The sequence below is a fragment of the Scyliorhinus canicula genome, chromosome 1 (genome assembly GCF_902713615.1).
Source record: "Scyliorhinus canicula chromosome 1, sScyCan1.1, whole genome shotgun sequence".
Lineage (NCBI taxonomy): Eukaryota > Metazoa > Chordata > Chondrichthyes > Carcharhiniformes > Scyliorhinidae > Scyliorhinus > Scyliorhinus canicula.
Window position 1 is genome coordinate 109,094,512 of NC_052146.1, and position 144,179 is coordinate 109,238,690.

The following is a 144,179-nucleotide window of genomic DNA, read 5'->3' on the forward strand; positions in this document are numbered from 1 at the left end:
AGATATGTTTACTGCATGGAGTTTGGTAGATTCAGCTACAACAAAGTTGAAGGAACAGACAAGAACATTTGATAACGTTCACAGCAAGGCTTTGGAATTTGTAAATAAATGTAATGACAGGATTTCACATGAATATGGATGAAAATCAAACATTGGAAATTGATGCATTGGAAACAGCATTGTCAGTTAAGAGGCAGAGGAAGAAGAAAAGAATGGCAAATGAGCTTATTGATGATGAAAGAAATTCCTCAGATTCGCTAGCTGATTTTCGAGTAAATGTGTTTAACCTAATAATGGATCGCATTGTCCAGTCACTAGAATCACGCTTTGTGCAACACAAACAGTTGTATAAAGATTTGTCCTGCTTGGACCCAGCAAAGTTTAAAACTATTGTAGAGAAGGGCCTTGAAGATGAAGCATTGGAAGGTATTATAAAGTTGTTTCCACAAATCAGCAAAGATCAAGTAATATTGGAATTGTTTTCTTTTGCTTCAAACTTTGATGTATTAAAGCTATTGCTTAATGATGGTGAGAATATGGATTCCAGTTGCAACAATTGTAAAATTTGCAGCACTTGCCCATCGTGTGTACTAAAAATTCTGGCATCCAACAGACTTCATGACAAGGCTTATGATAATCTTTATGAACTTTATAAAGTCATCTGCACACTATCAGTTATTCAAGTCCAATGTGAGAGGACATTTTCAAAGCTAAAGATCATAAAGACAAGGTTAAGAAATTCGCTGTCTGAGGAGAATTTGGAATCATACATGTTGCTATCCATTGAAAAGGAATTGTTAGATGAATTGGATGCAGAAGCAATTATTGGCAGATTCGCACAATCATCTAGCGAACACAAACGATTGCTCTTAATATAGTGGACTGCATGCAATGCTCTATTCTGCTTTTGAACTATCTGTTAATGTGTAAATTGTGCAGTAAACTATTTAAAAATATCAACCAATTACTTAAAATTAAAAATTAAAAATTAAAAATTAAATTATAACATTCTGTATTTACATTTGGTATCTACTGCCAGTAATATGTACAGTACATGTACACTGTAATTACTAAGAAATACACATTTTTTGCACAAAAATTTTAATTGTACCCTTTTTTCCATATGTATTTTTTGAAAATTTTATTTATTCGTTATGAAAATTAAATGATAGCATTGTAGTTGTGGGTGGGCCCCCTTTGTCTCCTGGCAACCAATATTTTTAGACCCAATCCGCCACTGTGTGCGTGGAAGGTTTTTTACGCAGAGGGTGGTGGGTGCCTGGAACGCTTTGCCAGCGGAGGTGGTAGAGGCGGGCACGATAGCATCGTTTAAGATGCATCTAGACAGATATATGAACGGGCGGGGAACAGAGGGAAGTAGATCCTTAGAAAATAGGTGACAGGTTTAGATAAAGGATCTGGATCGGCGCAGGCTGGGAGGGCCGAAGGGCCTGTTCCTGTGCTGTAATTTTCTTTGTTCTTTGTTCTTTGTTAATAATATCATATAAGGGCATTTCGCTCCTTTAAGTCTGGGTGCTTTGTTTTTATCAAAAGCTTTTAATCAAATATGGATTTCAATTAAGAGTAATAAGTTTGTAATTTTAAATACATTGTTTCATACTTGATATTAAGTCTGAATTTGTCAACAATTCCAACATATAACGTTAAATCTTTGCTAAATAGAATTGTTTTTATGTCAGAAAAGTAACATTATTTTTTCTGTCTTCATATATGTTATAAAAGTGTTTTTATGATGTGCAACCTCACCCACAATCATCTGTCCCTAATTTATCATTCTTACAATGGTTCGTGGCTTGCTTACTTTTTCCTTTCTTAATTCTTCTATTTTCCAAGAATACTACTATCCTGTATTGATCTACCCTTTGGGCAGCATTGAAATCATGATTCATCGCACCCCCAGTTCTTCCAACTCAATATTCAAAGAATTTTGTATTAATTTCCGGGATGTGGGTGTCACTGGTTAGGCCAGCATTTATTGCCCATCCCTCGTTACCCTTGAGAAGGTGATAGTGAACCTTCTTGAACCACTGCAGTCCCTGAGGTGTAGGTAGGCACACGGTGCTGTCAGGGAGGTAATTCCAGGTTTTTGACCAGTGACTGTGAAGGAACGGCAATATATTTCCAAGTTAGGATGGTGGGTGATTTTGAGGGGAACTTCAAGATGATGATGTTCCCAGGTATCTTCTTCCCCTGTCCTTCTGGATGGCAGTGGTCATGGATTTGGGAGTTGCTGCCTAAGGAACCTCGGTGAGTTATTGAAATGCTTCCTGTAGATAGAACACAAGGCTTCTACTGTGCGTCGGTGGAGGAGGGAATTAATGTTTAAGGATGGGGTACTGATCAAGCGGGCTGCTTTGTTCTGGATAGTGTCATGCTTGAGTGTTGTTGGAGTTGCACCCATCCAGGCAAGTGGAGACCATTCCATTACATTCCTGACTTGTGCCTTGAAGGTGCTGGATAGGCTTTGGGGGGTCAGGAGATGAGTTACTTGCCTCTGGATTCCTAGCCTTTGACCTGCCCTGGTAGCCACTGTATTAATGTGACCAGTCCAGTTCAGTTCAGTTTCTAGTCAATGGTATATTGACAGTGGGGGATTCAGCAATGGTAAACCTATTGAGTATCAAGAGGCGATGGTTAGATTCTCTCTTGTTGGAGGAGGCCATTGCCTGGCACTTGCCATTCCAATCCTGGATATTGCCTAGGTCTTGTTGACTTTGGGCATAGACTGCTTCAGTATCTGGGCAGTCGCACATGGTGCTGAACATTGTGCCGTCATCAGCGAACATCCCCACTTCTGATCTTATGATGGAAGGAAGTTAATTGATGAAGCAGCTGAAGATGGTTAGGCCTGGGACACGACACTGAGGAACTTAAGACTGTGGACCCCTTTTTTTTCCTTCTTTCTAATATGGCGCTTCAAGCATTTTATCGAAGCATCCTGTAAAACCCCGATACAAATTGAAAAGCTTCAGTCTCCATAATATCACACACTATAAACAGCAAATGATAATACACTAACCAAAACAACCCTGCAGTATTCACCTGTGATGACTCTCAGAAATATCACTTTTCATTCCTTTCACAACTAATGCACACTGATGATGTATATTGTTTGAACAGAAGAGGTTTTCATGCAAAGTGGACCCCACTGGATTAATATCTTTATCTTCAATAGTGAGGCTCTTTTACTTATCCGAACAGCTGCCAAATTACGATGGTTACTAGATGCCATTTAAGCTGTATGACAAATAGTTTACATTTTTTTACGCATAAATGTATTACACACACACAAAAAATGACCAGACGAAGCAGGAAGAAATAAGGCAAGCATGATTATCTTGTGATTCGTTGTAAAACCGCCAAGATTGAAAATCTGGCATTGAGCATTTGCTTTATTTTTAAGCAAAAGACTGTCTATGTTATTTTTAAAATGCTGAATATCATGGAGCCTTCAGTACAACAAAGGAAATGCAAATAATTAATTTACATATGTCTCGGGCAGCACGGTGGCACAATGGTTAGTACTGCAGCCGAGGTCCCAGGTTCGATCCCGGTTCTGGGTCACTGTCTGTGTGGAGTTTGCACATTCTCCCAGTTTTTGCGTGGGTTTCGCCCCCACAACCCAAAGATGTGCAAGGTAGGTGGATTGGCCACGCTAAATTGCCCCTTAATTGGAAAAAATGAATTGGGTACTCTAAATTTATTTTTAAAATTACATACGTCTCAAATTGCTTCTGCCAGTTTCTTTTAAATATTTTTTGGATGAAGGACCCTTTTTGAAATGGATTAGCAACCGCAGACCCCCAGCTAAATTCTATTGTAGAATACTCATAATATGAAACCGCTGCAGGTAAAGAATATTTTAATGCTGCTTTTAGGAAAACAGGGCATTTACTTAAAGCTGGCTGGGTATTAGGTTTACCTGCTCGTCTTGAATTAAGTTAAATGCACCTGGTGTCCACCACCAGCCTTTCTACCTGCAGGTCTTTTTAAAGTTCTTTCATGGGGATGTGGGCATCGTTGGCAAGGCCAGAACTTCTTGCGCATCCCTAGCTGAGTGGCTTGCTAGGCTATTTCAGAGGGCAGTTAGGAGTCAACCACAGTACTGTGTATCTGGAGTCACATGTAGGACAGACCCCATAAGGACAGCAGTGAACAAGATGTGTTTTTACAAGAATCCGTGATGGGTTTAGCTGTCACCAGTACTGAGTCCATTCCAGAATGTATTTTAACTTAATTGAATTTAAATTCCACCAGCTGTCATAAGGATTTGAACCTCTGCCCCCAGAGTATTAGCCTGGGCTTTTGGGTGACTAGTCCAGCAACATTGCCACTACACCACCATCTGCATGGCAGACGTTTGTGCTGCTCTCTGTACTCATCCGCTTGCACTTCTTACTGAGGTGAGAGAAGGGGCCGGATTCTCCATTCGGCAGAATAAGTGCTCCAGGTGGAGTAGAAACGCTCCTGGTTCCCACTAGTGCTTGGAGCAGTTCCCAAGGAATGATTCACTTCCCTTCTGCATGAAACTTTATGCATGGAGGGGAGCTCATGGGATTATTTTGGGCAGCGCAATACCGTGGTCCAGCGGCTGGCCTCCCCCGTCCACCCCACAATAAAATTTCTGCCACCCTCCCACTGACAAGCAGGGGGGTCCTTTCCCAACCACCACAGGAATTATGGGTCACCCCCCGCCCCCCCACAGTACGCACCTATAAGGGAGTGTTTCCTGCTGTGAAGTAGAGGACGTTAAAGCACTTAGCTGCCTTTGATCTGGTGAGAGAGTGTCGATCATAGCAAGAATGTTTATAAATATTGTGGTTAGCATCAAAGCAAGGTAACGCTCAAGTGTGAAGGGAAAGACCAATGAACAATCCGCCAGACAGCTGTCTCCGGAGTAATAAAACTGTCAATCACTGGCTAATGAAGTGTATTGCTGCGTGAAATTGAATGGAAGATTTGCATTTCAAAGGCTGTCAAGGGATTTCAAGCCCTTTGAAGTATACTGGGCTCTCCAGGAAGCTTCTGACACTTGGAACAGCTGTTGCTTTGAACACTTCTATCTGAGGCAGCAGATGTTAGGAAAGGGTAAGCGAAAATCAGTGATTTTTTTAACATACTGCCTGGGCTGCGAAGGCAGTCTCTGTTGGGGGTCTCTGTTGGAGTCTGATGTGGGGTCTCTTTTGGGGGTCTGATGGGGGATTTCTGTTGGGAGTCTTATGGGGGGCTAGGAGGGGCTGAATGTGTATTGTGGGGGGAGAGGCCCCTCCGATTTTCATTGGGGGGCACCTACGTTACACACTTACCCCCCTGACCCACTGCACGGATCGCCGCGCCAGGGCTATGCTTGGAAATACCTGCACCAATCCATGCCCACATGAATCCCAGCTGAGACGCCTGGAGGGCCAGGAGAATCGGGCTCCCAGCCCGTTATTTGGATGTAAATTGGTGCAAATTACCCATTTACGTCCTCCCACCGGCTCAGGGTGTGGAGCTCGCTGCTGCCACTGGCAGGGGACATCCAATGTAATTTTTAACCTGTGTTCATTTCTCCGCCGGATCAGGAACCCCGTCACTGGTAACGGCGAATCCAGCCCAAGTTATCTCACTCTGCCTCACACATTGCACCCAATTTTAACTCACTCAACTTCTGAATTATTTTGCAGATCTCTTGGATAGGGTTACCAATCCTCCAGGATTGGCCTAGAGGCTCCAGAAATTGAAGATCAATCTCTAAGACACTGCTGTGTACAACACTGGAGAAAAATCTTAGGGACATTAAAACAGATAATTTTAGTAACATTTCTCTTTACCAGATATAAAGATATTGAAAAAAAAAGACTGGCTGACGTCAAGCATCTTGGGTAATGCATTTTTTTGCTTTCCAATAGGTGCAGGAAGGCTGTGCGTCACAATGATGGATTGTTGGCCGACTAGTGGTTGGAGTGTGGGGGAAGGTCATGTGGTGAAATATCCAGGAATACATTTAATCACAGCTGGCAACCTTACCCTAGAAAAATTTGGGGATCCAGTTTGGAAATCACTGGGCAACACTTTACCAAACTTCCAAAATGCAAAACCAGGCAGATATAGGTCTGCAAATGTAAGGCAACATTGTTTTCCTTTATTCTTTCATGTGAGCGTTGCAGGTAATGCCTGCATTGCTCAGAGTCAACCAAATTGCTGAGGGTCTAGAGTCTCGTGGAGGACTGACTAAGGGGGGCAGGTTCCCTTCCCTAAAGGGCATTCGTCAACCAGGTGGGTTTTGAACAACAGAGTCACCATCATTGATCACAGTAAGAAGTCTTACAACACCAGGTTAAAGTCCAACATGTTTGTTTCAAACACCAGCTTTCGGAGCGCAGCTCCTTCCTCAGGTGCGGTGCTCCGAAAGCTGGTGTTTGAAACAAACATGTTGGACTTTAGCCTGGTGTTGTAAGACTTCTTACTGTGCTCACCCTAGTCCAACGCTGGCATCTCCACATCATGCCTACCATCATTGATGATTCGCTTCCAATTCCAGCTTGTCTTAAGAGAATTCAAATTCCACCGGTGGGATTTGAGGCAATGTGTCCAGGCAGCAGCCTGGGTTGCTAGATTACCAGCCCAGTGATAATACCAGTATGCCCCTGTCAGGGCGAGGGGGGAGAGGGCTAAATTATCTTTTGAGCTGTGGCCTGTAGGTGTCTCAGTGACCACAGCTTGGACAGCTAGGATGGGGAAAGTGCTAATTAAACGTTCTGGAGTCTGAGCCTGATGTGTTTCTGCCCGGGCCAAGAGACGGACAGAACAGATGAGCAATTTTCCAATGTTTTATTTAGTAATGGAAGGAAGTTTTGCGTGACCCTGTATCATGACTCAATACCCACGCCCCCCGGATTGAGGGAAAGGGTCACATCCTTTTGTTGCTTACGTGGTGGCAGAGCGATGGGCGGGAAATGAAAAAAAAAGACAGCTCGTCCATTCAGTAAGTGTACGATGACGAGTTGTAACTAAACACACTCGCATGGAGCATGGCTAAGGGAGAAGGCGGAGAGACCTACAACGCTGCGGCCAGTTTTCTACAACCCAAGGCAATAACGCCGGACGAGAAGAGACTGAAACAGGTAAAATCAAGGGGGGGGGGGGGGGGGGGGGGTTGTAAAACCAACTTAGTAAGATCACCCCCCGCTAAAAAAAAGAAAGTTAGAATAAGTGACAAGGTACTGTACTTTGGAGCGACATCCTCTCAATGAAAAGTACATTATTTTAGTGCGGGGATTTTGTTTTTTGTTGTTGGGTGTATTTTTGAAAGAGGCAGAATTGTCTCTGAATGTCGCTGGGTTCGGCCCCCACGCTGTCCAAATTGCTTTCTCTTTCTCCTTCAAAGCACCAGTCAGTCCTGCAGTGCAGAATACAAGCCAGACTGAAGTGTTTTAGCCGGCCAAGTCGGTTTGAGGAAACACAGAGATCGACTCCATTGCTTCATAGAGTGTAAATCACACCGTGAAGTAAACTCGCCGTTTGTTGAGCTAAATTATGTGTTAGATAGGAAGCAAATTCCAAGCCCTGAATGTCAATTGGAAAGGGTCTGGTGAGGAAGGGGTAAGATAAAGGTTACGCGAAAATGAAGGAGGAAAGTGTTCGAAAAACTCTGATTAAAAAGGGAATTTGGGAGGTGTGTGTGTGGGGTGTAGGGGGATGGGGGGGGGGGGGGTGTGGGGATGGGGGGGGGGGTAGGGGGAGTGTGTGGGGATGGGGGGGGGGGTAGGGGGAGTGTGTGGGGAGCAGGGGGTAGGGGGAGTGTGTGGGGAGCAGGGGGTGTGTGTGGGGTGTACGGGGGGTGGGGGTGTGTGCGGGGTGTAGGGGGGTGGGGGTGTGTGTGGGGTGTAGGGGGTGGGGGTGTGTGTGGGGTGTATGGGGGTGGGGGTGTGTGTGGGGGTGGGGGTGTGTGTAGGGGAGCAGGGGGGGTAGGGGGGGGTGTAGGGGGGATGGGGGTGTGTGTGGGGAGTACGAGGGGTGGGTGTGTGTGTGGGGAGTAGGGGGGGTGGGTGTGTGTGTGGGGTGTAGGGGGAATGGGGGTGTGTGTGGGAAGTACGGGGGGTGGGGGGGTGTGGGGAGTAGGGGGTTGTGTGTATGTGTGGGGGGGTGTGTGTGTGGTGGGAGGGCGGGTGTGTGAGGCGGGTAGGTGTGTGTGGGAGCTGGGTTGTTGTGTGTGGGGAGGGGGTTGTTGTGTGTGGGGAGGGGTTTGTTGTGTATGTGTGGGGGGAGGGGGTTGTGTGTGTGTGTGGGGAGGGGTGTGTGTGTGTGTGGGGAGGGGGTTGTGTGTGTGTGGGGAGGGGGTTGTATGTGTGGGGAGGGGTTTGTGTGTGTGTTTGTGGGGAGGGGTTGATTTTGGTTGAGGAGTCACTGGGGGTTAAACTAATGTTGTTCACATTCGGGAACGAGGACTAGTGACCCCCCTGGGTCCCTTTGTCGTGTGTTCATTGCGAAATCTCTTGAGTTTGGCTCTTTGAATAGCCTGTTATTTCGAGGTGTGTGTGTAGGGGTGTCTGGCCATTCGCTCCCCAACCGACTGGCCTCCACTCTCAAACTGTTCACACAGTGTCACCGCGATCATTGCAAACTGTTTTTTCATTCCCCGTGTCTTGCCAATTCACACTATGTCCCCTGTCGGTAGACCAATCCAGCCGATTAACCCCATGCGTGTGGCTGAGCTTCTCCTATATTTTAATTGTGTAACTATGTGTTCAAAGTTAGTCACGGGACCTGCCCCGCCTCGACATGTACATGAGTCTGATACTGGAGGCCATGTCACAGGGTGAGACATGTGGAGTTCCGGGGGACCCCAGAAGAGATCCTTTTGGCAGAGGTCCCCCAGCACCTCTGAGGGAAGTGCGAGCGGAACTAACCAACTGCCTCAGATAAAACTCCGGCAGATCTGAAATAACAGCAGAGGTGAAATGATTGACCTTTCTTCAAATTCCCTGTACCTGGGTACACCTAAAAATAATAAAATCCAATTCCTGAGGAGGGAACCTCCAGAGACAGCAATTTTGCTCAATTACCTTATCTCTGGTTATAAAACCAGATATCTCTGGTTATAAATCAGTCACTGATTTATTCCTGGATCTAAAATAAGATGTAAATTTTTCTACACACCTCGGGTCATTATGATGCTTTTCAAACCACCCACCTGCTCCTGTTAAATGCATATCGGAGATATTCGAGTCAATAATGTAGTTTTTTTAGTCCAGGTCGATTCCCCTGCCAATTTCTCCAATCCCTCTGTCATGTCACACTTTCAGACCCCACCCTCCTTTGGAGATTTCCTCCCAGAAAATCTGGTTAGATCCCAAAGCAAAGTACAAGGTTGTGTTTTTGAGCCTGGAGCAACTGAACTGGTGTCTGTGTTTTCTGAAATAAACTCTACTCATCTTTTTTTTTTAAATGTTGAATGCAACTGGCCCGAATTAAGAATGCTGCCACTTTGAGCAGCAGTGGGTTTGCTGCCACATTGAAAATGAAGCATTATAACAGGGGATTCTATTCTAACTGAGGTTCTTAGCAATTTTACCTTCGGCCCATTGAGTCTGACCCGACTCTTAGAACATAGAACATTACAGCGCAGTACAGGCCCTTCGGCCCTCGATGTTGCGCCGACCTGTGAAACCCCTCTTAAGCCCATCTACACTATTCCCTTATCGTCCATATGTCTATCCAATAACCATTTGAATGCGTTTAGTGTTGGCGAGTCCACTACTGTTGCAGGCAGGGCAGTCCACTTGGAAAGAGCACCCTGCTTAAGTCGACACCGCCACCCTACACCCATAACCAGCAACACTACCCAACCCCTTTGGACACTAAGGGCAATTTATCATGGCCAGTCCACCTAACCTGCACATCTTTGGACTGTGGGAGGAACCAGAGCTCCCGGAGGAAACCCACGCAGGCACAGGGAGAACTTGCAGGCTCCACACAGCCAGTAACCCCAAGCCGGGAATCGAACCGGGAACCCTGGAGCTGTGAAGCGACAGTGCTAACCATTGTGCTACCGTGCCGCACTTGCCAAGTTATTCTTCATCGGTGATTGTTGGCAGGGTATTTGACGAAGGAGGGCATCCCATTCTCACTTGGCATCTACATTTTACAGCACCTGTCACTAAATAGCAAGCAGGAGCAGAAATCCTTGCTACTTTCACCCCCTCTCTAATATCATTTGGACCTTGCCATCCACTTTCACAGATGAGCATTTGTCAATCTCCTACAAACAAGACAAACTAACAATTGAACCATCGGTTTTCAGGTCTGTGTAATTCAGTGTAAATACACTATGTGGTGCTGAAGATTCTGCTTTAGGAGAACGCAATGCTGTGGTGTAATCTCTTGATTCAGATCAGCGTAGAATTCAGTACATTGCTTACACCTTTATTTTGCACCTTGCCATATTAATGACAGGATGAGTTTATAATGTAGTGAATACATCACAGAATGATTTGTTAATTACTAGTTAGTATGTGGACAGAGCAAGTACAAATAGTCTACAGGACTGAATGTACTAGCTGAGACCAGGTAACATTGCGCACACTGGGTAACAAACCTGCACTTTTGTTTCTTGCAGTTAGACCAGGTGTTGGCAATTCCAGGTAGAGCTAATTTTATTTTTTTTTAACTTGTTAGAACCGTAGAATTCCTACAGTGAAGAAGGAGGCCATTCGAGTCTGCACCAATCCTCTGAAAGAGCAGCTTACCTCGGTTCTCTCCCCCGAGGGGAATTACCCAAGGCCTGAATTGAGCCCGGTCCCTGGCACAATGCGAACCATTGTGCCGCCCTTGTTCTTGAGCATTATTACATTGAGAATATCCTGTGTTCCTTAAAGTAGAACAGATATCATACACATTAATTATTTGGGGGAACATGGGCTGAAACCAGACATTTTATGTGTAATAGTTCTACTATCCATAGGATCCCTACAGTGTTGTCTGTGCTGATAGAACGTGGAGTTAATAGCTGCTAACAACACCTGAACTGGTATCAACCGTTCTGTATCTTGTCAGTAAATGGGATGAAAACTCAGCCCAAAAAGTGATGACTCGTGTTCTTTTTAAAACATATTTCACTCTTTTCTTTCAGAGGGCAGTGAGAAAGAATCTATCAGTCTGCAATAAGCTATGTTATGCTATTGGCGGAGCACCCTACCAGATAACCGGATGTGCCATTGGATTTTTCTTACAAATTTACCTCCTGGATGTAGCACAGGTAAACCCAGCTGATTCAGTAATATTGATATGCATTGTTTTCATCCAAAAATTAGTCCAGGTTAATGATTACTGACTGAAATGAGAAGTGTGATGTTAAATAGCCAGTGTTCACATTCCTAATATTGGTTATCACTGGGAAATAGTGCGAGACAGACCATAGGTGATTTTATCTCAAACACCTAATGAATTTTGTCGATTGTTAGGATTTTCAAATCTTGTGAATGGAATTGCCCACGAGTTTGGGCCAGTGCATTATTTATCACCAAAATTGCTGTTATTTCTGTGTGGCAAAATTGAAGTTTGTATGAGTTAAAAACTTACAGAATTAATAATTGCAATTCCATAATTTAGTTACTGTGGAAAATGTTTTTCGGAATTGATACATAACTCCATTCCGCTAGCATAGTTGAAAATATTTCTGCACGGGAATGCTAAAAATATTTCAATTAAATCAGCAATTGTCGAGCATCGTTAGCTCTTGTATGCATAATCTGTATTAAATGCTGCCTCTATTGTTCTCCCTCCACCCCCATCTGCAATACAAAGTGTAATTATGCAATTTGACAAAGCATGTATTGGATTTTACCCACAGTCTGTTTTTTTTATCTGGGGAATGGTAAGGGCATTACAGTTGGCCTCAGGACCTAGATTGGCAAGAGAGGAATTGAGGTTCCTATTCTTGATCGCTGTCCAAGAATCTTTCCTGAGAATGAATATGTGTGCAGCTCAACCAGAGGCAGAATCAGCTGGGCTGTGAGGCTTCTATTATTGGCAATACGCATTTTCAAGGCTCACACAAATAACGGCCATGTGATTGGGGTTCCAGAGTGCACTCGGTACTGAAAGACCAGTACCTCAGCATGGAGTTAATTCCACCAGGATATTGGTGAGGATGTGAAAAATAACAGAAGCAATCTTGTCAGTCAAGTTCACCTATTGTATCTCACTAAGATCCTAAGTTAACCCGTGCATTGAATGTCAGCGATAACGTTTAGGCTATTGTGAAATGTCTTCTACATACAAACATTTGTGTTGAAAGGTGCAGGACATTTATCTTCTACCGTATGCCAATTTACCTTTGCACTGCACAAATGAGTAATTTTATTGGCTCAGCTGTGTGTCTACATTTTCTTGTAACTACAGCTTCATCCATCATCTGCATCCTTGATCCTCTTCATTGGCCGAGCCTGGGATGCCGTCACTGATCCATCTATCGGTTTTCTCATAAGCAGAAGTAAATGGACAAGATTCGGGAGACTGTTGCCATGGTAAGGTTTTTGTGATTGAGAGTTTCACATTGTATCTTACTGTTGAGAATCAGCAGGGTGTGGAAGAACCTTTATCTGTGCAAAGTTATTCACTAAATGCAAAACAAGGGACCATACAAGCTTGCGTCTGCATTATTTCTTATTTAATGTTGTCTCGCTCTTCACATTTCAATGCAGATTGTAATGTTATGCCATAAATGTGGCAATGCAGAGTCAAACCTCATTCTCACAATGCCTGGGAACTGACAAAAGCATTGATTATTGGGGGGGTTTACATTCAGAGTTTCAGCTCTGTAGTTCACTACAATAGAGCTACTGTTGCAATCAATGAATGTGAGAAGTTTGCGATAAGAATCTGTGTAAATATAACTGATTTAAAATGTCTTTGCACATGTGTGACTAATGTCATAGACCGCATAACTAAATTCATAGACCACTACCTTTGTATTGCTCCCCGTATTGGAATCACGCTTACAACATTCCTGAACTCCCAATGGAATTGGTACAATTTGAATTTTATGTTTAGAATTAGAAAGTTCTGTTTTTGCAAACACACGGAATTTGTTACTCACCAGGCAATTTAGATAACAGCTTAAAATCCACACTCAGACTACAGTGGAATGGAACTTCTACCAGACAAAGTTTGACCTCTTTGTGACCCTGCCACAGAGCACAGTGAAGGATATTTCAGATATTTGGAGCAGGTATTCCGCGCCAATGGAACACAACAGAGGCAGACTGCAGCGTTGCCTTTGGAGAATTACAGTGGCGCACTCCAAATAGGGCAGGGGGAGGGGGGGCAGGGAGGAGGAGGATGTCCATGGGCCATTTAAGGCCCAAAAGTAAAATATTTAAGGAATTATGACTCACTACAGGGAATGGAGGGGCTGCCTGCTAAAGATAATTGACCACCCCACCCCGCAACCCCAGAATTAACACACTGGATCAATCAGATAGATGAGGATGGGCTGGCTGAAGAAGGGAAAGTTTAGTGAAATTCTTATTGGATCAGAAACACTCCAAACTGTTGCTCTGGCATGGGTGGGTCTGCCCCAGGCCAGAATTACAACTTGATTAAAATGCTTTAGAAACATGACTGTTCTGGGTTCCTTATGTATGTTACAACAATGCTGATATTCCGCTTTCCCTGTCTCTTACCCACCATCCCAGTGGAAGAGGTACAATGAGTCATTTTTTTCAAAAGCCAAGTTTTCTCCTGCTTCTGAAGCTCTCTTCTGAGGAGTCAATGGTAGCCATGATGTGGAGATGCCGGCGTTGGACTGGGGTGAGCACAGTAAGAAGTCTTACAACACCAGGTTAAAGTCCAACAGGTTTGTTTCAAACACGAGCTTTCGGAGCACGGCTCATTCACCTGAAGAAGGAGCCGTGCTCCGAAAGCTCGTGTTTGAAACAAACCTGTTGGACTTTAACCTGGTGTTGTAAGACTTCTTACTGTGCTCTTCTGAGGAGATTGCATGATTCCTAATCAGTGTGTGGGTGTTGCGAATCTTACGACACCACGACCATTTGGGCCAAAACCAATGAATCAGAAGATATTTCCCTGCCCCTCCCTATTCTATCTTTGTCACTGTAATAACATCAATTTTCCCCACTTTGTCTTGGGGTCACTCCATTAAAGTGCAGTTAAATTCTGAGCAAATGCATTCAGTTGTAGTTAATCTTAATGGAAGCCATGATGTGGAGATGCCGGCGTTGGACTGGGGTGAGCACAGTAAGAAGTCTTACAACACCAGGTTAAAGTCCAACAGGTTTGATTCAAACATGAGCTTTCGGAGCACGGCTCCTTCCTCAGGTGATTCCTCAGGTCATTCACCTGAGGAAGGAGCTGCGCTCCGAAAGCTCGTGTTTGAATCAAACCTGTTGGACTTTAACCTGGTGTTGTAAGACTTCTTACAATCTTAATGGAGTGCTAGTCTCTGGGTGGCATCCACAGTTTGGTCTTGAAGCCAGTAATATCATTATCCTATTATCCTGTTGATTTGAAACACCAAATCAGTAACCTGGCAATATTAAGTAGTCCCATGTGCCTAATGCAACAGGTTGACCATCATATCTCACTACTAATCTGGTGATTTTGGGGTGTGGGTCGGAGGTTGTGTATATAAGTCCCATTGCCCCTGTACCCACTGACTTACATTGGCTGTCAGTCCAACAACACCTCAAATTTAAAATTCTCCCATCTACGTTAAAAACCCTCCCTGGCCTGGCTCCTGTTGATCTGTATGTTGAAGGCACTATATAAATGTGAGTTGTTGTTGAGATGTGATTGAATAACATTATTATTGAGGGAGCAAAGTGTTTTCTTGAAGCTTGAAGTACAACATATACATCAAAAACTAGAATGAAAGATTAATAAATGAAAGCGTGCTGCAACATCATGGTCTTCGGAACCCAGAAACAGTCCTGAGCTCTGTTTCTCAGCCCTGGAGGGAAAACCCAGTCCAATATGTATGACAGCAGTAAAAACAGTTTACAGTACCTTTTTTTTTTAGTAATGTTGGCATGTGCACAGGCTGAGAAATAGGTAAGCACTGCTTTACAAATTCTTCCTGCAAACTAATGGCTTCAAGGAGTTAAATGATGGATCCTGTCAGAATATTAATGTGGTTATTTCCTCTGCCTAACGCCTGCTCAATTAGGATTGCTGTTGAAAAGCTTCATCCACAAAACTGCACAACTGCCAATGGAACATTGGCACATTTGGCAATAGGATCTAATTCCTGGCACATGTTCATTGTGCAAACATGAAATACCAGTCACATGGTACAGTTATGTTGCCTCTAATGTGGCCTCTTCCCTGGAGTCGCACTAGAGCTGGACTCCTGTTGAAATAAATTGGCAACTGAAGCTTTTGGTTGACGTGTCTGTGCCTCTCCCCTAGTACCTCAATGTGAACCTTAGTCAATGGTTCCCTTTTTTTGGCCAGGTAAAACAGTGGCAGTTTTGCAGCAGTAAATACACTCTGCTAATTCCCACCAAACTATTAAAACTTTGCTCAGATCCACATAAGCTTTGCGGAACTGTGAATGTTTTAGTCACTTGTATACAGTCAGCACATTTGTTGCATTTGTTATTAATATAAATGCATCATATTAGAGTCTCCGGTTACCCATTCCAGAATTATATTTGGCAACATATCATTAGGAACAGCAATTATAAAATGTCTAGGAGAGATTTGCCCTTTAACAGTGACTGGAGAGGTGTTGATCATTTCTTTGACATAAGGCACCATTGTTAAGCTTTCCAAAGTCAGATTGCAACCGAAGAGTCGTACGACAGCCTGATACGCAGATTAACCAAGTCGCTGCCTCCAGCACCTTCCCAACCGCCCCGGAACACCGCTATATCCCCCCGCAACCCAGAGCTTCTGTTGGACATTGTCAAGATGAGCATTCATGTATCCGTAACAAGCTGAGCCCAGTGGTCCACAATTTTGGCATTCTGGTTCAACCGCCCATCAAACGCTTCGCTATCATCATCTTCTTCAGCCACTAGAACGTTGCTCAATTTTATTCATACCTAGGGCAGCACGGTGGCACAGTGGTTAACACTGCTGCCTCACGGTACCGAGGTCTCAGGTTTGATCCCGGCTCTGGGTCACTGGTTGTGTAGAGTTTGCACATTGTCCCCGTGTTTGTGTGGGTTTCGCTCCCACAACCCAAAGAAGTTCAGGGTAGGTGAATTGGCCTTGCTAAAATTGCTCCTTATTTGGAAAAAAAGAATTGGGTACTCTAAATCCTTACCTCAGTCACCTCACAGCTGAGATCTTCACTCGCCTGGTGTTTACTTTATTGTAATGTTCTCCAAGCTGCCTTCTCTGTTTGCCCCACCTCCACCCTTCACCTAATCCAGAACAATGGGATGACTTTTAAGATCAACATCTATAGGCGCCTTCTGAGCAATTTGTCTGAGAACTTCCAGACGTTAATCCAACTGCCCACACCGTCTGTTCCTCTGACTCCAGAGTTCATCACCCAGACTTGTGCACTCCCCTGTTGGAGATCATTTGAATTATTGCAAACCTCCTCCTCTCAGCAACTCTTGCTTTGAAACCATTCTACCTTGCTATCTCCTGCTCTGCTTTCCAAAACTTGGTAAACCACTGACCATCTGAATATGCCTCTGGCTTTCCACAGAAATCCCTCCATTTTCCTGCTTTAAGTTCATTCTTTTGCCAAAGCATTTGAAGAATTATGTTATGTGAGGAGCATCTCCGAAAGGTGACTTGCAACACAATTGCACGGACGTTTGTAGTAGAGAAGTTATCTTAGTTGGGATCGACTCATCTTGGAAAAGTTTGCCGTTTTCTTTCTTTGGGGCGTGAACCTCGAAGGGAACAATACCTCGCTGCAAACCCCACAAATTCAAGCAACTTCACCCACAAGGACAACATTCTGCATGTGCTTCAATCTCCAATTTGACTATGATAGTTTAAAGCAAACTGTTATTGAATTTTAAGTGATCCCATCACAGCTTGAAAGATTTATGTCTGGAAGGGAAGGAAATACCATGGTTTATCTGAAATTGCAGACGACCGTTTGATGTATTAAGCGTAACAACCCTTGCCAGAAGTTCTAAACAGGCTCTTCATACGTCAGCCCTGCTTTTCAAAGTGTAAAAAGGTCCAGTGTAGTTTACTTACACTAGAATCAATTGAGTTTACTTATGCTAGAACCAATCGAGTTTACTTTGATTTCATTTTTATTGCATTTTGGCTTTTGTATCAAAATTCTGTAATGGAAACATTGAAATATGACACTAGTTTGCTGTTGGATGCATGGTACGACAGGACCGGTAGCTGCCTGCATCTAAATGTTGGAATATTTATTTCAGGTAGCAACTTTCCATGTCTCTCTCAAAGCCAGTTTTTAATATTTCTATGCACAGCCCTTGAAGAGGGCCACTTTGGCAAAGTCCTGCAAATTCTGTTTGTGGCGCTCTAGTATTAATAAAGGTTGGCACCATCTTCCTCAAAAACAAAAAAAAAAGTCGACAAAAGGTAAATCGACCGCTAGATCCTTGAATTTGCATATAACGTAAGCCTCCAATATTATCACATCTCTGGTATTCCCCCACTTTATATTCACAAGTGCAATTGACTGCACTCAGACCAGGTAAGAATAGTGTTAAGTCAGCTTTCAGAGCAGTGTAGGATATATAAATCTCCCCTTTTGTTCTTTCCCTTCTTAGACTTGGAAGTGTTCTGCGTCCAGAGACATGTGAGGCAGATAAAACAAGTGCTTCCGTCTGTTTCTCCAGCTTGTTTCTGCTGGAACAGGAGCCTGTCCCCCAGAGCCTTTAGCTGGAGAGAATCACTCTGCATAAAGCATGGCTGACCAGGAATCTCTCCGGCTTTTATTGCCTGCCATTGGCTTGTTGGAAAGATCCGCAAATTGATAATCACCCAGTTTGACCACGTTAACTGCATTTTCCATGATCATCAAGTCCCAGAATAGGACTTGAACCCAAGGTTTCTGGCTCAGAGGTTGGGATGTGCAACAAGACCTCCCATTGTTTCCCTTATTCCAAATTAAATTTTATTTAACTCCAGAGATCTGCTTAGGTAAAACATATAATTGAGGCTCTTTTGTTTTAGCACTCTTCTGTTGTTTTACAGTCATGTCAAAGGCAATTTCTTTTGATTGCCAGTGAAGATGTGAAATGTCTTAACCTTGTATGTGACGTTAGTGTGCTGAAGGATTACCAAGCACTCTTGCTCTGGACATACACATACGAATTAGAAGAAGGCCATATGGCCCCTCGAGCCTGCTCCACCATTCAATAAGACCATGGCTGACCTGACTGTGGCCTCATCCACATTTACCTCTTCTGTTAGTCAAGAATCTATCCACATCAGCCTTAAAAATATTCAATGACCCTACCTCGACCACTCTCTGAGGAAGAGTTCTACTGGCTCGCAACCCTGTGAGAGAAAAAAATTATCCTCCTATTAAATGGGAGATCCCTTAGTTTTAAACTGTATTCTTTAGTTCTCCTCTGTCCCCCAGGATAAACATCCTTTCAGCAGCCACCTTGTCAAGCCCCCACCTTGTCAAGCCCCCTCAGGATTTTATATGTTTCAATAGGTTCCACTTCTCAAACATCTAAATTCCACTAGATACAGGCTCAGCCTTTCCTCCTAAGATAACTCCTCCCCACCGCAGTTCCCCCACCCCACCGCCAACTTTGTCCCAGATATCTATTGAGTGAACTTATTTGAACTGCTTCTCATGCATTTATATCCTTCCTTAAATAACGAGGTCAAAGCTGTAACACAGTACACCAGATGAGATCTTGCCTTCATCCTGTACACCTGTGGCAAAACATCTCCTACTTTTATATGTGCTTCCATGTGGGTTGCCCATCATGCATTTCCATTCTCTTCGATAGGCAGGAAAGCACCTGCCTGACAGATCATGTAGTTCAGGCTAAGACTGCGATCTAACCAAATTGGAACAGAGTCCCGTGACAAGCACCTTTAGCCAGGTGTTTCCTGGCAGCCCCCAAATTGCCTATAAGGGAGTCCTCGCGTGCCCAGGTTAAGCACCAGCCACCCTGCCCAGAGGGCAAGCACCTTGGGACCTCCGATCGCCTAGGAGACCCCCACAAATGCCATTCATTCTGGTCCCTGTTTGTGGGGCACAGAACAGCATTCGCCTGAGTCTCCGAGGCGAAGGGGTTAGACCCCAATGCCTTTGGTAGATCAGGGGAGTGCACATTAGAGTGAGACTAGTTACTCACTCTAATATGCAGATTTGCAAAATAGTGATCCCACAATGGGTGGGATTCGGATCGCAACGTCTCATGTGATCTCGGGAGGCATAGCAAGCCAGGTAGATCTTCGAAGAGGGATCTGCTGGCATCTATCGGCCATGTTCTGCCACCTTTCAGGTGCAACGCTGCCAGTAGATTACGCTCTGAGGTTCATTTATTACAATACAGTTCATACTGACACAATAAGAAATCAAACACTGCCAATACTGACATGCACTTGTCTGCACGTGAGCAGAAAACCAATGATCTCATTTGCAGGAGAGGCATGAAGTGCCGGTTGGCTCTTATTCGGATACTGAAGTTATTCACCCAGTTCTGAGCCTCACAGAGGGTGGGCAGTTGGGGCACAGCCTCCCCACAGTTTCCAGGACTAGAGAGGGAGGGGAGGCTTCTGATCCACCCATATGAGCTGCAATTCCGGATTGTAACCTCCATATCCCACAATTGCAGCTCTGAGCTTCTTCCTGGGTTAAGAGGAGGAGGCGACAGAGCAGGAAATTCAGAAACTGCAGGGAGGCTGCGCCCTGAACCCTGGCCTGCCACACGCTCACAAACTGGGTGAACAGCTTTAGGATCCAAATGAGATCCAACCACAAGCCCTGGAGCTGCAAATGCAGGATATTGAAAATATATCCTTGTAAATTAGAAAGTTAGTAATGAATAATTCTTAATGATTCATTCTCCTGCAGATCTCTGACAACTTAGTTAAACAGCCCTTTAACTTTGTTTACACGTTTCACTTTTTGACTATGACTATTTTGGTGCTGTTTAATGCTCTCTTCCAGACCTGGAAAAATTCATCAACTTTGCTTCCAGTTTCCACCCCTCCATTGCTTTCACCTGGTCCATCGCAGACACTACCCTTCCCTTCCTTGATGTTTCTGTCTCCATTTCCGGCAATAGACTATCCACTAATATCCATTACAAGCCCACTGACTCCCACAGCTAACCGGACTGCAGCTCTTCGCACCCTACACCCTGTAAGGACTCCATCCCTTTCTCTCAACTCCCTCGCCTCCGACGCATTTGTTCTGATGATGCCACTTTCCAAACTGGTGCTCCGAAAAAGTGTCCTTTCTTCCTCAAACGTGATTTCCCACCTACAGTTGTTCACCGGGCCCTCAACCGTGTGCGGTCCACCTCCCGCGCCACTACCCTCACCCCCTCCCCTCCCTCCCAGAACAAGGATAGAGTCGCCCGCGTTCTCACATTTCACCCCACCAGCCTCCGTATACTCCTCCGCCATTTTCGCCAACTCCAGCGCGATGCCACCACCAAACACCTCTTCCCTTCACTCCCTCTGTCAGCATGTTGCAGAGACCGTTCCCTCCGAGATAATCTAGTCCACTCCTCTACCATACTCAACACCTCTCCCATCACCCATGACATAATCACAGAAGGTGTAGCACCTGCCCCTTTGCCTCTTCCATGCTTAACATCCCAGGCCCAAAACACCCATTCCAGGTTAAGCAGTATTTCACTTGCACCTCTGTCAATTTGGTCTGTTGTATTTACTGCTCCCAATATGGTCTCTCCTCTATACCAGAGAGACCAAACACAGACTGGGTGATCGCTTTGCTGAGCACCTTTGGTCTGTACGTGTTCAGGACCCTGACCTTCCTGTTGCTTGCCATTTTAACACAAGATCCAGCTCCCATGCCGAAATGTCTGTTCTTGGCCTGCTGCAATGTTCCAGTGAAGCTCAACGCAAACTGGAGGAACAACATCTCATCTTCCGGTTAGGCATGCTACAGCCTTCTGGTCTCAACATCGAATTCAACAACTTCAGATGATTAGCCCTACCTCACCTTGACCCCTTTGTTGTCATCCCATAACTGTCTTTTACCATTTATTTATTTCTTATCTTATTTTATATATTCCCTCCCCGCATCTTAGTCCCCTTTCCTTACTTTTTCTCCCCTTTCCTCCCCCTCCCCCCACATCTACAAATGGCACTCTTTACCCTCTGATGTTAGTTTCTCTGCTGTTTGGCCTTTCACACCTTTTGTTCTCTCTGGGGACTGCCATTAGTACTCTTTCCCCCTTGGTTTCTGTGGCTGTTGGCACTCTGTTCCCTTGGTTTCTGTGGTTATGACTCATCTTTCATTCTCTCACATCCCAGTTTAAATATTTCCCACTTTCTAAGTCTTTTAGCTTTGACAAAGGGTCATCTGGACTTGAAACGCTAGCTCTTTTCTTTCCCTACAGATGCTGCCAAACCTGCTGAGATTTTCCAGCATTTTCTCTTTGGCCACCTCTATTAAGCTGAGGAAGGAGCAGTGCTCCGAAAGCTAGTGTTTGAAACAAACATGTTGGACTTTAACGTGGTGTTGTAAGACTTCTTACTGTATTAAGCTGGGGAAGGTGAAACTGGTCCAACCGTAAAATACCAGCACTGACACAAACAGGATTTTAGGTAGGACCTTAATGGGCTAATCACTGCCTGTAGAGTGAGCGGCCAACCCAGTTCCCCGCCAGGAAAGACCCCCAGCAGCTGGCATACATCATGGAACCATCCTGACTGATACGGCTGCCCCATATTTTCCCTGCCCAGTCCCTCCCTCTGCCCCAGCTCTAATCTCTTATTTAAGTCAATTTTCGAAATCCTTGAGCTGAACTTCGGATTAATATAATTACGGGTTTTCTCGTCCACTCGTTTCCATCTGACATTTGTTCTGACATGCTCTTCAATAGCTGCGAGCAGAGGAAATTACCTCTCATCTGCCCCTTTCCAGTATTTGCAAATTCCCTCTATCCACAGACATCAAGCAAAGGAAGTCCTCACTGCCATTGTTCCATTTAAAATTTCCAGAGCATTGGATCAGCAATGACTTCACCGGGACGAAATGTAGAAATATTTTTAGAGATGCAACATGATGCTCGACCTAGATTTGATCTGGGTTTAAGACTCACATGGAAGACTCCATTTACAATAATCAGCAGCTCCTTAAATATGTGGTTTGAGGGTCTGGTTGCAGTTCAGAGTGTTACTTTTTTGTCTTCAGCTTCTTGATTGGATGTGTGAGGTGTGCTTGGTGTTTCCAGTGTGGCTGCTTTCACAGCTCTCGATAAAGTACCACTGCTGAACTCTGTTTCTGAGAAGCAATTGAAGGAATGTTACTGGCAACTAAATTTTGGAATGACAGTAGGACATGAACGAGATTTTTTTTTTAAAATCCATTTATACTCCCCTACTGGCACACGAATAACTAAAACCAGATTTTGGATTAATTTCAAATCCATCAATTGTTTTTCCCAGTTTTGACTTCAGTGATCAAGGGGGGGATTCTCTTAGTCCGGGGCCGGCGCGAATTGTGCCTTGCCGCCCCGACACTGGCACTCGATTCTCCGCAAAGCCATTGGCGCTGGCGTGTTTGGCACAGTCGGGGGGCGCTCTTCGCGGCCGGCCTGCCGATTCTTGGCCCGGGACGTGCCACACCTGCTCACAGCCGGTGGGAACCCGGCGTGGAAGGGTCACGGGGGCAGTCTGTGTGGGGGGGGGGGGGGGGGGGGGGGTGTCCGACCCCAGGGGCGGCCTCCGAAGTGGCCTGGCCCTCGATCGGGGCCCACCAATTGGCGGGCCGTCCTCTCTGGCCAGCGGCCTCCTTTCTTCCGCGCCGGCCCCTGTAGTCCTGCGCATGTTGCGTCGGGGCCAGCGTGTTGAAGCGTCAACACTTAGTCTCAGGATCACAGAATCCCACCCCACATGCATGGGAAAATAAATTTTTCTGGAAATGACGTGGGATATTTGTGACATCTGATTTAGCGAACACTAATTCATTTGAAACAAAACTTTGCTGTGCTACTTAATTTTTAAAAACTGCAGACCAGTATTCCTTAATGAATTCCAAACTGATATGCTGCTCTCCAATTTGAAACTACAACAGAGCAAACTTCATGAGAATGAAGCACAGTAGATAAGGCTACGCACTGATACCGCAGTTACATTTATATTTGTCACTAAACCTCCAGCTTTCCATGGAAATTGCTATCACCACCAAACTGCAGATATGAGTGCAGTCAAATCATGACTTTCAGCAGAAGGCCCAAGTGCTAACTAAGTCGGTGCAGCTAATTTTATCCTGTGCCAGCAAACCAAATGAGATTACTGCGTCAATGGGTAAAGAGAAGGGGTGGCTGGAGTCCGATTTGTGTGAATAATTGTGCCAAATTTCTCCGATGAGTTGAATCCAACTCTACCAGGGTTGACGCATGAATCCTCGGTAGTCCTTCCAGTTTCTCAGGGTTTGACCACAGATGTCTGTTTCAAAATAGTTTTGAATTTATGCAGACACCAGGCTAACCACAGCCTAAACAGTAACATGGTACAAATGCAGGATCCCATTCTTGTTTCTTGAGAGATTTGTTGTGTTTTAATTTCAAAATTTAAAAAAAAAATCTCATATAGTGTTAAGCAAGCCAATGTCACATTTCAGTTATACATTTCAGCTGATGTGGTACATGAGGATTGAATTACATTGGAATAAAGTGCTGGATCAGTTTCTAATTTAGTTTCTGCACATGTGAAGTTAGCTGCAGAGAGCTAACAGACTTGCAAATTTTTGGAAACCAATTCTACCCAAATAATACTTCTGCAAGCATATCCGGCATTAAAATTAAGAAGCAAGAGGCTTTGTATGCTGCTAGTGTCAAGAATTAATCAAGGAAGCAAAGTTTCATTTAATCTTTAACGTTTGTCTTAAACACTCTCAAAGCAGAACTTTCATGTTGTGTTGTTAGATTTTGTAAAAACATATTTAAAGTCAATTTCAATTGTTTGTTTTCAAAACACGGGTCTCTTTCCCCCCCCAACCCCCCCATCCCAAATTCTAGCATCAATAGCCAAGAGAGTGTTAGGGGAGAATATGGCCCCCAAAATATCTAGGGAATGGTGGAACATATGGGTTTAAATTATCAGTTTGGATTTGATCTTTGTTAAAACTCTTGATGCAGTAATAGACTCGAGAAGGTGCAGTTAGGCAAAATGGTGAGTTACAATCCACAGGCCCGTGGCGATCTTGAGAGAGCATCTAGTGACAGATACTGCAGTGTGGCAGAGTGAGAGTTTGAAACCATTAATTGATCTTTAACTTGCTAAGCATTAACTGTATGCTTACCAGTGCACCTAACTAACCACAGTGAGGTTAAAATAATGGAATTTTAAGTGCACACGCAAAGCTTGACTCTCAAGGGGACAGTAATTTCTGGAATTCTGAACTCTCCTTCCGTCAGTTGAATATGATGCTAGAAATTGGGATCCAACATGCAGTCACAGCATGCAGTGTGTGTGTGAGTGTGCAGTGTCATGTCAGAGTACCTTTATGAAATGGGTGTTTAATCAATGTACCTTAAGAAATAAGGGGCAGCACGGTAGCATTGTGAATAGCACAATCGCTTCACAGCTCCAGGGTCCTAGGTTCCATTCCGGCTTGGGTCACTGTCTGTGTGGAGTCTGCACATCCTCCCCGTGTGTGCGTGGGTTTCCTCCGGGTGCTCCTGTTTCCTCCCACAATCCAAAGATGTGCAGGTTGGGTGGATTGGCCATGATAAATTGCCCTTAGTGTTGGGTGGGGTTACTGTGTTATGGGGATAGGGTGGAGGTGTTAACCTTGGGTAGGGTGCTCTTTCCAGGAGCCAGTGCAGACTCGATGGGCCGAATGGCCTCCTTCTGCACTGTAAATTCTATGTTAAAAAAAATGGGTGTTTATCAGTGATGTCAGAGTGTGGGCGGAACTGGACTGTCTGTCATTTTTTTACTTTAGTTTTCGGCTGTTTGCTTCAGGGTGTGTTTTAGTTTCGTTATCGGTGTTGGAGCTGAAGCCAGACAAAGCAGGTGTACTGCTGTTTTCTCTGCCATGGAAATGCTATCTCTTGATTATTTGGTGAATTCAGAATTATAAATGTTCTCAGTAGTGAATGTAAACCTGATGTGCTTCTGTTGAAAGGTGTTTCTTTTGTCTTCTAGATGTTGTTTGGGAAGTTATTAGGGATTACTTAGTGTTGTATTCTTTGGGGATTGTGTTTGAATTAATGGTTGCTAAGATGTTCACTATGTTTTAAAAAGGTTAACTTGAGTTCATAGAATAAACATTTAAAAAATGCTTTTCCATTTCTGCTGTACCATACCTGTATAGTGGGCCGTGTGCTTCCCATACCACAATCTAATAAAAGTTGTGGGTCAGGTGAACTCCATGATATACTTTGGGGTTCTCTAAACCCTGGCCCATAACAGCAGACATCAGTAATGCAATACGGTGTGCCAGGGACCTGACGTTTGTTATTGCAAATGAGGAGAAATTGGAATATTACAAAAATAACTCTTGGAGTGTGCGTTTCACTCGCAAGACCAGCATTTATTACCCATCTCTAATTGCCCTTGAGAAGGTGGCGGTAAGTTGCCTTTTTGAATGGCTGCAGTCCATTACAAATAGGTGCACCCACAATGCTGTTAAGTGGGGCTTCCAGGAGTTTGATGCTGTAACAGTGAAGGAATGGCTTGCCAATGCCAGTACAGTAGCCTGGATTCTCCAGTATCCCGGCTGCTTGTTTCTCGGCAGCACACCTGTCGCTGGTGGCAGGATTCTCTACTAATGCCGCTTGTCAATGGGATTGCACATTGAAGCCAGCCCACACCGGGAAACTGGCAGGCGAGGGTGCATTGCAGGTGGGAATTGCGAATCTCAGTGACCGGTGACTTAGAATTGAACCTGCAGGTGGTGGTGTTACAATGTCTCTGCTCCCTCTGTCTTTATTAGGTGGAAGGTACTGAAAAAGAAAGCTACCTCCTTTCTAATTTATCAACTAACTGGAATAGAACAAAATATATAGGGCGCAATTCTCCGCACTTACGACGGTGCGGAGAATAGCGGGGGTCGTAAATTTTTACGGCCACGCTAGTCCGACACCCTCCCGCTATTCTCCACACGCCCGACTCCTGACACGAATCGCTGCCGCCGTTTTTTTACTGCGAGCAGCGATTCACAGCTGGCCGATGGGCCGAATTCCAAGCCCTTTACGGCCGTTTTTGCGAACGGCAAACACACCTGGTCTGGCCGTTCGTAAAAACGGCCGTAAAGTCCCGATCTTGGCAACCATGGCACCGATTGGCACGGCAGTACCACGGCCGTGCCAAGGGTGCCATGGGCCCGCGATCGGTGGGCACCGATCGCGGGCAGCGGGTCCGATTCCCGCGCACTCTTTGTCCTTCCGCCGCCCCGCTGTATCAATGCGCGGGTTTCGCGCAAATGCGCGATGACGTCATCCGCGCATGCGCGGGTTGGAGTCTTCCAATCCGCGCATGCGCGGCTGACGTCATGCGACGCGTCAGCCGTCGCAAACTCTGGCAAGCGGGCTTAACGAAATTCGTTAAGCCCGCGATGCCGGAGTTCACGGCCGCGGCATACTAGCCCCGACCGGGGACCAGAATCGGTTCCCGGTCGGGGAGGGGGAGGCTGGCGTCAAACCCGCCCGGCTTTGACGCCAGCCTTACGATTTCTCCCTGTCTGGGAGAATCGCGCCCATATATTTCAATAGTGCTTGTGTTTGAAGAAAACCTGCATGTTTTTGCCAGCTATTTGACTTCACCCAAAACCTGCCACTGATTCAAGCCTTGCAGGTTTTCATGAGTGCCCACTGATGCAGGTTAAATATCAGTTATTCAGTTTAACGACATTGGTAGATCTGTTACAATACTCCTGCATTCATAGTGTGGCCTGGTATTAAGATCAAGAAAGCCGAGTGTTAAAGTGAAAGCTTATTTATTTACGGTCACTCAATGTCTGCCTATGGCAGAGAATATATTTACCGAGTACAGTCCCATTGGGACAAGCAACATGCTGGTCCCTGCCTCGGCCGGCCTTTATAGTATGCTTTTATGAGCCCCGGCTTGGAGAGCCTCCGCCCATAAGTGGGAAGCACATATCCTACAAGTCCCACAGGGAGATCAATCAGAGTATCCTCATGGGCTTCGTGAAGGTTATTACACCTGGGAATGTTTAATATGTGCACGTTGCTACCTACTTTGATATTCTTCTATTCCAACATAAACCCTTTCCTTAATTTTTTTACGAAGTAGCTTAATAGCTACTTAATACCCATATGATATGAGGTAATAATGATGCACCTCTCTCTGCCTGAAGTTGTTGTAGTGTGCAACAGATAGCCTGTTACTGCAGCAGTTCATAGTGACACTTGACTTGTTAGTCTTCAATTAGCAATGCCTAACACTTATTAAACTATTCCGACCAGCTTGATGTACTAAATGTGTTACTTCAGCATGATTTGCAGAGGGTGGGCAATTTTTCATGGACCCTGACTCTGTATATAATTTGTTCTTGAGTTTGACCTCCAAATACAGAAGTGGAGACAGTAATGCTGAGAAGGGGGGGAGAGAGAGAGAGAAAAGGGGTGTGTCTTAAGTGGAGAAACACACTGTCAGCCAATGAGGAGGGGTTTCAGCTGTGGTGTGTTCATGTAATGTATGGCAGCAGCTAAAGGTTACATTCGGTCAACAATTACACGCCTGCATAAGTTGAATTTTGAAGTGTATTCTCCCTAGGTAGGCTACCATAATCATACCCTGATGGTCTCTTAAAGATTTAACCTTATTTAGTAATGTGATTTTTTTTTTAAACAGCATTTCTCCATCAGCTGGAGACAGTTTACTTTTAAGGCATTAGAGTTTTTAATGCCTGATATCTGAGAAGGTGTTTAGTAAGTGCGACTTTGAAGAGTTTTAAATAACTTTGAAAACTGCCCCCCACCCCCGACACACACACACACACACACACACATAAAAAAAGTGGGGAAAAGGGGAAAATTAGGAAAGGACTAACAGAAATATGCACCAATATTATAACTACTTTAGTGACCCCCATGGGCTTCAGTTTAATAAATGACTTATTTAAAAACTGATGGTGTGAGATTGCAAATAGATGGCAGAAACTTTACTGCAGGGCAGCCTGAGAGAGCAGAGCGCAGTGCAGCATGGAAAAGCAGGAATGTCATTGATGCAGGGAATGATTTTTGCAGAGTGACCTTTTGGCCATTTTACTACAGTTCAAATAAAAACTGAAGATATTTTGGGCATCGGTCCTTCATCAGAAAGTGAGCCCTTAAGGCCTCACGGTAGCATGGTGGTTAGCATCAATGCTTCACAGCTCCAGGGTCCCAGGTTCGATTCCCGGCTGGGTCACTGTCTGTGTGGAGTCTGCACGTCCTCCCCGTGTGCGCGTGGGTTTCCTCCGGGTGCTCCGGTTTCCTCCCACAGTCCAAAGATGTGCGGGTTAGGTGGATTGGCCATGCTAAATTGCCCGTAGTGTAAGGTTAATGGGGGGATTGTTGGGTTACGGGTATACGGGTTACGTGGGTTTAAGTGGGGTGATCATTGTTCGGCACAACATCGAGGGCCGAAGGGCCTGTTCTGTGCTGTACTGTTCTATGTTCTATGTTAATCGAACCCAGCTAATCCAGATCTGGGGGCAGGGGAAGATTGGGGAACGTTTTAAAAATTGATGGACCTCGGTGACTGAAACAATTGAAAGATATTAAAAAGGCAAAATGCAGCAATGAAGGGCAAACAGCGAACCCACCATACAGGCATCCATCATAACCGATTACCTCCAGCGTTCTCGGCCGCAATGCCAACCCATATCAAATCATCTTCCCTCTCCCTCACTCGGCCAATATGTTCCCTGCTCCACAACGCCAGCAATATTAAGCAGACCCCTTCAGTGAAGTGGTCACCCATCTGCTTTTGGTTTCCCTCATTCAGAGGCGGCAGCAAGTATATCCCTCAAGAATCATCAAATGCTGCATAACGTGTTAACATTGAAGAAATTGGGCCTGAATCTGGGGAAAAGAAAGCTGAAGAGCCACGTTTTGTTCTTGATGTTATAGAGCTCTGAGACATGGACAATAAAGAGACTATTAAGAAGCTGAATGCATTTGAAATGTGGACATAACAGGAGTATGATCCTCTGTGTAGCCTACACAGACAGACCGACTAATGAGGAAGTGCTAAAAGTGCCTGGGGAAAAGAGGAAATTAACAATTACTTTGGTTGCATCATTAGAGCAGACAGTTAGTGGAAGGAAAGGGTGACAGTAAACGTAGGAAAGGGAAGCAGAGGAGAAAATGGATGGCGGATATAGTGGGCGGGATGGATTTGCAATGTACAAGGGGACAGGCAGAGGTGGAGCTCCGCGGCAGTGGAACACTCGCTGAAAGTTCTAATGAATGAACGAAGATGCCGTTGCCAGATCTTTGGAAGAGCTATCCAAATAGCCCCTTACTTCCCCATAATCCAATATTATTTTTCATTTCATCTGTTTTCCAGTTCCCATTGAATTTGCGTCCACCAGCCTTTCAGACAGTTTTAATTTTTTATCATGCTGCCTCAGTTGTCTTTTTGGACAACCTATTCCCTTTTTATGTGTCGTAATCACCTCGATAAGGTATCATTAAAAGTCTTCACCTATACTTTTGAAAGAAATTCTGTTGGAATCCTTCCTAATTTTGCTTTCTCCCCATCCCTCGCATTGTTCATTCCCATCAAAGAGCTCCCTTCCGGGCTCAAAGGTGATGATGAGTCTACGCTTGTTCAATGCTAGTGCATCTTTCATGTAGACTTTTCATATTTTCTGCTTTTATATCAGATTCCCACCCATTTGTGGTTGCTTATTTTTACAACTTGAATTGGATTAAAAGTCTTTCTTTCAAAAGAAAAAGAACCTGTGGATTTAATTGAATTTGAAAATTATTATTTTGTAAGAATGATGCAATTTATTACAAGATAAGAATCATAACATGCTGAACCTATTTTGGGGCTGCTTTCTGCATGTAGGGCTGACACTAGACATTTTAGCCTGGGACCCGAGAAAAAAATAGGCGCCTGGCAATGATTGTTCTATTTAAAGGTGTAGTCGGTTTGTTTCCTTTTACTGCACGTTGCACACTGGTGCTGTCGTTTGAAGTGGTACTTCATTCAGATCAGCACACTAGCTTCATAGAATCATAGAATAGCTGCAGTGCAAAAGGAGGCCATTTGGCCCATCGAACCTGCACTACCCTCTGAAAGAGCACCCTTGCCCTAGTCCCATTCTCCTGTAACCCCACCAAACATTTGAACACTACGGGACAATTTAACATGGCCAATCCACCTATCCTGCATATCTTGGAGGAAACCCAGGGAGAACATGCTAACTCCACACAGACAGTCACCCGAGGCCGGAATTGAACCCGGGTTCCTGGCACTGTGAGGCAGCAGCGCTAACCACTGACACCATGCCGCTTCAGTCTCACTTCAGTTTAATGCCTTTGAATAAAATTTGAAGCCTTTTTGCAGCTAACCTGTAGATGCTGAAGGTAACTTTAAACAAGATGGCTGGGTAAGAAACAAGCAGGATCAGAATGAACATGATTTTACACCCTGCCTGATATTTATTTATTGACTCGCGTTGCACCCGATCCTGTCGGTTTCTCAATGAATGGGTGGGACTAAGATTTGCCTTGTTTTTATACAAATTCCACATTCTTCCGGAATGGAATGTGAATTTGACTGTTTTACTATGCCTTGTTTGTTAACTATCTGTGACCTTGGAATTATTAGTGTGCTGGATATGGACCTGATTTCACAGACTTTGTGAAGGGGCAGCATTACCTTCCAAAGGTGATCCTTTGCTTTCTGTTGCTGGTAACAAAGGTGTGTTGTGTGTATATGGTTTTTTTTATGCTTATTATTTGTATAAAGATTTATTTTCATTCTCCCCTACCATCACACAAAAAGGCAATCTTCCTTTGTAATTTTGCCCCTCTGTTTGAGCTCAATCGTGACTAGAAAGGAATGGGCTTCCACAGCTGATGGTGTGAAGGATGCTCTGTCTTATTGTTTACAGCAACTCCGTTCGCTTTCCAGACCTCATTTGGTGAGGGAGCAGCTCAGTGGATTTATGAACTTGTTCATGGCCTCTGATCAGCACTGGTTGCAGGCAAAGATTTGGGCCTGCAGTTTGCACTTTGCTCCACCAACTGCTTGTGGTACCAGCATAAACCAGAGCAGTGCAAAATGAGTACGGGTATATTTCCTCTGCAGCCCCATACACTTTGAATTCTCCTGTTATTTTTCATTTCCAAAAAAGTATCAGGTCGCAAGAGCCACGCATGGGAGGTTTCTGTACAGAAGGCAAAAGAGGGAACACCCACCATATTGTGTGTGTGTGACTGTGGTCACTTGGAGGCCGGTCAAAAAGTTTTTACTACAACCCAGCAGCTTTCATGATTACTTTCTGGTGACAGTCCACAAATTGCCAGATTTTTATCACTTAATTTCACTTTGATTCTCTAAGGGGGTTTTTAAAAATAAATTTGGAGTACCCAATTCATTTTTTCCATTAAGGGGCAATTTAGCATGGCCAATCCACCTAGCTTGCACATCTTTGGGTTGTGGGGACGAAACCCACGCAAACACGCGGAGAATGTGCAAACTCCACATGGGCAGTGACCCAGGGCTGGGATTCAAACCTGGGATCTCAGTGCTGTGAGGCAGCAGGGCTAACCCACTGCACCACCGTGCTGCCCTCTCTAAGGGAGGTTTTAACCTAAATTCCCTTGAGCTACCTTAGGCCCGATTCTCCGCTTGGTAGAGAAACTGTGTTCTCCTGCAGAGCTGAATCACTTCTGGTTTGCACTAGCGTTAGGAGTGGCACCCAGAACCAATCCCCTCTCTCCAACCATGCATGGTGGGGAGTGCAAGGGATTCTATTCCAAACCCCACTATCTGGCCACCATTTTGAGTAGGCAGCCCAATTAGTGAGATCCGGTGTTTACGCCCCCCCCCCCTCCCATGTTGGTATCAAAGCCCCCTTCCTCCCCCATTAGTCACCCTACTTGGAAGCTAGAGACACAGTGAAACATTACTGCATTTTCACCTGTCCCTTAAAACTGCTGTGTCAGAGAGAGGTGCAGAAGGCAGCAGTTCTTACTTCACAGAAAGTCAAAACCACATCGCAAGGCTTTAAACCCCCTCAGATCTTTTGATCGGAAAGGCTCCAATTCACTTTTAAAGAGAAAGTGCTTTCAGTAGGCTGTAATTGACATGGTGATAGCTTCCAGCCAGCTGAATTGTTTATTTTCATTTCCCTTCACGCTTGAATGCATCCCAAATACCCTGATTTGAACTAACCTCAATGTTTATAAACCGAGCACTAACACTAGATTCTCCCATGCAGTGTAAACCCCGTTACAGGGAGCGGGTGGCAGAGGACTCTCCCACCCATCGTCTTCCGTCAAGACAAATGACTCGTACGCAAAGTCCCAGGCCATGAGTTGAGCATCAGTATAGAAAATGTCCTTACTAGTTGAGGCATAGCTGAGCAAATGACTGGCACAGTGTGTGTTTAGGTATCTGGATTAATCTGTGGGTATTCCCCAATCCTTTAGTTGGCATACTGCATTAGCTTCACTTCTGGCTCTTATATTCTGTTCCGGCTCGCTGCTCCTTAAGGACATTGATGGCTTTTGCACTCTGTTACACCCCTTGATATCATGAGAGTTCTTGCCTATAGTACGTGGCTTCACACAATCCTTTGAATCATAAACAAAAATTGCTGAGAATACTACTGAGCCGTTTCCCGCTGAGTGACAGGAGCCAAAACGAGTTTCAATTTTGTTTCCCACAAACACCATTAAGTGAACACTGTCTCAACGTTGCAGATGTTGATGTAAAACACAACAAGATGGTAGGCTTGAAATTCATTGCACCTGGATTGAACAACCAGCTTTGACAAAGGATCATCTGGACTTGAAACGTTAGTTCTTTTCTCTCCCTACAGATGCTGCCAGACCTACTGAGATTTTCCAGCATTTTCTCTTTTAAACCGCCACTTTGTGCAGAAAAAGGTACCATTAAATATTTGTATCCGTAAAGGTTTTCAGTTGGCATCTGGGGTTGCTACTCACTGACATCGCAGATGACCAGTGTAACTGGTTTGGGTGTGTTCAGTGAATAAATGTCAACTTGTGCATTGAAACATCAAGTAAATAACTACAGCTCATTAGTTTGGAGGATTGTTCTCCCACAACTAAATTTGTGTATAAGAATATATTCTACACTTTTTCTGTTGTTTTTATATTATGCTCCAGAAAAGGAGTTGGTGAAGGATAGAACTGGAACCACCCTTTTCACACTTTTGCAAGCATGTGTTTACAGTGTTGCACATTACATACATACACCTCCTGGCCTAACAATCACAGTTCCAGTATGTATCTACTTATAGGGGTACAAGTGAATCCTCAGTTAATGCCCACCACTTTCATACAATAAACACAATTGATCTACAATTAACAACATAGATTCAACAAAAATGTTATCAGGGGAAGGATTGCAATTAGGAAGTGGAGAAGTTAGGACAGGTTTTGCTGGAGTTGAGAATGTTCAGAAGTTGAAGATGGTGATAGATGTACTCAAAAGTTATGAAAGATTATGATGTGGTTATTTTCTGTCTAGTCAGTGTAAACAGTCAAATTATTTAATAAAACCACAAAAGAATTAAATGGGAGGCTAGAAAAGTTATTAGATGGGAGCTTAAAAACATATTTCTTCGCCTACTGGGTGTTTAGAATGTAATTCTCAATCCATTAATTGAAATGGAGTACGTACATTCTTTCAGAAGTGAATTCAATAGTAGGTGGCACAGTGGTTAACACTGTTGGTTCAACAGCTCCAGGAACCCGGGTTCAATTCCCAGCTTGGGTCACTGTCTGTGCAGTGCCTTGCACGTTCTCCCCGTGTCTGCGTGGATTTCTTCCGGGTGCTCCGGTTTCCTCCCACAAGTCCCGAAAGACGTGCTTGTTAGGTGAATTGGGCATTCTGAATTCTCCCTCTGTGTACCCGAACAGGCGCTGGAATGTGGCAACTCGGGGCTTTTCACAGTAACTTCATGGCAGTGTTAATGTAAGCCTACTTGTGACAATAATAAAGATTATTATTATTATTATTAAAAACAAGACTATTGAAGAGTATGGTGAACAAGCAGGAGAGAAGAATTAGACTAAGCGGCTGGAATAGTGAAACATATCACTGCAGTATTGATCCCATTATTTATTTTTTAATTCCTTCATGGGATGTGGGTGTCACTAGCAAGGCCAGCATTTGTTGCCAATCCTTAATTACCCTTGAATGAGTAACTTACTAGGTTATTTCAGAGAGCAGTTAACAATCAACCACATTATTGTAAATCTGGAGCCTCTTAATAGGCCAGACCAGGAAAGGATGACTGATTTCCTTTCTTAAAGGACATAGTGTACCAGATGGGTTTTAATGCCAATCAATAATGGTTTTATGATAGCCATTACAGAGACTAGTTTTCAAGTAACTGAATTTAAATTCCACCATAGTAGGATTTGAACCCATGGCCCCAGATCTTTCATTTAATCTCTACGTTGCAGAATGAGGCCAATCAACCCATCGAGTCTGCACCGACCCTCTGATAGAGCATCCTATCTCGGCCCACTCCCCTGACCTGACCCGTAACACCTAAACCCCACTTAACCTTCTTTGAACTATGGGAAGAAACCTGAGCACCCGGAGGAAACCCACGCAGACAAGGGGAGAACGTGCAGACTGCGCGCAGACAGTGACCCAAGCCAGGAATCGAACCTGGGACCCTGGTGGTGTGAAGTAACGTGCTAACCACTGTGCTATTGTGCTGCCCCAAGATATGGGAGATTTTGGATCCACAAGACATCCAGGACAGTCATATATGCAAGAAGTGCCAGAGGGTAGCTGGTCTTGAACAACATGTGGCTGATTTGGCTCAGTGATTCTCTTCACTGGGCACCAGAGAAGAAGGTGATAGGTTTCTGGAACAGTCATACCAGAGTGTGGTCACGCCACATCGTGATAGGCAGGCAAGAAGGACTGTAGGGATGGCAGGAGAGTGAGTTACCATTCATCGGAGGGAAAAGAGACAGCAGGTCCAGGAAACCCAGGACTCTGGAGCCATCTAGCAGGTGTGCGATTTTAGATGCCTATGAAGTGAGCAACACGACTGAATCAGGAGTAGATGACTCGAGGGAAAACCATAGTACCATGGTGCCTGAGGCTACGCTGGGAAAAGAGAGGGAGGCTGGTAGGCAGATTAGAAATGTGATAGTACTGGGTGACTCAATAGTTCGTCGGATAGACAGTCTAATTTGCAGCCGAGATCGTAAGTCCCATATGGTCTGTTGCCTCCAAGGTTCGGGACATAACAGATTTGCTGGACAAACTTATAGAAAAGGAGGGTGAGCAACCAGAGGTTGTGGTTCATGTGGGAACGAACAACAAAGGGAGGGACAGTTTCAAGGTCTTGCAGGACCAGTTTCAGGAGTTAGGGAGTAGGTTGAAACATACGACCTCCAGGTTAGTAATCTCAGCAATACTATCTGTGCCACAAGCTTCACCATTTAGGCAAAGGCAGTTCAGGGAGGTAAATGTGTGGCTTGAGGGATGGTGCAGAAGGGAGGTGTTTAGATTTTTGAGTCATTGGGATCAGTTTTGGGAAAGGAGACAGTTGCTTAGAAGAGATGGATTTCACCTGAGCCAAAATGAAACCAATCTCCTGGCTGAGGGGGGAAATAGTGTAGTGGGGTTGGGTTTAAACTTTTATGGCAGGGGGCTGCGTTTACTAATAGGCCGAGGTTGAGAAGTACCAGTGAGGGCAAAAGAGAGAAGATGGGAATAGTGAAAAGAAAGTGAGGAAAGGCTTGAATGTTGACAGTGAACAAAGAAATGGTCGTCTCCCAAAGGGCAAGAAAGAGGTAAGGGCAGGGTTAAATTGCATGTATGTAAATGCACGGTGAATAGTGAACAAAATTGGGGAACTGGGACCAGAAATTGCTCTAGGGGCAAATTACATAGTAGCATTGATAGAAATGTGGCTCAAGCCACAACAGGACTGGATACTTAACATCCTATGAGGTTTTTAGTAGAAACAGGGTGGGGACAAAGGGAGGAGGTCTTGGTCAGTGATAGAATCATAGCCCTTGAATAAAATGCAGTTCCTGAATTAGAATCTATTTGGTTGGAGGTGAGAAACAGATGAGCATTTCTCAGACTGAGACGAATTGAAAGTGGTGTTTCCCAGGGTTCAGTGTTGGGACTTTTGCTTTTTCTGATTTTATATAAATGATTTAGAGGTGGTTATTAATGGCAAAACCTCCTAAATTTGCAGTGATAATAAGCTAGGCCCAATAGCGAATTGTCAGGATGATGCTGAGCGAGGGTCATTGACAAGTTGGCCAAATGGGCAGACACGTGGCAGATGAATTTTAATGCAGTAAAACATGAGATAATGCATTTTGGTAAAAGAAAACATGGGGAGACAATACAGACTCAATAGTACAATTTTGAGGGGAGTACAGGAGCAGAGGGACCTCTGGGTTCAAGTCTATAATTCTCTGAAGGTGGCTGGGCAAGTTGAAACAGTTGTTAAAAAGACTTACTAATAGCATCCTTGGGTTTATAAATGGAGGCATAGAGTAGAAAGCAAGGAAGTGATGCTACACCTTTACAAATGTGGTCAGACCACATTTGGAGTATTGTGTTCAGTTCTGAGCTGGATTCTCCGTTCTTGCGCTGGATTCTCCGTTTTGGAGAAAAAAGTCTCCATGCCGGAGTGAAAACGGTGGTCTTTTGCATCAGGAAAACTGGCGTAATCAGCCACCGATTCCCTGTTTTTGCTGGGGGCTAGCAGGGATGCAGCGTAGCTACCAATACGGCCCTGAGCACTTCAGGTTCCGAGGCTGCGCATGCGCATGGCAGCAGCTGCACCATGCTCCATAGCGGGCTCAGCCCGCAGACCCGGACTGCAAAAGTAGTGCCCCCTTCGGCCACTCGCGCGGCCCGGACTGCTGGCCACAATGCCCCCAGCCCCGAATGAAGTGCCCCCGCCTGCGGATCGGCCCTCCCTCGTATGTGGCGGCCCTGGACTGAGTCTGCAGCTGTCACACAAGGTTCTCGAATGGGTGAGACCATGAGAACCCTGCACCATCGGGGACTCAGCCGGCTTGGAACAGAGCATCGCGGGGCGGCCCTGAGGCAATAGCCTGAGGCCGTGGATGATTGACGTGGTGTACACCTGGAGTACGCCGCTTTTCTGGGGGTGAAGAATACAAAAACTGGCGCCGTTCCCGATGTTGCTGCCAAAACAAATTCTCTGCCCCGTCGCCGAACGCGATTTCGGCATCGGGGAGCAGAGAATCCAGCCCCTTATTTAAGGAAGGATGTTGAAGCCCTGGAGAGAGTGCAGGGGAGATTTACTAGAATGATGCCAGGAATAAGGAATTTTAGATACAAGGGAAGATTGGAAAAATTGAGCTTGTTCTCCTTGGAGCAGAGAAGATTCAGAGCTGACCTTATTGAGGTGTGCAAAATTATGACAGGGTAAAGAAGGATATTCTGTTTCAATTATTTGGGAAGTCAAAGACTAGGGGTCACAATTTCAAGCTGGTCAGCAAGCGAGCTAGGAGTGAGATGAGGAGTAACTTCTTTATTCAAGAGAGCTGGATATATATTTAAAATTTAGAGGGCTAAGGGGATAGGGCTGGAGAATGGGGCTGGCTGGGTAGCTCTATTGGGAGTCGGTCTGGACACGATGGGCTGAATGGCCTCCGTCTGTGCTGTAAAAATAACAAAACAATAACCACACCTGTGCTGCTATCACTTCAACTGGAATCATTGTGTTATCCAATCTTCCTTCTCTTGCACTAAACCCAATTGAGTTTTAAATAATGTTATGACCTCTAACTCGCTGGTGATAGCTAGTAAAGTGTTCCATCTCTTAATAATACTCCTGAGTAAAAACCAAAGTGATAGATTGACAGTCATCTCACTATAATGCCGGTCAAAAAACTGAGAATAATACAGCATTCTAAGTCACCCGTGCCTCAACAGTGAGAAACACAGTTCTTACAGAAGACCTCTATACCAAGAGAGTAGGCAGAATGTTCCCGCCCTTTCTGCCGCTGGAATCTTCTGGTCCCGGTGCCCCTCCCCACCCCCCCCCAAATGGCGGGTACCACACTGGCAGGACGGGGTAGATCACAGCCGGAGGCGACCACCTCTGCTGCTGGAAGGCACGGGAGTGGGGGGGGGGGGGCAGGGTGGAAAATCCCACGCATGCTGCGAATGGAAAAGTCTTGAGATAAATGAGTGTTTTCGTACTGATGCCATTAAAGGTAAGCAGCAGAAGCTTATCAGTCAGAAGGGAATAGCGGTCATGCTGGTAGTTTGAAGAAGAAGGATGTCTGAAGACTCCAGTGGAGCGTAAATGCCAGCATAGACTGATCACCTTTGTCTCTTTGCTGCATGCCCCATGTGATTACATTCCACTGAAATGCAGGCAGCTAGTGAGTTTCGGGAGGCGCACGTTTTTCAAATAAGTGCAGATAGTGACAAATCCCCAGGAAAATTTAAATTTGAATGCCTACAGAAAGAGCTGTTGTTACTTGTGCAAATTAAGCTGTCCTAAGGCAGCAAGTTGATTTAATGGTGTCTCAATAGGAAAGCAGCTTGGGCTTGTACAGTAATACTTCCAATACACAGCTTTCAACTTTCTTTTGACTTATGTTTTGATTTGACAACTGCTTTGACAATAGATTCAGTCTAATGGCCCCCAAATCTTTTTTTAATTAAAAGATGATGGCGAATATTTAAAACAAAGGCTCTTTGATAATGCAGTGCTCTTCATTCTTGGAATGCATTAGACAAAAAAGTAATATTTTTGATTCTGGAGTTATTCTGGTGAAATAAGATCTTTTATTTTGAGGACTGTGCATGCGGCATGAGCATAACAACAACAGTGCATTGGTTGCCACTCATGTCTGATTTAGTGAATATCTACCTACTCTACGACCAGGATCGCTTGTGTGTGCAGGTCTCCCAATTATGTTCTTCTGGGAGGGCCACTTGCAATCTACCTGAATAATGCCTTGGAGCATCGCAGAACTTTCTTTCAAAAGTCACTGGAATCAGGGAAAGTCCCAGAGGATTGGAAAATCGCTGTTGTAACCCCCCCTGTTCAAGAAGGGAACAAGAAAAAAGATGGAAAATTATAGGCCAATTAGCCTAACCTCGGTTATTGGCAAAATTCTAGAATCCATCGTTAAGGATGAGATTTCTAAATTCTTGGAAGTGCAGGGTCGGATTAGGACAAGTCAGCATGGATTTAGTAAGGGGAGGTCGTGCCTGACAAACCTGTTAGAGTTCTTTGAAGAGATAACAAATAAGTTAGACCAAGGAGAGCCAATGGATGTTATCTATCTTGACTTCCAAAAGGCCTTTGACAAGGTGCCTCACGGGAGACTGCTGAGTAAAATAAGGGCCCATGGTATTCGAGGCAAGGTACTAACATGGATTGACGATTGGCTGTCAGACAGAAGGCAGAGAGTTGGGATAAAAGGTTCTTTTTCGGAATGGCAACCGGTGACAAGTGGTGTCCCGCAGGGTTCAGTGTTGGGGCCACAGCTGTTCTCTTTATATATTAACGATCTAGATGACGGGACTGGGGGCATTCTGGCCAAGTTTGCCGATGATACAAAGATAGGTGATGGGGCAGGTAGTATTGAGGAGGTGGGGAGGCTGCAGAAAGATTTAGACAGTTTAGGAGAATGGTCCAAGAAGTGGCTGATGAAATTCAACGTGGGCAAGTGCGAGGTCTTGCACTTTGGAAAAAAGAATAGAGGCATGGACTATTTTCTAAACGGTGACAAAATTCATAATGCTAAAGTGCAAAGGGACTTGGGAGTCCTAGTCCAGGATTCTCTAAAGGTAAACTTGCAGGTTGAGTCCGTAATTAAGAAAGCAAATGTAATGTTGTCATTTATCTCAAGAGGCTTGGAATATAAAAGCAGGGATGTACTTCTGAGGCTTTATAAAGCACTAGTTAGGCCCCATTTAGAATACTGTGAGCAATTTTGGGCCCCATACCTCAGGAAGGACATACTGGCACTGGAGCGGGTCCAGCGGAGATTCACACGGATGATCCCAGGAATGGTAGGCCTAACATACGATGAACGTCTGAGGATCGTGGGATTATATTCATTGGAGTTTAGGAGGTTGAGGGGAGATCTAATAGAAACGTACAAGATAATGAATGGCTTGGATAGGATGGACGTAGGGAAGTTGTTTCCATTAGCAGGGGAGACTAGGACGCGGGGGCACAGCCTTAGAATAAAAGGGAGTCACTTTAGAACAGAGATGAGGAGAAATTTCTTCAGCCAGAGAGTGGTAGGTCTGTGGAATTCATTGCCACAGAGGGCGGTGGAGGCCGGGACATTGAGTGTCTTTAAGACAGAAATTGATAAATTCTTGATTTCTCAAGGAATTAAGGGCTATGGGGAGAGAGCGGGTAAATGGAGTTGAAATCAACCATGATTGAATGGTGGAGTGGACTCGATGGGCCGAATGGCCTTACTTCCACTCCTATGTCTTATGGTCTTATGGTCTAACTGTTACTGTTGATGGAGCTATTCATCTTCCTTTGACAGACATGTCATCTTGGAGCCAGCTAGATGTCAAAGATATCCTGCACCCAAGGAAGATAATATGTCATTCTTTGACCCTGAGAATTGGGATTTCTCTCATAGGATCCCTAGCCTTCAGGGGCCAAACAGCTAGGCTGGTCTTTGATGGTTAAATTCACTTCAGTCCCTTAACCTTGGCCTTTGAGTTTATTATAAACAGTGATATCAATGCACTTCCATGTTGGCTAATACCATTTCTGTTGTTAGCTTCCCTGTTGCCTCAAACTTTCCCATCCGGTTACCAATCTCTGGCTCAATAGTATGAAGTAGATTCCGAGCTTTCAATGCTACACATTCACCAACTAACATCACTCAATTGCGATGAATTGCAGAGAAAATTCTAAATGTAGAGCTTGAAATCCAAATTTCACCGTGGAGGAGGAATAAAGAAATGTCAAAACCCAGCCATTAGATTTCACGATAAATTGTAACGGCATCGTCTCAAAAATGTCAAGTCTTCTATTTTGATTCATAAATGCCTGTGTGAAGCAACTTTTCAATTTTTTATTAAACACATTGCCGAGGCGCTGGCTGACCTGAGCCAGGCACAGAGGGAGATGGCCTAGTCCCTGTGCTCCATGGCCATGAGCATTGAGACCCTGGTCGAGATGAGAACAGGCCTCCACGACTGGCAGCTCGGTCCAGCTGCACCCCCGCCCCAAGAATTAGCTGGGGGCCATCAGGCACCCCAAGGAAGGAGGTGGTTTTGGGGCCCATGCGGGCACTCCCCCCGGGCAGGTGTTGGAACACTGCAGCGCCTCAGATCCTCCCCCTCCCCACCCCAGTCCTCCTGTCCCTGGCGCATCGGATGGGCAGCAGGCAGGAAAGGGTGCCACCTGGGACACCTGAGAGACTGCTGGGCCCATTCAGGCACAGTCGCTCTAGAGAATGGCCGCCAAAGGGGGCCCAGATCATGAATTGGAAATTTCAGCACTGATATACCAGCTGGGGATCCACCTACACAGAGTTAGGGCCCAGAAGGCCAGAAAATTACACACCAGTTAAGTTGGAACGGGTGCAGTACACAGGATAGCGTTAGGAGCTAGGACACAAATCTATAGATACATGTTCACCTGTTCACAAACATTTCAACCTGCCTCAGTGCTCTGTCAGAAGGGTGAGGGATGGCTGGCTGCAGAGAGGACGCTGGTGGTGGAAGGGCGGTGGGGAGGGGCAGCCATTGAAGCCATGGACCAGGCCCCCAGGTCAGCCAGCGCTTACCAACCCATCCCCACCTCGGTGGGACCGTGTGATGGAATGGCCGGCTCACTTGCAGGGACACCCAAGTGGATGTTGGAAGGTGCTACACTGGGCAAGAGTCAGACTTTGTCACACAATGCGGAGCACCAGAGCGGGTCATCGCCATCTACCATCCTCCATCCCATGGACCAGGCCCACTGTTACTGCCAACCCAGGGTCCACACCGCATAGTGAGGCAGATAGGAATCACGGAAGGTGTAGTGGGTATGGGGAGGATGTTTGTGCCATCGACCAGGCAACCTAGTCAGCCACCCTTGACACCATTAGAGCGTCCCATGCCCGTCAGCCCTGGCCCACACGTTGTGCGGCTGTGCAGGCCCAGGCCCCATGCTCTGCACTTCCTGGCCCTCCACCGCATCCTCCTTGTTGGACGAGGCCTGGCGTTCATTCTGCTCCTCCATTATATCACCTGTCTGCTGCACAATGTTGTGGAGATTGCAGCAGGCCACCACAATGTAGGAGACTCTCCCAGCGCTATACTGAAGAGCCCCTCCATAGCGGCCCAGACACCTGAATCGCATCTTCAGGATGCCAAAGCACCACTCTATCACCGGCATGGGTGTCATTGTAGCAGGTCTCTGCGTCAATCAGTGGCTTCCGCATAGGCGCCATCAGCCATGACCGCAGCGGACCCCTGTTGCCCAGATGCCAATCCCTCACCAGGTGGGACGCTTCCAACGTGTTGGAACTGTCAAGTGCGCTAGGTTGAAGGGAACGTGCCCACTGCCCGGGTATGATGCGCATCCCTTGATCACACGCCAGTTGCACATTCATCGAGTGGAACCCCTTTCGGTTTGTGAAGACCAGCCAATCATGGGCTTGTGCTTCTAGGGGGATATGCATCCTGTTGATCACCCCTTGGACATGGGGCATCCTGCCAGTGGTGTGCATCATGGTTGGCTTGGTCCACATTAAAGCTGATGAATTGTGCTGACTGGGCATACAGGGCCTCTGTTAGGGCACCTTGTACCTGTGCATCAAAATCTGCAAGATCCCAGATAGATCCCCACTCAGGCTTGGAAAGACCCCGTGGCAAAGAAGTTCAGGGCACCCAGGAGCGGGTTTCCTCCCCCCATACCCCCACGGTTCTAGGTGGGGCATGATCCGGTACAGTCTCCTACTCAGCCAGAGTCTTCAGAATGTCCAGTCCAGCAGTTCCTCGAATGACTCGCGTGTGCAGGTACACATGAGGCCTAATGTAGCGCCACCTTCCCCCCACCTCTACCTTTTGGGTGGCCGGCTCTGCATCCTCACCGGCTGGCTCCTCTTCCTCTGAGCCAAGCTCTACTGCTGCAAAGCCCTACCCAAGCAGCTCCTGCTCGTGCAACCTCAATGCATCCCCTAGGGCTGCGGCGGCTAGGATGATGCAACCATTCCTGGTTGGATTCCGAAATCGGTTATCTGCAGAGAGTAAAATGCAGACATTTTCACAGGGTATGACCCCTGTGCCCAAATAAGCCCATTGGGCTACACGGTGGCCTACAATGCAGCCCTGCCCCCAGCTGTACCCCTGTGCACTTTGACCTTTGCACCGCACCCATAGCCCCATCGTTGGTCGGCACCGTGAGGGCCTCTGGTCCCTGTACACATCCTGCTGGCACCACCTACGCCCTCCTGTACGGGTTACCTTGGATGGGCCGCGTGATGCCCCTCCGACGGGTGGCACCGTGTTTTCGGTGGGTGGGGGTGTTTGGTGGAGTGAAGGGAGGGGTTGGTGGGGTGGAGCTTGGAGGTGGAGGGTTTGGGTCAGTGCACCCTATGGCCAGTGTCACTCAATGCAATCACAGGCCATGGTGGGTGATCAATGGGGTGCTCAGCTAGGTGGCTGCCTTGCCTGGGTTCCACGGTGACCGTAATGCCATCCCCCCCCCCCCCATGCCTTGGCAGCGGCAGTACTGGCAGCCCTCGGCCACGCCTCTGGGAACATGTCCTACATCCTCTCTCTCCCTCAGCATCCACTGCGCCTGTTTCCCGATTTTTAAAACTGTAAGTGAACCTTGCTGTCGGTAATTCCGGCTGTGCATCACGGGAGCCCCGGGGGAATACCAGGACGGGCCCCGTTAATGATGTGCCAATGCCGTTTGCTTCTACGTCGCACGTATAGTAATCGCGTTGCTGTCGAGGCACCGGGGCATGGCATTGCATTGGGCGCCCGGCACCTACTTCTGTTTTTGGCTGACGCCAAATTCTCTGCCCAATCGTGTTTCCCGATTCCAGCGTCAGCCGACTAAGAGTTCTGCCCAAATAGTTTGGATTGTTTGGCTACAAGTTGGGTGTCAACGCAGACCCGATATATGTAACATGAATGATTCTTAATGGCCAAGGTCGTGGGGGGGTGGGGGGGGGGGGGGGGGGGGGGGTGTCAACCTTTCTAAGCGATCAACAGTTACTCGAGTATGTGGGGTACAATCAGGGCTGTGACAGTTGAGAAATCCAAACTGGGGTTTTTTAAATGGGCTGTATGCAAATGAGAGCAAGGTTTGAAACATGCATGTGTTTAGAGACTTGACACAGCGTATCATTTATTTTCTAAATATAGAATAACTGTTGGATTGGTGCACACGTGCCAGGCACATATCAAAGAAGCTCGAGCTGTTGATGTGCATCGTCCAGGCCTCAGCATTTCTGTTACAGGCAGTATCTCCGCCTGCTACAGCTGTCAGTGTGACAGCTATTTTGGGGATTATCAGCTGTTCTTGCTGTGACTGCCTTTAAAAAGTAGAGCAACGGCTACATCATCTGATGGATATAATGGTGGCGAGATATGGGGCTATCGTCAGTCACCTGATGGATAGGGCCAATGGCAAAAGATATATTTAAATGTAATTACTGAACTCTGAAAATAACCGCCCTGTAAAGTTATGCATTACTTTTTATCAATTATTTCCCTATTTCTGACCAAGTGTAGTCATCCTTCAAGATATTTACAGTTTGTGTCATCTAACGAGTATGTTATTTTAAAAATACAGTCAGCCAGTCAATCATTCCGCTCTCAATTGCCTCCTTTAGTCACACCACTTCACTTCTGTCTCACGCTATTTTTTTGTCCCATCCTCCCCGCATCTTTGTTCATTTGTAACATCTCCCATCTCTCATTGACCTGATACACTGACCTGACCTCTTCCTCCTCTCCACAGATGTTGACTTGTCTCTGTTTTCCCTTTTAACAGAACATTGTACTGAAGTGAAATGCCTTGCTGGAACCCTAAGCCCACTAACTGGGCAGCACCTGACACTGTGGCAAAAATGAGCAGTTTGTTATTGTGTCTTCTGCCTGCTGTCACTCTTCAGTGATGACGTGGAGTGAAGTGAGGCTGACCGAGCTAGGGCACGTAATGGACCATCTGTCCAATACAGATTAGGGGCTGAGTCACAAAGGCTCCAGGTTCAAATCCCTCTCCAAGGCTGGCACTCCAGTGCTGCACTGGAGGACTGCTGCACTGCCAGAGATGTCATCTTGTGGATGAGAGGCACCATCTGCCTTCTCGGGTGAATGTCAGATATCCCGTGGCACTATTCCGAATAAGAACAGGGGGGTTGACCCTCGTCTCCTGGTTATCCCTCCATCAACAACACAATAAATAGATAACCTGGTCATTATCACGTTGCTACTTATGGGGATTTGTTGTGCTTGGCTGCTGTGTTTCCTACATTACAACAGTGACCACACTTAAGATGTCCTTCAGTGGCTGTAAAATTGCTTTGTGGTCGTGAAAAGTAGAAATGCAAGTCTTCCTGTTTTCTTTTAAAATGACACCACATTACATTGTAAGAACATTCTAGAACTATTAACTGAATGTCTAACCTTTGAGAAGTTATTATTGGTTTCTGCAGTCAAAAACATTTGATGTTGTTCGTGTATGATATTAGGTGATCATAGCCTAAGCCAAGATTGGACAATGCATTGTCTGTGCAGAAATGGGCCAGCAATAGGTGCAATGGAACATTTTTTAAAAAAATTTAACATTGTCGTGACTTGTTGATTTTTTTTTCCGCCCAGGATTGTTTGCTCTTCACCATTCGCAATAGTCTCTTACTTCCTCTTGTGGTATGTACCAGATGGAAATATGTCCGATATTGGGAAACTGCTTTGGTACTTGGTCTTCTACTGTTTGTTCCAAACCCTGCAAACTGTAAGTATTTATCAAGGGAGGTTGTCTTTGTTGCATTTGGTGATTCCATCGGTGGCACATAGAATTCCATTCTAACTCTCTTCCCGCACCCGAGGTGCACTACGCTAAGGCAGACTTTGATCCATTTCCATAGCTAGTTTGGAACAGGTCGCTAGTCTGTCACCAGAGGCTTATTCCTTGAGGGACGCCACGCCACATCAAGCGTGGCCGACCAAGAGTGTCTCCCGCTCTTACCATCAGCCACTGGCGTGTCTGGTAGGATTTGCAGGTTGACACTAAACCTGTTTGGCCGCATTATGAACGTATCGTCCTTGACCGTCAAGACCCCGAGATGGGACTCGAGACTGGAGTTTCTGGCCCAGAGGCAGGGACGCTACTGCACCACAAGTCCTCCAGGCACACAAGATAGAAAACACAATTTTGTTTTAATTATTTCCAGGGTTCTTCTGCTACCAGGGCTGGAAATGATTTATTTTTAATTTCATTTAATTTAATTTAAAAATACCCTGCTAAAAGTATCTCTACTTTCATCCAAAGCAGTAAAGGTTTTTCAGGACATTTTGGGGGCTATATTTACTTTGTAGGGTTTGGATTGGCTTCGATTTTTAGGCGTATAAAATTTGGCTTGTCAGAATGTAAAATTGTTCAGGTCCAATACAGCATTCAGCAGAGTTATTCCATAACCGATGCCAGAAGGACTAACCTGGTTTACAGAGTGGACTCACCGTGAAACCACTGTAACACAATTTATATCCATGTATATTTGCATGTTCCTTTTTACTCGCTTGCCTTGGCTGATTGGATGTTAACTTTGGATTGGCGCGTTGTGATTTTTGGGGAAATGACACTTCCCGGTGGAAATCCATAGAACTCAGTACTTCTCATATCTGAATAATGTTTCCAGTTATTCCGGTGTCCTTAAGTTGCAAAGTCCAAGGTACATTTTGGCAATGGTGGTGAGGCTTTGTTGGTCTGTTTTCCAACAATGAATCCATTTACACAGGCTGCCTGTGCAGCTTTGACTTGCGTAACGCCTGGCGGTGATGTAAGAATAATGGGAACATCTTTGCTAAACGCAAATTTTGTGCCTGTCTCGGTACTTGTTTTCCCATCTCTTCTTAAATGGAGAATAGATTCTCCATTCAGGATCTGACATTTAATGATAGCTGGGACTAGATGAGCTGCCTGCAATTTTCATCATACCAATCCCTCTATTCTATTCTGCTGAACCCAGTGTATAAATACACTTTGTGTTATTCATGTACATGGGCTGCCACCCCAATTAGAAAGGGCCATGGAGTGCAGTATCCGGCATGCAGAATTTCTTGGCACTTCGTTATGAGGGATGAAACAACAATGTAAAGTTACTGGACCAGTAAAACAGATGCACAGTCAGATGCATAGCCTGGAGCCACCAGTTCATAAATTCGAATCCCACTAACGCAGCTGAAGGAATTAAAATTCAGTTCATTAATAAATCTGGGATAAAATGCTCATCTCATTGATAATGATCATCAGTCATTGTTACCGCGGTTGTTTTGTTAATAGAGTTGAGATGTTTATATTTTGTAAAAATTTCAATAAAAATTATTTTTAAAAAAAAATAATGATCATCAGTCATAAAAATCCCTCAAGTTCACCAATGTCCTTCAGGAGTGGAAATCTGCCATCCTTACCTGGTTTGGCCTACATGTGACTCCAGGCCCACAGTAATGTGGCTGACCTCTTTCAGGATAGGAAATTTGCCATCCTTAAGGGTGGCACCGTAGCACAGTGGTTAGCACTGTTGCTTTGCAGCTCCACGGTCCCAGGTTCGATTTCCTGGCAGATGTGTCTCATGTAAAAGGGCTCCAGCGCGCCATATTTCCGTTCCGGGTATGCAGGGGCAGGATGGAGTGGAGCCTGCTACCTCCAGAGGAAGTTCATAGGCAGCCACATAGGAGGTGAGAGTGCTGAGGCAAGTTGTTTAGAAGGTCCTGCTCTATTCTGAGACCTCACCCCATCATGTAAAAGATCATTAGGACACCCAGCCCTCCCTCCCTCCCTCTCATTCCCCTGGCCAGTGACATATTCCCATCTCCAAAGCGACCAACATGCCCCTCCATATCCCTGTAGCACCAATAAGGGCATCACTTGCACATCCTGGGGTCCCAACCACCATTTTTAAAGGCCTTCAGAGCTGTGTCGACTCCGGCCCATAATATTTTGGCAATACGCTAGATTAATGTTACCTCGAGTGTTTTCACTTTAATAATCCTGTATTTGAATCTTTAATTGTTGTTGTATTCTTTGCTATGGTTCTTAAATTACTGAAGATAACCTTTTGTTCTCTCCCCCCCCCCCCCCCCCCCCCCCCCCTTGTGTTGTAGCTACGGTAGTGTGAATTCAAACCTAAATTTTTTTTTTTTAATGGCTCAAAAATAAAACTTTCCATTTTTTTTCTTAGTGCTTCCATGTACCTTACTCTGCACTTACAATGTTCATAAGTACAGACCAAAAGGAAAGAGATTCTGCAACAGCTTATCGTGAGTAAGCCTTTCCTTTTTAAATAGTTGTTTTTTAAACAATGAGTTTAGCTTTGTCAAACAGGAGGCTGATTAATTGTTTCAGTAAAACAGATGCTCCAATGTTCACTAACTAATTATTATTTTAAATAAAATTTGACTGGTTGCCAGGATTGTATTTTCTTTGATTGTTAATGAAGAGGATGGAACACTATAGTTAAAATAACCAAGTGCGCAGGCATTTTTCCAGGTGTGTTCTGGTTTTTATGAACGACCGTGTTTTAAATATCAAGATTGTTCCTTTAGTTCTCAGTTGGTTTGAATTCTGCCATTTCATCTGCGTAAATAGTATATGCTGAGCGTGGAGCTGATCTAACATTTACTCGGCTTGATATTTCCTGGAGTTTTTAATGCCTGACTTGATATTTTCTGAAGTTTTTAATGCCTTTTGTATTCCAAAGCTGAGTGTCCACTATGCTAAAACATAATTCTGGGTGAAAAAGAAAATTGGGAATATCTGCGATGCAAGCAGTAATTTCTGATGACTAATAGATTGGATTGGATTTTGTTTATTGTCACATGTACCGAAGTACAGTGAAAAGTATTTTTCTGCGAGCAGCTCAAAAAATCATTAAGTACATGAAAAGAAAAGAAAATTAATAAAAAGATGCACAACAAGATGTGCTTGTTAGGGGGATTGGCCATGATAAATTGCCCTTAGTGTCCAAAATTGCCCTTAGTGTTGGGTGGGGTTACTGGGTTATGGGGATAGGGTGGAGTTGTTGACCTTGGGTAGGGTGCTCTTTCCAAGAGCCGGTGCAGACTCGATGGGCTGAATGGCCTCCTTCTGCACTGTAAATTCTATGATCTATAATAGGGCAACACAAGGTACACAATTTAATTACATAAACACCGACATTGGGTGAAGCATTCAGGGGTGTAGTGTTAATCAGGTCAGTCCATAAGAGGGTCATTTAGGAGTCTGGTAACAGCGGGGAAGAAGCTGTTTTTGAGTCTATTCGTGCGTGTTCTCAGATTTTTGTATCTCCTGCCCGATGGAAGAAGTTGGAAGAGTGAGTAAGCCGGGTGGGAGAGGTCTTTGATTATGCTGCCCACTTTCCCCAGGCAGCGGGAAGTGTAGATGGAGTCAATGGATGGGACGCAGGTTTGTGTGATGGACTGGGCTGTGTTCACGACTCTGAGGTTTCTTGCGGTCTTGGGCCGAGCAGTTGCCATACCAGGCTGTGATGCAGCCCGATAGGATGCTTTCTATGGTGCATCTGTAAAAGTTGGTAAGAGTTGATGTGGATATGCCGAATTTCCTTAGTTTCCTGAGGAAGTATAGGCGCTGTTGTGCTTTCTTGGTGGTAGCGTTGACGTGGTGGAACAGGATTGATCTTTGCAGATGTTAACCCCTAGGAATTTGAAACTGCTCACCATCTCCACCTCGGCCCCGTTGATGCAGACAGGGTTGTGACAGTATTTTGCTTCCTGAAGTATTTGATTTGTTGTCAAGTGTAACGAGGTACAGTGAAAAGTATTGTTCTGCATACAGTCCAGACAGATCGTTCCATACGTGAAAAACATAGTATATACTTAAATGCACAATGAAAATACATAGACACGGCCGTCGGGTGCAGCATACGATGTGTGAAGAGATTAGTTCAGTCCATAAGAGGGTCATTTAGGAGTCTGGTAACAGTGGGGAAGAAGCTGTTTTTGAATCTGTTAGTGTATGTTCTCAGACTTTTTTAACTCCTGCCCAATGGAAGAGGGAATAACCTGGGTGGAAGGGGCCTTTGATTATGCTGCTTGCTTTTCCAAGGCAGTGGAAGGTGTAGACAGAGTCAAGGGATGGGAAGCGGGTTCGCGTGACAGACTGGGCTGTGTTCACGACTCTCTGAAGTTTCTTGCGGTCTTGGGCCGAGCAATTGCCATACCAGGCTGTGATGCAGCCAGATAGGATGCTTTCTGTAGTGCATCTGTAAAAATTGGTAAGTGTAAATCGGGACATGCCAAATTTCCTTAGTTTCCTGAGGACGTATAGGTGTTGATGTGCTTTCTTGGTCATAGTATCGATGTAAGTAGACCAGGACAGTTTACACCTAGGACTTTGAAGCTGTCAACCATCTCTACCTTGGCATCATTGATGCAGACAGGGATGTGTACTGTATTTTGCTTCCTGAAATCAATGACGAGCTCCTTAGTATTGCTGATGTTGAGGGAGAGATTGTTGTCATTACACCATGCCTCCAGGTTCTCTGTCTCCCTCCTGTACTCTGACTCTTCGTTATTCGAGATCCTTAGGGCAGCACGGCGGCACAGTAGGTTAGCCCTGATGCCTCACGGCACCCAAGTCCCAGGTTCGATCCCGGCTCTGGGTCACTTTCCATGTGAAGTTTGCACATTCTCCCCGTGTTTGCCTGGGTTTCGTCCCCACAACCCAAAGATGTGCAGAGTAGATGGAGTGGCCACGCTAAATTGCCCCTTAATTGGAAAAAGTTAATTGGGTACTCTAAATTTCTTTATTTTTTAAATCGTTGTTCGAGAACCGAACATGCGGTCATAGCATCAGCAAACTTGTACATGGAGTTGGAGCCACATTTTGCCACACCATCGTGTGTGTAAGGAAGTATAGTAGGGGCTAAGTACTTGGAATTCTCCAGACTGACATTAATCCCCAGGTACCTACAAGTAGCTCTTTAGCCACATGCTACATGATCTTGAGGGTACTGTGTTACGTTTCTCCGTGTTTCTCAAGTGTTATGTTTCTCCGTTTCTAGGTGTCTGAAGATGGGTTCCTGTAGAGTTTTTTATTTTATATATAAATTTAGAGTATCCAATTATTTGTTTTCTAATTAAGGGGCAATTTAGCATGGCCAAGCCATCTAACTTGTGGCCGGGATCAAACCTAGGTCCTCAACGCTATGAGACAACAGTGCTAACTACTACACCACCATGCCACCCTCAACTTCCTGTAGAATTGATGGCATTTCCATTTTCTTTTGCAGGTATGACTGTGGAGGTGCTGGGGACGGTATTGGGAACAGCAATACAAGGCCAGATCGTAGGTGGGGCTGATGCTCCATGCATTCATGACAGTGGCATTAATGCCTCAATATCCACAATTGATGTCAACACTACACAGTACAATCCCAACACATCAATCAGCCAGCTGGTACGTATTCATGTCTCCAGGTTTTAAAGGTAGAAATAGCAAGATCCAATTGCATGGCCGAAAGAATTAGTGAGAAGGTTTGGTAACAGTGTGCTATAGCACAGGCAGGGTAAATTAGCAATCTTATAGTTAAGATCCTGGGAAATAGTGGTCATAATACAGTTGAATTCCTTGTTAAGTTTGGAAACAAAGTACACCAATCACAAGCAAAAATCTTAAATTTAAGCAAACAAAACCTATCATGTACGCATGAGGGGAGAGCTGACCACGGTTGATTGGCTAAACAGACTAAAAGACAGGGTGGGAACTAAACAGTGGAAACAATTCAAAATGTTCAATAAAAATGTGAGAAAAATCCCTCCATGATTTACTTAAGGAGATTAAGGGTGGTATTAGATTTTGAAAAAAGAGACTTTGAATGCTTTGAAAAAACCAACCAAAGGTTGATAAAAATAGGAATGAAAAATAGAATTTGAGAGTTAACTAGCCAGGAATATAAAAACGGATTGCAAGAACTTTTATAGGTATATAAAAAGGAAAAGAGTAGCCAAAGTAAACATTAGTTCCTTAGAAACAGGGACAAGGGGGATTATCATGGGGAATGAAGAGATGGCAGAGACATTGAACAAATATTTTGTCTCTAATTTTGCAGTAAAAGTTACAAGTCGTATACCAGAAGGAAACCTATGGGCACATGAGAGTGAGGAAATTATGGTAATTAATAGCAGCAGACAAACAGTATTGGAGAAACTCGAAGGATTCAAATCCGACAAATCCCTCAGCACCCGATGGCCTACATCTTAGAGTTCCAAAAGAGGTAGCTGCAGAGAGAAATTAACAAAATTCCCTAGATTCTGAAACAGTCCCAACAGATTGGAAGTTAGCAAATGTAACACTGCTATTCCAGAAAGGAGGAAGAGAGAAAACCGGAACTACGGACCAGTTAGTCTGACATCAGTCACGAGAAAACGTGGGATCTATTACTAAGGAAGTCTTAACACTCCACCGAGAAATGCATAGCATGGTCAGAAGAAGTCAACAACATAGTTTTGTGAAAGGAAAAGGCATTCAATAAGGTGCCACACAAAATATTAATAAACTAGATAAGGGATAATGGAGTTGGGGTGATATATTAACTTGGACAGAGGATTGGTTTGCGGACAGAAGTTAGAGAGTAGAGATTAATGGAATATTTTCAAGTCTGCAGACTATGACTAATGGAGTGGCGCAAGAATCTGTGCTGCGGCCTCAGTTATTTACAATCCATATTGATGAACAAGATGAAGAAACAGTAACATCGGATATGCTGACAATACAAAAATAGGTGGGAATCTGAGCTGTGAGGAGTACAGACAAGAGGCTGCAAAGCGGTATAGATAAATGGGTAGGCAACGAGGTGGCAGATGGAGTAAAACGTGGGGAAATGTAATTTCATTCACTTTGAGCGTAAGAATAGAAAAGCAGAATATTTTTTAAAAGGTGTGAAACTTCTAAATGTTGACGTTCAGGGAGACTTGGGTGTACTTATACAAGGAACACAAAACGTGAGCATGCAAGTACAGCAAGAAATGAAGACAGCCAATGGCATTTGAGCCTGGATTACAACAGGATTTGGAGTACAAGAGTAATCAGTTCAAAGGGGTTTTGGTGAGACCACACCTAAAATACAGTGAACTCCATATTTAAGGAAGGATTTACTTGCAGAGGAGGTGTACAATGAAGGTTCACGAGATTGGTCTCTGAGTTGAAAGGGTTGGGCTGCGATAGGATATTGACTAAATCAGCAAAGGAAGGGGTCATTGACAGTGCTATCAAATGGCACTTCATCAGAAATAACCTGCTCAACGGCACTCCATTTGGGTTCTGCCAGAGCCTCTTAGCCCCTGACCTCATTACGGCCTTAATCCAAACATGGACAAAAGAGCTGAAGTCCAAATGTGAGGTGAAAGTGACCCTTAACATTAAGGCAGCATTTGACTGAGCATGGCAAAGAGCCCGAGCGAAATTGGAGCCAATGGGAATCGGGGGGGAACTCTCCATTGGTTGGAGTCATACCTGGCACAAAAGAAGATAGTTGTGATTATTGGAGGTCAATCCTCCCAGTCTCAGGGCATCTCTGCAGAAGTTCCCCAGGGTAGTGTCCTAGGCCCAAACATAATTATAATAATCGCTTATTGTCACAAGTAGGCGTCAATGAAGTTACTGTGAAAAGCCCCTAGTCGCCACATTCTGGTGCCTGTTCGAGGAGGCCGGGACGGGAATTGAACCCGCGCTGCGACATTGTTCTGCATTATAAGCCAGCTGTTTAGCCCACTGCTATACCAGCCCCTTCAGCATCTCAACTGCTTCATCACTGACCTTCCATCATGAGGTCAGGTGTGAGGATGTTTGCTGATATTGCACAATGTTCAGCACTATTTGCAACTCCTCAGATACTGAAACAGTCCATGTCCAAATGGACAACATTCAGACTTGGGCTGATGAGTGGCAAGTAACATTCATGCCACACGTGCCAGGCAATGACCATCTTCAACAAGAAAGAATCCAACCATCTTTCCCATGACATTCAAGTAATGGCATTACCATAGCTAAATGTTCCATTATCAACATCCTGTGGGTTACCATTGACCAGAAACTGAGTATGGTGCATGCAAGTCTTGGAATGGTTGAAGGCCAGTCACTGAATATTGGATTTACAAATGTATAAAATAGGAATTTATTATTTGTAAGTATTTATTACTTTTCTGGATAAACCACAGATGACCAGTGCTTTCTGTTTTCTTTGTACAGAAAGGTGCATACATGATGGCAGCTGGAGTTATTGGTGGAGTGTATATTTTGTGCACCATAATTTTGTTTGCTGGAGTCCAGGAAACACAGGGTAAATAATGTCCATTTTCAAATACATAAGCCAGTGAAGCTATATTCAAAAATATCCTCGTTTACGCATTTATGTTCCTCGCGGAAACTTTGCTGCTTTCAATAGCAGCGAGCACTTTATATTCCCAATTTATGAATAAAACTCACCTGTCACTGTGACTGTTTTAGAAATGGTTATTAGTGAATAGTTTGCAAGTTATCTGATGTTTCCTTGTTTAAACAAAGCTTCCAGGAATAGTTCAGTGAGACCGATATTGTATCATTTTCACAAAGGATGTGCTTCCACATTTTTTCTTCTGTCTTTCTTTCTTCTCCCTTTCTTACACCTTGTATTTTTTCTTCCTTTTGCTCCTCCCACCACCCCTCCAAATGTGACCAGCCTTCCTGAGACATTGAACATTGCACAGAAACGGTCCTGCAGCAATGTCAGCAAAACACATCAACACAAAATCCCTCGAGGTGCTTCACCAAACCACCCAGAAGTGCCAGGAGTTTTGATGATTTAGAGGAATTGACTGGTAGCGTCGCCACAGACACAGATTTTAAAAGAGGCTTTTTCAAAACGGGGTGCATGGCAGCTAATTGGAGGGCTTTAGGTTGCCAATTTGGGCAGAGTGCCGAAACAGGGGTGGAGCAGAAGGGGCAGAGGCAATGAAATAATGGCCAGAGTTGGAAAGCAGATGAACATAGGGATGGACGAGGACACAGTCGTGCTTCAGAAGGGTTTATAAATGAGGACAAGAATTTTGAATTCCTGCATTGTGGCCAGGAAACCATATCAGTCAGCTCTCCGTGACTGTCTCTTGTTCTGTACCGGGCGTCTCTTGTTAGTTTTGAACTATGTTTACTTTAAGAAGTAAAATGTTCTAATGATGTCCAGAGATGGTAATAAGTTAATAATAAGGCATAAATATATCTGGATGTAGATTATTTGAGTACAGACGGTTTCGTTTTTCGGCTTTACCTTGTGCTGAAATGATCCCCAAGTTCAACAATTTTAGACTGTGATCTTTTTTTATTAGACGGTGATCTTTCTTTTTTATAAGTCCCATATGTTTTTGTCTCGATGCAAAAAAAACTCCACACAGGCACACTCCCTGCAGATTCTGCCAGACCTGCTGAGTTTTTCCAGCATGAAAAATAGTGAGAAAAGACAAACAGGCTGAAGGTGTCTGGTGCAACCTTGTGTATCATCCACTCATCTTTAGCACAGTCACCTCCTGCGGTCAATTCACTTTGATTCCATCTTTGTGCCTAAGTCAGTATTAGAGTAGGTGGGCTTTCTTTGTGTGCGATCAGGTTTCCAAACCAGCAAGGAAACTATTACGGGCCCTGCCTGTCTGTCTTCTAATTTACTCTTACACAGCTGCTTTCCTCCTAATTCTAGGACAAGAGGTAATAGTTTTAGGATAAGGGGTAGCAGATTTAAAACAAGAGTCGACGAGAAATTACTTCTCTCAAAGGGTGGGGAATCTGTGGAATTCAATACCCCAGAGTGCGGTGGATTCCCTGACAGTAAATTTAAGGAGGAGAGAGACAGATTTTTAATTATTTATGGGTTGAAGGGTCAGAGAGAAAAGACCGGAAAGTGAGGCCGAGATGCGATTAGCCATGATCGTATTGAATGGTGGAGCAGGCTCGAGGGGCTGAATTGTTCACACCTCCTAGTTTTTATGTTCCTTAGGTGGCATAAATAGGATTAAAGAGAGTGTAAATAATATCCGAGGCATTGGGAACGAAAGGTTGCATGCTAGCACCCATATTGTGATGTAGGTTTGTCTCCGGCAACTTGAGCAATGAATGAATTTGTTTCCGTAATGCATTCAGTTCAAAAAGATAAATTATTATAATTGCCACCTCCAAAATTGTTCTGGTTTTATTCTGCTAACAAATCAAATGTGTATTTAATTGAGTATTTATTCAATCTAATGAATAAAGGTCCAGTCAAGTACTTGGTTAACCAACAGCCTGCTCTGCTGTGTACAAGATACTATTATTTTGGTCTAAAATATTAATGCGATTCATGGCTGATCTTGCCTGGGCTCCCAGGGCCACACTTAGCAGCTAGTGGAATACATCCACTTCCCTGACAGGTATGTGATTATAAAAATATGAGTACAAAATAGCACCGTTGTCATGAGAACGTGTTTGACTAACTTTGAGGAGGGTGGAAGGTGTGGCAGCCAGGACGAGAAACACAACCATGCAGTTAACTTAGCAACATGACACTGCTTGCAAGCGATTTGATGCATTTCCACATAATGTTCATTATTGCTTGGTGATTGATCAACTGATCTGAAATGGTTGCTGTTCCTGAAACACAATATCATACTTGGTCAATCTCACTATCATCCTAACAAGGGGCAGCTGAACTAAGGATTCTGCAAGGGATTGGGAACAATGCAAGAAGACTTAACAGCTTCCTGATACTAATAGCCATTTAATATTAAAGATTCCTGCGATAAAGATCAGTGCAGAACAACAGGACTTCATATTTTATCTTCAAAATGCCAGACCCCCTCTGCAGAGCTTTAATTCTCTTCTGTGCCTTCAATAGAATGCTATTAATATTGTCGAACTGGAGAAATGGATTTCCGGACCTAGTGCAGTAATTTCTAAGGAAGGGTAATATTAAATACAAGTCCAAGTGAGTTGTATTGGGATAGAAACTACAGTCCGAGCTGTTCATACGAATGTTTTGCACACCTGCTGACACGTTTTGTGAGTTTAACACCTGCTTTAAAATAGCACTGTATTATGTATCATCACCATAAGGATGTTACTGTACAACTGGTTTTATCTTCTTTTTGGTTATATGCTTTTACTCTTGTCCCCAGAACCAAGCAACAGAAAGGCACAGAAAGCATACTCCTTTTGGAAAGGATTGAAACTCGTAATGAGCCATGGGCCTTATGTAAAGTTGATCATTGGCTTCCTGTTTACATCATTGGCTTTTATGGTAAGACATAGGGGGCGGCATTCTCTCAGCCCACGCCCGTTCGGAGAATCGCTGGGCCGGGCGCGATTTGCGCAACACCGCGCCGGTCTGGTGATTCTCTGGTGACCAGAGAATCAGCGCCATGGGCGCCACACGGCCCCCCGGTGATTCTCCACCCAGGATGAGCCGAGTGGCCGCCAAAAAAGCCCGAGTCCCGCCGGCGCCGTTCACATCTGGGGATTACCCAGCGGGACCTCGGCGTCCATCCTGCAGGGGCAGCCTGGTGGGGACGGGAGTCCAAGCTGGGGGGGGGGGGCCTCCACCGTGGCCTGGCCCACGATCGGGGCCTGCCGATCAGTGGGCCGGCCTCTCCTGGTGGGGGCTTCTTTTACTCCGCGCCGGCCCCTGTAGCCCTACGCCATGTTGCGTTGGGGCCGGCGCGGCGAAGGAAGCTACCGTGCATTTGCGCCGATTGCAGCGTGCATGCACAGACCCGCGGCGCCCACTTGCCACCAGTATCGGCAGCTGGAGCGGCATGGGTCGCTCCAGTGCCGTGCTGGCCCCCTGTAGAGCAGAGGATCGCTACATTTAGCAGTCCAATGACTCCGTCGTTAAACTCTGCAGTTTTTACAACGGCGTCAACACACTGCTGTCAGAAAGTAGAATCCCGCCAAATATCTCTGAACAGAATGTCCAGAAACTATTATTATGATCCTTGACCAGACCCCAACAGTTGCTAGGATACCAGACAGAAACCCCAATATTTTATTTAATTTGTAAGACTGTGAGAGGTTACTTCGCTCCAGGAGTGATTCCCCACACAAATAGGGATATGTTGTATTCAAACAAACTTTATTATTAACACAGTACTAAACTAACTTTAACATCATACAAGAAATAGCTTGCAAATACCAGTTAAATAATGTTTAATAATATAATGAAACACTTTAACTCCTAACTACCAACTGCTATCTTTTTATCTACAATCAGTAAAACCCATCTCTGTTGAAAACCTACTTTTAAATACAGTTAGCAAACACAGGAATATTTACTGTACAGAGATATCATAGAATCCCTACAGTGCAGAAGGAGGCTGTTTGGCCCATCGAGTCTGTACTGACCCTTTAAAAGAGTAAGCCTACCTGACCCACTCCCCTGTCTTAATCCCTGCATCCCCATAACCGCACCTAACCTTTGAACACTGAGGGACAATTTAGCATAGCACACTTTTGGACTAAGTGGAAACCAGAGCACCCTGAGGAAACCAGGGGAAGGGGGGGAAATGTGCAAACTCCACACAGACAGTCACCCAAGGTTGGAATTGTACCCAGATCCCTGGCACTAAAGCAGCAGTGCCAACCACTGTGCCACTCTGTCGTAGATGAACTGTTTGAGAAAGATTGTGTCAGGCTACTATTTAACTTCCCAGCATTTGGCAAAATGCCCTGTTCTGTTCACAGCAAGATCTAAACTTAAAACTCAACACCTGACTGCTTCAGCCCCTGCCTTCTCCCATTAACTACATCATCTCCATCCTAGTAACTGGGTTATGACCATCTTACTAAGGCTAACCGCAACTCTTCAATTATCTAAACCCCAGGGAATTTCTTTCTATAAACAAAATTCCATTGGCCCTATTTAGATCAATGCTATACATGGTTGGAATGAATGATGATCTTTTACGATGCTTGAATTCCCCTTTCTGTAGCCCCAGTGTTTGCCTGTCTTTTAAACCAAGATTTTTTAAAACATCACTGCAGCAGTCACATACACACACTAACGCAAGCTTTTTACCATTGCTACAACAAATAAATATAATACAATATATATCTGAAATTCCTACATTCATCACACAATCTCACATTATTCTTGTTGAATGTAATTTACTTGTTCAACAGTCTCAATCTTTGTTGAGGCACTTAAGTGAAGTATAGGAGGATTGCTGGGTCAGTAATTGTGATACAGAAATGGCAGGTGAAGACTCAACTTTGTCCAACAGAATGTAGATAATGCAAAGGCCAGAATTCTCCGACCATTCACACCAGCAGGATTCGCTGGTCCTGTTGGCAGTGCATCCACTCCCATGGATTGCCCAGCAGCATAGAGTGGCTTCAATGGGAATTCCCATTGATAGCAGCAGCGAGCAAAGAACCCTGCCACCAGCGAATGGTGTGCTGCCTCCTGCCGTTGCCAAACACGCAGCTGGGTGGCCAGGCAATTGCGCCCAAAGAGTCTGCTCCCATCTGTTACAATGACCAGGAAATGGGATGGAAAGGGTATGACATTTCTGTTAAAGAGCCAAAAAGCAAAACTCAAGACTTTCCAGCATTCAGATGGAAGAAATTGCGGCTGATCCAAGGAGAGGAAGCCTGGTGGTGCAGTGACAATGAAGGGTTTGAAAAAAAGGAAGAAGAGGCAGGATTGGGCCTCATCAGTATTTTGTGCAAGAAGACCTGTGATGATATCGCCAAGGGGCAACATATAGATGAGGCAAGACCAAGGATGAGCCAATGGAGGATTTCTGAACTGTCAGTATAGAAAGACGAGCTACTTTTTTTTTCTTCGTTACACGGGATGTGGGTGTGGCCAGGCCAGCATTTATTGCCCATCCCTAATTGCCCTTGAGAAGGTAATGGGGAGTTGCTGTCTTGATTTGTTGCAATCCATGTGGTGTACGTTCACGGCACAGTGTTGTTAGGGAGGGAATTGTCAGGGATGCTGTAGCTCCAATTGGATTAGTAAATGAGGCTGGACGATGGAGGAGAATTGTTAATCAAAGACAAGGTGGGAACATAAGAACAGGAGGAAGCCATTCAGCCTCTTCAGTCAGATCATAGCTGATCTACAAACTAACTCCATGGACAGACCTTTCCCTTGTTTTGCAGGCTGCACGGCTGGCTTTTACACCACATTATGCAGCGCTGTGCAAACGAAGGAGGCATGGTTCCCTCTGCCTGGCTCCCATTTTTAAAAATCTGGTGTAAATCCCAATGTGGGGTGGAGCGATTTGGCGGGAAGCCCTTTAATAACATTATAATTGATTTAAATGAGGTTCCTAACCTTTCTGGATGGCAACCTCGTTACACCACAAGGGAGAGGGGAGGGTGGGGGCAGTCTGAAAATGAGACAGTGCTGGCATGATTCTTAGTTTTCTGACTCTTGCAGGATTTTGCACCCACGACGAATGCGGGTACAAAATCCTGGTTAATATGTGTTTGGTCAAGTTAAAGACAGCAAAATGGTCAAAGAAGGTTAGGAGGGTTAAAAAACTTTCAATTCCTGGTCAACATGAGAAAATTAAAGTTAGAGAAGATGCTCAATCGAGATTGTTTTCAATAATCACAGGCCCTACTGGGCAGCTTCAAATGAAGGGATAAAGCACCATGGTCACATTCATAGCAAATGTCAATTTGACTTTAGTTAGGATTGTTTCAATGCTGTGGGAGGGGTGGGAAAATGATTTTAGCAATTTGAACAGGGACCTGAGGAGTGCGCATGGATCTGGGCAATGGTGACCTGCTCAAGGACCTTGGAGAGAAGAGGGAAGCTGGAGATGGCAGTATTTTGAGCACTGTCTTACTTTTCTTAGAATATTGGGCATGAGAATAAATTAAGCATTCACCACAAATAATCCCAGTCTTTACTATGCTAATGCTCCTGTGCTAGTGGCATTTTTAGGTATTCACATTTTATTAATCAATGGCTGCTGTATATCTTAATGTATAAGAAGTTGCTGACCAGCAAGATCTGCAGAAAAAAACATTACATTAGTTACAGGTGAATCTCTATAAAGATATTTACTAGGTGGGGATTTGTTTAAAATTTGCCCCTCAAATTATTTCCAAGTTTCAAAATGAGGAAGTGGGAGGAGAAAGACTGAAAGGAAGTTGCATAACTTTACATTTACACGTTATTTATAATATAAATTTATGCAGCTATACACCTGAGTCTCCCATAAAGAAATGTACTGCTTGAGAGTCATGGGCTCAGGTACTTGTCATTCTGTATTATACGTTCATGTATTTCAAATTATTCTGAAACATATGACCTCTTCTTTCAGCTGCTGGAAGGGAATTATGCCTTGTACTGCTCCTACACACTGGGTTTCCCCAATGACTTCCAGAATATACTGCTGGTCATCATGGTAAGAATGTAAGCTGCATTTGTGCACATTGGCAGCAACTTTAAATTCACTTTGTGCTGTGTTGAGTTTGCTTTTGCAATGCGTGAACGTTAGTTCTGCGCAACAGATGGGGAGACCCTTGCAGCTTGGGCCTGCCTCCTCATCATTCCTCAGAATCCCTTTTATTGAGAAATAAGAGTCGAATAAGTGAAGTGGCTGGCAAAACAAATGGGGGGGGAAATGGTAATTAGATGAACCACGGCTTCAGTTTTAAAGGCCCGAAGATCGTGGGAAAAGCTGAAGGAGGTAAAGAATTCCAAAGCTTCCAAAGTTGTAGGGAAAGAAGAAACTAGAGAAAGGAACTTTAGAGATGTGATCAGGAAGAAGAGGGTGTATTGGAATATTTCAAGTAAAATAAAGGAAAATATTCAAAGAAGCCCTCGCCACAGAAACATGAATAAAATAAAGAAATACAGAGCAGATCAGTCAGTGACTAAAAGAAAAAACATTGTGTTTTGGATACAATCCCTTTTTAAGAATTTAGTTACAATCGATAATCATAAATGTTATTGTTGGCAGCAAAAGAAGAATTATCTAACAGTTGTATGTAGACATTGTCCAGGAGTGTAGGAGAGGTTCTGGAAGGGAACAGTTCTGAAGTTGTTGATGTACTTTGGCACGAAAGAGAAAACTGCTCCTGGTGTGCAGCTTCAGCCATGAAGTTGCCAAACTCGAGCTTAAAATGTCTGTGCAACAATCCTGGGATCAAAGACCTTTTTGCGCATGGAGCACATTGGTCTCCAGTTTCTTACGCCACTGTCAGTTTTCGTTGAGATAATAAGGGTTCGATATGAGGGCGAAAAAGTGCCTTTTTGTTTTGTGAAAGCTGCAGCTATTGACATGGAAAGATTGGAAATGTGTAGAGGCAGAGTATGGGCACCACTGACATTAGGGGGATGAGGGTGCTGCCTGATACTGCTGTTAGACCATAGGAGAGGAGCAGAATTAAGCCATTCGGCCCATCAAATCTGCTCCGCCATTCAGTCATGGCTGATATGTTTCTCATCCCCATTCTCCTGCCTTCTCCCCATAACCCTTGATCCCCTTATTAATCAAGAACCTATCTATCTCTGTCTTAAAGACACTCGGTGATTTTACCTCCACAGTCTTCTGCGGCAACGAGATCCACAGATTCACCACCCTCTGGCTGAAGAAATTCCTCCTCATCTCTGTTTTAAAGTATCGTCCCTTCAGTCTGAGGCTGTGCCGTCTGCTTCTAGTTTTTCCTACAAGTGGAAATGTCTTCATGCCCACTCTATCCAGGCCTTGCAGTATCCTGTAAGTTTCAATAAGATCCCTACTCATCCTTCTAAACTCAAACGAGTACAGACCCAAAATCCTGAATTGCTCCTCATAAGACAAGCTCTTCATTCCAGGAATCATTCTTGTGAACCTCCTCTGGACCCTTTCCAAGGCCAGCACATCCTCCTTTAGATATGGGGCCCAAAACTGCTCACAATCCTCCAAATGGGGCCTGAGCAGTGCCTTATACAGCCTCAGAAATACATCCCTGGTCTTGTATTCTAGCCCTCTCGACATGAGTGGTAACCGGGCTGTACGGTAGCACAGTGGTTAGCACTGTTGTTTCACAACTCCAGGGTCTCAGGTTCGATTCCCGGCTTGGGTCACTGTCTGTGTGGAGTCTGCACGATCTCCCTGTGTCTGTGTGGGTTTCCTCCGGGTGCTCTGGTTTCTTCCCACAAGTCCTGAAAGAAGTGCTGTTAGGTAATTTGGACATTCTGAATTCTCTCTCTGTGTACCCAAGCAGGCACTGGAATGTGGTGACTAGGGGCTTTTATAGAACAGTACAGCACAGAACAGGCCCTTCAGCCCTCAATGTTGTGCCGAGCAATGATCACCCTACTTAAACCCACGTAACCCGTATACCCGTAACCCAACAATCCCCCCATTAACCTTACACTACGGGCAATTTAGCATGGCCAATCCACCTAACCCACACATCTTTGGACTGTGGGAGGAAACCGGAGCACCCGGAGGAAACCCACGCACACACGGGGAGGATGTGCAGACTCCACACAGACAGTGACCCAGCCGGGAATCGAACCTGGGACCCTGGAGCTGTGAAGCATTGATGCTAACCACCATGCTACCGTGAGGCCCCTAGTTTCACAGTAACTTCATTGCAGTGTTAATGTAAGCCTACTTGTGACAATAAAGAACTTAGAATATACATGCATACAGAACATAGAACATACAGTGCAGAAGGAGGCCATTCGGCCCATCGAGTCTGCACCAACTTATCTAAGCCTTCATTTCCACCCATCCCTGAAACCCAATAGCCTCTCCTAACCCTTTTGGTCACTAAGGGCTATTTATCAGGGCCAATCCACCTAACCTGCACGTCTTTGGACTGTGGGAGGAAACCCACGCACCCACGGGGAGAACATGACTCCGCACAGACAGTGACCCAGTGGGGAATCGAACCTGGGACCCTGATGCTGTGAAGCCACAGTGCTATCCATTTGCGCTACCGTGCTGCCCGTAATAAAGATTATTATAAAACACTGCATTTGCCTTCCTAACTGCCAAATGAACCTGCACGTTAACTAAGAGAATCTTGAACGAGGACTCCTAAGTCCCTTTGTGCTTCTGATTTCCTAAGCCCTTTTCTATCTAGAAAACAGTCTGTGCCTCCATTCTTCTTACCAAAGTGCATAACCTCACACTTTTTCACATTGTATTCCATCTGCCACTTCTCTCCTAGCCCAAGTTCATCTGCAGCTCCCCTGCTTCCTCAATACTACCTGTTCCTCTGCATAACTTTGTATCATCTGGTAGTGGAAGCCACAGTCCCATGCTAGGAGGCAGTGGGCACCAGTTAGGGAGATGATAAAGTTTCAAATAGTATGTGGGTCTTGAGTGATTTCACCAGAACACCATCCAGGAAAACCGAGCCTGCTTTGCTAATCCTTATGCTGTTAATCAGAATTGCTTCCTAGTACGCTGGGGTATTTCTATAGCTAGATAGAGAATATATTGCTCCACAAAAGGTGGATATAAAGTTGAACGCAGGAATGCAGCTTTATCCAGTGGTTTGAGAAAAATGCAGCTGCTGGCTGAATACCAGCATTATCGACACAGCAAAGAAGTTGCACAGAACTGTAGAGCATTGCTTCATTCACTTTTCTTTGTCTCAAAGTCCTTGCATTTCTAAAATTTCTAAAGCTGCTTAAGTAACTTTAGATTATAACAGACAACTTTGCATGACAAATGTCATTCCTTTCAATTGTAGCTAGAAGCATTTGTACTGGGAAGATAGTGAAATGTGAATAGAGTGTAAGTGTCCTTGAGCTGAACAGTAATGTCATTGTTCTGCTGTTTCCCAGGCATCGCAATATGGAGAAGTGCATGTGTATTCTTTTATACAAACTTCACTTGGTGATAGACACTTTCTTCAGTAAAAATAAAAGTTTCCAAAGTGGCTGGTGGAATTCAAAATTGACTAAAGGTCCCCAGCAATCATTCAGACTCTGGGAAAGGGACAGGGGCGGCATGCTGCTAAAGTGCACAAACACTTGCGCAGCAGCTCCTTGGAACAGAGTTGGAGACCTTTACGTTTTAGTACTTCAATATTCTGAACTTCGTTATCGCTTCTCAACATTCAGTTTTATAATGGACATGTCACTCACGGGGTTTTTGGAAAGCAAACTATTTCTCAAGGAGCCTTCTTGCCAGGAAAGTGCATTTGGTTAAATTTACATTTGTAACTTTCAGCCTTGTTTTGTGCGATTATAGATGTTCTGGAGAGTGGGGGAGGTTGTGCCTCCCTTTGAATTACTTCCAGCTAAAGGCATTGCACTGAAACTGAAACTAAAGGGTGGGGTGCAGACAGAACTCCATTCTCAGAGGTGGGATATGGACTTTAGTCATGGGAAGAAAGCAAAATGTCATTGAAGCAATTCTACTGAGGTCTAGCCTTTCAAATGATCACCAACAGTAAAAAAATATTTTACTTATAAAAACTATGTTGAACTTTAGTGGGCAGTTACATGTTATACATGGATTTACAGCAATTTTGGAGAAGTAAAATCTGCACATCTTAGAAGCATTGAATTCCCTCCGTGCATTTGGCCTATCGAATCTGCACCAACCCTCGAATGAGCGCCCTACCACGTCCTATCCCCGTAACCCCACTTGACCTTTGGATACTCTGGGACAATTGGCATGGCCAGTCCACTTAACCTGCACATCTTTGGACTGTGAAACCTGAACACCCAGAGAGAACCCACGCCGACACAGGGAAAAAGTGAAAACTCCACATAGACAGTCAGCCGAGGTCAGAATTGAACCCAGTTCCCAGGTGCTGTGAGACAGCAGTGCTAACCACTGTGCCAGCCACAGTCCAAAGAAATGCACCTATTCTGGAGGTTAATTAAATCTAGTCTGGATGTACTCTAGCGCAGTGCATCTCAAACTATCTGATGTGGCGGACCGGCAGTTTATTTTTTCAATGTGCCAGGGACCGGTGAGCGAAAAAAGCCAATCCAGGATTACTATCTCTTTCTTTTCTGGAAACACTCCAAGTACCGGCAGACGATGGCTCGCATATCGGCACCGGTACGCGTACCACACTTTGAGAAGCACTGCTCTAGCGTACATCCGTACTTATACACACAGGCGACACACGCACACAAATGCATGCATACATTGGTGCACGCAAATGCATGCACCTGCCCACACACAAAATTGCACATGTTCATCTGCACACACACATGCAGGTCCATGAACACAAATGCATGTACATACGCAAATGCTTGTGTGCACATGCCACAATCAAATGCACATGTGCACACAAATGCACACACATGTGCCTGGATTCACGACCATGCCAGGATGCACACATGTGCCCATGTCCACGCACAATTGCCCACCCACACATGGATGCACAGGCACACACATATGGGTGTGTACTAATGCATGCGTTCACATAAACATGCTCTTACAGATCCACGTGTGCACATGTGCTCCCATGGATCTATGCGACTGCACAGACACATGCATGTGTGTGCCATGGAAGGAAGGGTAGCTGGGTGGCTGGTTGATGCAGATCAATGCAAACAGCGCAGGTCCAATTCCTGTACAGGATAACTTTATTCATGAACAGGCGTGCCTGCAAACACACAAATGAGCGTATACATGCACGCATACGTGCACCCAAATGTGGAGGCAGTGGCATTGTGATATTGTCGGTGGGCTAGCAAATAGAGAATCGGGTGATGCTCTGGGCTCCAGGGTTCGAACCCCCCACAACCCAAAAGATGTGCGCAGGGTAGGTGGATTGGCCGCGCTAAATTGCCCCTTAATTGGAAAAGATTATTGGGTAAAAAATGAATGCACGTGGGTACATGCATGTGCATATGAATACGCACACACACCTGCACACGGTTACACATGTGCGGCCATACACACGGATGCACGCACCCACCCTCTCTCTCATTGCCTACCAAGTCGGTGTACATTGTGCTTCATGTGTCAGACCCTATTAGGAATCATTTTCTCTTTATGGTTTGCCAGACTGAAGAGTAGGACTTTTCATTGGCTGATGAACAATAAGGAATCATTGCCATGGAATGTGTCCTGCAACCTTACTGGAGAATGACCTTCAATATAGCCAGAGTTGGAATTTTATGTTTATTAAAACTGTTACTTTTCACTCAGTTGTAGTTTTATCAAAATTAAAAATGTTTCAGTGAGCAGCATGCCATCCATTCGGAGAATATCACTCCAATTTTGATGTGACTGTAAGCCTGGTAATGTCAACACATTTGGACCTGGGCTCATTGTACACTGTTTTACACTATGACTTTTATGAATAAACAGATATTTTCCAACAAGCATGATCTTATCCCATATGGGCCTCTTAAAATGTCAGCATTATTTTATAATTTAATGTGTGGTAAGCTGTAATAAAGACAAAACACCACCAGAATCGAGTTATCATTGTGGATATTGAACACAGCATATCCAATCCAGATACGTAATGGGAAATTTCTTCACTGTTTTTCAGCTTTCAGCGACGTTGACAATCCCGCTTTGGCAATGGTTTTTGACCAGATTTGGCAAGAAATCAGCGGTGTATGTTGGCATTTCGGTACGTTTAGCTGCACTGCTCAAAAATGTGAAACATGCTTGTAAGATATTGGGCTGGATTTTACTGTTCCCCGGTGATAGGTTGGCACGTAGGGTGGACCCATAGAATGCCATGGATACTGTGCCCACCACAGTTTGCTCCCACCCTGGGTCAAAGTTATACCAGTCAGGCACCCTGTGGGCCAATTGAGGCCCCGTAAGTGGCCAAATAATGGTCAGTACGTCCACCTGCACATTCCAGGCTGGAAGTGGTCGAGGGGCTGGTAGCGTCTAGGGCCCAGGATCAAAACAGGTCAACGTGACTCCTTTCATATCCAGCAAGCTGCCGCAGGAGCCTGTTTGGTGTTTTCTCTATTAAGGAGCTGTGTTTATTTGTGCTGCATTACTGGGGAGAGCGCCCCTGCAAATTTGCGGATACAATATCAATCGCCATCTGTGGCCTTATCATTTGCGACTGGAGAGACATCGTGAATTAAAACTGAAGATGCAATCCAAAACCTGGTTATTAGGTTGTAAATTAAAACGGAATCATGTTAGGATTGATGATTCCCCACACGGTCCTGTTCATTTGTCAGTCACTCTCATCAGAAACATGTCCAGATGGTGCTTTTTTAGTAGAACTTTCTCAAAAGGCTTTGTCAAAATGTGTGGATTTACAGCATTATTTATGAATTTTGACTATGTTCTACAAATGTACGTATTCTGTGGTAAATAAGTTATTAAAAATCATTCAATGTGGGGTTTGAAACCACGAGCGTGATTCTCCGTTGCCCGATGCCGAAATCGGGAATGGCAATGGAAAAGTTCCATTAATTAGGAGCTGAACTAGCCAGGAAATTCCACCACAATGCCTTTCCAGTTTGCTTCAGAAGGCTGCTGTTCCAGCTGCCTAACGGATAGATGGCACAAACAGTTGCACACTTGCGGGAAGCTGCAGTTTAGGCTTTGTGTGCACAAGCAACCGTCCTTGACACTCTTCCAGTCAGCGAGCGGGAACTGTTTGTCCTGATCGCATTTGGTGCTGAGTCAGCTTTCTTCAGGAAAACCAGGTTTACAAGCATGCTTAAAAGGACTGCATACGGAATTCTATGGAAAAAGGACTTGCATTAAATTCATGTGCCACTCCTGGCTACCACAGAACATCTTTAGTGGATCGAGCATTTCAAATATGACAACTGTTCAGGTTTTAATTTTCCTCTGAATTTTAGCACCATGTAGACTGTTTCGGGAAACTTCATGGCTTTCTGACTTGGGGAAGACTTCTTTGGAAACCATTCTGCTGTTTTCCCTGTTCCATGTTGAATAGATGAAGTACTGGGGTATAGAACTGGAGGTTTGAAGTTGATGGGCCGGATTTTCAGATCGCGCCCTCCCGAGACTGGAAATACCCTCCTGAGACCAACGGACTCTTCCAGTGGTCCGTCAGATTGTCCGCCCCGCCTGCGATGATTCCCGTGGTGAGCAGGGCCATAAAATGTGCCCTGATATCTTTATAATATACATTGAACAAATCTATAATTCCAGTCTTAACATCACACTGTATTCATCCAAAAATATCAGCATAGAAGATGGTGTACAACCTGCAACCTAGAAAGCTAAAAAGAATTTAATAGCCAAAAATACATCAGGGTTGTGCTCAGTGACTGTACTTTGGACTCGCATTGATCTGACCTGAGGTGCTGTTTCACCATTTCAGGTTGTTGACGTGGAAGCTGCTGGTGTTTCGGAATGCACTGAGTTCCACATACCCTGTCTCAGAATATGACCAGGTCACATTGCTTACTTTGAAGTGTTTGGCTTGCATCAAGCCACAGTCGCTGAGGGTGATCTAGCCACCCCCTGACTGTTGATGTGAGCTTCATGGGGGTAGCACTCCCAGCCATTAGCAGTTGACTGAATGCTGGACCTTTGCTTGACCACCTGGCCAATCCCAGCTACATTTTTTGAATCTGACAAGTGATCGATTATAGTTGTACTTGAGACGTTATTACGCTGGACAAAGAAACTGCCAAGTTTCTGTCAATAGGAAGTATCAACTTTAGAGAGAATTGCTGCGATATTTCTCATGACCCAGTGTACGATTGGTCAGTTTGTTGGGCATGTTTGTGTGAGGTAGAGAGTGGGTCCTATTTATTTCTCTAACGGTAGAGGGTGGCTCATGGTTTTCCAAGTTCTTGGCAATTTCATGCCCATTCAAGTGGAAAACTGCGGTCAGTGTACCTGTGTATTGTCAAAAATAGAAAAGTTATATAATTCTAGAGCAGTTATTTGGGATTGGTGCTTTTTCAGCCAATTTCTGCATTTTTTCCCAGAACCATTTGAGGCATGTCTCGGAGCCTCCCATGTTTTAATGTGTGCATGTTTTCTATCACCCTCTTCGCAGTCAGCAGTCCCATTCCTTATCCTGAACGTTCTGGTGCAGAGAAATCTAGTCGTGGCATACATTGTGTCGTTTGCGTCTGGGATGAGCGTTGCTGCCGCCTTCCTGTTGCCATGGTAAGTGACATTTTTGCAGCAGCTTACAATTGCATTCACTGACTCTGTAATAATGCTGCTTGAGCAAAGGTGTTGTGTCACCCAACTAACCAATGAACTCGCTTTCAAAGCCAATGGTCCAGTTTTATTGTGGTTTTTATGTGGTGCTGGTGAAAATGAAGTCACCAAGTGGAACGTTAACTCCAATAATTGTAAATGGTGGAAGTCCAAAGCTAGTCTTTTACCTCGAGCAGGTTTAACCTTGAAATAGCTCAGCAGAGTGACAGAATCTCTTGGTTCCATCACACCTCACTGTTACAGATGTGTCCATCTATTGGTGAGTTGATGCTTATCGCCTGCCATTAACAGCATGAATGCTTCACGAAGTAATTGCTGATATGGAGCCCGTTGCACCTTCACAACCAATATGCTGTCACCTGCATTTTTCGACGTCTCTGTCAATAATTTAGCTCAGTAAGAAGTCTTACAACACCAGGTTGTCTTACAGGAGCATCTTACTGTGCTCACCCCAGTCCAACGCCGGCATCTCCACATCATAATTTAGCTGGCAGAGCACAGTGATGAGGACCGAGCAGTGCAACAGAAAGGGGTCATTAGATAGATCCGTCTCAGCAATTTCCACAGAGTTTGTTGAACCTCTCGCTGTAACTTTGGGAGATCAGCCAAAGCTGTGGAGAAATGGTTCAAGTGGCAAATTCCCCAAAGTTCCCAATGCTGAAGTTGCAGGAAGAGATCAGAGAATCTTCCACTTCAACCCTCTTAAGTTTAGGAGCTCATGCATTGCATGGTTAAATATGCTGACATCGTTAAGTAGTATTGATTCCTTCCTCTTACAAGTTGCTGAATCATCAACGTACCTGGTCATTAGTCACATATTGTTTCAAAATCAGAGCCTTAATTCAATATTCGGTGAAGATCAATTGCAATTCTTGCACGTAGAATAGAAAAAAAAACCTGGGAACAGCAATTGATTTGGATAATTATTAATTAAACCTCCGCAAACTTTCCAATTTCTGTTTGCTAAATTCTTGGCATATGGTGAGCAATGAATGGAGCGCTCTGAATAGTAGTGGAAATGTAGCAGTTTCTGTAGGTTTTCTAGTGTTTCAGTGTGCAAACGATCATTGTGCTATTTGAATTCATAACCACATGTAATGAGTAGTGAATGAAAATATTGAAAAGTCCTGGTGTAATTTTCAGGGTGATTTTTTTTACCATTTACAAATATATCAGGGTAGGTTGCTGTTGCAATTAAAACTTGTGTTCTCTCTCTCTAAATGTTCTCATTCTTCAATGCTAAGCAGACTTCCTGTTTACCCTCCTAACAGGTCTATGTTACCTGATGTTATTGATGATTTCAAGCTGAAGAACCCAGAGTCTGTGGGACATGAAGCAATATTTTACTCTTTCTATGTCTTCTTCACCAAGTTTGCATCAGGAGTGTCCCTTGGAATCTCCACTTTGAGCCTTGAGTTAGTAACTTTGATTTACTTTCACAATTAAGTGCTTGTTGGGGGGGGGGGGGGGGGGGGTTGCAATGCAATTGGACCTGAGAGGGAACTGGATAATAAATGCACCTTAGACCGTTTCACCCACATCCTAAAGGCGAATTTAAACGGCACTTTACCAGTTGACCAGATGCCTCTTGAGCAAGGGTCGAGTTAGCAGCAGAAATGGACTTGGTCTTAACACGCAGTTCCACTTGGATTCTATTTGAGCTAATTAAATAGATTAACTGTAAATTATAAATTTTAAATGTGAATTCTATAAATCTGTAGATTACCCAATGGTTTCAAAATTGCCCCAAATCAAATTATTACCTTTTCATAGAATTTACAGTGCAGAAGGAGGCCATTCAGCCCATCGAGTCTGCACCGGCTCTTGGAAAGAGCACCCTACCCAAGGTCAACAACTCCACCCTATCCCCATAACCCAGTAACCCCACCCAACACTAATGGCAATTTTGGACACTACGGGCAATTTATCATGGCCAATCCACCTAACCTGCACATCTTTGGACTGTGGGAGGAAACCGGAGCACCCGGAGGAAACCCACGCACACACGGGGAGGATGTGCAGACTCCGCACAGACAGTGACCCAAGCCGGAATCGAACCTGGGACCCTGGAGCTGTGAATCGATTGTGCTATCCACAATGCTACCGTGCTGCCCCTTTTGTGTGTGACCTTTCTTGATATCATTGCGTTTTTGAGATAAATGATGGAGGTGAACTTATATAATAATAATAATAATAATTGCTTATTGTCACAAGTAGGCTTCAATGAAGTTACTGTGAAAAGCCCCTAGTCGCCACATTCCGGTGCCTGTTCGGGGAGGACGGTACGGGAATTGAACCCGCACTGCTGGCCTTGTTCTGCATTACAAGTCAGCTGTTTAGCCCACTATGCTGAACCAGCCCCTATCCCATTTTAATTAAAATCACGCTTGCTGATAATTATTAATAAATAAAGTATTATACGGAGCCTAGCAATTTTCTTTTGCCCAGAGTATTCCCTATTTTCTCATTACCTACATGTCCGACACACCATCTTTAATTTTAATTTATTGATCTACACATCCATGGAACTAGCTATGTCTATTTTTATTTAATTCTTAAATGGGATGTGGATGCTGCTGGCTGGACCAGTACTTATTGCCCGTCACTAACTGCCCTTGAAATAAGTGGCTCGCTAGTCCATTTGAGAGGACATTTAAGAGTCGGCCTCATTGCTGTGAATCAGGAGCCACATGTCGGCCAGATCAGGTAAAGTTGGCAGATTTCCTTCGCAGATGTCTTTTTTTACGACAATCAAGTGGTTTCATGGTCATTATTAGATTCTTAATTAATGAATTTTATTGAGTTTAATTTCACCATCTGCCATGATAGGGAGGATATGAACGTGGGTCCCCAGAGCATTAGGCTGGGTCTTTGGATTACCAGTCCAGTGACAATACCACTAAACTACCAGTTAAAGAGGGTCACTTTTTTTTTGAAGCCTGCTCGTGTATTTTTGCAAGCAAAAAACCTGTCTGCCCCTACCATCTAATTCAGTGAAATGTTCAGTGCTTATCAGCAAGTCTAGGCAAATCTCAAATGTGTGACAATTTTCTTTTTATAATGATCTAGATTTTTTGCTAAACTTCAATGGGATGAGCTAGGCCTATCTGGTTACTGGAGCAGGTACTGAAACCGTTTCATTTTCTTTCTCTCCCAGTTTTGCGGGTTATCAGACCCGGGGCTGCACCCAGCCTGATGCAGTGCATCTAACTCTGAAGATGTTGGTTGCTCCGTCACCCATTTTCCTAATTATACTTGGACTGATTATTTTTAAATTATATCCGATTGATGAAGATATTAGAATGAAGAACAGGAAAGCACTTGAAGATTTACGGTGAGTTTTTATGAAGAAATTTCAAGTACATTCTTGCTATGGCCTTTCTATCCTGTCTAACATCTTCTGTCACCCTGGGTTGAGGACAACAGAAAGGAGTCACGGGTCTCTGACATCAAATACCATCAGTAGACTATAGCCTGGATTTTTCCAGTAAAAATAATGGTGAGATTATCTGTCATTAAATAGTAACTTTATCAGAAAACTCTGACAACGGCACATTCGCAGTTAAATACAGAAATCAGGAAGCTGCTGTTCAGAATGTCCTGGTCTTCCAAAGGTTCCACGGTAGTTGTATCTCAGAGAGACACGGCATTCAAACACACAATGACGAGAAGTAGCAGTACTTGTAAATGTTGCCACAGTCCCAGAGGCTGCTCTGCCCCTTTGAGAGGTGACTGGTGATGATTTAACCTGACCACTCCTCCGGGGCGATGGGCAAGGTGGAGAAGGCGGGGCCTTCATGAACAATATCAGCCGGAACGGGAATTCAACCCACACTCTTGATGTTGCCCTGTATCATGAACCAGCCAGCTGAGCTAACTGACTTTCAGCGGTACTTGCACACCAAATGTCCAGTAAGTACACCAGAATAATTAGGGCTCATCTATTCAGGAGTAAATAAGTTTGAACGTTATAAGTCTTAATTATACCAAATAACCTCTGTGAAACTGAAAAATATCTTTTAAAATGATACAGCATCATTCCTACAAATTTTAATTCTTGTTGGAGTTACTAAAAAAATAGAAAAAAAAGAATTTCTATCTCTTTTCCTCATTTTCACTCTCTCTTTATTTCACTTTCTACTCCTGTTTTGGCATATATACTAGTTTCAGACCCTGTGGGCGGGATTCTCCGGTCTCCCATGCCGAAAACGCGTTCGGCGATCGGCCGGAGAATCCACGTTGGCTCCGAAATCGGGGGTGGTGCTGCTTATGCGATGCTCCACCCCCTCCAAAACGGCATACTCTAGGAGTACGCTACATACCGTCGGGACGTCCTACCCCGATGCTCCATCCCCAATGGGCCGGGTTCCGACAGCGTTGGTCACACGTGGTATTTATTTTCAGGTATTCGGCGTGGCGGCTGCGGACTAAGTCCAGCTGGGGGGGGGGGGAGCCAATCCGCAGGCAAGGGGCATTTGGCAGAGGCTCGGGGCACTGGTGGGGGTGGTCAGGGAGTGGCAATCCTGGCCAAAGGGCGTCACTATTTGGCAGGCCGGGTCCACGCACAGCCAACACCATGTTACGCAGCCGCTGCAGGCCGCCTCCATATGCATGCGTGGCCATCGACCCGGCAATTCTCCAGCTGTATCTGCAGCTAGAGCCAGGTGCTCTATGCAGCATGCCTGTTGCCCCCCCCCCCCACCAGATCGGGGGTCGTTTATTCGGTCGTTAAACGCCACGGGCGCAATTCTCCGCACCCGCGGAAAATCGCGAAGTCAGCCGTCAAAAAAGGCCGACTTTTGCGACGGCCCGACACGGCCCCGTTCCCGACGTATTCACGTCCGGGAAATGGGCTAGGAACGGGGCCGCGTCAATCACGTGCGCGATGACGCCGGAAAGCGACAACGACACGAACACGCCCACGTGAGGCCGCCCGACGCCGTAAAAAGGCGCGGGCGAGCACAGAAACTAGGCCAAGATGTCGGAGCTGAGGAGAGCAGCCCCGCGATTCTTGGAGGCTGAGGTCGAGACGCTGCTGGATTCAATCGAGCAGAGGAGGGGCATCATCTGCCCACGTAGAGGGCATCGCCACCATGCCAGCGCGGTGCGCCAGGCCTGGCGTGACGTGGCTGCTGCCGTCAGTGCTGCGGGGCAGACCCCTCGCTCTGCAGAGCAATGTAGAAAGAAGATACACGACCTCACCAGGGCTGCCAGGGTAAGTGCCAAGAGGGTGCCCCCGGGTCACAACCATCCCTCCCCCCCTTTACTTAATCCCCCCCCCCCGCCGCCATGGGGGTTGGAGGGGGATTGGGGCAGAGTGAGTGGAGGGTGGTTCACAAAGTTGTCACAGACCCAGCGCTCTGGCCCCCGTGGAGAGATGCAATCGTCTTATTACAACTTGACCCCCAACCTGTGCCAGTATCTGAACGGCCTGCTGATACCTGCCGTATTGTAATGATATACCTATGCCCCCTCCCCCAACAGGACAAGACCGCTCACAACACTCGTGAGCGGAACAGGACTGGAGGGGGTTCGCCCATCCTGCACCCCCTCACCACGTTTGAGCAGAGGGCACTGGACCTTGTTGGGGGATCTGCCACCCGGGAGATCGCGCAATGTGAGGTTGGCGGAGCTGCAACAAGTGAGACAACCCTGCATGACAAACACCCCCCCTCCCCCATCCTCTGTCCCTTCACACACCCTGCCCACTTGGACACCTCCCCCATCCTCTGTCCCTTCACACACCCTGCCCACTTGGACACCTCCCCCATCCTCTGTCCCTTCACACCCTGCCCACTGGGACACCTCCCCCATCCTCTGTCCCTTCACACCCTGCCCACTGGGACTGTCCAGCGCCCGGCCGAGCGTCATTCTCTTCATTTCATTCTAACCCGTTTCATTCTCTTCCCTAGGACGTGATGCTGAACGATCAGGGCCGTCTGCCTCCAGGCGGAGACAGCCATCTGCCCCCACCTCACCCAGGGCCGCACAAGAGAGGGTGCCCTATCAGTGGGGAGTCCCATCCTCCCCAACCGAATCTGTGGAGCAGGACGCCAAGAGGGCGGCGAGAGAGGAAGAGAGAGAAATGGCCCGCGAACGCCCTGCGGCCCCTCAGTGGGCCGATGACATAGAGGAGGCGTCAACCCAAGACGACCTCGAGCTTGCGGCACAGCTATCTCTCACACCATCCACCATCCCAGAGACACTCACCCCGGTTGGGCTATTTAGTGATGAGGCTCCTGGGTCACAGTCTGGGTCGCACATCACAGCTGAGCAGGTACAGCAGGTGGAGGTCGGAGCAGACGAGGGCCCGGACTGGCGGAGGCCAGACCAGGCCCAGGATGCAGCTGGCTCCCAGACGTTTTCCAAGTTCCTGGATTTTCTCAACCCACCCGCACAGCCGATGCATCAAGAAACCCAGGGACACAATGATGGGATGAGGGCTGTCTTCCAGACTCTGCAGACGCTGTTAGAGGAGTTGAACCGCGTCCAGGAGCAGGGAGTGGTGCCGCTCATGGCAGCAACCCAGGCCGACACCGCACGAGTGCCATCCGCGGTGGAGGCAATGGGTCAGGTTATGCAAGGCGTTGGGCTTAATGTGCACATGTCATCCTCGGCCCTGGACAGGTTGCCCTCTCACAGGCAGCAATGCGCCAGAGCCAACACGACATTGCCGGCGCGCTGCGGGCCTTGGCCGAGTCACAGCGGTCAGTGGCACAGTCCCAGCAGTCAGTCGCGGAGAGCATCAACCGCCTGACACACGTGCTGGATGGCGTCGTGCACTCACAGGTTGAGATCGCACAGTCCCTGGCGGGAATGTCTAACGCCCTGGACTCCGTCTCTGCAAACCTTCGGATCCTGGTGGATACCGTTGCAGGCCTCCAGGACTGGCAGCGCCAGGTGTCGGTGGCGCGACGGGACACCTCCCCGCTCGCACCTCTGTCCCAAAGTGAGGCCCGGGGGCCACCGGGCTCCCCGAGGGAGGAGGAGGTTTCGGGGCCCGTCCCATTATTTCCATCACGGGACGTCCCGGAATTCTTGGCCTCCCCCCCATCCCATCCCTGGTGCATCGGGTGGGCAGCAGGCAGAGCAGGGTGGCACAACGTCACCCGAGACGCCCGCGGAGCAGCCTGGCCCATCAAGGCCGGGTCGCCCCAGGAAATGCTTGCCGAAGGAGAAACAAGTCGAAGGGGGCGATTCGCAGCAGTCCTCCTCCACTCCTGCTGTATCATCTGGGGAGTCACTTAGACGTAGTGGTAGGGCCCGTAAGGCAACAAAGATAGACACTGAGTAAGTTGGCACAGGTGAAGGGCACAGTTTAGTTGTAGGTGCTAGGGCATCTGTAAATTATTGTTAACATTAAATGCACTGTTCCACCTTACTTGTAATACCGTGTGATTGTTCCACAGCCACAGGAATCGTGATGGTGACCGAGTGTCGCTGGGGGTGACGGGTGGTGAAACTTCGGTGCCGGGTGTGCAGTCCCTGCCCCTCCCCCCACCCCCTCCCACAGCTAGCCCACGCGGGCACGTGATGGAGTGTCCGTGACGAACTCAGCGGCCACCAAGGTGGATGGTTCAGCTATTGCCATGGGTCAGGCTCTCTCTAACGATTCTGAGCTCACAGCTCATCGCAGAGCGGGCTGTCATCATTCCACATGGCACTGATCACAGCCATCAATGTTGTGCCATACCGTCTGGGCCCAGTGGTAAGGGTGATGTTGAAGTGGAGTAGTGTACACAGAGAGGAGGTGTTGGGAGGGGGGGGGGGGGGGGGGGTTGTGGTGGTGGCAGTTGTGTGTTGACCCTCTGCACGACTAGCGATGCAGGTGGTGGTTTGGTGTTCAGCGGGGACGTCGCATGCGACGCGTGAACCGTGCTGCCACCAAGGCGTCGCATGCCCGCCGTCCTCACCGGGTCTGTCGTGCCGCCTCCTGGGCATCACCAGCACCTGGGTCGTGTTTGCGTGCTGCGCCCGCCACTCCGCCAGCCTCCTCCTCCTCCTCCTCTGTGCTGGCACCACTGCCACTGGTTTCTCCCTCCGCCTCCTACAGCAGGTCATCTCCCCTCTGCATCGCGATGTTGTGCAGCGCACAGCAGACCACAACAATGCGAGCGACCCTGTCGGGTTGGTACTGCAGGGCCCCTCCAGAGCGGTCCAGGCACCTGAATCTCATCTTCAGGAGGCCACGGCAGCCCTCCTCCACATCCTGGTTGCTGCATGGGCCTCGTTGTATCGTGTTTCCGCATTGGTCTGAGGCCTCCGTATAGGCGTCATCAGCCAAGACCTCAGCGGATAACCCCTGTCGCCTAGCAACCAGCCCCTCAGCCGGGGGGGACGTCCCTCAAACATCGCAGGGATGAACGACTGCGCCAGTATGTAGGAGTCATGCACACTCCCTGGGAACCTTGCACAGATGTTCATGATCCTCATGTGGGGATCGCATACCACCTGGATATTCATGGAGTATGTCCCCCTCCTGTTTGTGAACACCTCCCTGTCCCCTGCAGGCGGGCGCATGGGGACGTGAACACAATCGATTTCCCCCTGCACCATTGGTATCCCGGCCACGCTGGCAAATCCACGAGCTCGTGAATCTTGACTTGCTCGGTCCTCGGGAAAGGTGATGTAGCGATCGACGATGGCATAGAGGGCGTCGGTCACATCCCGGATGCACCTGTGCACCGATGACTGGGAGATCCCGGAGAGGTCCCCGCTCGGAGACTGGAAGGAGCCGGTCGCATAGAAGTTAAGAGCGACCGTCACCTTGATGGCAACCGGGATCGCGTGTCCTCCCCCCGTTCCACGTGGGGCGAGGTGCGACAGGAGTTCGCAGATATGTATCACCGTCTGCCTACTCAGCCGGAGTCTCCTCCTGCAGGTGATGTCCGTCATTACATAGAACATAGAACAGTACAGCACAGAACAGGCCCTTCGGCCCTCAATGTTGTGCCGAGCCATGATCACCCTACTCAAACCCACGTATCCACCCTATACCCGTAACCCAACAACCCCCCCTTAACCTTACTTTTTTTAGGACACTACGGGCAATTTAGCATGGCCAATCCACCTAACCCGCACATCTTTGGTCTGTGGGAGGAAACCGGAGCACCCGGAGGAAACCCACGCACACAGGGGGAGGACGTGCAGACTCCACACAGACAGTGACCCAGCCGGGAATCGAACCTGGGACCCTGGAGCTGTGAAGCATTTATGCTAACCACCATGCTCCCCTGCTGCATTGTTAGGAAAGATATCCGGACACGGTACACCCTCGACCTTGGTCGTCGCCTCTGGCGCCGTGGCTGCACCCTCACTCTCTCCTCCCCCTCCTCCTCCTCCTACCCCCCATGCTGCTCGACGACTGGCAACTCCTCGGCCCTTCCCTCTGCTGCTGCAGCTGGCCCTGCATCCACTGCGGGTTGTGGCTGTGGACGCTGCTCCATTTCCAAATGCAGTGCAGCGGCCCCAACCACTGCGCAGAACATAGCCGTTCTGTTCCCATACATTGTGCTAACCTACAGAAGGGTGGTGGGGGGCAGAGAAACGGGAAATGTTAGACGGAGGTTAGTCGACACCTCGGCAGCCGCCAGCCACGGGATACCTGTGTGTCCCAGTGGCCTGGACGCGCTGCTGACACGCGGGCAGCCTAAACCCTGGTCACTTTCTGCATCCAACGGGCAGTTAACTATGTCCTCCTCACCGGTGCGTCAGTGGCCTGTGGCCGTAAGCCACAGGGGAACCAGCGGCCGTGTCCTCGTGACCGGCACACCATGGCATGGTGGCAGACATTTTGTTACGGGGTTGGACGGCTCACTCGCTCACTCTCTCCCTACCCCCCCCCACTCCCACTCCCCCCTCAGTCTCCCACTTCCCCCCTCAGTCTCCCACTCTTTCCCCCCCTCAGTCTCCCACACTCCCCCCATCCGTCTCCCACACTCCCCCCTTCCGTCTCCCACACTCCCCCCTTCCGTCTCCCACACTCCCCCCTTCCGTCTCCCACACTCCCCCCTTCCGTCTCCCACACTCCCCCCTTCCGTCTCCCACACTCCCCCCTTCCGTCTCCCACACTCCCCCCTTCATCTCCCACTTCCCTCCTCCGTCTCTCACTTCCCCCCTTCCGTCTCCCATGCACCCCCCTTCCGTCTCCCACACACCCCCCTCCGTCTCCCACACACCCCCCTCCGTCTCCCACACACCCTCCTCCTTTTCCCACTCCCCCCTCAGTCTCCCACACTCCCCCCTCAGTCTCCCACACTCCCCCCTCAGTCTCCCTTCCGCCTCCCACTCCCCCCCCTCCATCTCCCACACACCCCCCTCAGTCTCCCACTCCCCTCCCTCTGTCTCCCACACTCCCCCCTCCGTCTCCCACACTCCCCCCCCCTCCGTCTCCCACACTCCCCCCTCCGTCTCCCACACTCCCCCCTCCGTCTCCCACACTCCCCCCTCCGTCTCCCACACACACCCCCTCCGTCTCCCACACCCCCTCTCCGTCTCCCACACTCCCCCCTCCGTCTCCCACACTCCCCCCTCCGTCTCCCACACTCCCCCCTCCGTCTCCCACACTCCCCCCTCCGTCTCCCACACTCCCCCCTCCGTCTCCCACACTCCCCCCCCCCCTCCGTCTCCCACACTCCCCCCTCCGTCTCCCACACTCCCCCCTCCGTCTCCCACACTCCCCCCTCCGTCTCCCACACACACCCCCTCCGTCTCCCACACCCCCTCTCCGTCTCCCACACTCCCCCCTCCGTCTCCCACACTCCCCCCTCCGTCTCCCACACTCCCCCCTCCGTCTCCCACACTCCCCCCTCCGTCTCCCACACTCCCCCCTCCGTCTCCCACACTCCCCCCTCCGTCTCCCACACTCCCCCCTCTGTCTCCCACACTCCCCCCTCTGTCTCCCACACTCCCCCCTCCATCTCCCACACTCCCCCCTCCGTCTCCCACACTCCCCCCTCCGTCTCCCACACTCCCCCCCTCCGTCTCCCCGGCCCCCCCGCTCTGGACCCCCTCCCGTTCTCGGAGATGCCTTCCCCGTTGTGGCCAGACTCCAGCGGTGTGCTGAGCGGTGCGCTCACCTCCTCGAAGCTCTCGTCAGCCAACACGACTGGTTGACGAACTTGAAAAGCAGGTGTGTTGGCCGGCGTGAAAACATTGCGTGATGACGTCGGGACTTCGGCCCATGCGGGCCGGAGAATAGCGGGGGGCCAAAAAGTCGGGCTTCTGGTCGTGTCGGGGGGGTCTGTCGAGGCCTTTGCCGGGAATGCCGACGTGTAGTTTGTGCGGGGTTCGGAGAATAGTGGGAGGGTGTCGGACCGGCGTCGCCGTGAAAATCGGCGCGGCCTGCGATTCTCCGAACCGGCGTGAGAGCGGAGAATCGCGCCCCACCATTCCCGCGTCAGCACTTAGTCTCAGAATCTGAGAATCCAGCCCAGTGTCTCTCAGTAAGGATTCTTCAGTTTATTGCGGATGCATCTCCATGGCAATGCCTCCACTAATCAGAGTCCACTTGCCAACCAATTGATACTCTCATCTCGTATGGTATAGATTGTTGATTTCCTTTACATTACTAATGTCCTGACAAGTGCAAGATGAAAAACTTTGACACAAAATAATTTTTTTCAGCAGTGCTCAGTCTTATTGCTTAAAGAACCATGCCTTGTGTGCCCTGATCACACGGGTCCCACATCTCCTTGGGAAGGTGCCATGTTGTTTTGACTGTAAGAACTACACTGCATTTATGCTTGCCATTGCACCTTAACTTCAATGAACATTGAATGCTGTACACTCACCACTGACTGAAAAATACAAGCCAATTATTTTTCAAGAAAAACTTTGAACAGTGTGCACACCAAAATACATAAATTAGAAATTCAAGTCAAAAAGTCATTAAAAAAATTAACAATGTTCTAATGTAGACATAAAAAGAGGGGATGTTCTTCACTGAAAATACTGCCAACAAATCAATGAATTTAAGGGGAAAAGCAATATGGCACTCTAATTGTATAAGTAGACCTGCCCTGTGGCCCCAGAAAGAACCGGCCTGACTCCTAAGGGGTAACGCAAGGCTTTAATGCACAGTGATCACACTTCCAATTAACTTTTGTACTGCGATGGTGAATCAAGAGCAAAGGAAACACGTAGGGCGCGATTCTCCGCAAATGCGGCGAGTCATAAAGGCTGCCGTGAAACTGGCCGCGTTTCACGGCAGCCTCCGCGCCCCCTCTCGGGACCCGATTCTCCCCCCCCCCTGGGCGGGGCTAGCAGCGGGGTCCCATGAAGCACGGCATCGCGGCCTTAGCGACCGTTGCTAAGTCCGCGCGCCAAGCGTCACGACGGCTGACGCGCACGATGACGTCAGCCGCGCATGCGCGGGTTGGACGGCTCCAACCTGCGCATGCGCGGATGACGTCATCACACAGACGTGTCAAACCCATGCATGCGCGGGCCGTCATGCCCCTCAGCCGCCCCGCGGACTGATCCTGCGGGGCGGCGGAAGAACAAATAGTGCGCGGGTATCGGACCCGCTGCCCGCGATCGGTGCCCACCGATCGCAGGCCCATGCCACCCTTGGCACGGCCGTGCCAATCGGTGCCATGGTTGTCTGGGACGAGCACTTTGCAGCCGTTTTCATGAACGCTGAAAGCAGGTGTGATCGCGGCTGTGAAAACGGCCGTAAACTCCGCGGTATTCGGCCCATCGGCCTGAAGAGAATCGTTGTTCGCCGTAAAAAACGGCTTCAGCGATTCGTGTCGGGGGGCGGCCGGAGGGGGGGGGGAGAATAGCGGGAGGCCGTGAAAATTGTCGGGATGGCCCTCCTGCTATTCTCCGACCCGTCGTGGGCAGCAGAGAATCGCGCCCGTAATGTTTGACAGCGAGAGGAGGCAGAATTCAGCTTTGTGCTGAAACCGGGGATTGAACCAGGGATCTTTAGGTCTTCAGTCTTAACGCTATCCCAACCGAGCTGATGAACAGCTGAGCCACATTAATTTTGCTGTGACTTTATTCTTGTGCATAATGTGCCGAAAGCCTGACTTTTTCAAAGGTCTCATTAACCTGAGTCACCCGGGCTAACTTAAGGAGGTGGTTTTCACTGGCTGCGCAACAACCATAGCAAATAAATGTGGCAAATTAACACTGCTTCCAAAAGCCTGACTTGACTGTTGGATTTTACCAGAGCAGTGGGAATGTTTGCATGTGCACTTTTTGGCTATGCCAACTGATGTAGAAACTAACGTGCAACCTAAATAGGGGAGATGGGAAGGGACAATTCCACAGCAACCCCGGGACCTGGGTGTGGCAAAACTGTACCTCCTTGAAATGGCTTAGTAGCGTTTAGAGAGGCCGTAAGGCAGGTACACGTTCTGTTGCTCTGCCGCAATGCAGTTTCGTGCTCTGAGTGAAAAAGATGTTATCATTATTCTTTCATTCACTCCTTTGCAGGGACAATGGTCAAGACACAGACACGGATTCAAATGAACTCTGCAGCATTGCATAACAAATGACCAAATGTTTACGCACATTATTTGAGCTTGAGGTTTGTCTACGGTGCGTTAAAATGTGAAAGCAACACATCATCCGAGCAAGACTAAAGTGGATCTAAGCTAACTTCCTACCTTTGTAGAACACGTTTACATTCCGCCCCTACTGAACACGGGAATTGTACAGTGTACATTATGTATGTACTAATTTAGTGAACAAAAAGCTGTACAGAGAGCATAATATCATGTAAATTTATATAGATATCCTAATGTGCTGTATATATTTGAATTAAAATATTAGTTGTCAATAAAACATTAAATCAGAGGCAGGTATTCAAGTATTCTAGCCTTTCTGCTCATTCGAAGACTGCAGCTTCCAGCAGTTCTTTTGGAGAGGGTTTGATACAGATTTTGTGAAAAGCAGTAAAGGTAGGTAGCAGATCCATGTTAAGAGCTCTGAAAGCCAATAAGGAAGTGCGATCGATTGACACCAGGGTTTTTAACCACAGTTAAATACATTGATGTGTAGAAGATCATCCATGAGTCGATTGAATGGCGGAGCAGGCTTAAGCGGTCATATATCCTATTCCCTGCTCCAATTTTTTATGTTCCAATGGAAGAAAGTTCCTCAGTTTTGGCATGTTTCGGAAAAATGGGCTGAAACTAGTTTTCCCATTTGTAGATTTGAGATTTCATCCTCTTCAAACATGTATTTTAATAAGGATGTTTTGCCTCTATTTTAGAAGGATAATCAGTTTGAAGGTTTGCCTTTAACTTTCTTTCATTCTTACAACCCGAATTTGAATTTTCACATCTCCAGTGGGAGGAGACTGGAGCACCGCCTGTGGCTGCGCTGGCTTTGGGAAGGATAGAGGGATGTCACTCTCAGATGTGTTCAGCAGGATTTTTTTCCCGTTGCTGAGAAGAACGTGGAGGTCCAAGGAGAGCCATGAGAGATTGAACAGATGGGCGGGGTGGGGGGGAAGGAAGTGAGCTGCTGGGGGAATAGGAAGATCCTGAGCATGCAGCAAGTGCCATGCTCATAGATGGAGGATAAGGTTGAATCCATTTGGGTGGAAATCAGGAATAGTAAGGCGAAAAAGTCATTGATAGGAGTAGTCTATAGGCCACCAAATAATAACATTATGGTGGGGCAGGCAATAAACAAAGAAATAACTGATGCATGTAGAAATGGTACAGCAGTTATCATGGGGGATTTTAATCTACATGTCAATTGGTTTAACCAGGTCGGTCAAGGCAGCCTTGAGGAGGAGCTTATAGAATAGTTTCCTAGAACAGTATGTAATGGAACCTACAAGGGAACAAGCAGTCCTAGATCTGGTCCTGTGTAATGAGACAGGATTGATTAATGATCTCATAGTTAAGGATCCTCTCGGAAGGAGCGATCACAATATGGTGGAATTTAAAATACAGATGGAGGGTGAGAAGGTAAAATCAAACACTAGTGTATTGTGCGTAAACAAAGGAGATTACAATGGGATGAGAGAAAAGCTAGCTAAGGTAGACTGGGAGCAAAGACTTTATGGTGAAACAGTTGAACAGTGGAGAACCTTCCAAACGATTTTTCACAGTGCTCAGCAAAGGTTTATACCAACAAAAAGGAAGGACGGTAGAAAGAGGGAAAATCGACCATGGATATCTTAAGGAAATAAGGGAGAGTATCAAATTGAAGGAAAAAACATACAAGAGATTAGAGGACTGGGAAGTCTTTAGGGGGCAACAGAAAGCTACTAAAAAAGCTATAAAGAAGAGTAAGATAGATTATGAGAGTAAACTTGCTCAGAATATAAAAACAGATAGTAAAAGTTTCAACAAATATATAAAACAAAAAAGAGTGGCTAAGGTAAATATTGGTCCTTTAGAGGATGAGAAGGGAGATTTAATAATGGGAGTTGAGGAAATGGCTGAGGAACTGAACAGTTTTTTTGGGTTTCTCTTCACAGTGGAAGACACAAATAACATGCCAGTGACTAATAGAAATGAGGCTATGACAGGTGAGGACCTTGAGATGATTGTTATCACTAAGGAGGTAGTGATGGGCAAGCTAATGGGGCTAACGGTAGACAAGTCTGGCCCTGATGGAATGCATCCCAGAGTGCTAAAAGAGATGGCTAGGGAAATTGCAAATGCACTAGTGATAATTTACCAAAATTCACGAGACTCTGGGGTGGTCCCGGCGGATTGGAAATTAGCAAATATGACACCACTGTTTAAAAAAGGAGGTAGGCAGAAAGCAGGTAATTATAGGCCAGTGAGCTTAACTTCAGTAGTAGGGAAGATGCTGGAATCTATCATCAAAGAAGAAATAGCGAGGCAACTGGATGGAAATTGTCCCATTGGGCAGGCGCAGCATGGGTTCATAAAGGGCAGGTCATGCCTAACTAATTTAGTGGAATTTTTTGAGGACATTACCAGAGCGGTAGATAACAGGGAGCCAATGGATGTGGTATATCTGGATTTCCAGAAAGCCTTTGACAAGGTGCCACACAAAAGGTTGCTGCATAAGATAAAGATGCATGGCATTAAGGGTAAAGTAGTAGCATGGATAAGAGGATTGGTTAATTAATAGAAAGCAAAGAGTGGGGATAAATGGGTGTTTCTCTGGTTTGCAATCAGTAGCTAGTGGTGTCCCTCAGGGATCAGTGTTGGGCCCACAATTGTTCACAATTTACATAGATGATTTGGAGTTGGGGACCAAGGGCAATGTGTCCAAGTTTGCAGACGACACTAAGATGAGTGGTAAAGCGAAAAGTGCAGAGGATACTGGAAGTCTGCAAAGGGATTTGGATAGGTTAAATGAATGGGCTAGGGTCTGGCAGATGGAATACAATGTTGACAAATGTGAGGTTATCCATTTTGGTAGGAATAACAGCAAACAGGATTATTATTTAAATCATAAAACATTGAAACATGCTGCTGTGCAGAGAGACCTGGGTGTGCTAGTGCATGAGTCACAAAAAGTTGGTTTGCAGGTGCAACAGGTGATTAAGAAAGCGAATGGAATTTTGTCCTTCATTGCTAGAGGGATGGAGTTTAAGACGAGGGAGGTTATGTTGCAATTGTATAAGGTGTTAGTGAGGCCACACCTGGAGTATCGTGTTCAGTTTTGGTCTCCTTACTTGAGAAAGGACGTACTGGCGCTGGAGGGTGTGCAGAGGAGATTCACTAGGTTAATCCCAGAGCTGAAGCGGTTGGATTACGAGGAGAGTTTGAGTAGACTGGGACTGTACTCGGAATTTAGAAGGATGAGGGGGGATCTTATAGAAACATGTAAAATTATGAAGGGAATAGATAGGATAGATGCGGACAGGTTGTTTCCACTGGCGGGTGAAAGCAGAACTAGGGGTATAGCCTCAAAATAAGGTAGATTTAGGACTGAGTTTAGGAGGAACTTCTTCACCCAAAGGGTTGTGAATCTATGGAATTCCTTGCCCAGTGAAGCAGTTGAGGCTCCTTCATTAAATGTTTTTAAGATAAAGATAGTTTTTTGAAGAATAAAGGGATTAAGGGTTATGGTGTTCGGGCCGGAAAGTGGAGCTGAGTCCACAAAAGATCAGCCATGATCTCATTGAATGGCGGAGCAGGCTCGAGGGGCCATATGGCCTACTCCTGCTCCTAGTTCTTGTGTTCTTAAATAGAGGAACGAGGGCTGGGAGCAGGTGCATGTTCTGCATTTGAGACTCTATGTGAACAGCAGTGAAGGCAGAAGGTGAATATGGTCAGGGTGAACATGGGCGACAATGCCATTTGCCCTCATGATCAGAAGCGAGAGAAGTGACAAAATGGTGGTAGTAGGTCTGCATGGTGCAGGGCACGTTAGCAGGTGCGATGTGGGGAAAAGAAGTGGAGCTATTAAATCTCCCGCACCGCTGCATTCTGGTCCTCGAGTCAGCAGTTGTTGATGATCTCTCATCTCTTTTTCCAACCTGCTGGCACTGTTCGACATCCTCTTTCCATTTTAGAACAGAACTTTCCTCATGCCCCCTGGCTGCTATAGAAAGCAGCTTCTAGGATGGTATGTGCGTGGGGGGGGTGGGGGGTGGGGGGGGGGGGATCAATCTTGCATCACATTCCAGCCATCTTCGACAATCACCAGGGTACTGATGGAAGGCAGGATTAATCTTAAAATTGGAGCGAGTGTGGTCCCCCTTGAGATGCATTCATCCTTCCAACATTGGCCAAAGTGTGCTTGAAATTGCTCAATGTTAGGTGGGGGTGGGGTGATGTGGGGCAGGTCGGCTACTGTACACCCAATCTTATAATCAGCCCAGTGAGTAAAATTGTTCAGCCTCTGCTTCTCATTTCTCAACTTTGCAGTGTAATCTGTCTCCCCCCGCAAGTTAAATTCAACCCTTCACTATCTGGGTTTGCACTTGAAGAATGGTAGGTTGGGTGAGGTACCAGAGGGAACTCCGTGTGGGAACGTACACCAGAGCCAGTGTCTTCACAAGAAGATGAGGGATGAACATTGGCAGGTCGAAATCAAAAACACAAGAAAAGGTTTCATTCAGATGAATGTGGTCAAGGGACTCTTGGCTGTAGCCTAGTGTATTTGCACTCAATGATGCTTTTATCTTCCGGAAAGAGAAGAGTAGGGCAACAGGGCAAGCGTAGTGGAGCAATAATGAGTGGTGTATACCTGAAAATCAGAGGTCAGTGTTTTTTGGCACAGGTCAGAAAAAGGATGATGATCTGAGATGGAATTGTCCCCAGGTGTCTTCCATCAAATGTCAACAATAATTGTGAAGCCTTTCAACCAGCTCCCCTGTCCTCAGCCAGTAACCGGGAGAAACAGGAAGATGACCACTCCATTCAGTATGCAAGAGGGGAATTCTAGGCCAAAGCAAATTAATATTGTAATTAATCAGCTGCAAAGATCATAGAATCCCCACAGTGCAGAAGGCAGCCATTCAGCCCATCGAGTTTCAAATTTTTCCTGCAGGCTGAAGAATAAGCCAAAGTTTTGGTAACCATTTCACTTTTTTGGGGCATTCAGATAGGGAAAAGTTGACATGCAATTTTAAAAATCTGTACATGGGGCTGAACCTTGTGATTGCCAAGCTTGTAGTAAGTGTACACATGTAGGCACACAACACCATCTAGTGCCAGATGTTTCCCGTTTTATGTTGCAATGTAACTTCAGACATTTGTCCTTAAAGGTCTTATGAAAAAAGGCAGGACAACTCTGCTTTTATGTCAAAAATATTTTATTTGTAAGATATGAACATCATAAAAATTCTTACAAAGCTTTGCAACAGTAATACTGATTGGTTTATAAAATTAGGGACACCCTTAGTGTCTCTAATCCTCTAAAGTAGCTTTAAAGACAATTTCACCATTTCAATCATCCCAAAGGTGAGCTACATTAAACTCAGCCTGCACTGCAGTTTAATGACATCTCCCTGGCCTCTGCCAAATTATTTCTCACCCAGAATAGGGAAGAAGTTTCCTGGAGGTGACACCCACACTCTGTCCATCATGGGGAAGTACTGGGCTGTGGCCCTGTGTCTCCCTCTGGTGGTACAACTGAGATTTGGCAACTCTGTTGGGAATTTGTGACAACTGCTCACATCCTGTCATTCTTTCAATTGGCTATCTCAGAGTTGCAAAAGAATATCTTATTTGTCACAGTGGTAATCTATATTAGTTAAGCAGTGTATTTTTGTATACATGGACCTCGGGTTTATGCAGCGAAAGGAGCCCTTGAAAGATTACCACATATGGGGACACTTGTTAAAACCATGCTTCATTTTTTTTTAAAAACACTATAATATGCTAAATGTAGAGTGTTGCTTCGATCCACCAAACCTCTTTTCCAGATGTTTGTGCTTATCATTCATCAATATCTGCTCTTTTCATCAACTGTCAGTTTTTTCTAATCTGTACAGATCAACGGATCTGTCCAGCCAAAGAGTGTTGGACGAAAATCAGTTTTAAATATTCGTAAGCAGATAGCACAGAAACATGAAGGATACCTTTGGGTGTCTGCCGATCAATGACAACATGGGTCTGATAATGCACATTGTATTTCATGTCCTTCTCTTGATAAGGAAATGAATCTCTGCAAAAGTGAGATTTCCAGTGTGTCCCACATACAAATACAGAATCTCTCACAGACCTCAGCAAGTGTTTCATTGGTGCCTCAGACATGAATTACTGACCCCAATGAAATCATACAGCCAGTGAATCGTACATATCTTGGATTCTAAACATGTTCCCAACATCAATAATAAGAACTGGAATAGACTGTGCTACTCAAACATTTTATATTATAAATTATGTAATATAATTCCCAGTTATTCCTACATATTGGGTACCTCTGATAACATCTTTGTTTCTGAAGGTTTTATTTGACTGGCAGATGAATACACTTATTGATTCTCTAACTGCTTAAATGTATCATAGTGGGTTGTCCATTCGGTAAAGTTGTCTTTTACATCAGGGGGTAAGTAATTACAAAATAATTGAGTTCTGTGTCGATTAGATCCCTGTACTTGATGTACAGGTTACGCAGCAGCTTATCTTCCTCATTTGTTTCGTACTTGTGCATGTAAATTCTCACCTGTAGATTAAACAATGCCAGTGTCACATCAACAGTCTCAAAGATTTGATTATTGTCATCTAGCTCTGTTTATTCCCAAGTCCAGCCAAAACAAGCTTATTTTGTTGATTCCTGAGACATTGCATGTTTTAATTGGAATATGATACACAATGCATTTGGTAGCACAGCAACGTGGTTGACTCTACCTGCTCTCAGAAACGGCCTAGCAAGCTAGTCAAGGGCAATTAGGGATGGGTAGGAGATAAATGCTGGCCCAGCCTGCGATACCTACATTCCATGAAAACATTTTTAAAAAAACAATTCTGGTTAAGGTAAGTAAGTTCTGTTACATAAATATTTTGCAAATGGCAGTATTTGTTTCTAGAAATAATTTGTGCCTTCCATGGGTGGAACCAATTAATAAAACTTAATGCAGATCTGATAAACACGACTGTTCACCTAAATGATCCAGTACATTGTCTTTTTTATTAAGGGGAAATTTAGCGTGGCCAATCCACTGAGCCTGCACATCTTTTTGGGTTGTGGGATGAGACCCATGCAGACACAGGGAGAATGTGCAAACTCCACACGGACAGTGATCCGGTGCCGGGATCGAACCTGAGACCTCAGCGCCGTGAGGCAGCAATGCTAACCACTTGCGCCACCGTGCCGCCCCATGATCCAGTACGTTATATTATGGAAGGGAGAAATTGCAGTTTTGTTAGGTTTTGCTTCACTAAAGTTAGTGTTTGGGTTGATTTCCTCTTTTCTCTTTAATTACTCCCTTCTCCACTCATTCATTTTGGGCCACTGTTCCATGTATATCAACTAATCTGTGGCATATTGTCCACGAGAACTGGCATTTTCATTTGTAAGTTAGGTTGTGAGTGTTTACAATATACGCGTCAAAGAGGGCTTCATAACTGACATTAAAAATTCACTCCCTCCACCAGCAGCCAGGACCACACAGTTGGTGCAGTGTGTATAATCGGCAAGATACATTGCAACAACTCCCTATGGCTCCTTCGATAGCACCTCCAAACCCACAATCTCTACTACCTAGAAGGACAAGGCAGCAGGCAGATGGGAACACTATCATTTGCCAGCTCCCCACCAAGCCAGACACTATCCTGATTTGGAACTGCCTTCCTCACGGTCATTGGGTCAAAATCCTGGAATTATCTTCCTAACAGCACTGTGGATTATCTAAGTCATGTGGACTGCGGTAGCTCAAGAAAGCAGTTCACCAGCACCTTATAGAGTCATAGATGTTTACAGCATGGAAACAGGCCCTTTGGTCCAGCTTATCCATGCCCTTCTCAAGGGCAGTTCAGGATGGGCAAGAAATGCTGGCTTTGCCAGCAGCCAATCAAATCCCAAGAGTGAGTTTAAAACACTGAACCTGATTCTCTTCTGTCCTAACCCAAAATTATCCATTTTCCAAAAAGGGTCAGAGAACAGTAATCGGGAATCATGAACCTTTTCTTACCTTAGCCCCCTCCCTAACTTGTGTGACAGAACCTGCTATTCCGATTGAGACAGTGTATTTATCAACTCAGTCACTAGGGGGCAGTGCCTGTCTGTTAAGGATAAAGTGGTTTCCAGCCTCCAAGGTACAAGACATGGCAACCAGGAAGTGAATAAGTATGAAAGTTTAAAGGAGCAAGTGGAAGAAACATGACACATCCACAAGTCAGTGATTAAAGTTCCAGTAATGGAGAGGATAATACTGGATTAAGATGTGCCATGGCTCTGTCCTCTTTACATAGCGAAACAAAACTTCCCAAACTTTCTCTCGAGCAACACTAGGATGTCAGCTGAACAGCAGAGTTTTACAGTACTTGTGCACAGAAGGTTTGCCCACAGTTCAAATAGCATTAAAGAAGTGAATTGTTATGATCCTTTTTTAGGTGCAAAGAGGTCAAAAGCCAAAGAAAAGGGAGAAAAAGCAAAACAATGGATTGTTGGAAATAATAAACAGGGACAGAAGATTGAACAGTAGCAGAGGCAAGGATCCACAGCAGTGATGGGCAACCTAAGCTGTAGTGAGGACCGCATGAGTGGCTCTCCATCTTTGTGGGGCACAAGATTGAAATAGAGCATGTTCACTAACTGCGATCCTTTAATAAGATTGAATACATATACTGCACACCAAATATTTCATAAGTTATAGAAAATGCTTAATCATTCATAGAACTGTCATCAACTTCAAATGGTAAAAACAAAAGTGTTTACGTCTGATTGGACGCAGAGAGGATGCACAGCTCTTGCAATCAATGTTCATAGATTTCAGAGATTTTACAGTGCAGAAGGAGGCCATTCGGCCCATCGAGTCTGCACCGGCTCTTGGAAAGAGCACCCTATCTAAGGTCAACACCTCCACCCCATCCCCATAACCCCATAACTCCACCAAACACTACGGGCAATTTATCATGGCCAATCCACCTAACCTGCACATCTTTGGACTGTGGGAGGAAACCGGAGCACCCGGAGGAAACCCACGCACACACGGGGAGGATGTGCAGACTCCGCACAGACAGTGACCCAAGCCGGAATCGAACCTGGGACCCTGGAGCTGTGAAGTGATTGTGCTATCCACAATGCTACCGTGCTGATTGTGAGCAATCAGCACGCAACTCCCTTCACTTGGCTTTGCTTTACATGTGTACCACTTCAGTCACACCAGTAGGAAAAAAAACTACACCAACAGAAATCAGCAGAATGTGTCAACCCTTCGCATGGGCAACGGTCAACATAATGTTTTGTGGGGAACATTCGGAACCCGGTTCGGGTGCATGTGCCCCGGCCCCCAGGCTGCGAGTTACCATCGCTGATCCACAGCAATAGAGCCCAAACGTAACAAGAGCTCTACAATAATATCAGGGTACAAAGCGGCAGCAGTTGGTGAACACAGCAACACCTACAGGATGAGAATATATTGCTGGAACATTGAGACCTGGTTGACGACTGCAGTTATTAACCTGAGCAGGAAGGCATCATTATGTCAATGACCTGGGGCGGGATTTACTGACCATCCTGCGGCATGATTTTCTGTGGGGGAGATGGTCCGCCAGTGGTCCCGCCATTGCCAACGGGATTTTACGTTGACAGCACACCTTGCTGCCGGGAAGCCCGTTTGTCGGCATGGGACCAGAATTTCCCGCTGACGTGACCAGCCGCTAAATCCCACCCCTGGTCTCCATCCTTGAGGCCCAGGAATCCTGTTATCCAAAACAGCTGATCTACCTTCAGGGTGCGAAAGTTGGATTTTCCTTCCAGGCGATACTGCAGCATTGTCTCAATAAACTTCATACTGAGGAAAGCCCAGATCTTCATGTAGTGCAGCCGTTCACATGTTAACACCAGTTGCAGCAACTCATCATCAATCCGTTCATGGCTATTATTAAATTCCAATGTCAATTTCTGAAATATAAATTGCATCTCAGAATGAGGACAGTACAATATAGAGACATGAACATAGATATAGAAACATAGAAAAAAAATAGGAGCAGGAGGAGGCCATTCAGCCCTTCAACCCGCTCCACCATTAATTATGATCATGGCTGATCAACCAACTCAACAGCCTAATCCCGCTTTCCCCCCATATCCTTTGATCCCATTGATCCTAATCTCCGTTCCCAAAAGGGCCAGCAGCGGACTGACGCGATACGCGTCAGTTTCACCCGCTGCGGAAGTGGCGCGTTGAGAGAGAGGGGGGGGGTACCTGGCGTTAAGAGGAGAGGGGGGGGTACCCGGCGTTGAGAGGAGAGGGGGGGTACCCGGCGTTGAGAGGAGAGGGGGGGGTACCCGGCGTTGAGAGGAGAGGGGGGTACCCGGCGTTGAGAGGAGGGGGGGGGGTACCCGGCGTTGAGAGGAGAGGGGGGGTACCCGGCGTTGAGAGGAGAGGGGGGGGACCCGGCGTTGAGAGGAGAGGGGGGGGGTACCCGGCGTTGAGAGGAGAGGGGGGGTACCCGACGTTGAGAGGAGAGGGGGGGTACCCGGCATTGAGAGGAGAGGGGGGTACCCGGCGTTGAGAGGAGAGGGGGGGTACCCGGCGTTGAGAGGAGAGGGGGGGTACCCGGCATTAAGAGGAGAGGGGGGGTACCCGGCGTTGAGAGGAGATGGGGGGCTACCCGGCGTTGAGAGGAGAGGGGTGGGGGACCCGGCGTTGAGGAGAGGAGAGGAGAGGGGGGGACCCGGCGTTGAGAGGAGAGGAGGGGGGACCCGGCGTTGAGAGGGGGGGGTTGCGGCGTTGAGGGAGGGGGGTTGCGGCGTTGAGGGAGGGGGGTTGCGGCGTTGAGGGGGGGAGGTTGCGGCGTTGGGGGGGGTTGCGGCGTTGGGGGGCTTGCGGCGTTGAGAGGGGGGCAGCGTTGGAGGGGGAGGGGTGGTGGGTAGGGGGGTAGGGGTGGTGGGGAGGGGAGTAGGGGTGGTGAGGGGGGGTTGGGGTAGGGGGCAGTGGCGTGCAGAGGCGGGGGGGCGATGGTGCATTGGCCCCCGGGCACCCGTCACCCCCCCCTCTCTGCACGCCGCTGCCCCCCCCCCCCCCCCCCCCCCCCCCCCCCCGCACTCGCCCTAGGTCACTGAACGGCATCAACCATCATCAATGGTTGACGCCGTTTTAAAGCTACTGCGTTTTTCACCGACGTGACCCATGGCCACGCCGGCGGGACTTCGGCCCATCCGGGCCGGAGATTTGTTGATAGTAAAAAATCAATGACATCCCGCCGGCGCCAGCTGTTTTCAGAGGCTGCCGGCGGGATTTGCACAACGCCGGTTTTTGGCCGCTCGGAGAATAAAAAACCCGGCGGGAGCGGGATTAACGCCGCAGCCGGCCGATTCTCCGACCCAGCGTGGGGTTGGAGAATTTCGCCCCTCTATTCTACATGGTCGTATCGTCAGACTGTGACCCCTGGTTCTGGACACACCCGCCATCGGGAACATCCTTCCTGCATCAACCCTGTCTAGCCCTGTTAGAATTTTATAGGTTTCTCTGAGATTCCCCCTCATTCTTCTGAACTCTAGCTAATACAATCCTAACCGATTCAATCTCTCCTCGTACGTCAGTCCCGCCATCCCAGGAATCAGTCTGGTAAACCCTCGCTGCAATCCCTCTATAGCAAGAGCATCCTTCCTCAGATAAGGAGACCAAAACTGCTCACAATATTCCAGGTCTGGTCTCACCAAGGCCCTGTATAATTGCAGCAAGACATCCCTGCTCTTGTTAATATATGTTAAACAGATTTGATTTGATTGGTGCGCAAGACCAGAAAAATATAGAAAAAATATCGGCAAATATTTGATTGTGAGGAACTTGAAGATGGACTGGGATAGAATCATAGCATTTATAGTGCAGAAGGAGGCCATTCGGCCCATTGAGTCTGCACCGACCCACTGAAAGAGCACCCTACTTAAGCCCATGCCTCCACCCTATACCCGTAACCCAACCAAATCTTTTGGACACTATGGCGCAATTTAGTATGGCCAATCCCCTTAACCTGCACATCTTTGGACTGTAGGAGGAAAGCGGAGCAGCCGGAGGAAACCCACTTAGTCACGGGGAGAAAGTGCAAACTCCACACAGGCAGTCACACAGGCTGGAATTGAATTGAGGTGGGCCAAGCTGATCAAATGTCAGTAGGGGAACATATAGGAGACGGTGATCATTGTATCATAAAGTTTAGGATGACGATAGAAAGGGACAATTGACAATTCAGAATAAGAATAATTAACTGGGGGAGAGCTGACTTCAGTGGGATAAGAACGGAGCTGGGCCGGTTAGACTGGAACTAAAGGTTGATGGGAAAACCTGTAGCCGAACAATCAGCTCCTTTCATAGGAGAAATGGGGCTGGATTCTCCGGCGGCGGGATGCTCCGTTTTGCCGGCAGCCCGGGGATTTCCCGACGGCGTGGGGCTGCCCCACAACGGGAAACCCCATTGACCAGCCGGTGTAACAGAGCATCCCGCCAGCAGGGTGGAGAATCCAGCCCATGGTTTATGCACAATCGAAGTGTATTCCCTCAAAAGGGAAATGTAGGGCAAACAAATCCGGAACTTCCTTGAATGAAAAGGCAGATGGAAATTAAGATCAGGAAGAAAAAGTGTGCTTCTGACAGGTGTCAGGTAGAAAATGCAACTAAGAACCAGGCTGAATGTAGAATGTTCAGAGGAGAGGTGAAAAATCAAAGAGGGAGTATAAGAGAAGACTGGCAGTCAATACGAAGAGGAATCCGAAAGCCTTCTATAGGCGGATTAATAGTAAAAGAGTGGTAAGAGGAGGAGTAGGGCGGATCAGAGACATAAAAAGGAATTTACACGTGGAAGCAGGGGGGCATGACCGAGATGTTAAATGAATATTTTGCATCTGTCTTTACCAAGGAAGCAGATGTTACCCAGGCCATGTTAACAGAGGAAGAAACTCTGTCAATACAAGGGCTCAAATTGATAAGGAGGAAGTGTTGCAGAGACTGTCGGTACTTAAAGTTGCCAAGGCAGCAGAACTGGATGAGATGCATTGAAGGATATTGGAGGGAATGAGACTGGATATTGCAGGGGTGCTGACCATAATCTTCCAGCCTTCTCTGGACTCAGCGGAGGTGCCAGAGGACTGGAGAAGTCCAAATGTTATGGCCTTGTTCAAAAAAGGTTGTAAGGATGTGCCCAACAATTACAGACCAGTCAGTTTATTTTCGGTGGTGGGGAAGTTTTATAATCAATTATTCGGGATAGAATTAATAATCATGGAAAAATTTGGATTGGTTAGGAAGAGCCAACATGTGTAGCTGCTACATTTGCTATATTTATATCCACAGCTGCATGTAAGTTTTTTTTTTAAAGATAGTTTATTCCAAACATACACAACATCATAAAAAGACACCGTCCATCAAAGCATAATTAATAATTTTTACAGTTTTTCCCCTTTTAATGCCTCCTCGCCCTCCCCCTCCTCCTCCCGGCGATGAAAAGCCCCTTAAATGCAGTCATGAACAGCCTCCCCTGCACCTCGAAACCCTCTTCTGACCCCCCCCCTCAACTCAAAATTAATCTTCTCCAACCGGAGAAAGTCGTACAAGTCGCCCAGCCAGGCCACCACCCCTGGCGGGGTATCCGATTCAACAGGACCCTTCACCGGGCAATCAGAGAGGCAAAGGCCATGACATTGGCCCTCTTCCCCTCAAGCAGCTCTGCTCCTCCGAAACCATAAAGATTGGGGGTTGGGGTTGGGCGGCACAGTGGTTAGCACTGCTGCCTCTCAGCGCCAGAGAACCGGGTTCAATTCCGCCCTCAGGCGACTGCGTGGAATTGCACATTTCCCCTGTGTCTGCGTGGGTTTCGTCCGGGTGCTCCGGTTTCTTTCCACAGTCCAAAGACGTGCAGGTTAGGTGGATTGGCCACACTAAATTGCCCCTAGGTGGGATTACGGGGATAGGGTGGAGATTGGGCCTGTGTAAGGAGCTCTTTCAGAGGGCCGGTGCACTCTCTATGGACCGAATGGCCTCGTTCTATACTGTAAGGATTCTATGATTCTATGTTTGCCACCATAGGGTCCGGCCTGACCTCAGCCCCCACTCTCCTGGATAATGACACATCTCCCAAAAGTTCTCCAGCGTCTCGCACCCCCAGAACACGTGAGCAGGATTCGCCGGCCCCCACCCTCACTTCTCACACCCATCAGCCACCCTCTGGAACAGTCCAATTATCCTCGTGCACCACCTTGAACTGAGTCAAGCTCGTCCTTGCCAGGAGGAGGTTGAGTTCACTCACCGCATAGCCTCACATCAGAGATCAGAGTCTCCTTCCTATTTCCCTCCCCAACTCCTTGTCCCATTTTCACTTTATCCTTGCCACCTGTGCCTTGCCCTGCTCCCCAACCACCCGTATATGTCCCCAATCCTGCCCTCCCCCAAATCATCAGGGAACAGCAGCTGCTCCAACATCATGTACTCCGGTAACTGGGAGAATGTCTGCCACTCCTTTCATGCAAAGTACCGCACCTGCTTTATCTAAACTCACTGCCTCTCGGCAGCTCAAACCTCTCCGGGAGCTCGTCCAGTCACACAAACGTCCCCTCCGAAAACATCCCTAACCCGCTTCAGACCCGTCTTCCTCCACTTCTCATACAACCCATCCATCCCCCTCGGCTTAAACCTGTGATTCCCACACAGTGGCATTAGCACCGACATTTTGTCCAACTTAAAATGCCTCCTCAACTGCTTCCATATCCTGATAGTTGACTGCACCACTGTACTCCCCGTATACTTCCCTGGGGCTAACGGCAAGGGGGCCATCACCAAGGCCCTCAAGCTAGAACTCCTGCACCCCTGACGGACTCTTCCTCTAACATGATCCACTCCGTTCCCCCCCCCCCCCCCCCCCCACCACCTCTTGACCAACTCCTCACCTTCTCAACATTCGCAGCCCAGTAATGCACCAACCCCTCTTTCTATATCTGCCTCTGTAGCAGATCCCTCTTCACCCTCGGTGCCTTCCCCGACCCATATAAACTCCAAAATCAGTGCCTCCACACTCTGGAAGTTAGCTGTCGGGAGAGAGATCGAGAAGGTCTGAAAGGCAATCAGGAACCCTGGCAACACATTCATCTTTACCACCTGCATCCTCCGTGCCAACGTCAAGTGCTTGAGATCCCCCATAACCTCTTCCACTACCGCTGTCATGTTCCACCCGTGCACCGTGGCCCACTCATGCGTCACCTGAAATACGAAACTGCTGTCCCGCCACTTTAAACAGTAGACCGCCAAATTGGCTCCCCAACCTGCTGCGTTTACCAGGAAACTTTGCATTTCAGAATTTCAATTTTAACATGCACATAGACTGGAGGAATCAAATTGGCAAGGGTAGCCTGGAGGCAGAATTCATTGAATGTATTAGAGATTGTTTCCTGGAACATATGTTGAGGAACCAACCAGGGAGGAGGCTACTCTGGATTTGGTATTGCGCAATGAGGAGGGATGAATTAATGACCTCATTGTTAAGGAGCCACTAGGGAGTAGTGACCATAGTATGGTCGAATTCAAGATTCAGTTTGGGGGCGAGAAAGTGGAGTCCCACATATGAGTTCTGGAATTAAACAAAGGAAATTACATAGGCTTGAGGACAGATTTGGCGTGTGTAGACTGGGCAGGAAGGCTAAAAGGTAGGGCAGCTGATGAGCAGTGGCAGTTGCTCAAGGAGATACTCAATTCTTCACAATTAAACTTTGTCCCGGTGAGGAAGAAAAATGGGAAGAGGGCTAAAAAATATCCATGGCTAAACAAGGAGGTCAAGGACATCATAAAGACAAAAATTAAGGTGTGTCATATTGCAAAGGCCAGTGGCAGGCTGGAAGATTGGGAAACTTTCGAACATAAACAAAGGGATACTAAAAAAGTAATAAAAAGAGCTGAGGTAAATTATAAAAGAAAGCTAGCACAAAATAATAATAAGGATAGCAAAAGCTGTTATAAGTATATAAAAGGGAAGAGAGTTGCCAAGGTGAATGTTGGTCCCTTGGAAGATGAAACCGGAACACAGAAATGGCAAAGATGCTAATACAGTCTGTACAGATTTTTCCCCTTTTACACCCCCCCCTCCCCCGTGATGAACAGCCCCTCAAACACGGTCACAAACATCCCTCACCTTTCCTCAAGCCCCCCTGAAGAGCCCCTTAACTCATACTTTATCTTCTCTAATCGCAGGAAGTCGTACAGGTCACCCAACCATGCTGCTACCCCCGGTGGCGATTCCTCCTCTCCATGAGCTCCGGCTTCTCTGAAACCCCAAATATGGCCACCAAAGGGTCCGGGTCCACTCTTCCTCCACTATCCTGGCTAAGACCGCGAACACTCCCGCCCAGAACCTTCCCAGTTTTTCACAACCCCAAAACATGTGCGCGTGATCCGCTGGCCCCCACCTACACCTCTCACACTCATCTGCTACCCACTGAAAGAACCCCCTCAGTCTCGCCGGAGTCATATGCACCCTGTGCACCACCTTAAGCTGTAACAGGCTCATCCTTGCAGAAGAGGAGGTCCAGATTACCGTTCGCAGTGCCTCACTCCATACTCCCCAGTTGATCTCCCGTCCCAACTCTGCTTCCCATTTCCCAATTTCTCTGTCTGTTAGCTTTGACAAAGAGTCATCAGACTCAAAAGCTCTTTCCTCTCTCTACAGATGCTGCCAGACCTGCTGAGATTTTCCATCATTTTCTCTTTCATACGTCCTAACAACTGCCAGATCATGTAAAAAAGCACCTCACTTCAGTTGGTTGCAAAAGGAAAAGTACTGACCAGCCTGTGCTTGCAAAACCCAAAACATACTGGGGATCTCCGCTAACGGTATGTAGGAGGAAGTCTCAATTTGGATGGCTCCGTGTTCGAGGCTCAGTTTTTTGGAATGATGGGCGGGATTCTCCAATCCCGCGGCAGTTTGTCCACGCCATCGTAAACATCGTTGCATTTTACGACGGCGTGAACGGGCCGCTCCCAGGACTAATTCTGGCCCCTACACGACGCTGGAGCGGTTCATGCCATTCCAGCTGCCGATCCAAGCGTGTGCATTGTGGGACCTGCGAATGCGCAGTTGCGCCGGCGCCAATGAGGACGTGCGCAGTGGCGCCAGCGCCAACGCCCGCATGCGCAGTGGCCTCCTTCAACCCGCTGGTCCCGGTGCAACATGGTGCAGGACTACAGGGGCCGGAGCGTAGGAAAAGAGGCACCCGGCCGCAGAGACCAGCCCGCCGATCGGTGGGCCCTGATCCCGGGCCAGGCCACATCGGAGGTCCCCCCCCCCCCACACAGGCCGCCACCTAACCCTTACACACCGAGGTCCCGCCAGCTCAGAGCAGGTTAGAACGGCGCTGGCGGGACTCGGCTCTTTCGTTATGGCCGCTTGAATCGGCGGGCCGGCTGCAGAGAGCGGCTCGCGACTGGCACCGCGCCAACCACGCTGGTGCCAATGGCGCCGATTCTCCGCTCTGCGGAGAATCGCGTGCCGGCATCGGGGCGGCGTGGCCTGTTCGCTGGGATTCTCCGGCCCAGCCCAGGGCTGGGAGAATCCCGCCCATTATGTCCGGTCCCAGGAACGGTTTTTGGATGAACAGATGCAGAAGACATAAAGAAGGAGGGGAATGTCGAAGACCCATAAAAAAACTTTCAGGAAGAAGGGAGCAAGCAAAGGTTTTTCGTGGAGCAAACAGGTCAACCCAGCCACGGCGGAGGCTGGGTGGCTGGGTAGGGCCACGCCCTTCACAGTAGAGAAGATGACTGAGGTGAAGGCCGGGGAGTTTGAAAAGCAGTTTGCCAAACACATGGAGGTGATGTGGAAAGAGATGATGGCCACAATGAAGGAGCTGGTGGAGGAGGCTCACAGTCTGGCTGACTTACACATGCTGGAAGCCACATTCCAGGGCCTGTTTGGGTGCACAGAGGGAGAATTCAGAATAGCCAATTCACCTAACAGCAGAGTTGGCCTGCCTAATTTGAACATGAAATACAAAATTAGCAGTTAACAGTTAACTGTTCTCTGCTGCATTCTCCATGGCAATGCCTCTACCAATCAGTGTCCACCTGTCAACCAATCAGCAGTCTTCACATGCCATATAAATTGCTGTTTCCTTTGCAGTCAGTTTATCTTCCCTAACTATCCTGATAATTGCAAGATGGAAAGATTTGATAGTGTGTACATTTAATAGTCCACATGAAACATGAATCTTTTCTCTCCCATATTTATCCGCTTCTTCTAGATAACCGTGAATTTTCTTGTGATTTCCAGCATTTACAGGGGTTTATTTTGCCACTACATTGGCTCATTACGGGTGAGTGAACTATTCAGTTCCCAGGTCAAACATTGCAATCTCTGCACATTAACATGAAAGATAATTGTATATTGTGGTAAGGGAGGGGAGGGGGTTTGAACAACCAGCAGTGACCCAGGAACAACCACAGGGGACAAAACTGTACATTCTCACAGTAATTAAATGAACTGCTGCCTCAGTCTTGGATTGGATTGGATTTGTTTATTGCCACGTGTGCCGAGATACAGAGAAAAGTATTTATCTGCGAGCAGCTCAAACAGATCATTAAGTACATGAAAATAAAATAAAAAGAAAATACATAATGGGGCAACACAAGGTACATAATCGGCATTGGGTGAAGCATACATGGGTGTAGTGTTAATCAGATCAGTCCATAAGAGGGTCATTTAGGAGTCTAGTAACGGCGGGGAAGAAGCTGTTTTTTAATCTGTTTGTGCGTGTTCTCAGACTTTTGTATCTCCTGCCCGATGGAAGAAGTTGGACGAGTGAGTAAGTCTGCACTCTCCTTTGAGAGCTGACTGGTGGTTCTTTAACCTGAGGGTCACCACTACCACTGTGCAGGTAAAGGTGATTCTAATCCTAAGTGGTCATCTAAATGAAGATTGTTAGGGAAAATGAACTGAGATATCGAAGTGCATTGTGCTATCTAACTATTAGAGGTTAGGTCTTGGCTGGTATTCCATTCAATCCCTCACAGGGGTGTTTCTCATATCTAACCTGCCCCGAGTGGATTCAACAATAGCTTAATTTATGACTGATCTGTTTTCTATGACTTAGAGCTGCACAAATGTGTCAACCTTCCCAAAACCAGGGCTCTGGCATTCCAAGGGCGCGATTCTCCGCTGTCCACGACGGGTCGGAGAATGGCGGGAGGGCCTTCCCAACATTTTTCCCGCTCTCCCGCTATTCTCCCCCCCCCCCCCCCCACCCCCCCCCCCCCAACCCCCCACCCCCCCCCCCCACCCCCCCCCCCCCCCCCCCCCCCACCCCCACGGCCGCCCCACGGCACGAATCGCTGCTCGCCAGCACTTTGGTCACGTGAAACGCAAATGATTTCCATCCTGCTGGCATCTGATTGGCTAGGGCTGGGATTCACATTAAAGTGTCTGACAAGCTGGAGCTGCTTATAAGCGTTCCACTCACCACAGACTGTCACTCCAGCTAAGAGGATGGCTGCACGCAGACCTGTCTCCTGATTTTGGGTGGTCACGATTGACTGAATGCTGGATGCCGTTGAGGAGAGGAGGAACACCCTCTTCCCCAGGGTGGGGCGAACAGCAATTCTCCCCAGGCCGATGGGCCGAGTTCCCAGGCCTTTACGGCCGTTTTCACGAATGCAATCACACCTGCTCTCACCGTTCGTGAAAACGGCCGCCAAGTGCCGTCCCGGACAACCATGGCACCGATTGGCACGGCCGCACCACGGCCGTGCCAAGGGTGGCATGGGCCTGCGATCGGTGGGCACCGATCGCGGGCAGCGGGTCCGATACCCACGCACTATTTGTTCCTCCGCCGCCCCGCAGGATCAGTCCGCGGGGCGGCTAAGGGGTATGACAGCCCGCGCATGTGTGGGTTTGACGCATATGCGTGATGACGTCATCAGCACATGCGCGGGTTGGAGCCGTCCAACCCGAGCATGCGCGGCTGACGTCATCGTGCGCGTCAGCCGCCGTGACACTTGACGACGGTCGCTAAACCCGCGATGCCGTGCTTCACGGGGCCGCGCTGCTAGCCCCGCCCGGGGGAGAGAATCGGGTCCCGGGAGGGGGCGCGGAGGCTGCCGTGAAACACGGCCAGCTTCACGGCAGCCTTTACGACTCGCAACATTTGCGGAGAATCGCGCCCAATGTTTGAAATTTGGGTTTGATGATGTATAAACTTTAATAAGCTTTTTCACTTAAGGCGGCACAGTGGGACAGTGGTTATCACTGCTGCTTCACGGCACCAAGGACCTGGGTTTGATCCAGGCCCGGGTCACTGTCCCCATGCCTGTTTGGGTCTCACCCCCACAACCCAAAAAGATGTGCAGGGTAGGTGAATTGGCCACACTAAATAGCCCCTTAATTGGGGAAAAAAAATTGGCACTCTAAATTAAAAGAAAAATTAGCTTTTCACTTGTAAATTAGGTTTTAGTTTAATCTAAGATTTGGATAGTAGAAAATGTGATAAACCACTCCAAAAAATAGATTGTCTGCAATCGAATGAACTTTGCATTCTGTCTTTTGCTTTTACCAATTTTTCTCATCTCTGGTGAAGACATTTGTCTCTTTGCTGGGCATCCTCTGACACCTTATCGAGTGGACATTCTTCTGGTGTATGCTATAAAGAAGTGTCAGTGAACAACCTGACTGTGGAAGGTGTCACAGCTGAGCATGTTTCAGTTGATGGTCAATACAACTCTTTTGACACTGAGCTTTGACATTCAGACCACTGTAGGTCTCAGACAACTTATCACAAGATTCAGAAAGAGTGCGAACATATGAATTAGGAGCATGAATAGGCCACTCGCCCCCTCGAGCCTGCTTCCTCCTTTCGATAAGATCATGGCTGATCTGATTATGGCCTCAACTCTCATTCTCACCTACTTCCCAGTGACATTTGACTCCCTTGTTTATCAATAATATATCTACCTCTGCCTGAAAAATATTCAGTGGCCCTGCCTCCACCACTCTCAGGGGAAGAGAGTTCCAAAGATTCATGACCTCTGAGAGAAAGCAATGCTTTTCATCAATTTCTCAACTTAATAAACTCACCAATTGTTTACTGAGTTTTTTGGTGTTGTGTGAAAAGAATCAGCGTTCTCGTTTTCGTGCCTGTGACCATAAGACATAGGAGCATAAGTAGGCCATTTGGCCCATCGGGCCTACTCCACCATTCAATGAGATGATGACTAATCTGATGTGATATTCCTCAACTCCATTCTTCCCCCCCCTTATCACCATAACCCTGAATCCCTTATTGATTAGAAACTTGTCTATCTCAGCCTTGAACACACTTAACAACCCAGCGGCTAACGCCCTCTGCGATAAAGAATTCTAGATTCACTACCCTCTGAGAGAAGAAATTCCTCCTCATCTCGGTCTTAAATGGGTGACCCCTTACTCTGAGATTATGCCCTCTGGTTTTAGAATCTCCCACAGGAGGACTCATCTCTGCATCTACCCTATCAATCTCCCTGAGAATCCTAACTGTCTCAATAAGGTCGCCTCTCATTCTTCTAAACTCCAATGAGTACAGACCCAATCTACTCAACCTCTCCTCATAAGAAAACCCCTCCATATCCAGGATCAACCTTGTGTTTGCAACCCGAGTAGTTTGATCTTGCAATATTGAAATTGTACTGACCTGTCTTTGAACATACATCTCTTACCTGTAACGTACTCTTATAGTGTGGAATTAGATCAGTCAGAGTAGGTTTCATAGTCCAATCTGGGTCACTAAAGTAGCAGCTCCGAAAATTTAAGCTCCTCACTGGGATCTCTGGCACTAAAATCCGGGTCAGTCGATCATTTTTCATCACAAGCTCAAAATAAAAATTGACTTTCAGGTTGGTCGCTCGTTTAGCGAGCTTGGACCACGACAGCCCCCATACAACCTGGTTGTGAGGATCATGGATATGGCATTTAATATTCATGGTCCTGAGGGTCTGGCTGCAGCTTTCACACAGGGTATCCAGAAGGTCGTCAGAGATGCAGTTATAATTGATCGAAATGTTGGTAAGGTTGCAGAAGCTGCGGATAATCTTAGGGAAGGTGGGGCTGGCATAGATGGCTAAGTGATGGCTGAAGAAATCTTCAATGTTGAGCTCAGAGATGGAACTCTTATTCCTCTGGTGGATCAGTGAGTTTAAGATGGAATAGCCCTGTTCCATGCTGAGCCTTGCTCCTCTCAGGTTGAATGATTGAAGGTGTCTGCACTCACGACGGAGGAAAAAGTTCAAGCTCTTTAACGAAAGGAAAAAGATCAATTCTCTCATATAAATATAGTCACTGGATAGTACCAATCTTGAGCAATGCTGAAAAAAGAGACAATTGAAGCTTTTCATCTTTTACTCCTGTGCAGGAAAGTTTTATGTAAATTGTATAATGTGTCTGTTGCAGTAATGTTACGAAAAAAAACTTGGGTTAAGGTATACAGATTAAGGGTGACATGGTGGCGCAGTGGTTAGCACTGCTGCCTACAGCACTGAGGACCCGGGTTCGATCCCTATCCTGGGTCACTGTCCATGTGGAGTTTGCCCATTCTCCCATTGTCTGAGTGGGTTCCACCCCCACAGCTCAGATGTGTAGGGTAGCTGGATTGGTCACGCTAAATTGCGCCGCAATTGGAAAAAAAAATAATTGGGTACCCTAAATATATATTTTTTAATGTATACAGATTCTGGGCACAATTATCCTCCCTAATTAACCCAGTGGCAACCCCGTTGCGCCAGCGGGAGAAACCCAAAATGAGCGCAAGTCATCTGAATTTGTTGCAGGGGTGCCAGGTTGGCACTGCCAGTGTGCCAAGGGGCACTGCCAAGGGGTACAGCTTGAGGGGGGCCATGCCCATAAATGGGGGATGAAGGGGAGTATGAAGGTGGGAGTGTGATGGCCGGTATAAAGGAGGGTTATGAAGGGTGGGGGAGTGAACGAGGTACTGAAAGAGGTACACTGAAAGGTGGGAGGCCCTCACCGACCTCATAACAAGGTATGTTCACTTGGGGAGGGAGGGCGATGCCTCAATGCCCATGAGAATGGATGTATGTGGGACCAGGTTACCCTCATGTCTGGGTGGTTTTGGGGGTGGAGGGGGGTCATGTGGATGCTTGATGGAGGAGAGGTTGCCCATTCCCGGGGTTGAGGATTGGGGGGTTGCTCATGTCTGTGGGGGGTTGCGATATGCATGGGTGGGTGAGGTGGAGGACCCTTAACCTCACTTTGCGATCTCGGCACCCTTTAATAATGGGAGCCCGATCTATGAGGAGCCAGTTTTGCTGACAACTTCAGTTCCTCACGTTTGTAATTTTTTTCTGTTGAGAAACTACCCAAGCTGCAAAAAAGATGACTAAGTATGGATGAAAACCGGTGTGGATCACAATTAAACACCCAGTGTGAATCACCCTGCCACTCTCACCTAAAATCACACTTTCAGTTTTCCGAGTTTCTCCGACCCCGGGGCCTCAGCTCAAAACTTGCGCTCAATTTGGGTTTCTCCCGTGGGATTGTCACTGCGCCGGTCGGGGGCCGTTGAAAGCACCCCCCCCCCGGTAATTCTCCGGGCCCCAAAGGGCCAAGTGCCCTCTGAGTTCAGCTGAGTCCCGCCGGCGTGGGTTACGTATGGTCCCACCCGGCGGGACCTCAGACTTCTGTCTGTGAGGGCCATCCTGGTGGGGAGACAGGGGTATCGGACCCCGGGGCGGGGGGCCTCCACGGTGGCCTGACCCTTGATCGGGGCCTACCAATCGACGGATGGGCTAGTTCTGTGGGGGTCTATGTTACTCCGCGCAGTCCCCTGTAGGTCTCTGCAATATTGTCCGGAGGGCCGGAGCAGAGACGGGAACCTATGCACATGCTTGAACTCACGCCGGCCAGGCATGCCAGCTTTCGGGGGCCGGAGCTGCAGACACCACTCCGGTGCCGTACTAGCCCCCTAGGAAGGGATGAATACCTGCCAGTTGAGGCCCGTTGACGCCGGAGTGGCTCGTGCCGCTTTTCACGGCACCGTTAGAACTTGGTCGCAGGATTGGAAATTCCCGGCTCATATGTCTGCTAAATCTGTGATTAGGGATTAACAGCTAGGCAGGCTGTGATGTCACTCAGGGGAGAGGCTGGGTCTGTTGTTAGTTTTGTTTTTAGCCCTGCCCTGTGTCTGTTGTTTTTAGTTTCATTTCTGGAATTCTGCTCTGGCTTCTGAAAAAGGTGTGTTTCTCAGACTGGCTTCTGAAAGCTTCTTTCCCAAGGACTTTGTGCATAAACCTGTAAGCCACTGTGTGTTAACAGTATTAATAAACGGCATTTGACCCATGTGTGTGGATTTTGCTTAATTGAAAGTTTAGAAGTAGGTGGGAAAGTAAGCTCAAAGACCTTGGGCGCAAATCTCCGACCCCCAAGCCGGGTGGGAGAATCGCGGGAGTGCCGGGCTATTCCCGCCACGCGGCCCTGGCACCCGCACGCGATTCTCCCACCCCCCCCAAAACAACGTGCCGCGTTTCACGACAGGCCGCTTGGAGAATCGCCACTCGCCGTTTCTAACGGTCGAGCGGCGATTCTCCGGCCCGGATGGGCCGAGCGGCCTGCCCAATCCGACGGGTTCACGCTGGCGCCAACCACATCTGGTCGCTGCCGGCGTGAACAGCGCGCGAACGCTGCGTGTGTGGCCTGTGGGGGGGGGGGGGAGGGAGGATTGAGCACCAGGGGGGGCGCTCAGTAGGGGTCTGTCCCGCGATCGGGGCCCACCGATCGGCGGGCCGGCGTCTCTAAAGGACGCACTCTTTTCCTCCACCACCCCGCAAGATCAATCCTCCATGTCTTGCGGGGTGCCCGCAGGGAGGACGGCCAACCTGCGCATGCACGGGTGACGTCATGTTCACACGGTTGGCCGCGTAAATTATGTGGCGTCGCGTCAAGGCCCGACGCACGTAATTGACGCGGCGCCGATCCTAGCCCCCTGGGGGTGGGCGAATAGGGGGCGAGGAGCGGCCTCCGACGCCGGAGTGAAACATTCCAGTTTTCACTCCGGCGTCGGCACTTAGGCCGAAATTCTCCGCAATGGCCGACGCCGGAGTGAAACCAGGAGTGTTTCACTCCGGTGACGAAGGCCGCTCCTTGCCCCCTGTTCTCCCTAGGAGAGGTATTGTGGGAAACACGGCCGCCAGGCCTTGACGCTTGCGTCAAAGCGGCGCACCGAGAATGACGCGGCCGGTGGCGCCTAAGTGACGTCAGCCTAGCATGCGCAGGTTGGTCGGTTCCAACCCGCGCATGCGCGGTTGCCGCCTTCCCCTCTGCTGCCCCCCAAGACGTGGCGGCGGAGGGGAAAGAGTGCGTCTCTTAGAGACGCCGGCCCGACGATCGGTGGGCACCGATCACGGGCCAGTCCCCTCACGAGCACGCCCGTGGTTCTCGATCCCCTCTCCGCCCCCCACAGCCCCCACTTACCTGTTGCGCGATGTACACGCCAGCAGCGACTAGGTGTGGTTGCCGCCGGCGTGAACCCGTCGGGGTCGTCAGGCCGTTCGGCCCATCCGGGCCAGAGAATCGCCGGTAGCCGGCAAAAACGGCAAGCGGCGATTCTCCGAGTGGCGTGTCGCAAAACACAACATGCCATTTTGGGGGGGGTGGGAGAATCACGGGGGGTGCCAGAGCGGCCGTGCCGTGATTCTCCCACCCGGCGTGGGAGCAGAGAATCGCGCACTTGGGGCGTGATTCTCCGCAAATGCGGAGAGTCGTGAAGGCTGCCGTGAAACTGGCCGTGTTTCACGGCAGCCTCCGCACCCCCTCCCGGGATCCGATTCTGCTCCCCGGTCGGGGCTAGCAGCGGGGCCCCGTGAACCACGGCATCGTGGGCTTAGTGAACTTCGCTAAGCCCGCGCGCCAAGGGTAACGGCGGCTGACGCACACGATGACGTCAGCCGCGCATGCGCGGATTGGACGGCTCCAACCCGCGCATGCGATGATGACGTCATCACGCATATGCGTGAAACCCGCGCATGCGCGGGCCGTTATGCCCCTCAGCCGCGGGGCGGCGGAGGAACAAAGAGTGCGCGGGGTTCGGACCCGCTGCCCACGATCAGTGCCCACCGATCGCGGGCCCATGCCACCCTTGGCACGGCAGTGGTGCGGCCGTGCCAATCGGTGCCATCGATCTCGAGAACGGCAATTTGCGGCCGTTTTCACGAACGGTGAGAGCAGGTGTGTTGGAGTTCGTGAAAACGGCCGTAAAGGCCTGGGAAATCAGCCCATCGGATAGGGGAGAATCGCTGCTCGTCGTAAAAAAACGGCGAGCAGCGATTCGTGTCGTGGGGCGGCCGTGGGGGGGGTGGGTAGAATAGCGGGAGGTCGGGAAAAATGTCAGGAAGGCCCCCCCCTATTCTCCGACCCGTCGTGGGGGGCGGAGAATCGCACCCTTGGTTTCCCAATGGGAGAATTTTGCCCCCTTTTTTTTTTAGAGCAACTGTTAATTGAAAAGTGTTTATTGTCCTTGGGTGTTAATGGGGTTAATCCTGTGTTAATAATAAAGTTTATTTTAATACAAAAGATCCCTAGTTACCGGTGGACTCACTTCCGGAGCGAAGTATCCTTTCCTCACAGTTTACAAATTGAAAACTTGTCGGGGTCTCGCCCAGTTTCCTAAAATAAACTGGGGTCTGGTCCGGGTGAATTGCAAGAATACCAAATCTCAAAGGGAATAACAATTTATACTGCATGAGAAGCAGGTGCTGATTGATTGTGGACTAAGACCGACTATGACAATAGAGGTATTGCCATGGAAAATGCACCGAGGGGCAACTAACTGCCAAGTTGGTCCATTTGAGGTTTGGTTTCCTCACAAATCTGTCTCTCACTTCTGTGATATCTAAACCGCAATATACGGAACGTTCAGTTGAATATAGACTGTAAATCTTACAGTGGTACAGCTTCTCTCTTTTCCAAATTCACAATGTAATTTAATTATTTTTGTTCTAGTTATTACTCCTCTAAGAAGGTTAAGATGCTGAGTAATATCAACATTACAAATGTTCAATTTTCACCTTGTTTCTGATGAGGGACAGAGAGTGTTTTGTGTAACAGGTCGAGTATCCTTTATCTGTAAATCAGGAAACATCCAAATACTGAGCTTTTTTTGAACTGCACAACCTAAAGCAAGGGAAGTCTCATTGTTTGCACTGTTTACCTTGTGAGTTTTGCGGTGAACATGTTAAAAAGAAATGTTACAAGTACCCTGCATTTATTATTCAGCTACACATCTTACTTTTTGAGCCATTTTATTTACTCTAGGCTATAGCTAACCTACGCTGAGGCTATTGGAATGCAAGTGTATATGCAGTGTCTGAAAACCACAGTGATCTGAAATCCAAAATGGCAACTTGATCTATTCCCTCTCTGGGGGGGGGGGGGGGGGGGGGGGGGGGAGAGATGGCATGGGGGAAATTCAATCACTTGGTGTCCTCAGACTTAAAAAGACTTCCCTTGACAGAAGAATATACGACGAAAATTGAAAAATGTAAATTCAAATAATGGACAGAGCCTTTTTCTAGCAAGACAATACCTTTAGAAAGGCATTCCTAACAGATGAGCTCCACACAAGGCGGTCCAACTCCAGATGTTGGATGGTGAAAGATTTCAATCTGTTGTTTTCGTTTCCTAAGCGAGCTAGGAAGCTCCTCATGGTTATTTGGAATCTCCTCGTCAGAAGGGAATTGTATGGATTCATAAACTTAATTTCGCAGTTTACCAGATATCTGCCAAACTTCTTTGCGTACCAGATGGCAGATTCATACTCCGCCCGTCGGTATTTAGATGGTCTCCCGCAGAAAGTAAAAGTTCTGGATCTCCAGAGAGCTGGCGAATGCATCACGTGGTTCCAGCATTTGCACACCAGTGCTGCCCGGACCCTGTCTTGGTCTCCTAGCCACCGGAATACCTGTCTCAGGGAGACCTCTGGCAGTTCACTCCAATTACCCGTATCTGTACACTGATCATGGGATATCTCCATCCCGTTCACACACGGTGAATGCTAGGATCAACAAGGATAAAAGCCCGAAAATTAGATCAGTCAGAAGCAGATGAAATGTCAATCACACGAGACAAGACAGAGATACTAATTTAAACACTTCAATGAAGGCCTCATTGTTAATCAAGACATTGAGTAAGATTTAAAACGAAGATCTGCAACATATTGGCCAAGATTTTCAAGTGCCTGGAAATAGCATTTCCGGATGGCATGTCAGTGTTCCAAATCCTTCGGAATGTGCTAGAACATTCAAGGTGACTGTGGAAAATGGGGAGTCAGGAACCTGCTTGCCTCTTGCCTCTAATTAATGGCTTGTTAATTTCCTTGAGGAGCTTGTTAATGGACTTGGGAGGATGAGGAGGCAATGTCCAATTTGTAAATCAGTCTGGTGCCCATCTGTGCAAGGTTGTCAGGTTCCACATGTGCAAAGATTAATGGATTTTTTACGAAGTAGAATTTTGGAAACTAGGGGATCTTGCTCCGAATTGGACACAATACCTTCCAGTTTTTGTACATGGTGAAGCTGCTGCCTCCCCTCTTCTGAAAGGCAGCAGCAGGCACCATCATGGCTGGCCACTGCCTTTGTCGCTCTCGCTCTGCAGGCAGCCTATGCCTCCTCGTAACTAATTGGATTAATAGGTAACTAATTTGGTGCCACTAATTAGGCATCCAGTTCATTCATCATTGGCCCAATTAAGGTGTTTACATTTGATGATTGCGTTATCTAAATGAAGCAGTGCAGAATGGGGTTTGCAACCAGAATGAAAATCAAGCCCAAGTCCATTAAAAATTAAATAAACTTGAATGGCATACATTTATAGGAAAGTGTGCCCTCATTGCAAAACTCACTACAATATCTCTAGTAACTGTTCCCCATCTTTAAGTAACAATGTAAATCAAATGTAAAGGCCTTGTTTGTTACAGATCCACCTAGCTTGGTGTTCCAGACACAAATGTTTCCGTATTGACAAGAAATTTGGGATTTAAAAAAAGTTTCCAACTAACCATCCTCAGCCTATCATAAAAGCAAATTACTGCGGACGCTGGAATCTGAAACGAAAGAGAAAATGCTGGAAAATCTCAGCAAGTCTGGCAGCATCTGTAGGAGAGAAAAGAGCTAACGTTTCAAGTTCGATGACTCTTTGTCAACGTTTTACCTGACTATTTAACACTTTACTGGCTTTTAATGGTTTGTGTTTTTAGTCACTTGTCTACAGTTTTTAGTTACTCGTTATTTAGAAAATTGGCCATCCACTTGTCCACATTGGACTCTATTTGTCAAAGTTGTGCTCACTCCCTTAGTCAAGTCTATGAGCTGTTTTCAGTTTAATTGTGGGCCCTCCTCCAATCCTTTTTTTAAAAATTTTTACATTTAGAGTACCCAATTATTATTTTAATTGCCCAATTAAGGGGCAATTTTGCGTGACCAATCCACCTAATTTGCCATCTTTGGGTTGTGGGGGTGAAACCCACGCAGACACGGAGAAAATGTGCAAACTCCACACGGACAGTGACCCAGGGCCGGGATTCGAACCCGGGTCCTCAGCGCTGTGAGGCAGAAATGCTAACCACTGTGCCACGTGCTGCCTCTCTACCGCCAATCCTACACCTGTTTTCAGGATCAGGGTTTGGCACTAAACCATTATTTATTTTCCAGTTTTAAGCCCTCACGCCTTTTGGGGGATTTAGGTAAACCTCTGACCATGACATGCCTTTATTTTCCCTTCCACATATTCCATGAACATATCCATTTTCTGCTGGACACTTTCTGTATAATGCTGCATTTGTTTGCAATGCATGCAATTAAATGGCTGATTAAAACCCAAGAATCTATAAAATCACAAAATGAAGGAGGCTATTCAGCGCATCGTATCTGCAGCAACTCTCTGAGCAATTCACCGAGTACCGCCACCTGGCTTCTCCTCAGAACCCTGCACATTCTTCTTTGTCGGATAATAATCCAATTCTCTCCTGAATACCTCGATTGACCCTATCACCATCACACTGCCAGGCAGTGCATTCCGGGTCCGAATTACCCTGTGTGATAACGTTTCTCCTCATGTCTCCATTGCTTTCTTCTCCATTTACCTTAAATCTGTGTTCTCCTCGTTCTCGATCCTTTCACTGGTGGGAATGTTTGCTACCTATTGACTCTGCCCAGACACTTTATGATTTTGAGCACATCTATCAATCTCCTCTGAGCCTGTTCTTCTTGAAAGGAAATAGTCCCAAGCCTCTCCAATCTACCTGAAGTTCCTCATCCCTGGGACCATTCTTGTGAATCTTTTCTGCACCCTCTCTAATGCCTTCGCATCCTTCCTAAAGTGGGGTGCCCAGAACAGGACGCAACACACCAGATGAGGCTGAAACAATTTTAGACACACGTTTAACATAGACTGTATAGCGAGACATATAGGGCGCGATTCTCCACTCCCACGCCGGGTGGGAGAAACGTGGGAGGGCCGCTCTGGCACCCCCTGCGATTCTCCCACCCCCCCCCCCCCCCCCCAAAATGGCGTGTCGCGTTTTGCGACACGCCGCTCAGAGAATCGTGGGCCGCTGTTTTTCACGGCGACCCGCGATTCTCCAACCCGGATGGGCCGAGCAGCCTGCCGTTCCCGACCGGCTCACGCCGGCGGCAACCACACCTAGTCGCTGCCGGCGTGAACATGGCGCAAAAGCTGGTTTGTGGCTTGTGGGGGGCGGAGAGGGGAGTGAGCACCACGACCGTGCTCTGGAAGGGACTGGCCCGCGATCGGTGCCCACCGATCGTCGGGCCAGCATCTCAAAGGGACGCACTCTTTCCCCTCCGCCACCCCGCAAAATCAAGCCGCCACATCTTGCGGGGCAGCGGAGGGGAAGACGGCAACCGCGCATGCGTGGGTTGGCACCGGCCAACCTGCGCATGCGCGGCTGACGTCATTAGGCGTGCCGGCCACGTCATTCTCGGCACGCCGGACCTTGACGCCAGTGACAAGGCCCCGCGGCCGGGATTTACGGCACGGCCCTCCTAGCCCACCGGGGGGGGGGGGGAGAATAGGGGGCGAGGAGCGGCCTCCGACGCCGTCGTGAACCTCTCCGGGGGTGAAATTCTCCGACCCCCAGCAGGGTCAGAGAATCGCCCGGGGTCGCCGAAAAACCCGCCCCCGCCATGTCCAGAATTCTACCACTCGCAAAAAGTCGATGTGCCGCCAATCCCGCTGCCCGCCTCGGAGAATGGCGGGGACCAGCGGGAAGCTACGGGTTTCTATGTTGCCGTTATTCTCCGGCCCGCTGAGAAGCCTCTCCCGCCACCGTGGTTTGAACCACCTCTGTGCCGGCGGGATCGGTGGCGCGAGCGGGCCCCTGGGGTCCTGGGGGGGGCGCGGGGCGATCGGACCCCGGGGGGGGGTGCCCCCATGGTGGTCAGGCCCGTGATCGAGCCCACCGATCAGCTGGTGGGCCAGTGCCGTGGGGGCATTCTTTTTCTTCCGCCGCCTGCCACGGCCTCCACCATGGCGGAGGCGGAAGAGAATCCCCCAGCACGCATGCACCTGTGGTGACGTCAGCGGAAGCTGACGCACCGGCGCATGCGCGAACCGGCGAAGGCCTTTCGGCCAGCCCTGGCGAATGGCGGCGGGCGTCATAGGCCGTTGTTGCCGGTTTTGGTGCCAGTCGGTGTGGTGCCAACTGCTCTGACACGGGCCTAGCCCCTCAATGTGAGGGCTTGGCCCCTAAAGGTGCGGAGAATTCCGCACCTTTGGGGAGGCCCGACGCCAGAGTGGTTGGCGCCACTCCGCTACGCCGGGACCCCCCGCCCCGTCGGGTAGGGGAGAATTTCGCCCCGGGTTTCACAACGGCGTCGGGCCTTGCGGAGAATTCTGCCCTATCAAATCTGAGACAAAAAGCAGAGCAGATACTGCACTTGACCTTAACCTTAAAATTATTTTATTTAGCAGCCGAGGGGCTTATTAATTAATAATTAGAGATGACTTCAAACTGATGATCAATTGTGATCAGTAACTGAGCCATGTGAAACAGCTCTTTCAAGTGTCCATTTAGTAAAAACAGTTAGAAGGTGCAATCCTTCCTTCTACACAAGTCGCTTCACAATGGAAATCTAACAATTCTGTTATTAACAGGAGTTAGACAGGTAACCTACCAGTTTCTGGATCGCAGTTAATTCATCAATGAATGACTTGTCGCATCACACTCCAGGTCATGGAGTGTGTACAGATCCAGTCAAATATGAATATATTCTTGAAGGACCGTTTTAAGCACGGGTTGGTAACCAATTGCGTCAATGTATTTTCATCAAACCGCCCCCAAACACTAGCTTCACTGTCAGTCAAGACCCCTTTCCCTATAAACGCTGAATCAAACTTTCTTTCCTGTGCTGCCATTGTAACTGATCAGTGATACCTCAAGTGGCTGTCAGGTCATAGCAACCACTATGACATCGTTCTCTGATTGTTACATTTCACTTTCTGTCAGTGGCGGCTAAATTCCCACATTGAAATCAATCCTCCTCATTCAATCAGACAACAGGTAAAAAGGCTTCATTGTGGCTAAGACCCATTCAACCTGTCAGCGGGTGGACTATAGACTCAGACTGCCTGTTTCAACTAGGTCGCGTTTCCAATTGTAACAAGGTGTGTTCAGTTCTGGCAAATCACACTGGAATCTGAACTTTTGGCGACCTCCCAAAATGAAAACTGCTAAAGAAGTAAACAATCACCGAGTGCCTTTGTGATCTGTGACGTTGTCTGCGTTATAATGCATGTATTGACAATCCATTCAACTTTTGTTGAAATGAAATGTTTCTGAGTCAACCTGCTGGTGTAAAGTGATGACATGGGCACACTGCTGCTCTCCAGCAACTGCACTGAGAAACCATGACGTCACTTTCTACCAAGATTATTGCCTAAAGATGATCGCATGGCTATAATGTTGCTACAAGACAAAATCATTTGGCAGTGGGAATCATGTGGCTGCTGTACAGCTTTCTTACAGCTCATTTACTGGGGTTGCTTTTGGTCAGGTTAATGATTCTGTCTTTGATTAGTGCTTGGAAAGGCAGAACTCAGAACTATTTGGTTTCCACAGTAATGGCTGCTGCTTCCTTCCGGCCCCTTCACCAGACTCAAGTTCAACACATCCCAAGGGTGTATCCAAGCTGCTCTGATCATTTTCCATTCAAACCAATTCTGCTGTCAACTATGTGTTTTGCAATTAACCTCTGAATTTGTCAAGCACCACGAGGACCACAGCGGCTCAAGAAGGTGACCCACAAGCACCTTCCCAAGGGCAATGAGAGATGAGCAATAATGCCAGCGAAGCCCACCTGCTGTGAAAGAATCATTTCAAAACATTAGGGCCCAAATCCAATGTGACAGTGAGAAGGCAATCGTCAGGCCAGAATAGTAACGCATGTGGACCACCCAGCACCATGTTGACCCTATTTCAGGTCAAAGGTTAACATCCCCTTGCTTAGCAGACTCAGGCTCCTTGCCTCTCTTTGCAGATGGGATCATTTTTGTGACTCTATCAGAATTTTAGAGCCCCCAGACTGGCTTTAGAACCCTACGGGAAGGGAAGGAAAGAGGAGAAAGTGGTAAACGTGCAAATAGAAAGAGAGTACAAGATGGAAAAGCAGAATAAGATGTCCGCAGAATAAGAGGTATAGGGTTGGATTTTTCCAGCCACAACCCGGGTGGACTGCCCCTCCCCCTCTGACCCGGATGTGGTTCTCTATTTGGGATTCTCTGCCCAGTGATGCCGGAATAGGCGGAGAATCGTACGTGAGCTGAAAATCGTGGCTGGCATCGGGCGCCTGACAGAATGTGATGCTCCGGTGCCTCGACACTGGAGTCAATGCGGTCTACTCTGCATGTACAGTAAATGGCATTGGCATATCATTAACAGAGCCAACCAGGTATTCTCCAGGGCTTCCCCGATGCTGCACCTCCACCAGGAGAAATGCGGGGGTGGTAGGCTGGGGCACCCATATGACCAGTGTCACTCTGCGCAACCATGGGCCATGGTGGATGGATAGTGGAGTGCACAGCAATGTGGATGCCTTGTAGGCCATGGCAATGGCCAACTGTGCCTGGACACCCAGGCAAGGTTCACTTGTGGTTTTAAAAATCGGGAAACAGGCACCGTGGCTGCTGAGGGAGAGAGTGGATGTAGGACATGTTCCCAGAGGAGTGACCGTGGGCTACAGGCCCCGCCGCTGCATGGTTGGTTGGGGGGAGTGTCTGCCAGGCCTGGGGGGGCTGCAGATTAGCAGGGGTGACCAGAGGATGGGCAGTGATGTCGGGGTGTCCAGGCATAGATGGCCATTGACATGGCATGCAAGGCAGCCACATTGCTGTGCACCTACTATCCACCCACCTTGGCCCATGGTTGCGCAGAGTGACACTGGTCACATGGGTGCCCCCAGCCTACCACTCCCGAATTGCACCCCCCCCCCTCCACCGCACCAACCCCAGACCCCCATCCCACAACCGGGCGCCACCCCTGGCGGGGCATCACATGCTCCCCCGCCCAAGGGGGACGCCCACAGTAGCCCCGACAGGAGGATGCCGGACGATGGCCACAGAGTGTACCTCTGGCATGGGTAGGGCCAGCCATTGGTACCCCTGCCAGCAGGGATGGGTGCTGGGGCCAGAGACCCCCACTGAGCTGGGCCCCGATGGGGCCAGGGGTACAGCACATGTTTGCCTTTCACTCCCCGCAGATAATGGAATTCAGAATCCAACCAGGAATGGTGGCCTACATCCCAGCCGCCATTATGTTCTCGTGCCTTGCAATGATTGAGTCAGTGCACCAAAGAAAGCCTAGTTCATGACTAGTCAAGATTTATTCAAGTGCAATAATGTGGGTAGAAAACAATACTAATGCTACTAACAAACTGTAAACTGTTAACAACTAGAATACGAGAGCTAATACAAAACAACGACTATCCATGACGACTCCTCAATCAGACTTCCTGAGGTTGCAGTGTCACGTGACATAGTTCTACTGTCACCTGCTGGTTGGAGGTCTAACATATTAAAATGCAGTATTCCTTATGCATATCATTACATCCCCTTTCCTTTAGATTTTAATAAAAATATAACATACCCTATTTCAACCAATTATCATACATTTGATATGCAAAGAATAACAATTCAGATTATTTACAATTACAGTGTCCATTACAGATTCAGACTGTTGTGAAAGCCCCACAGGTGAAGAAGGTCTTAGTTGAGCGGGGGCGTGGGGAGGGGGCTGGCCCTTCTGAACTTTATCAACTATTACTGGGCAGCTAATATATCCATGGTTAGGAAGTGGTTAGTGGGGAAGAGGAGCGGGTAGAGGTGGCATCTTGTAAGGACACGAGTCTGAAGGCTTTGTTTTTTTTTTAGAAAGTATATTGCTGAGGCATTTTTAATTTTAACATTTTAAACAAAGAGAATCAACACACACAAAAAACCCACAATAACAACCAAGCCCACCAAGCATAGACTCTAAATACCCATACATTTCCTACCCTTATTAGTCACTTCCATGCCTCCCCTTTCCCCCCTCTCCACCCCCATCTCTCCCCCCCCCCCAACCCTACTGACAGTCAATTTTCCTTGAAGAAGTCGATGAATGGCTGCCACCTCCGAGAGAACCTCTACTTGGGCAAACTCTACTTTCCCCAAGCTAAGAAACTCTGCCTTGTCACTGACCCGGGCACCCGACTTTGGAGGCTCCGAGTCCCTCCTTCCACACAGAATCCATCTCCAAGCCACATGGGAGTCAAAGGCCAAAACATCAGCCTCTCTTCCCCCCCCCCCCCCCCCCCCCCCCCCCCCGTCTCCCGGATCTTCCAACACTCCAAATAATGCCACTTCTAGACTCAGAGTCACCCTCTCTTCCAGAACCTCTGACATGACATCTGAAAAACCCTGCCAAAATCCCCTCAGCCTCGGGCACGCCCCAAACATGTGTACGTGGTTCGCAGGACTTCCCCCACATCTCACACCTGTCCTCCACCTCCTCAAAAAAACTGCTCATCCAGTCATATGAGCCCTGTGGGCCACCTGAAATTGGATCAGGCCAAGCCTGGCACATGACGAGGATGCATTGACTCTCCTCAAGGCTTCCTCCCATAACCCGACTTCCAACTCCCCTCCCAACTCCTCCTCCCACTTCCTCTTCACCTCCCCGATTGGAAACCCTTCGCACTCCATCAGTTCCTTATATATTTCTGACACCCTCCCCTCCCCAACCCCTGTTTTTGACATCACCTTATCCTGTAGCCCCCTTAATGCGAGGCGAGGGAAGCCAGGGACCTGCCTCTAGACAAAATCCCGCACTTTAAGTACCGGAACCCATTCCCCCGACAACTCAAACTCCTCCTCTAGCTCCTCCAAGCTCAGGAAACCCTCCTCAGTGAAGAGCTCTCCAAACCTCTCAATCCCAGCCCGCTGCCACCTCCTGAAGCCCTTGTCCAGCCCGCCAGAGCAAACCGGTGGTTGTCACAGATTGGTGACCACACTGACCACCCCCTCCAGTCCTATGTACTGCCTCCATTGCTCCCACACTCTCAGGGCGGCCACTACCACTGGCTTGTGGAGTAACGAGCCGGCAGGAATGGCAGAGGTGCCATTAACAGAGCCTTCAGACTCGGCCCTTGCAAGATGCCACCTCCAATCGCTCCCACACCAACCCCTCCCCCACTACCCGCTTCCTAACCAGCGATATATTAGCCACCCAGTAGCAGTTAATAAAGTTTGGATGGGCTAAACTGCCCTCCCAATGCCCCCATTCACCCTCGGGGCTCTCCCGGCCCATATAAAACCAGAGATCACCGCATTCATCTTCCTAAAAAATGCCTTGCGGATGAAGATTGGAAGACACTGAAACACAAACAGCAATCTCGGGAGAACTGTCATCTTCACAGTCTGTACCGTCCCCGCCAATGACTGCGGGAGCACGTCCCACCTACTGAAGTCCCCTTTTATTTGCTCAATCAATCTGCCCAAGTTTAATTTAAGAAGCTGACCCTAGTCCTGTGCCACTTGTATACCCAGGTACCTAAAGACTCCCTCCCACCACTTTGAACGGCACCTCCCTCAGTCTCCTCTCCAGCCCCCTTGCCTGGATCACGAAGACCTCACTCTTGCCCATATTCAGTTTTCAATAATCTGAGAACCAGCCAAATTCCTCCAGTATCCCCATAATTCCTGCAATTTCCCCCAAACGGGTCCATTATGTACGAGCAAGACCCTGTGTTCCACTCCCCCCCCCCCCCCCCTTCACTATTCACTGCAAATGTTAGATGCTTGCAGTGCCATTGCCAAAGGTTCTATGGCCAGCAGTGGGGAGAGTGGACTTTTCTGCATCCATGGCCACCACCACCTCGACCTCGCGCCCCTCCACAGGTATCATTATTACATTAAGGAGTCACCTAATGTTGGACGTCAGGTGTCGCCCCTTCACAAACCCTGTCTGGTCCTCCCCCATTACCCCCAAAACAAAATCCTATATACGTGCGGCCAAAACCTTTGCCAGCAATTTTGCATCCACATTTAGCAGGGGGATTGGCCTGTACAACCCACAGCTCTCTGGATCCTTATCTTGTTTCAAAATAAGGGAAATCAATGCCTGCGATAACGTTGGGGGAAGCACTCCCAGCTCCTTCAACTCATTAAAAGCCTTTACCAGAAGCGGCCCCAACAGCCCGGAAACGCTTTTATAGAACTTGACCGGGTATCCGTCCAGTCCCGGGGCCTTACCCGATTGCATCGCCCCCAACCCATCTATAACTTCCCCAAGCCCGATTGGGGCTCCCAAATCCTCCACCAACTCCTCATCTATCCTTCGGGAACTCCAGCCTCCCCAGGAATCGCTTCATCCCCTCCTCCCTGGCTGGGGTTTCCGATTTATACAATTTACTATAGAACTCCCGAAACACATCATTCACCCCCTCCGCATCCAAACCACCTTCCCCCCTGTATCCCTCACTTTCCCAATCTCTCTCGCCGCCTCCTGTTTCCTCAGCTGATGCGCCAGCATCCTGCTGGCTTTTCTCCCCATATTCATACACCGCCCCCTTCACCCTCCTCAGCTGTCCCTCCGCCTTACCTGTGGACAGGAGCCCAAATTCTAGCTGCAGTCTCTGACGCTCTTTCAAAAGCCCGTCATCCGGACACTCCGCATACGTCCTGTCCACCTGTAAAATTCTGCCTACCAGTCTGTCCAATTCCGCTCACTCAGCCTTCTCCTTCTGGGCCCGCATTGAGATGAATTCCCCCCGATAACCGCCTTCAGAGCCTCCCAAACCACCCCGCCGAAACCTAACCCATGTGATTGATCCTTATAGATCCGTGAATGGCCTCCCTCACTCGCTCACACGCCTCCACCCCCGCTAACAGCCCCACATCCAACCTCCATTGCGGACGCTGGGCCTTTCCTTTGCTGACTTGGAAGTCCACCCAGTGCGGGGCGTGGTCTGACACCACTATTGCTGAATATTCAGCATCTACAACCTCAGCCAGCAGCATCTTATCCATAACAAAAAAGTAGATCTGGGAATACACCTTGTGCACATGGGAGTAGAACAAGTATTCCTTACCCCTCGGTCTCCCAAATCTCCACGGATCAACCCCCTCCACGTGTTCCATGAACCCCTGGAGTTCCATCACCATAGCTGATACCTTCCCAGGCCTAGAACTTGACCGGTCCAGCCTTGGATTCAGGACTGGATTGAAATCTCCCCCCATAATCAGTCAATGTGAATATAGGTCCCTTCGTAATACCCATCTCACAAACACGTCATCCCAGTTCGGAGCATATATATTTACCAGCACCACAGCCATTCCCTCCAGCGTCCCACTAACCATAATATATCTGCCCCCGGTCCGCTTCTACATTCCTCACCTCGAATGCCACCTGCTTATTCACCACCTCGCTCGTTTTAAAGTCTAACCCCAAATGTAACACTTGTCCAACCCATCCCTTCCTTAACCTAATCTGATTCCCCACCTTCAGATGTGTCTCCTGCAACATGGCCATGTCAGTTGCCTCAAGTGCGCGAACACACAGGCCCTTTTGACTTACCCATTCAGTCCCCAAACATTCCACGTGACCAGCCTGGTTCGGGGAGCACCCTGCTCCCCCCTCCCCTGTTGATCAACCATAGCCTCTCCTAGGCCAGTCTTCGGCCCATGTCCTGCGCGTCCCCTGGCCCGCCCTCAGGCAACCACCGTCATCAACCTTCCTCCTCCTCCGCTTTGGAAATCCCCTTCCCGTCAGCAGTATAATCCCCCCCCCACTCCCACTCCTCCTCCAGCCTCGCCCCCCAACATCAATCTTCAGCTCACCCCCACTTTGCTTCCATGAACTAGCTCACCCAGCTACACTGGCAGCCCCTGCCCGTGGCGCCTCGCATCCTACCCCCCCCCCCCCCCCCACTAATTCCCCTCCATCTGCTCTTAGTGCAAACAGTCAAAACAAAGGCAAGAAGTAAAAAGGCAAGAATCTGAACCCAAAGACCCACCCCTCCTCCCTTAACAAAGAATGGGAAACCAGCCTTACCCTAAAAGAACAGAAAAACAAAAAAAACAAAAGAAACCAAAATACCAAAAACCCAAGGTTTTTCACAGTACAATACATGCACTCCACTTCTCCTCCATCAGAGTTCAAGGTCCTCCTTCTCCTGCCAGTCCATTCTATTTCGTGAAGTCAACTGCTTCCTCTGCCGATCTAAAGTACAGCTCCTGGCCCCCATAGGTCACCCATAGGCGAGCCGGGTACAGTGGACCAAATTTAACGTCCTTCTTGTACAGGGCCAACTTGATCTTATTAAAGCTCGCCCTCCTCTTCGCCAACTCTGCCCCGTGGTCCTGGTACACATGAATCGCGATGTCTTCCCAGATGCATTGCCTCGTCTGCCTGGCCCATCTCACGGTACGTTCCTTATCCAGGAACCGATGCAATCGTACCACCATCGCCCTCGGCGGCTCACCTCGCTGGGGCTTGCACATCAGCGCCCTGTAGGCTCAATCCACCGCCAAGAGCCAGCCAAACGGACCTTCCCCAAGCGACTTTTCCAGCATTTTCCAACATACGCACTCGTATCCGTTCCTTCGGTCCCCTCCATCAAGCCCACGATCTGGATGTTCTGCCTACGAGAACGGTTCTCCATGTCCTCCACTTTCTCAAGCAGCCTCTCCTGCTGCTCACGCAGCATCCCAATCTCTGCTGCCATCGAGCTGGACTGTTCCTCATGCACCCCCACCAGCTCTTCCAACTTCTGGATCGCTTGTCCCTGGGCTGCCAGTCTTGTCTCAACGCGGTCAACCGCTGCCTTGATCGGGTCCACCGCCTGGACCAGGTCCTCTGAACTTTCCTTTCGTTGTTGGGTGAACTTTTCATTTAAGAAGCTCACCAACTGCTCCATCGACCACTGGGTCGGCAGGGTCAGGTCTTGCCCCCTGCCATCCGCCATCTCCGTGTGCGTTATCCACTCCTCTCTCGTCTCAACCAACTGGTTCGCTTTTTCCCGGACACTTCTGGTCGGCCGCTCCATATACTAGGGGGTCAATCACTTCTGCTCTCACTTCTACACCTTTTTCCTCCTAAATTCCTGCTACAAACCAGGGTAAAGACCACAAAAATACCACCATGAGTGGGAGCTGCCAAACATGCAACCACTCATTCCATGGCCGCCACCAGAAGCCGTCTGAGGGCTTTGTTAACGGCACCTCTGCCGTTCTCGCCGGTTCGGTTCTCCACAACCCAGTGGTAGTGGCAGCCCTGAGGGTGTGGGGGCGATGGAGGGGGGGGGATTGGTGTGGTCACGGATCTGTGACAACCACCGGTTCGCTCCAGGGGGGGATTGGCTGGATGGGGGCTTTAGGAGGTGGCAGCAGGCAGGGATCAAGAGATTAGGAGATCATTTCATTGAGGCGGGTTTCCCGAGTTTGGAGGAGCTAAAGGAGGAGTTTGAGTTGCCAGGGGGGAATGGGTTCCGGTACTTGCAGGTGCGGGATTTTGTCCGGAAGCAGGTCCCATGCTTCCCTCGACTCCCACTAAGAGGACTACAGGATAAGGTGATTTCAAAAACAGGGGTTGGGGAGGGGAAGGTATCGGAAATATATAAGGAACTGATGGAATGGGAAGGGGTTCCAATAGGGGAGATGAAAGGGAAGTGGGAAGAAGAGTTGGGAGGGTATCTGGAAGGCGGGTTATGGGAGGAGACTCTCCGGGGAGTCAATGCATCCTCGTCGTGTGCCAGGCTTAACCTGATCCAGTTTACTGTGGTCCACAGGGCTCATATGACTGTGGCCCAGATGGGCAGGTTTTTTGAGGAGGTGGAGGACAGGTGTGAGCACTGTGGGGGATAGGCGGAGGGGATTTTGACAGGGGTTTTCGGATGGCATGTCAGAGGTCCTGGAAGGGAGGGTTACTCCAAGTCCAGAGATGGCAATATATGGAGTGTCGGAAAACCAGGAAGCCCGGGGGGGAGAGAGGCCGACTTTTTGGCCTTTGACTCCCTGGTGGCCCAGAGACGGATTTTTCTGGGATGGAGGCACTCGGAGCCTCCAAAGTAGGGGGTTTGGGTCAGTGACATGGCAGGGTTTCTTAGGTTCGAGAAAATTAAGTTCCCCTTAAGGGGAGATGGGTATGTTATTGTGGGATTTTTTGTGTTTGTTGGATCTCTTTGTTTAAAATGTTAAAATTCTAAATGCTTTAAGAAAATATTTTCTAACGATTCAGTCTGTTGTGGTATTATTATACATGCCAGGAAAGTAAGAGTTAATAAAATGTACACAGAGAGCCCCTAGAGGGAGCTAGTCTCAGAAGTATATAAGGGATGATGCAGAGCCTTGTGGGACAGAAGGTTGGAGTAGGTGGTAGGAGGAGGAGCTGGCTGGAAGGACTGAAGATAGTGAGAGAGCAAGAGAGTAGTTTATTATGTTAGTGAGTTAGATGTAGATGAGTATAGTGAGTATAGTTTATGTGTGATCAATCAACTGTTTGTTTCTTAGGGATAAGTGTCGAATCCAGTTAGTGGTGTTTAATAAAATAGTTTTGTTGGTTTACAAGACTCGTTCTCTGATCAACACTACACATCGAAGCCACCCAGATAGAGCAAGGCAGAGAACAACACGTCTGTGAGACTTCTTTCGATGTCTCGTTGACCGTCTCAGCTTTTGTTGATCTGCCGAATCTGCTTGACATTCTAGTGGCTCTGAAGATGCCTCTGTTGGAACTGCATTGCTCTGGGTATCTTTAAGTTGTACACATGATTCCTGTTCAGGTTGTGTTGGTTTAGATAGACCAAAGTTTTCACACACATCATCTGCTGATGGTGAAGTAACAGGTTGCTGAATTTTTCACAAAGCTCTTCTGTTCCTCCCGAGTACCTGGCCTTGTTCTGTGATGACTGTGTAGGAACTCAGACCTACCTTCTGTATCACCTTCGCACACTTTGACTAGCCATCAGGATCCTCCACCCGTACGATATCATTGTGTTCCAAAAGTTGTAGAAACCTGGTTGACCTATCACAATATCTATTCTGCTTTCTCTTTTGAGACTGCAGTTGATGTTTTATTTTGTGACTTGCTTGTTGATTTGAAAGACATGCCAACATTGTTCTTATCTTCTTGTTCTATCAGTAATTGTGATGGTGATGCTCAATAACTGAGAAATGCCTCATATGGGTCATCCTGGCTGTCCATTGATATTTTAAGTAATTGTTGCACGCCTTTCTCTGCCTTTCCATTTGACTGCGGAGATAAAGGACTTGATGTGTGTGACATGCTTGAACTTGTACTTCTGCGCAAATTCCCTCCATTCCTGACAACTGAAACATGGAGCATTGTCACTCATGACAACCTGTGGAATGCCATGACGAGCAAAGATAGCTTTAGTATGCATTATAACACACCAGGCTGGCTGTCATGATATGCCGGCACACACACACATAATGATATACAGACAAGCAGCTAATGGACACAGAGAACAGGACATGACCAATAAGCAGACAGGACACTCAGGGGTGGGATCTGACTATAAAAGACACGAGGTACTCACACTCCTACTCTTTCCACTGATGAACGTCTAGAGAGCCAGTCAAGGGTGTTGTTACAATCTCACACCTCCACCACGTGGCTAAGAGGTAGTCTGGTTCAGTCAGACAGAGTAACCACACTTAAGTTAGCAGAGAGTCGAACTCACAGAGAACTGTGCTAACTGTGCTCCATCTTCCTGATGTAACAAAATTGCACCTAACCCATCCTTCAACGCATCAGTCTAGATTTTCATTTTCTTGCTTAGGTCGAAAAATGCTAGCACGGGAGCTGTTATCGAAGCTGCCTTCAAAGTCTTGGCTGACAAATTCGGAATAAATTTGTCTATAAAGTTGATCATTCCTAATATCCTCAGAACCCCTTTCTTGTCTGACGGTCATAGTCTATTCATTATTGCCTGTATTTTCATTTGATCAGATTGTATGCCTTGAGCAGTCAACTTGTCCCCCAGAAACGTGATTTCTTTAACACCAAATTGACACCTGGCTTTGTTCAAACTTAGCCCATTCTTCTTAACACTCAGTAGTATTTTGATGAGTCGGTTGTTGTGTTCTTCCTTCGTAGAACCCCTATATCATCAACATACACATGGACTCTTGGAATACCTTTCACAATGTGCTCCATTGCCCTGTGAAAGATTTAAGATACGGATATTTATCCCCAAAGTAATTTGAAGAAAACAGAAGCGTCCAGATGGAGTGTTAAACGTATTTCTTTTTATTAATTCTTCATGTTTTGGTATTGGAATGCCTGATGTTGGCATTGAGGTCTTTAGGATCCATGCATATTCTTAAATCTTATTGCGTTTCTTCTTTTCTTAAAGAAACAATTTTAATGAGGTATGTTTGGCATAACAACCACCCACAATACAAAAACAATGGAGTACAAAGAACAATAGTCAAAAAGCAACCGCCGACCTCCGCCCCTCCAAGGCCCGCCTATTAACCCCCTACTCTATACTCCCCTAACCCCCCTTTCCCCCCCCCCCCCCCCCCCCCCCCCCCCCCCCCCCCCCCCCCCCACCGCTGACGATTAATTCTCCGCAAAGAAGTCAATGAATGGTTGCCACCTCCAGGCAAACCCAGAAACACTGACACCAACCCTCTCAAGGCGAACTTGATCTTTTCCAGGCTGAGAAAGCTTGCCATGTCGGTCAACCAGGCTCTGACTTCGGAGGCCTAGGCTCCCTTCAAGCCAGTAGTATCCGTCGCCGGGCTACCAAGGAGGAAAAGGCCAGAACATCTGCATCTCTCTTCTCCTGAACACCCAGGTCCTCCAATACCCCAAAGATCGCTACCTCTGGACTCATTCCCACCCTTGTCTTCAATACCCTGGACATGACATCCGCAAACCCCTGCCAATATCCCCTAAGTTTTGGGCATGCCCAGAACATGTGGACATGGTTCGCTGGTCCACCCACACACCTGATACACTTGTCTTCCACCCCAAAAAATCTACTCATCCGGGCCGCTGTCATGTGCGCCTGGTGCACCACCTTAAATTGGATCAAGCTGAGCCTTGCGCATGTAGCGGTCGCGTTGACCCTGGTCAGCACCTCCGCACATAGGCTGTCTTCCATCTCACCCCTCAGTTCCTCCTCCCACTTACGCTTCAGCTCCTGTATATGCATACCCTCCACCCTCATTAATTCTTTGTAGATGTCCGAGATGCTCCCCTCCCCACCCATCCCCCAGACACCACCCTATCTTGAATCCCTCTTAGTGGCAGGAGTGGGAAGGATGGTACCTGCCTGCGCAGAAAGTCCCGCACCTGTAGATATCTGAAATCATTCCCAGCTGTCAGCATGAACTTCTCCTCCAGCGTCCTTAGGCTAGGAAAGTTCCCTTCCAGAAGCAGGTCCCCCATCTTCTCAATCCCTGCCCTTTGCCATACCCGAAATCCCCCATCTAAGCTCCCCGGGGTGAACCAATGGTTGTCACATATTGGGGACCAAACCGATGCACCCACAGCACCAACGAATCTCCTCCACTGACCCCAGATCTTTATGACCACCACCACCATGGGACTGGTGGAATATCTCGCCGGAGGGAATGGCAATGGTATCTAAAATTGTCCCCCACTAACCTGAATGGTAACTCCCCCAGGTGACCCTCCTGGCCTCTTGCCTGGACTACGGACATCTCACTCTTCATCATATTCAGTTTATATCCTGAAAACCGGCCAAATTCCCCCAGAATTGCCATAATCGCCCTCAAACCTGCCCCTGGATCTGCTACATATAGGAGTAGGTAATCCGCACACAGCAATAACCTATGTTCCCCGCTCCCGAACCAGCCCTTTCCAGCCCCAAGTACCTCCCAGAGCAATTGCCAGTGGCTCTATGGCTAGTGCAAACAGCAGCGGGGAGAGGGGACATCCCTGTCTTGATCCCCGATACAGCCTAAAATAGTCCAAGGTCGTCTTGTTTGTCCTAACACTAGCTTCCGGGGCCTGGCACAACAGTCTAACCCAATCGATAAAGCCCCTACCAAACCCAAACCGTCCCAGCATCTCCCACAGATAGGCCCACTCTACCCATTCAAACGCCTTCTCCGCATCCATGGCCACAACTACTACTACCTCCCTGCCCTCCGGGGGCATCATAATCATGTTAAGCAACCTTCTAATAATGGCCACCAACTGTCTACCCTTGACAAATCCGGTTTGGTCCTCCATAATCACCTCCGGTACACAATCTTCAATCCTGGAGGCCAACACTTTGGCCAGCAGCTTAGCGTCCACATTAAGCAGCAAGATCAGTCTATAGGACCCACAAAGCTCCGGGTTTTTGTCCCGCTTCAATATTAACAAAATGGTGGCCTGAAGACATCATCGGGAGCAGCACTCCTCTATCCTTCGCCTGGTTAAAAACCCTGACCAGCAACAGCCCTAATATCCCTGAAAATTTCTTGTAGAATTCTACCAGGAACCCATCCGGCCCCGGAGCTTTGCCCGACTGAATTGCCTTCAAGCCCTCAGAAATTTCTTTGGCCCTAATCTGAGCCCCCAACTCACCCACCAGCTCCCTGCCCACCCTTGGGAAAGTCAGCCCGTCCAGAAAGCATTTCATCCCCTCGGGCCCCGTGGGGGGCTCCGAGCGGTAAAGTCCGCTATAAAAATCCCTGAATGCCTTGTTTAGCCCAGCCGAATCCCCTACCAGGTTCTCATCCCCGTGAACCGTCTTATCAATTCCCCAGGCCGCCTCCCTCTTCCTCAACTGCTGTGCCAGCATTCTGCTGGCCTTCTCCCCATATTCATATAGCGTCCCCCTTGCCTTTCTGTGCTGCTCCACTGCCTTGCCCGTGGACCGTACCCCAAACTCAGCCTGCAGCCTCTGACGCTCCCTTAACAGTTCCACCCCTGGGGTCACTGCATATCTCCTATCTATCCATAGGATCTTCTTGATCAGTGGTCCAACTCTGCCCTATCCGTCCTATCTCTATGAGCTTGGATTGAAATCAACTCCCCTCTCACCACTGCCTTCAGCGCCTCCCAGACCACCGCTGCTGAGACTTCCCCTGTATCATTGACCTGCAGGCAGTCCAGCATACACTTCCTTACTCTCTTACACACCTCCTCGTCCGCCAACAAGCCCTTGTCCAATAGCCACTGCGGGCGCTGGAAGCTCTCCCCCATCTGTTCCATGAACCCTATCAGCTCCTTAGCCAACGCTGGCACCCTTCCCGTTCTCGAGCACGACTGGTCCAGGCCAGGGTCGATAACCGTATTAAAATCTCCTCCCATCACCAGCTTGTGCGATCCAGATCTGGTATCTTCCCCAGTACCCTCCTAATGAAACCAACATCGTCCCAGTTCAGCGCATAGACGTTAACCAATACCACCTTCCTCCCCTCCAGCTTATCGCTCACCGTGACATACAAGATGTTTCTCTTGTAACATCACCACGTCCGCCTTCAGAGCCCTCAGGTGCGCGAACACACGGGCCCTCTTGACAGGCCCATTTAGTCCTCTAACATTCCAGGTGATCAGCCTGGTTGGGGGGGCACCGCGCACCCCCCCACCCGCCAATCAGCCATCCCCCTTCCTGGACACGCCCCCTGCACATGCGCCGCGCCACCAACTGCCCGCCTCTAGGCAGCCCCCACCCCGACCTCCTCTCCGTCTACGAACCCAAGTCCCTCCCTCGTCAGCAGAATAACCCCCCCCCCCAGCAACATCATCCTATAACCCAACCCCTGCCCTGTATTGAACCAATATACACCCCCCCACTGTGCTTCCGTGGACTAGCTCACCCAGCTAGCCTGGTGACCCTCGCCTCCGGCACCACAAAGTCTCCCACCTATTGTTCCCTACTTCCCTCCCACCCCACCCCCCCCCCCCATCAAAACCACTTCCCTCATCAAACCAAGACCGAACAATCTCCTAATTACCGTAGGAGACAGCCCAAGACAGACAAAAAGCCCCACAAAGAATCCCCCCAATAGTGCAAATTAAAGTAATACAAAATAAAAAACCCCCACCAACCACCCCTATCAAAACACCGAAAGACCCAACAAAAAACGAATATCTTTTACTCCCTCATCTTCACCCAAACTTCAAAGACAGAAAAAAGGCAGCAATCAAACAATATATACATCATTCAAGAAAAGAGAAAGATATTGCCGCTTAAGTCCAAACCTTTCTTCATGGCAAAGTCCATCGCCTCTTTGAAAATGAAATGAAAATGAAAATTGCTTATTGTCACGAGTAGGCTTCAATGAAGTTACTGTGAAAAGCCCCTAGTCGCCACATTCCGGCGCCTGTCCGGGGAGGCTGGTACGGGAATCTCTACCGAACCTTTAATGCTGCTGGTACTCGCCTCGGAGCATGTAGTACGGGTTGCGCATTATCCTTTAGTTGAATTCGGTAAGTAAATGGCAGGACACTGAAACCTTGAAATCTCCGGAAAACTCTTGTACTATTGAGTCCACCGATCCATTGTGTGCATTCATAGAACATAGAACAGTACAGCACACAACAGGCCCTTCGGCCCTCAATGTTGTGCCGAGCCATGATCACCCTACTCAAACCCACGTATCCACCCTATACCCGTAACCCAACAACCTCCCCCTTAACCTTACTTTTTTATTAGGACACTACGGGCAATTTAGCATGGCCAATCCACCTAACCCGCACATCTTTGGACTGTGGGAGGAAACCGGAGCACCCGGAGGAAACCCACGCACACACGGGGAGGACGTGCAGACTCCACACAGACAGTGACCCAGCCGGGAATCGAACCTGGGACCCTGGAGCTGTGAAGCATTGATGCTAACCACCATGCTACCGATGAGACATCTGCGCCTGATATCCGGGAAGCATGCACAATGCCTTCATACGAGTTTAGCTCCATAGGCTAGACAGGCGGTTTGTGATACAGAACAAAGCCAGCAGCGTGGGTTCAATTCCCGTACCAGCTGAGAATTCTGAATTCTCCCTCCGTGTATCCCAACAGGTGCTGGAATGTGGCGACTAGGAGCTTCTCATAATAACTTCATTGCAGTGTTACTGTCTGCCTCCTTGTGACAATAAAGATTCTTTATTTTATTTTTATTTTTACTGACACACTCAATGGTTCCTGACACCTTTGAGGCCCCCCCTTGGCTGAGGGGTTGACTCCTGGGAAACAGGGGATATCCGCTGTAGTCGTGGCTGATGATGCCAACCGGAGGCCACTGACCGACCTGGAGATCCACAATAATGACACCCATTCAGTGATCAGGGATGTAATCGAGCTATATGTCGGCATCCCGAAAATGCAGTTCAGGTGCTTTGACAGCTCTGGAGGGGCCCTCCAGTATAGCGTGAGTCTCTCACATCGTGGTTAGCCGACATGCTGGAGGAGGAGCATCAACGTTAGGCATCGTCCGACTGGAGGATGTGGAGGTGGGCCGGGATGGGCAGGGCTTGGTGCCTGAGCAGGCACAGGAGGACTCACTAGGTGTGTGCCAGGGACAGCACACACGGGACACTCTAATCGCCCCCAGGTTCACCAACTAGGCGTCCTGACTGATGGCATGAACATACCATCCCACACCCACCACCCCCCGCCAGGGCGACCACTCCCTCCCATGATCGCATCCATGCACCACCAGCTCCTGACCACCTGGATGACCCCTACACGCAAGCTGGCCATTCCAACACACGGTCCCAACGAATCTTTGGGGTGGAGGAGGTGAGAACGGGGGATGCGGTGGAGGTGGGGGTTATGAGGTGGAGAGCAATGGGGTTAGGGCACAGGAACGGTGAGCGCTGACTGATCTGGGATCCCTGGTTCAAGCCCACCCCACGGTCTGCCCATTCCCCCCAGCGCACCTTCTGCAGCCAGCACAGCCCATCCCTCACACCCGTCTGACAGAGCACCGAGGCTGGTTGCAACGGTGAACTATATATATATATATATATATACACATATATATAGATATTATATATATACATATACAAATAATATATAAATACCGCTTGCCCTAGCCTCTTTCACATATTCTGTGCTGCACTGGTGCCAGCCTAACTGGTATCTACCTTTCTGGCCTTACGGGCCCTAACGCTATGTCTTGGTGGATCCCCAGGTGATACATCAAGAGTGGAGGTGGCCTGCTGCAATTCCCGCCCTGTGACCTGGTCTCCTTTGGCAGCCGTCTTTTGGGGCAACCGGGCTTGGATACACCAGGTGGCATGGTGCTTTCCTGTTCTGCCTGCTGCCCATCAGATGTGACAGGGACAGGAGGCACTGTGGTGTTCCAGCACCTCCCCTTTGGGAATCACCAACATGGGCCCCATCACCTCCTCCTTGGAGTGCCCGATGGCCCCCGGGCTACCCCTTGGGACGGAGGTGTGAGCAGAGGTAACTCCTGAGACTCCCCCGCCACCTGGCCCTGCCAGTCCTGGAGGCCCGCTCCTGTCTCGCTCAGGGTCTCAATGCTCACGACCATGGAGCACAGGGAGTGGACCATCCCACTCTCAGACTGTGCCACATCAGCCAGCACCCAGACAATACCGGCGATGCCCTCAGCTATGACCCGCTGTGACAAGGCCAAGCTCTGGCGCACCGCTGCAACGTCCAGGTGGCCCTGGTACATGGCTGCTGTGACAGGGCAGACCTGTCCTGGGCCTCGGCCACCTCCCGCACAGAGTGCCCCAGGCCTTGGACATCTTGACCTTTGACTGAAACCTACCCCCTCCCCCAAGTCCTGCACTGTGGACACACCCAGTGTGTGTAGTGTTGGCCTGGGTGGAACGCATGGTGGGCACCACTTCCTGCTCCTGCAGGTGGTTGGACTCCTCCAATTGTACCTAAAAGGCTTCGGATGCTCGCTGACACCCCCTCAGGTAATCCCTGGCTCTGCGACTGCATTGCCACTATCGATGGGACCGCCCTTTCCAGAAACCCAAAACCTGTCTGGGTGGCAGTTAGTTCCTGGGTTGGGCCGCCCTCCGACCGCCCACCCCCTCGAGGGTCCCTACCTGCACCTGCTGTGCTGCAGCATGTGTTGGTGCACACCAGATAGTGCCTAAGGAGCCTCCTCACTAAATTGCCCAACCGAGGTGAGTGTCTCTGGGAGGGTGTTGGGGAAAGCTGTGTCGGGAGGTCAGCGTTGTCCACAAACTGGTGCTCTGGGGTGTCTCGGGCTGCGGATCAAGGGCTCCTGTCACTGTCCATGTCCTCTTCTTTATTGCTATCCACTTGGGGTACGGGTTGGGATTGTGGCTGGGGGCGGGGGACACAACAAGGGCCCTCCTCATCACCAGGAGATCCTGCAAGAGACAAGACATGATGCATGATTGGATTGTGGATTGTGGTGGCGGAGGAGGGGTGTGGGGGTGATGTGTGGGTAGTAGTGGAGGAGGTGTGGGGCTGGTAGTGTAGGGGGGTGCAGGCATTGTGGGTGGAGGTGTGGGGGTGATGGTGGAGAGGAATATGGGTTGGTGGTGGTAGAGGGGATTGTGGCGGGAATGTGGGGGCGGTGAGGGGGTGGGTTTGGTGGTGGGGGTGGTGCCACTAGTGCCATGGGGAACCGCAACACAATGGGGTCTCACTTGCACGTCCGATGCCAACCTCTGCCCCGGCCACTGCCCTTTCTATGGGCCCACCAACTAGATCCAGTGCCCACAGCTCTTCTGCAGTGAATGATCGCATGTGCAGCGGTCCCCCTCCAGACTTTTCCCTCTCCTGGTGGTTGTGGGCCACTTTCTCCTGGTGGAGAGAGACAGAAAACGCACATTGTTAGACAGTCGGACACATGCAGTACAGGTGGAGGGTAGCTGGTGGCCTTCATGACCAGGGCACCCAGCCGTGGCATCTCGTGTGGGTGCTGGCATGTGGTGCAGGGTGGGTGTTTGGTTACCCTCAGGGTGGGGGGGGGGTGTTATGGGTGTGTGAGACAGGAATTACTGCCAAGCGCACAGTGCTGCCTACTCACCTTGGGCCCCTGACAAGGTTATGCAGTTTTTTTCTGGCACTGCTGACCAGTTCTGGCGGTGGGGCCCACGGAACTCACCATCTCTGCCAACTGTGTCCAGGCCCCGTGTACGATGGCTCAATGGACGATGGATCAGTGGGTTAAATATTTGGATGAGAAGTTCGCCCGGCATCGTAAGAAGTGTGCGGTGGTCTCGATTAAGGAGGTGGTGGACCAGGTGGAGGAGAAAGTGACAACCCGGGGACAGACGATCCAAGGGTTGCTGGAGCTGGTGGCGGATCATGAGGAGCAATGGAAATTAATTTACTTCAGGATCGGCAGAAACGGCTGTTGGAGAAGGTGAAGGACCTGGATAATTGTTCTCGCAAACAGAATATCCGCATCGTAGGTCTGCCAGAGGAAAAGGAGGGATCGGATGCCGGTGTGTATGTGGGGAAGATGCTGGGGAAGATGCTCGGGGACTCTTAGGAGGTTGGAGATGGAGACCAGGTGGCGGTGGCTGCCGAGGGGCGGGCCAGGGAGGTGTGGGACATGGGCTAAGGGCTGACCTCGGAAAAGTCATGGCTGATCAACAGGATTGGGGGTCAGGATCCCCCCCCCCCCCCGACCAGACTAGTTATGTGGAATGTTTGTGGACTCAATGGGCCGGTCAAAAGGGCCCGTGTATTCGCACACTTGAGACAGATAAAAGCGGACGTGGCCATGTTACAGGAGACACACTTGAAGCTGGGAGACCAAGTTAGGTTGAAGAAGGGTTGGGACGGACAAGTATTCCATTCGGAACTGGACTTTAAAACAAGGGGGTGGCCATCTTGATGAAATAAAATGAATAAATGAATGAAATGAATAAATGAAAATCGCTTATTGTCACAAGTAGGCTTCAAATGAAGTTACTGTGAAAAGCCCCTGGTTGCCACATTCCGGCGCCTGTTCAGGGAGGCTGTTACGGGAATTGAACCGTGCTGCTGGCCTGCCTTGGTCTGCTTTCGAAGCCAGCGATTTAGCCCTGTGCTAAACAGCCTCAGCACTGATTAACAAAAGGGTGGCATTTGAGGTGGGGAGGATAGAGGCAGACCCGGGAGGTAGATTTATTATGGTCAGTGAGAAGCTGGATGGAATGGAAGTGGTGCTGGTAAATATATACACCCCAAACTGGAATGATGTCGCGTTTGTCAGGAAGGTGCTGGGAAAGATCCCGGACCTGGGCTCGCACCGGCTGGTTATGGGGGGTGACTTCAACACGGTCCTGGACCCGAGACTGGACCAATCGAGTTCTAGGTCAGGGAAAGTATCAGCAATGGCGAAGGAATTGCGGGGGTTCATGGAGCGCATGGGAGGGGTGGATCCATGGAGATTTGGGAGGCCAAGGAGCAAGGAATATTCATTTCACTCCCATGTGTACAAGGTATACTCCAGGATAGATTTCTTTGTACTGGATAAAACATTGTTAGCGGGGGTGGAGGACACTGAGTACTCAGCAATCGTGGTGTCAGACCACACGCCACATTGGGTAGGCCTACGGGCAAGCACAGGAAAGTCCCAGCGCCCACGGTGGAGATTAGATGCCGTGCTGATAGTGGACAACGAGATCTGTGAGCGAGTGAGGGAGTATATAAAGAACAATGACACGGGAGAGACCGCAGCTGGGGTGGTGTGGGAGGCATTGAAGGCAGTTATCAGAGGGGAATGTATTTTGATTCAGGCCCATAGGGAGAAGACTGAGCGGGAGGAGTTGGACAGATTGGTAGGAGAAATCTTACAGGTGGACTGGAGATATACGGAGTCTCCGAAGGAGGAGCTCCTGAGGGAGCATCAGAGACTCCAAATGGAATTTGGGCTCCTTTCCACAGGTAAGGCGGAGGGACAGCTGAGGAGGGTAAAAGGCGCAATATATGAATATGGGGAGAAAGCTAGCAGGATGCTGGCACATCAGCTGAGGAAGCAGGAGGCGGCAAGAGAAATAGGGAAAATAAAGGATATGAGAGGGAAGGTAGTGATGGACCCGGGGGCGGTTAATGACATGTTCCGTGAATTCTATTGCTACTATATGAGTTGGAACCCCCGGTCGGGGAGGAGGGAATGAACCAATTCCTGGAGAGGCTAGAATTCCCGAAGGTAGGTGAGGAGCTGGTGGAAGGCCGGGGGGGCCCAATTAGACTCAGAGAGGTGACAGACAGATTGGGAGCGATGCAATCGGGTCAGGCCCCGGGACCTGATGGATTCCCAGTGGAATTTTATTATTTTTCTGGGCTACTGGGGCCACTTCTGGTCAAGGCTTTCAACGAGCCCAAGGAGTTGGGAGTACTTCTCCCAACGCTATCACCGGCATCAATCTCTCTCATCCTGAAGCGAGACAACGACCCGGAGAGCTGTGGATCGTACAGGCCAATTTCCCTTTTGAATGTGGATGCTAAATTGGTGGCCAAGATCTTGGCCAGCCGAATAGAGGATTGTGTCCCGGAGGTAATCGGGGAGGATCAGACGGGATTTGTGAAGGGCAGGCACCTGACGTCCAATATTAGACGGATTCTTAATGTTATAATGATGCCAGCGGAGGGGTGCAATGTTAAGGTGGCACTGGTCATGGACGCGGAGAAGGCTTTCGATCGGGTGGAGTGGACATACCTATGGGATATTTTAGGCAGGTTTGGGTTTGGGTAGGGATTTGTGGATTGGATCCAGTTGCTATATCAGACCCCAGTGGCAAATGTAAGAAGCAACCGATCAGAATACGTTAGTCTCTGTAGGGGGACAAGGTAGGGATGCCCGCTCTCCTCATTACTGTTTGCCTTGGCCATAAAGCCTTAGCAATGGCCCTTAGATCATCGAATACCTGGCGGGGGATAGTGAGGGGGGGGAGAGTAAAGAAGACACTCCTGGACCGGGGTCGTGGAGAGTGGGGTATCAGTGTGATCACCAATTCATGGCAACCAGCGGTGTGACCCAGGAGGGCTGGATGGAGGCTTTAGGAGGTGGCAGTGGGCAGGGATTGAGAGATTTGGGGACCTATTCATTCAGGAGGACATTCCGACCTTGGGAGGCACTGGAGGAGTTTGAGTTGCCAAGTGGGAACAGGTTCCGGTACCTTCAGGTGCGGGACTTTGTACAGACAGGTTCAAAGCTTTCTTCGCCTCCCCCTGAGGAAACTGTCGTGTTGTTCACCCTGGGGTAACACGGATTGCACACGATGCAATTAACTGAGCAAGTATACACCAAACAAAGGCATTGGTTCAATATGAGATTTATTGAACTCTAGTAACGAAACACACAGCTTGTGATTGGTCGTGTTCTGTTCCGTATATTGATTGGCTAACCTGGGTGTCTGTCACTGCCTGCTTTTACCTCATGATGTGCATGGGTGCATATTATGACATCCCCACTTTTTTTTTAAATTGTCGGCTGCTTAAGAGCAGAAACGACATATTTACAAAATTAACTATATACAAAATCGGTGAGTGGATGGATATGTACATGTAAGGTGTCTAGTGTGCAGAAACATAACAGCATATATACAAGGAACTATTTATAAGTCCAGTCGTTGAGGCTGTTGACGGATTCTTGTGGACCACCTGAGAGGTGGAGGCGGTGACGATGGTGTCTTGACAGGTTGGCATGTAGCCAGATGGGTGGCCTCATGAAGCGAGGTGTCCGGGTCGTGCAGAATTACATCTGGGAAAGTGAGATCCCGTGGCGGGCATGCAAGTTTACGTAGCGCCCTTCTGTTGCCTTACAATAGATACATCTGCCATGCGAACCACAAACGACCTGGGATAAGCCTGTTGAACCACGGCAGGAGCTGACCAGCCGCCACCAGGCAACTGAATGCGAACTGTGTCCTTCAGAGAGAAGCGGCAGATCCGTAGCGTGAGCATCATATGTCAGCTTGTGCCGGGTTCTGATCTGCTGCACCTTTTGCAGCACTGGGAGGTGATCCAGGTCAGGTACATGAGTGGCCGGAACAGTCGTCCACAGGTTACGATTCATTAGGAGCTATGCCGGAGACATACCGCTGGACAGAGGGGTTGCCCTGTATGCCAGAAGAGCAAGATTAAAGTCCGAAGCTGAGTCTGCAGTCTTACAGAGCATCTGCTTCACGCGTGGACCCCTTTTTCAACCTTCCCATTAGATTGTGGGTAATGTGGGCTCGAGGTGATGTGCTGGAAGTGGTATTGCTTTGCGAAGTTGGACCATTCTTGACTATAGAAACAGGGACCGTTGTCGCTCATGACTGTGAGTGGGATTCCATGCCTGGCGAATGCCTCTTTGCAGGCCTTTACGACGGTCCGGGATGTTAGGTCCGATAGTTTCACTACTGGAGAAGTAATCAATTATCAGGACGTAGTCAGGCCCGTTGGCGTGAAAAAGGACCACACCAACTTTAGACCAAGGAGAGGTCACGATCTCATGCTGGTGGAGCGTCTCTTTGGGCTGAGCAGGCAGGAACCGTTGGCATGTCACGCAGTTGAGGACCATGTTTGAGATGTCGTCATTGATGCCAGGCCAATAGACAGCTTGCCGGGCCCTGCGCCTACACTTCATGAGCAGGAGTGTACCGGCAGGAAAGAAGGTGGTTTAAAGTGCGTCTACTTCAATGCCAGGAGCATCCGGAATAAGGTGGGTGAGCTTGCGGCATGGGTTAGTACCTGGGACTTCAATGTTCTGGCCATTTCGGAGACATGGATAGAGCAGGGCGAGGAATAGTTGTTGCAGGTGCCGGGGTTTAGATATTTCAGTAAACTCAGGGAAGCTGGTAAGAGAGGGGGAGGGGTGGCATTGTTAGTCAAGGACAGTATTACAGTGGCTGAGAGGACATTTGATGAGTACTTTAGATGGGTCCGTTTTTGTCCAATGTGTGCAGGAGGGTTTCCTGAAGCAGTATGTAGATAGGCCAACGAGAGGCGAGGCCGTATTGGATTTGGTACTGGGTAATGAACCAGGACAGGTGTCAGATTTGGAGGTAGGTGAGCACTTTGGTGATAGTGACCACAATTCGATTACGTTTACTTTAGTGATGGAAAGGGATAGGTATATACCGCAAGGCAAGAGTTATAGCTGGGGGAAAGGCAATTATGATGCGATGAGGCAAAACTTAGGATGCATCGGCTGGAGAGGAAAACTGCAGGGGATGGGCACAATGGAAATGTGGAGCATGTTCAAGGAACAGCTACTGCGTGTCCTTGATAAGTATGTACCTGTTAGGCAGGGAGGAAGTGGTCGTGCGAGGGAACCATGGTTTACTAAAGCAGTTGAAACACTTGTCAAGAGGAAGAAGGAGGCTTATGTAAAGATGAGACATGATGGTTCAGTTAGGGCGCTTGAGAGTTACAAGTTAGCTAGGAAGGCTCTAAAGAGAGAGCTAAGAAGAGCCAGGAAAGGACATGAGAAGTTTTTGGTAGGTAGGATCAAGGATAACCCTAAAGCTTTCTATAGATATGTCAGGAATAAAAGAATGACTAGGGTAAGAGTAGGGCCAGTCAAGGACAGTAGTGGGAAGTTGTGCGTGGAGTCGGAGGAGATAGGAGAGGTGCTAAATGAGTATTTTTCGTCCGTATTCACATAGGAAAAAGACAATGTTGTCGAGGAGAATACTGAGATACAGGCTACTAGACTAGAAGGGCTTGAGGTTCATAAGGAGGAGGTGTTAGCAATTCTGGAAAGTGTGAAAATAGATAAGTCCCCTGGGCTGGATGGGAGTTATCCTAGGATTCTCTGGGAAGCTAGGGAGGAGATTTCTGAGCCTTTGGCTTTGATCTTCAAGTCATCTTTGTCTACAGGAATAGTGCCAGAAGACTGGAGGATAGCAAATGTTGTCCCCTTGTTCAAGAAGGGGAGTAGAGATAACCCCGGTACCTATAGACCAGTGAGCCTTACTTCTGTTGTGGGAAAAGTCTAGTAAAGGTTTATAAGAGATAGGATGTATAATCATCTGGAAAGGAATAATTTGATTAGAGATAGTCAACATGGTTTTGTGAAGGGTAAGTCATGCCTCACAAACCTTATTGAGTTCTTCGAGAAGGTGACCAAACAGGTGGATGAGGGTAAAGCAGTTGATGTGGTGTATATGGATTTCAGTAAAGCGTTTGATAAGGTTCCCCATGGTAGGCTATTGCAAAAAATACAGAAGCATGGGATTGAGGGTGATTTAGCAGTTTGGATCAGAAATTGGCTAGTTGATAGAAGACAAAGAGTGGTGGTTGATGGGAAATGCTCTGACTGGTGTCCAGTTACTAGTGGTGTACCACAAGGATCTGTTTTGGGGCCGCTGCTGCTTGTCATTTTTATAAATGACCTGGAGGAGGGCGTAGATGGATGGGTGAGTAAATTTGCGGATGACACTAAAGTCGGTGGAGTTGTGGACAGTGCAGAAGGATGTTACAAGTTACAGAGGGACATAGGTAAGCTGCAAAGCTGGGCTGACAGGTGGCAAATGGAGTTTAATGCAGAAAAGTGTGAGGTGATTCATTTTGGAAGGAATAACAGGAAGACAGAGTACTGGGCTAATGGTAAGATTCTTAGTAGTGTGGACGAGCAGAGAGATCTCGGTGTCCATGTCCATAGATCCCTGAAAGTTGCCACCCAGGTTGAGAGGGTTGTTAAGAAAGCGTACGGTGTGTTCGCTTTTATTGGTAGAGGAATTGAGTTTCGGAGCCATGAGGTCATGTTGCAGTTGTACAAAACTCTGGTGCGGCCACATTTGGAGTATTGCGTGCAGTTTTGGTCGCCGCATTATAGGAAGGATGTGGAAGCATTGGAAAGGGGACAGAGGAGATTGACAAGGATGTTGCCTGGTCTGGAGGGAAGATCTTACGAGGAAAGGCTGAAGGACTTGAGGCTGTTTTCGTTAGAGAGAAGAAGGTTAAGAGGTGACTTAATTGAGGCACACAAGATGATCAGAGGATTAGATAGGGTGGACAGTGAGAGCTTTTTTCCTCGGATGGTGATGTCCAGCACGAGGGGACATAGCTTTAAATTGAGGGGAGATAGATATAGGGCAGATGTCAGAGGTAGGTTCTTTACTCAGAGAGTAGTAAGGGCGTGGAATGCCCTGCCTGCAACAGTAGTGGACTCACCAATACTAAACGCATTCAAATGGTCATTGGATAGGCATATGGACGATAAGGGAATAGTGTAGATGGGCTTTCGAGGGGTTTCACAGGTTGGCGCAACATCGTGGGCCGAAGGGCCTGCACTGCGCTGTAATGTTCTATGTTCTATGTTCTCAATGCCGAGGTGTCCCTCGTGTATCTGCGTGAGCACCAAGCTCTGGAGGCTGCGCGGAATGACGATGCGATCCAATTTCAGAAGGATCCCCTCGACAACAGTTAGGTCATCCTTTCCGTTATAGTATTGGGGGCATTGCCCTTTCTACCAGCCATTTGTGAGGTGATGTATGACCCGCTGCAGCAGAGGGTCCTTGGCGGTCTATTCTCGAATGATGCCAAGTCATTCGTCGGATGTCGGGGGGTGCTGGCACACATTTTCACCTGAGCCTCAATGTCGTGTATGAAGTCTACCTGCTCACATGGCGAGGTGATGGCACGTGACAGGGTATCCGCGATGATTAGCTCCTTCCCAGGTTTGTAAACCAGCTCAAAAATCATACCTGCGGAGTCGAAGGAGAATGTGCTGGAGCCTGGGTGTCATGTCATTTAAATCCTTGTGTATAATGTGCACGAGGGGTCTGTGGTCTGTCTCTACGGTAAAGGTCGGGAGAACATAGACATAATCGTGGAATTTCACGATGCCAGTGAGCAGGCCCAGGCATTCTTTCACGATTTGAGCATAGCATTGCTCAGTGGGCATCATGGCCCTTGATGCGTAGGCCACTGGAGCCCAGGAGAGCTGCCGTCCTTCTGCAGGAGCACCGCCGCCCAATGCCGTCCTGGCTGGCGTCTGTGGAGATCTTGGTCTCCCTTGCTGGGTCAAAGAAGGCTAGAACAGGAGCGGTGGTTAGCTTCGCTTTCAACTCAAGCCACTCTTCTTGATGTGCGGGCAGCCACTGGAAAGTGGTGGACTTCTTCACAAGGTGTCTGAGGGCCGTGGTTTGTGACGTGAGATTGGGTATGAACTTCCCCAGAAAAGTTACCATCCCCAGGAAGCGGAGGACCGCCTTCTTGTCCTCTGGAGTTTTCATCGTGTTGATTGCCTGGACTTTGTCTGAGTCCGGCTGCTCCCCCCTGTTGTGAGATCTGATCGCCCAGAAACTTAATTGACGACCTGCCAAAGGAGCATTTGGCTTTATTTCACTTCAGGCCGTTGGCATGTATGTACCTGAAGACTTGCTGCAGACAAGAAATATGTTCCTCCGGGGTAGTGGACGAAATAATGACGTCGTCGCCATAGACCCGTACACCGTCAATGCCCTTGAGCATTTGCTCCATTATTCGATGAAAGATTTTGGAGGCCGACACAATGCGCTGACGGTGGCAGACCCTCCCCCAGCCTCCCCCTTCACCAGCCGTTTCCCTACGGCCCCTGCAGCAGCAACCCGTACCGCTCCCTACTCCCCCCCCC

General features: G+C 47.9%; 2 protein-coding genes across 3 annotated transcripts; one reads left to right on the forward strand and one right to left on the reverse strand.

Annotated features, from left to right (window-relative positions):
- Positions 1–6,875: 6,875 nt before the first annotated feature.
- mfsd2ab (major facilitator superfamily domain containing 2ab) lies at positions 6,876–84,440 on the forward strand. 2 transcript variants are annotated; one of them, XM_038797301.1, is made up of 14 exons: positions 6,876–7,127; positions 11,135–11,260; positions 12,406–12,530; positions 46,147–46,279; positions 48,726–48,804; positions 51,795–51,961; positions 54,752–54,842; positions 57,679–57,800; positions 61,840–61,923; positions 67,991–68,074; positions 70,457–70,569; positions 71,898–72,041; positions 73,784–73,960; positions 84,070–84,440. In XM_038797301.1, exons 1-14 carry the CDS (start codon positions 7,035–7,037, stop codon positions 84,122–84,124), a joined length of 1,593 nt encoding a protein of 530 aa, XP_038653229.1. In that variant the 5' UTR covers positions 6,876–7,034; the 3' UTR covers positions 84,125–84,440. The 2 variants fall into 2 exon arrangements, with proteins under 2 accessions (XP_038653229.1, XP_038653238.1); XM_038797310.1 differs by lacking the exons at positions 6,876–7,127; positions 11,135–11,260 and adding an exon at positions 33,155–33,221.
- A 6,018-nt stretch (positions 84,441–90,458) lies between these two features.
- Positions 90,459–116,558, reverse strand: LOC119966104 (F-box only protein 39-like). Its single transcript, XM_038797323.1, has 5 exons — positions 116,333–116,558; positions 111,727–112,194; positions 105,851–106,423; positions 93,916–94,092; positions 90,459–90,690 (listed from the first exon to the last, which is right to left on the reverse strand). Exons 2-5 carry the CDS (start codon positions 112,171–112,173, stop codon positions 90,562–90,564), a joined length of 1,326 nt encoding a protein of 441 aa, XP_038653251.1. The 5' UTR covers positions 112,174–112,194; positions 116,333–116,558; the 3' UTR covers positions 90,459–90,561.
- Positions 116,559–144,179: the final 27,621 nt, after the last annotated feature.

Excerpts from the sequence above, each read along its gene's own strand:
- mfsd2ab (XM_038797301.1), top strand. The coding sequence starts at position 7,035 with ATGGCTAAGGGAGAAGGCGGAGAGACCTACAACGCTGCGGCCAGTTTT. Across the intron at positions 54,843-57,678 it reads TGGAGTCCAGGAAACACAGG|AACCAAGCAACAGAAAGGCA; the intron begins GTAAATAATGTC and ends TCTTGTCCCCAG. Across the intron at positions 70,570-71,897 it reads GCCGCCTTCCTGTTGCCATG|GTCTATGTTACCTGATGTTA; the intron begins GTAAGTGACATT and ends CCCTCCTAACAG.
- LOC119966104 (XM_038797323.1), bottom strand. The coding sequence starts at position 112,173 with ATGGAGATATCCCATGATCAGTGTACAGATACGGGTAATTGGAGTGAA. Across the intron at positions 106,424-111,726 it reads TTAGGAATGCCTTTCTAAAG|AGCTTGAACTTTTTCCTCCG; the intron begins GTATTGTCTTGC and ends CTTTCGTTAAAG. Across the intron at positions 90,691-93,915 it reads CCAACTTTCGCACCCTGAAG|GTGAGAATTTACATGCACAA; the intron begins GTAGATCAGCTG and ends TTTAATCTACAG.